Source organism: Chiroxiphia lanceolata, chromosome 6, assembly GCF_009829145.1.
Source record: "Chiroxiphia lanceolata isolate bChiLan1 chromosome 6, bChiLan1.pri, whole genome shotgun sequence".
NCBI lineage: Eukaryota > Metazoa > Chordata > Aves > Passeriformes > Pipridae > Chiroxiphia > Chiroxiphia lanceolata.
Window position 1 is genome coordinate 35,114,976 of NC_045642.1, and position 144,179 is coordinate 35,259,154.

Sequence of the window (144,179 nt, forward strand, 5' to 3'; positions counted from 1 at the left end):
CACTAATACTGTGGCTTGCAGCTGAAGGCATCAGGCATCTTAGTTTGATTTTGTCAGTCAAATATTATGCCTTCAGGAATACGGCAGCAACAATATTCTCCAACGCTAAACATACCAGTGTATCTTTTACTTAGAAATCCTAATATATTGAATCAGATATTGAATCAGCAACCATTCATGCTTGAGCTTTCTCCATGACTGAAAGATAACAAAGTCCCATCATCTTTTCCATAAATTATACACAGCAGCAAATTAGGCTGATAATGATTTATGAAAATCATAACGTCAATAAAAAAAATTATATCACAGTGAAATTGATCTAAAAAAATGTTCAGAAAATGAACCAAAAATTTTGTCTTTCTATCTTATAGGATAAATGTACAATAACAATGGAAAAGAACTGCCAAATAGTTATGTTCAACCTACAACAAAATGCTGTCCGATCAAATTAGTTTCTGATCCACCAGAGTTCTATTTATTTTAATGAAATGTTCATACAGTTTGGGCATTAAGCATGTATGGCATTCAACACTGATGGATAACATGCGTTCTAGCAAAACTTACCTAGTATCTACAGTAATTTAACCAGGTGACAATATTTGTCATTGAGACATTTTTGAGATTAGGAACTTAGGGATCACATTTAAGCATGAAAAAAGAGATGGCAGCAAAGTCAGTTCATATCAGATAAGATTATTCTGCAAGTAGACCTCATTCGAATCTAAGGGATTGCTTTTCTATGTATAGAAGAATTCTACCTTTCATTCTCACTGGGCAATTAAAGTTGCTTGTGCTTTGATAAAAAATTATCAGTAAAACTACATGGTCAAAAGAAAACATTAACAACTTGAGAATAAGCATTTCATAGCAAATTGAAAATAAATTAAGATAATTCTTTTTAACCTTTACAGCCTTTAGGTAGGATGCTAATTTTAACTTGTGTTAATTATTGTCTGGAATCTGCTTGGAAATGCAATGCTTCAATCTAGTTTCCACTACTTCTTTTTTAATTATAGTATTTTAGAAAAATTTTCATAATTACAGTGAAAACTAATCTTTATTCAGTTTTGCTAGAATGTAATATAACTGTGTTAGAACAAAATATTAAAATGTCATTTACAAATAAATATTTTGAATAGACAACTCAATCCAAGGACAGTTTTGTTTTCATCACAGTTGAAGTATTTAATGACAAAAATCATGGTTTCCAGTAGTGACTCAAGAGACCGGGTCCCACTTTTTTTTTTTTTTCACCCAGGATGGCACAAAATTTCTACATCTTTGAGAACTTTCAAGGAATTGGTTACAATATATACTAGCAAGTATTACAATTCTGGCAAATCATAGCAAAACCTACCTACCTTTAAGACCAATTTTTAGAAAGCACATTTTTGTTAATATTTCACATAATGCACAACTTTTGCTAGACACAAAAGTAGCCTTTTAAGACAGTTTGCAGTACAGCAGTCAAGTCTAACAATACATTATTTTTATTCTGTTCAGAACTTTAAAAAGATAAAGAAACTATTAATATTGTTACAATTTACAAGTACATTCTTTCATATGAAACATTAACCTGAATCCTAGTAATGTTATGTACATGACTATCTAATAATACTAGGTTGTATACACTACAAGTTAAGTTCCAGAAGGAAATTGCAATGCTATACGATTTACGTTTGGATAAACATTTATACACCTTGATTTTTTTCTAAAAACTACCAAATCTTGTACTTTAATGCAGCAAGAACGAAGTAAACAGACAAACCACTTCTCCTTAATTCAAGAACACTAAGTTACTTAGAATTCTCATAGTAAATGGCTTTTGATGGTTGGATTAAAGTCCTGAGTTATGATAAAAACCAATATACTTAACTGGAGGATACAAAAAAATAAAAAATTATGAAGAACTGTCAGTGGGACCAAAGCAATGCTTTAGTACAAACAGCCTGGAACTTAGCCAAGCAACTGTGACTTTGTCCTGCTCAGCTGATATTCATGTAAACACTTGAAATCTATGCCTTTTCATTGAATTTAGACAGGTATTTCTTTTCAAGTTTATCGGACCTGGGTTCTAGACATTTCTTCTAATTATTTGCAAGCTTAGAAGACCAGCTAGATGGCCAGCAGTTCCAACCTACTCGTTTTCTTCTCTCAAGACTCATGAGGTTAGCAGCAGAATATAGGTAAAAAAAGACTGGAAAATATTGATGACAGACGTTAGCTATGTGGTCAAAAATGTTAACTCCCTGACTGATTTCTAATGAATCTTTTTTTGTTGTTTGTTTAATAGCCTTACATTTTGTACCTAGCAGAAGTTTAATTTCTTATGAGCCATTGTTTTCCTGGTTTAATTTGCAGAAATACCCATAATCATTACAACAGTGTTCAGACATTTCCAGGGCATTAATACACATAACTCAACAGAGTGTTCAAACTTGTGTCGTTAACGAACCTGTTCTGATTTATAACAGAAGTGGCCAAATTCCATTTCACTTGATGGTTCTAGATTTGGTAATTGTTGGAGCTGGTGCTAAATAGATCTAAATGATCATATGGTACTACACAGATGACCCATTCTCTCAATTCCCAGTGTGAACTTAAATAAAAAGCTTCATATACAGCCATTTAAATTACAGGAAAAAAACCCCCAGATGTAAATCTGAATGCAATCAGCTAAGTTGAATGACAATATTTCCTAAAGCCAAGCATCTTTTTACAAAATGGGTATTCCAAGAGATTTTCAGTTATTTCAGCTTGCAGTAACTAAAATATTCTCAATTACTATGGTAGCTTTTATCTCTCTTATAAGCACTACTCTGAGGATTTCAGACTGTTACAAGTGTCATTAATAATGCAAAAATCCTATTCTACAATGAATACAGTACATTCATTCAATGGCAGCTTCTCTGGTAAGATGAGGACAAAAACGAAGAGCAGGCATTTTCAGAAGATGAAGGCTTTGTACCTTCTGCCAGGATTTCCTTTTCTAGCTTACCGGTTTAAAAAAAGAAAAAGCAGCATCTTTTTTCCTTTTTTTTTTTTTTCATTCTCAAAGCATATTAGAACATTCTAAAAATTTTAAGAAAACAGCTATGAAGGAAAAGGGTAACCTACTTATTTTTGTAAGAGAATACTGTGCATATATTGTATATAGTGAATACAGAACGAAGTAGAGTCACCCTTCTAGTGACAGCATACTGAAAGCTGAGACCCAATCTAGAAGTAGATTCTAATGTACCAAGACATGCTTTTTGAAAGCCTCTATACTGAAAATCAGACAACTAACTAACACAAATGTAATTCTAATCAGGACAATCTCTGAATGTTAAAAAAACCCTCTTACTGTAGAATTTATGAAAACAGATGTCTTGAAATAGTGCATTCTCATTTTCCCAGGCCTTTGCATTCTCATCTTCATAGGTCTTTAGCCACAGAATCACAGGTAAAAAGAAATGTTATTTTATAACAGATTGCTAAATTCTAGATTGTGTTTGAGGCACAGCTATGTGCGTATAGATGTAAAACTCACTTTTCCCTCTATTTTGAAACCTCAAGCATACATTCTTTAGGTTTCAGTATACTATTCAAATGATCAATTTGGAAGGGAAAATAGGAGTATGTAAAATGCTGATATGAATGAAATTCAGATATGCACTTCTGAATGCTGATGCACATGCAAAACTTCCTACATTGGGTAGAAGAAACAAGATTTTCTGTTTCCCAGGACAAAGCAATCTATTCTCCACTACAGCTACAACCCTCAGGTGCTTAATTCCAACATTCACATTCTGCTGATGCTACATAAAATGAAGAAAATTATACCTCTTCTTTGGATTTTATTTTCACGAGCATGTTCACAATCAGTTCAGTAATTTTGTACAACCAGGAAAGAATATTACTATTTTAATCCTGATCAGCTTGTCATTTGGTCCAGTTCCACTGCTTTCACTCCTGTAACAACTGAAATACAGGTAGAAAGTACTGCAGGACTGTGTAGCAATATTACAAAAGAGGAAAAAAAGTAAGTCAGAAAGGCAGAAATGCAACACTTCTTCCTGCACAGAAACTGAAAGAACGCATCTCCACTGAACTGGAAGGAAAAAAGCACACAGAAGACTGGATCTCCTGTAAAAGTTGCTGAATGTAGCCTTTTCAGTTTCTCTTGGGAAGATTTCAGCTTTGGGCAGTATCTCAGCATTTGTGCTTCATGGCAAGCTGAAAAAGACAGAAAAAATTAATTAAAGAAATATCACATGTAATGATAGCTATATCAAGCTAATGTGGCCAGTCTGATTGAGAAGAGTTTGTAAACCAAATTCTTCAAAAGATGTCTGAAATGCCTAACTTCTTTGCAAACAGATAGGCAGTCATTCCCTTTACTGTGACACATAAGCAAAGCTGCTGTGCTGAGGAGGCAGGATTTATCTGCTTTCAGATAGCTGTGTTTCCCAGTGTTCCCTTATTTTTCTCTCTGCGAGGAAGGCTAGAGCAAGACACCAGAAACAAAGACATGCTTAAAAGAACTGTAATTTTGACCTAAGGATCTTGATTGCTAACTACAATCAGAAATTCTACGCAAGTAATTGAAAACACCTATTCAGGAGGTGCCACTACATGATGATGAAAAACAAAGAACTGATTGCCCTTCCACCTCTGTAATTATCTAGTATTTCCATTTCAAATAATTAAAAAAATGGACTTAATTTGGGAATGAGAGGAAGAAGGAAGATGAAGTGAGTTAAATCCTGTATAAAATCTGTAGACAAACCGACTTTGCAAACCAAGTAGAGAGCTTAGGTGTAAGTTCCATATAACAAAAAATTGCTATCTGTAGATAATAGCATGCTAACAAAGCTGAATGAGTGAACCCTCTAGGAAGTTACCTAGAAAACAGAACTGGTAGAGGAAGTTAAAATGCCCTCATTTGCTGTTTCAACCGGTGAAATGCTAAAAAAAATTACTCCGATGTCATGCACCTTCCACCAGTCTCCATTATGTGTTTTGTATCTTAAAATAACCTGTCATATAGCTGAAGTAGAATCATGGAATTATACCATCACTCAGTTTGGGAAAGACCTCTAAGATCAGTGAGTCCAATTATTAACCTAACACTTCCAACTCCACCACTAAACCATGTCTCTAAGTGCCATCTACGTGTGTTTTAAACACCTCCAAGGATGGTGACTCCGTCACCTCCCTAGACAGCCTGTTACACTGTTTGACAACCCTTTTGCTCAAGAAATGTTTCCTAATATCCAATCTAAACCTCCCCTGGAACAACTTGAGGCCATTTCCTCTTGTCCTGTCATTTGGGAGAACATACTAACCCTCACCTTGTCACAACCTCCTTTTGGGTAGCTGTAGAGAACAAGGTCTCTCCTGAGCCTCCATTTGTCCAGACTAAACAATCCCAGCTCCCTCAGCTGCTCCTTGTGCTCCAGATTCTTCACCAGTTTCACTGCCCTTTTCTGAACACACTCCAGCACATCAGTGTCTTTCTTGTCATGAGGGGCCTAAAGCCAAATGCAGGATTCAGGGTGTGGTTTCACCAGGACTGAGTAGAGGGGGACAATCACTGCCCTGGTCCTGCTGGCCACACTGTTTCTGATACAGGCCAGGATGACATTGGCTCTCTTGGCCACCTGGGCACACTGTTGGGTCATGTCCAGCCAGCTGTCAAACAGCATCCCCTGATCCTTTTCTGCCAGGCAGCTTTCCAGCCACTCTTGCCCAGGCCTGTAGTGCTGTAGGGGATCACTGTGACCCAAGTGCAGGACCCAGAACTGTGCCTTATTGAATCTCATACTGCTGGCCTTGGCCCATCAATTCTGCCTGTCCAGATCCCTCTGCATTTCCTTTCTACCCTCCAGCAGATCAACACTCTTGCTCAGTTTAGTGTCATCTGCAAAATGAGAGAGAGTGAACTCCATTCCCTCATCCAGATTGTTGATAATTATATTAAACAGAACTGGTCCCAGTACTGAGCCTGGGGGACACCACTAGTGACCAGCTGCCAGCTGGATTTAACTCCATTCAACACCACTCTCTGAGCCTGGTCATCCAGATAGTTTTTAACCCAGTGCACCCATTCAAGCCATGGGAATCGAGTTTCTCCAGGAGAATGTGTCAAAGGCTTTACTAAAGCCTGGGAAGACAACATCCACAGCCTTTCCCTCATCCACTAAGCAGGCTGCGTTGTCATAGATGGAGATCAGGTTGGTCAAGCAGGACCTGCCTTTCATGAATCAGTGCAAGCTAAGCCTGTTTCCCCAGTTGTCCCACATGTGTGGCACGGTGTATGATGATATGCTCCATAACCTTTCCCCGGCCTCCAAGTCTACGGGACAGACTTGTAGTTCCTCAGACCCTCCTTCAGGTTCTTCTTGAAGATGAGTTTCACATACAGTTTTTGCAGAGTTTTATTTCTAATTATGGTACAGTACAATCTTTCCAAGATGGTATTTTTATTACAATATAGCATCCTTTTATTCTGAGATTTCTAAAATAAGATTTTCCTAACAAAATCAATTGAAAGAAGATTGTTTCTCAGCATGTCTCCATCTGTTGATGTTCTGCATATGTGGAAGATGAAAGGGCACACACAAATAAAACCTATTCAAATTTCAATCAGGATTCATAGCAGCCCAGATATCAGAAGCATTTTTCAATGAAGCAGCACTCTATACTTTATTCTAAAGCAGCAAACCCTTTGCCTTCTTTCCTAAAAGAGTGGTACCTGCTATTTATAGTTGGTTTGTTAAGCTAGCATAGTTATCATCACTGCAGGGAGGTGGGAGGCTGAGGAAGGTGGTGGGTCTTAGATGGAAGAGTTCAACAGCAGGTTTGTACCGTACCATACTCTAAATGGACCACAAAGTAGAGGATTATCCCAGGAAATATTAAAATAAGTTGCTTTGTGAAATTTTAAAGACTACATAAGACAGAGACTTGTACAGAACTGCAAGATACCAATCCAGGAATTTTAGTGTTAATGCAGTAGGTCAAGAATGTTTTGACACAAGCAGGATAAAGCCTGATGCCTGTACTAAGCAGCAAAACTATCAAACTTGTATGCTGCAAGAGTTGCTCATGTTCAGAAAACTTTTACCTTTTTTAAAAAGCATTGAAAGTATGCTGTGAATGTGCTGTACGGCCACCAAATGGAACGCAGAGGATGCCTAGAAGTTCTGGTACGAACATGGAAGCTCGGCATGTTTTTTCATTTGCATAAAGTACTATCAATATCTTCCATCAAAAGTAGGAAATGTACATACATTCCCCAGAGAACAATTCCTTAAAATCCTCATAAAAAAATACATTTTCAGAAACAGACAGTCATAGACCTATGTTGCTTATCAAAGGGGATTAGCAACAATTTCACTGTACTGCTGCACAAAATATGAGGAATAGTACCAAACAGTAGTGGGAAGATGGATTTGAAATATGCCTCAGGAAGGTGAAGACAGGTAGTTTCAATTCAAGTGGAAATGCAGTAAACCTCATATCTAGGCACAAAGGAACGTATTAACTAGAAATTTGCCAAGTGAGAAACTGTCAAGGAAAACAGCAAGCTGTTGTAAACAGTGACTGAATGAATTCTTCTCTTCTCAAACAATGTGTGACTCTAACCTACTGAGAATCATATCCTGACAAAATCTTACCTTATGTGCAGTTTCTGCAAACTGCTGAGCACTGTTTTTCAGCTCCTCTGTCTTTTCTTCTGCACGACCTAGCCTTTCACCACGCTCATTCAAGGCCTGGCTTGCCTTCTGTACTGCACTTGTCACACTGTCTGCTGCTGAATGGAGTATGCTGTTTCCTGCAACATCAAAAGAAATCATCAGAGAACTCAAGTATATATATGCTTGTATTAAATACAATTAATTTAATAATGTTCTAGAGATGATGTGCCATCTGCTAACTTACGATCTAGCTGCATTTTGGATAATGGGATAAATTGTTGTTTTCTCACTCAAACTGTATTATTAGTAAATTATAAACAAGTACCACAAAGCAACATAATACCTAGGGAATATATGGAAAAAGTCAACATAATTTAGGTATGCATTATCTTTTAAGCCTTACGCTCATACATCATTTCATCAGGAAGCTATTCTACTAGATCAATGAAATTGTTCACAAGTGCACACAGTTTCTTCACAACACAGATTAACTTTCTTTGGAAGTTGCACTGTTTCTCTAGAGAATAACTGAGTGACACTGCAGGACTTGTCTGTATGAAATCAATATTTTTTTCCATATTATAATTATTTTAATAATATTTCATTTACAAGTTAACCCCAGACACTACCACTACTGTTATTTTATGGTGTTCTAACCTATCTACCTTTAACCCATAGACCACTGGCCATGTTTCCTATGACAACATACTTTACTTAAATGTTTGTATTTCAAGGCCCATCAAGGTTCAATATCTTCTAAATTAAACTTGAGCTTTACCATTCAAATTAACTTTGCAGTTTCTCTGTTTCTTCTTCTACTGCTACACAGTGTAGCAGTTTTTTCAAGTTTTCAACAGAACTGTATTTCTCCTCCACATTTATCCTTTCAGTACAAACTGAAAACTCCTTAGAAAAAGTTACGTGTTATTAGTATGAACTAGTACACATTAAAATACAAGTAGGACAAAAACATAAAATTAAGTTATTGTGCCTTATCCTTTAATCTTTCCAGTGAAAGGACTAGTGAAAATTAAGTTTTTCACAATACAGTAGCTACCTGGTGTCTTTCAGAAGCTTTAAAACTTAATCTAACTTACAGGGAATTTGTTACTTAGAAATTTGTTGTCTAGACATACAGAACGGCACTGCAAGAGCCAGAAAGTCAATACAGATAACAGTATTAAACATTAGACACACTGTTGCTGTCAGTTTTCTAAACAGCTTTAAATATTGTAATAGCACAGAGCCTTTATAATCATAGAATCATCAAGGTTAGAAGAGATCTTCAAGATCATCAAGTCCAATCATCAGACCAGCACTACCACTGTAACTCCTAAACCACATCACTCGTCGCCAGATCCAGGCACCTTTTAAACACCTCCAGGAATGGTGACTTCACCACCTCCCTGGGCAACCTATTCCAATGCCTGACCACCCTAACAGTGAAAACATTTTTTCTAATATCTAATCTGAATCTCCTCTGTCTCACTTAAGGTCATTTCCTTTGGTCCTCTCACTGTAGGCACGGCACCTCCTTTCAGGAGGTTGTTCAACTTCCTTGCCAGCCTGGCAGTAAAAGAAGCAGAAAAGGCCTTAGCTCTGTGTAAGCCCTGTTTAGCAATAACAAAAACATTTCTACATTATCAACCTTGCGTTCAGCATAAATCCAAAACACAGCTCCGTAGTAGCCACCGTGAAGAAAATTACCTCTATCCCAGCCCAAACCAGCACACAGTTTCATTAGAAAAAAGAACAAAAGACCCATTCAGACCCATTTTACAAATAATAATCCTTTACTTAGAAACAGCAAACAAACAATGAATAGTGAAACTGAAGGTTGCCCTGAGTAGCCTGTGGAATAACAGTACAAGCTACACATGCAGGAATTCCTGAGATAAAGAAAATTGCCTTAAACTTTATTAAATTAAAACACAACAGTATTAAACTATGCAGGTGAGGGAGGGACTCAAGAACCTACACACAGTGACTCACAGATGATGAGTCAATCTGAAAAATACCAATAAAAAAGCATCCTGACTTCGTATATACCAATACTGTCACTTTTTTCACATCAGCAATTAAAAATAATGGATGTATAGGATGTGGAGCAGCTATAGGTTTGGAGTTTTTTTCTATTGTTGCATGGAACAAAGAGGTTGGATTTAGCAAAGAAATATAACAGCTGGCATTAATGTTGAGGAGATTAATATCTAACAATACTGTGAGCTGGAACTTAGCAGAAACAGAAATTAATTTTTTCAAGTGGTCTGTCTTCAGACACTGAGGAGTTTGATAATAAAACTAAACAATATACTGTTCACTTTCTTACATTAAAATTTTTCAGTCAATTGCTATTTTGTTCATAATTTGGTTGTTTAAAGGCAGGTTTTTTAGGAGATTACTTTGGCTTCTGTTCAGGCAGCTTTTCCAATAAACACGTGTTCTGGGCAACACTGCACTGGAAATAGTTTCCCTTTTTTGGTGGTGTGATCTAACGGCTTTAGCCTCTTGTACAGTGTTAGTTTTCCAGGATAAGATTTTTCAAAGCTCCCAACACTGAATTAACTCTGTTGTTGCTTTACGAGACCAAAAAGCTTTCGCTGAATTCAAAAGAAGTAGGCTACATGGAGAGCCTTAAACAACTAAGCATTTTTCTAAGTCTTAAAATGTGCTGGGAAGTAGAATTTAACACATTTCTGATCTTCTGTCAATGTCAATGGGAAACAGAACAAAAATATTCTCTATACTCCTGAAAATATTTGTGGATTTGTGGCCAAAGATTGGTATCTATTTCTTCACGCTATTTTCAGCAGAGAAGAAGAAACTTGAAAGTATGGCACAATGATAGTAATTGTTTTTCTCTCTAGTTAACACAACACTGCGTTCTCCACAGGTAAGCTATGCTGTATTTTCCTATGGGCAATGACTTGCTATTCTGAGACTGTTCTGAAGAACTGCTTTTGGACAATCTTTTCCAGTGAAATGTCCATAAAACAATAAAAAAAATCCATTCTAATCTATGAGCAACACAGAAACCCACACGTCAGTAGTCCATGGAATTTCATCAGTGTATTTCTAGAGCATGTGTAGGTGGTTGCTGGTATGACTGACTATGCCTCATCCTTATATTAGTATCACTGCAAGAATAGCAACACTGTTACTGGATGTATTAGACAATCAGTCCTATGAATAAATCATCTACAACCTGCAAAACTTTTAAGCTGTTTTTCAGGAGGTAACTACTGTGATTCAAAATATCCCGAGAACTTTTCTCTATGTTCATGGAATTTTTATGGATTTCAGTAAAGCTTTCGATACTGTCTCTCATGGTATCCTTCTGGACAAAATGTCCAGCACACAGCTGGATAAACATGTCATGCGACGTGTGCAACTGGCTCACAAGTCAGGTGCAAAGGGTAATAGTGAATGGGGTAACATCAGGCTAGTGATCTATCACTAGTGGGGTTCCGCAGGGCTCCATTTTCAATGTCTTCATAAATGACTTTGATGTAGGACTTGAATGTATACTAAGTAAGTTTGCAGATTGATATTAAATTGGGAGAAGCTGTTGATTCACTTGAAAGCAGACAGGCCCTGCAGAAAGAACCTATCACCAACCATATGTTTAACAAGACAAGTGTCGGATTCTGCATCTGGGATTGGGCAATGTGGATGTATGTGCAGACTGGGGAACAAGATGTGCAGAGGAGCATCGTGGAAAGGTCCTGGTCAATGTCAAATTAAATCTGACCCAGTGGTGCCCTAGCTGCCAGGAGGGCCAACCATGTCCTGGGAGCATCAGGCAAAGCATCACCAGCCAGTTGAGGGAGGGGATTGTCCTGCTTTGCTCTGCACTGGGGCAGCCTCACCTTCAATACTGTGTGCAGTTTTGGGCACCACAACATAAGAAGGACATTAGGCTATTAGAGAAAGGAGGGCAACGAAGATGAAGGGCCTTGAGGGGAAGACATGTGAGGAGCGGTTGAGGTAATTTGGTGTGTTCAGCCTCCAGGAGACTGAGGGGAGACCTCACTGCAGTCTACAACTTCCTTGTAAGGGGAAGCAAAGGGACAGGCACTGATCTCTGCGGTGATCAGTGACAGAATGGCATGAAGCTGTGTCAGGACAGATTTAGGTTGGATATCAGAAAAAGGTTGTTCACCCAGAGGGTGGCTGGGCACTGGAACAGGCTTCCCAGGGAAGTAGTCACAGCACCAAGCCTGACAGAGTTCAGGAAGCGTTTGTACAACACTCTCAGGCACTTGGTGTGACTCTTGGAAATGGTCCTATGCAGGGCCAGGAGCTGGACTTTGATGGTCCTTGTGGGTCCGCTTCCAACTCAGGATATTCTACAATTCTAGCTGTATCAGAGTGTCCTAGTTATACAGGCCAGTTTATGTGGGTATAACCAAAACTGTGTATTCCACACCCTTTATTTAATTTCTGATGGACTGTTAATAAATGGATTGTTTGCAGCAGCTGCCCAGGGCACACCTGACACCTCAGGCTACAAGTTGGGCAGGGAGTGTTTCATTGTCTTCACACCAATGACTCAGCTGTGATAAATCTCTCCAGGGGGGGCATTAGCACCTTCACACCCAGCCTGAGGGGTCATCTCTGCTAATGGGCCATACTGGACTGGCATAATAGGGAGCTACAATGTCCTAGACCATCAAAGACTCCAAAAATATCCCACGACTCATAGAGTTAAATCACCCATTGTGAAACTTCCTGCCCTGGGGGAGGTACTGCCCTGAACCTGAGTATATATCATCTTGGGAGTTTTGGGACTTCTGGTACCACTCATTGGATCCAGAAGAGTACCAGAACTTCAACAGGACTGCCACCATTACTTTAATAGAACTGTGGCCATCATCTGCACCAACAGGCTTCCTTTTCCTTTTACTTTGCCTCCAGGGGACCACGTGGTGCTCAGCACAGGGGCCAATGAACACTGTTCTGTTCTTGTCCCAAGGTGCGGAGTTATGCATCTGTCTTTGGTGATTAAAACCAGTTTTTCTCTGTATCACTGTATTTATTGTAGTCTTTTTAGTAAATTGTAACTCTGACTTGAATCTCTCGAGCTGGGTTTTTTTCTCCCGTCGGTTTACTTTAAAAGCACACAGATGGTCTTTCATCCCATGAAATCAGGTGACATTGCTTTAGGACTTTTATGCACTGTGAAAAGTACACACTTTAGCCACCATACCTAATACCTGAAAGATATAGGAGTACTATAATCAGTCAAGCATGCAAAGAAACTAATTGGTCTCTAGAGGTACCATTACTTAGATTGCATGACTTGTTTCATCACACTTTCATAAAAGGTTCATCGCATTCTCTATTAGCCATATCAAACATATTTCAGTTCAATGCAGGGATGTACCTGTACATTAATGAAAAGACTCTACAGTGACTGCACTAACCTGCTACAATGGAGGCATGTAATACAGTGTATTTGTCAACAGATCCATACTTCTTAATCAGGTAAGTGACTTCAAAAATTCTGTGTTTGCTATTTAAGCAGCATATTTAAAATTACCACTTTTTACTACCACATAGGCTGAAATAAAGTTGTGGCTCACGAGTAAGAATGAAGACTGAGTAAGAACTGGTCAAGGTCAGGATGAAGTCAGTCAAGAGCAATGGTTTGAACACATCAAATGAAAAATGGAGTGTCTGGCCTGACTGACTGGCTATGCCAGAGGAGATGCCCTCAGGGTAATCCAGGAGCTGTACATTTAAGGGCAATATCTTATCACCATCTCCATCACCCAGGACTATGTTTATGTCTGAATGTTTGTTCAGACAAGAATTCAACTGCCTAGAAATGGATTTTTTTTTTTCCCCAAGGAAAAGGGTAAAGAGGAAGTTAAAAGTTTCGCTAATCTGAAAGTTACTTCTAAACTGTCAAGGTTCAGGTGACTCCCAAATATTAGGTATATTCAGCAATCAAAATAATATATTTTGTTAGAAGAAAGAATTATGCCACAAAACAAAAGAAAATTAACAGCTACTCATTACTGCAACACTGTGCTGAAGACAGGAAGGCAAATCTCTTCCACTGATAAAATTGTCATCAAAACTGCTCACAACAAGGAACATCTGTGCCTGGAATGATCCCCCAGAAACACTGCAATAATAATAAAGGACTAAGTGAACTCTAGGTATCTAACTCGGGAAGCTTAAGTATTTCAAACTCAGCATATTTCGACTGGTGACGTTCAACTGATGGTGGCACTTCACACATTGACAAGCTGCCTCTTCTTCTTGAGCACATTTGTTTTGTTAAAATCATCATTACCAGAGCTACAGTTCCTAGACTAAAATTAGCTCAAGGTTTTCCATCACTTCTGTAACATAAGAGCTGATCCTAAAGACCCACAGGACAAACACGTTCTTCCCCTTCTTCTTCATCCCTCTCACCACCCTGCCAGCTGAATGTTAAGACATGCTTTCACATGCTTTGGTGCTATGCTGACAGCCTCATTTAAGAGCTCTTTTGAATAAAAGAAGGCCTGCTAAAAAGATCCAAACAGAAAAAAGATTTCTGACCTCTCAAACAACCATGTGAAAGACTTATTAAACAGCTCGAGATAATAAGTAGAAGATTACAAAAACAGTACTTCTGTGATTGTAATCCTATAAGATAATACCCTTTTACAATTTAATGAAATCTCATATCATATGAATGGAATGTTCTCTAGATAATTTCAATATTTAAATTATCATCCAGAAAGGATGACTAAATGATCTGAAAGACTGAACATTCATTAAAAGTAGAATCTTTACTGGATTTATTAATTTAGTTATAACTTTGAATACTTGAACCTGAATATCAACTTTTCAATTTATCTTTTGAGGATAAGTTCCCAACTTAAATTTAAACCATAAAATCTAGAAGTCTCCTAGCTCAGCCTGGACAGAAGGATTTCAGTGGACTTTCACCTTCTTTGAAAGCAAACAAAATGCTTCTATAGGTCTTTGCACCTGAATCTGTAAAGTTTATGGCCTTCAAAAGAAGCATTAGTTACCAAGTCTGGTAACTGCTATGATACAGGTGGTACATATTCTGCACTTAATTTTGCTTTTACCAATCATGCAACATTAAGAGTTGCTGTACTCTCAAGTGACAGATCAATGGTTTCACCTTTGTAAAAATCTGATTCTGTGCAGGAAAGTAACACAGGCTTCAGAGTAAGAAGTGATCTAAAATTACGACTGCACTAGTTTCCTCTGTATTGATGTGGTAGGCAATTTCTTCTAACACAACTGGATCTTTTAATATCCATTAATACCAATAGTGACCAAGAACAGCTGTAAATATAAAATGTAAGCAAATATTGCATATTATTTTGATGCAGAAAGACTTCTAGATTAAAAATTCATCTAATCTGATATTTTGTCCAAAGCACATAAGACAGAAAAAAGAAAAAAACCCAGTAGATTATAATCACTCTTTAAATCTCAGATTTTGCTCCATACTTTTCAGTATTCCTGATTTGCAACATCTGAAACAAAGCCTATAATAATCATTCTAGTAATATAGAATATTTTATACTGCAGCATGTTCTAATATAACAGTTTGTCACTTCATTGCTTCTGAATGTTATTTACATCTGCATACATTTATTTTTATATGTCTGCAATCTTGTACTTTTAAGGCCAAAAAAAGGTAAATGTATCATCCCTCACTCTCATATGAAGAAAAAAGCATATTTTATTACTGCTATGAGTTAAGTAATACCTATAACCCTGGGAGTTAAACAGATGCTTCCAAGTTATTTCTAACAATAACAAACAATACCTTGTGAATCATAACATTATACTTTTAAAAAGGTCCTACCAATTATAGAGCATGTAGGAGGCAAAACAATAATCCTAATTGTTCAGCACCTTCATCAGCAAGCAAAGAAACCAGATAAGCCTTATTGACAACAGAGACCAGTTTCTTCCTGTGCTCTCATTAGCCATGTCAGCTCCTTAGATTTACATGGTATATTTAAGTGGGGAAAAAACAAAAATCAGTCTAGTGGGTAACAGCTCACTTTTTGTTTTAGCCTTGGGTTTGTCCTATTTACCATAAAGAAAGCTAAAAAAGAAAGCTACACGCTCTTTCTGTATTGACTGACTGAAAAATGTGTCTATATTTCAGATTCCTGCAGCCTACGCAGCCATTCCAGATGTGGACAGCTAGTTATCCAGGTCTTGCAAATAATAGTCACAACTGCACTCAGAAGAGGCTGCAAAGTCTACCTGAGGACTCGAGTAAATGCTCTGATTTCAAGACTGTTATAACTAGATTATGGATAGTATTCTACTTACTAGCAAAATTACGCTTGACTCGTCTGCATAAGCTTTTTTGTCACAACTTTGTGAAAATGTTCTAAATAAGAAACTGATGGAATAAAATTTCTCCACTTTTGCACCACTACCATGGATGAACCATGTAGAGTAATCATAGGTGCTCAAGAACCAAATAACTTTGAGCTGAAGTTCACTGTGGTCCCAGAAGGGGGATAAGGGAAGTCTCAAAGATACTCCTGACCTTAAGTCATGAGGAATGGAAGGATACGCTACTAAAAACCTGTCTAGGTCAGACTAGCAATGACTTTCCTAAATGGTAGCCCTGAGTCAACACCCGGGAGAACTTTACCCTCTGTACTTTCCTGCCCAGACCTATAGCCAGCTTTTAAAACATTATGTTAGCACTAGCCCTTTAAAGAAGGAAAGAGGGAAGAAGAAAATGAAGAAAGAATAGTGTTTTACAGGTATGCAATGGAGGATATGTACTGGTAATGAAGACAAATTTCTAACAGAATGAAGAGATGAGACAAATGCCACTACAAATCTGTTCATGCCTGATAGCAACACAGGATCCATCAGAATTAGCCAGGATAATGGTCTTTCAGTAGCTTGGATCAGCTTCTAACCTTCAATAATGGGAAAGTTGAGTGATCTTGGGAATTATCATTTCAGATTTGATTCCTCCCTGGGAATCAGCACAATGTGTCCATACCAAGCATCTTCTCTTCTCAAGATGTTTTACAGCTGCACAGATGCAATGCAATAAAGTCTACAGCAAGTTAAGGTAATGTACGATACATCTGGTTTGCGTTTATGAGTGAGTTTAAATACTGTGAAGAGAAAGACCGAAAATCAATAACTATCTACTTAGAAAATTACTTCATGCCACATGGGCATTCTGAAACAATCCTTTATAAGTAATTCTGACAGCAAAAAAATCCACACTGGCGTACGACATCATCAAGACTACATACTGTGTTCTATTTCTTAGTATTTTGTATTACACAATAATGCTAATACATGAATATCAAAATATCAATTCATTGCAACTAATATTTATGGATTATTTTTCAAATGGCTAAGTAGCCTGGAAGAAATTTTTCTCTTTATCTGCTACTTAGACTGATGGTCTACAATTCTGTATTTTAAATTCATCTCTTCCGTGTTAGAAATCTAACAGTTTAGAAACCTGGAAGGTCAGCCATATTCAAAGGTAGGTTGAATTGTGAAAACATAAGCCAGGAGGAAAACAAGTTTTTCTCAGTTTTGTATGCCCCTCTACTATTGAAAGGAGGCAGTTTGAGCGGTTTTTCCCACTCAAACTGAGTTTTTTAAAACCACTACAGTTCAGAAGACCGAAATGTAAACACTAATGAAATTTCTCCTATTTATGACAGACTACAACATACTAAGTTTAGAATGATATTTGTAATGGAAACAATGCTGGACAACAAGGACAAGATAATTCATACTTTCTATTTACTTCATTCAGATGTATAGTAAGTCATTGTCTTATGACTTTGATAGGGACTGATAATGAAAACAACATATAGAGGACTTTTATCCAAAAGATCAAGAAGTGATTTATTAGACAGGTCCAGTCCTATCCTTTCTGACAGACACTGGAAAGAATAAAATTAAAAGATAACAAAAAGATAACTCTGAAAAAAATGTCCAGCAATTCATTAAGCACCAGATAGCTGTGAGCAATGCAATCAAATGAGCTAGTGGCTGTGTGAAATTACAAACGAGATGAGGTCAATGATTGGAGAACTGTCATTAAGAAAACCTGTTATTTAATGCTTCATTTGAGTTTTCTTGTCTCATGCAGCCTAAGAATTTATGCCAATTTATTCACAAGGGGTTTAAGAAGCTCAGAAATATTGTGAATGGATCTGGATTCACACAAATATGTTCCATAGAGGTATTTTGAATAGTTATTACTATTGATGCACCACTGGTATTCACTTTCCAGACTGGGAAAATGCTGCATTAAATGAAGTAACAGTGAACTAAACAAGGAAACATAAGAAATACTGGGTGGCAGGAACAGAAAAGGAGGATTTTAGTTTTTGAAACAGCTGGGCATTCAGGTGGTGAATTTTCCCTTTTAGAGATTTCATTTGCTATCAGCCAAGGCTGTTTTTTCTTTTTTTCCTTTTTAAAAGAAACAGAGAAGCAATTCTGCTTACATTTCTAATAGTTCTGAGGTCATTATGAAGATGGACAATCACCTTTCCACATCAGAAATCAACTAAATCAAGAAAGTTTGATACACGACGAAAAACTCTGGCTGGTCTGCACGGTTACACACAAAGGTGACCAGAAGATACTTTCACCAATCAATTAATGCACAGCAGCACAAAACAGAACTAGCATCCATCTCATTTTAAGCAAGAACTGATGAATTCCAAATGCTGTAAAATATATATTTGAAACCAAACTTATGTTTTATCCATACAGAAACATATCTGTATATGTATAAAATATTGAGTATGTGTAAATCAGACTTATACTTTCAAAATCTATTAAAAACACTGAACTAATTAAGCTGGGCAAGCTGAAATAGTAGAAGATACCTCAGTAAAACAAATCAGGGTAAAACTGGTAGAGAATAGCTTTGCCACCATGATCATAAATTACAATCAAGATAAATTTCACCTCTAGGTAAGAAGCACCTCATTAAGTCCTTGAGGTGGGGTTACAGGACTAACAAACCGAATATGTCATAACTCAGGTGTGCTTAGACCAATCAATCAGTAAAGAAGGGAAACATTAACTTTTCCTCAGCTTACTTATCAACAACTTTCTTTAGAGAAGCACAGCAAGTATCACCTACCTGCAGTGAACATTTGAAACATGTTGCAAACTTCTTATCAATGTCATCATTAGTTTATGAGTCCAGGTAGTTGTAGTTCATCTTAACTACAGTAACTTTATAGCTGGAGGATGTGATCTCCAGCATTCATTCACTGTAAAGCAACATAGGACCCGGGCAAGTTTTCCTTGCCATAGGTATCACTATGTGCTGCCTCCTGGAATCAGATTCACAGCATGAATGACACGCAGAAACTGACTTCTCTATTAAGTTTATTTTTACAGGCAGTTCGCTTTCATCCACAAAAGCACTTTTTCAAGCAGAACTCTAATGCACCAAACCTGACAATGCAGTAACTTTTAAGTCACAATTAGCAATACATTCAGTTTAAATGCAATTTGCTCGGAAAAAAATTAACATGGCAGAAACACAGCGAAAACACACAAATGTACGGCTCAAAGGTGCTGGAATGCACTACAAATAGGATAGCAGTTCAGTAGAACTGCATTATAAACCAACTCTGTTTTATTTACAGAGGAGAGAAGTAAATAGAATTGCCACAAGGGAGCAGACTAGGAGTCTGGCTGGCTGCATGCGTTAACACCTTCTCAAAGGGACTGCAACAGGCAAACGATGTAACTACAGAAAGTCATCCTCTAAGCCTCAATAATTACTAGTTTGTTTGTTATCAGAAGGACAAGAGAATAACAGATTACTTACAATCTTTACTCATTAAAAAAAATTCACTATATGGTATTAACATTCCTGCCTCCCTGCCTCCAAACCACAGTATTGAAGTTTAAAGTTTAGTCAAAATTACTGAAATTATAATAAATAATGTCTGGAGATATATAGCACAAGGATTATGAGTCGAATGGACAGGTCACAAATGTCTTTCAGAAAAACTTTTCTTCTCCCGTTAATGTTCCTAAATACTGGCATTGATGCCAGGACAGGGATATTACTGTATACTACATATTGGCTATAATTAAGGAAATATCTAATTAGGTATCAATTTCATATTACCATAACCCTTTACTTGCTTTCCAAACTGAGGAATTTACTTAAACTTGAAACTTTAAATTCTAATCTAATACATTTGTAAATTAATGTTAACTTAGGTAATATTTCAATAATAATATTTATACTTAATTGAAAGTCTAACCAACCAGGAACTTTCAGAATCAGTAATTACTACCAAAGCACAGAACTCCAATTTGGCTCTGTAAACATCAAAATCAAACAACTTGATGCAAAAAAAAACCCCACAAAACCACTACTATGGAAAACAGCAACATTCTGCCATCTTGACAGTAACTTAGACCTTCATTCTTCCGAAAAGGTAAGTAAATATGTTGCTTAATGCTTTCTACATTATCTTGTCTCAGTTGCACATATCAAAAAAGGAACCAACCTTTACTAAGTCCCTTCTCATTTTATGTACCCCTACAGATTTTACAAGAACATATTGTACTTTTTTTCTTACAAGATTCCCATTTTAGAAAGTTAATTTAGAGCTCTGATTATATGCAATATCTCTATGGAAAAAGTATTTAACTATTGTCATCCATTGTGATCTTAACACATGGCTTTTATGCTTAAGATAACTAAAAGGCTTTTATGCTTAAGATAACTAAAATACAACCAGTTAAATAAGAAAAAAAATTACAAAGCAGAATAATCTTGACACGAATATGCAGGGCAAAAAAGCAAGCATCTGTAATGGTCTTTAGCAGCAGAAAATTAATTTCTAATATTTCAACCTTTAGCAGCAGAAAATTAATTTCTAATATTTCAACTTCTAGACTGACAAAACCTTTTTTTTTTTGGTGAAATTCATTTGCATCAGAATTAATTTACAAGTGAAAGTCTGTAAGAATAGTATGTTCAATGTCTATCAGGTAAGAACTGAAATGAACAACCAACTACCAGGTATTTGACAGGACAGAGGGGAGCAATTGTCTTTCTTCCCATTCAAACTCACAGAATCACAGAATGGCCTGGGTTGGAAGGGACATTAAGAATCATCTAGTTTCAACTCCCCTGCCACAAAAACCAATGCCACCCACTAGATCAGGATGCTCAGAGCAATTTCTAATGCAATTTTTTGTTCATCTCCTTTAGTCAGTCATTAATCTTGCTCAGTACAGTAAACACCACTGTATGTTTACCAGGTCTTATATGTAGTAAGCCAAACGAGTCAACACTGTATGGGAAAAGTACTCATTACTATTCTTGCACTGGCAATACATTCTTGGAGGAAAAAAGAATGTTCCATTAATAATTCCTGCTAACTGTCCTATAGAAAAGGTTACAGAGGCATTTTGATTAATTCAGCAGAACAACTATTAAAACCGAAGCACATAGGTAATACAAAGCTTAAAGCAAATGCATTTCTAATATGTATCTAAAGGTGGCAGTAACTGTTTGTTCTTATTATAGGCCCAGAATTAAGCTTTGAAGAGCTTCAATGCTGTATATCTCAAGGTTCTATCCAGAACTGAGGGTCAAATCCATCCTCAATGCCAGTTGAATGTTATGTCAACAATCAAGTTGTTCTAATGAACACAACCTCTTAAGTGACAGAATTTCTGTACACTGGCCATCTCTAAACTTTGCTTTTTATATTACTGACATAAAGCAACACAACCTGATTAACATGGCCACCAAACAACAACATAACACAAAGATACTCCAAATTAGACATATTCCAGTATCAGAATCTATATGTTAAAAAGATACAAAAGAGGAAAATATTTTCTACCTCAGTCAAAAAGCCCTCTAGCCCCAAATGCCTTTCTTTCCTGTGTAATATAACATCCATAATGCACATAAACTATGGAGAGGGCTCACCTAAATTCTAAACAAAAGACAAGCTTGAAATATTTGTACAAGACATTAGTGGGAGGAATCTTACTTGACTTAACTTGACGTTGTTCTTTGTTCTCAGAATTAGCACCCACGCCTTCAATCGGTTCTCATTGCTGTAATTACTGATGTCATTAATCAAGTTATAGAAAACAGTCTAGCCTATTTAACTTTGCAGACATTATCCTTACAAGATACTCAAATGAAAATAAGGCAAAAAATGATTTTGAAGAAGAAGAATCAGGGGCAGGACTCTGGTCCTCTGGTCCATAGGGGGAAGTGTGTGTGTGTGTGTGTGTGTGTGGGAGGAGGTAAAAGGAGGAAGGTCATGAAGAAGATCTGCAGTTCCACAGGAACACCCTTATTTACTTCCAGCTAAGCACATCCTGCAGAAACGGGAGCAGCATGAATTTCACTTTCTTCACTCTTACCCTTTAGGAAGTAATAAGGCTCAATAAGTAAGTTTGTGAACAAACCCCTTTATGTTCTTTCATCTTCAGTTCCACTTGGGAAGAAGTGTTCTTTGGTGGCATTTTTTTTTATTTTAAAATATGCATTAGCTACAAGATATACATTACATATATGATGTGCATATCTATATAGTTGCTTACACGAGCATGTGGGTGTATGCACATATATATGTATTCTAAAAATTATTTTTTAAAAATTTTGTAGAGTATCTGGAGTTAAACTGGCTAACTATCCAAAAAAACCCCGAAACGCTACTTTTCACATCCCCCAGAAAGTTCACAAGAATATTACTTAAAACATAAATGCTACCTTGGTAGAGGGGATGAAGAGACAAGCCTCTTCTGAAATCAGACCACACTAAGATTTAAATACGATTTCAATACGCTGCTTTGGACTGGTTAGCCAAATACCCCAACAAACAGTAAAACCAAAAAAACCCCAAGCTACAAATTCTCAACTGAATTTAATAAATTTTGAGCTAGTTCTCAGGTATATGTTTTTTTGATTTGCTTAGCTTACAGTTGGACCTTACTTTCTCCAGCGAGGATGAATCTGAGATCGACAACACATTTCACTGTATTTTCCATTAAAAAGCCACTCGATACTGCAGGTTTTTGAACTAAATGGGTTTTGAGTGGCTCAGTGAGGCTGACACACAGCAAGTGACTGAAATTTAGGGTCAACTATTACTTGGTTACAGTTGTTACAGTTTCTCTCAAATTTAAACCTACCCACAGAGAGTGTAATTCCCAGCGTGAGGAAGAAGTTGGCAGTGTGTGAAGAACAGCAAGAAGCACTGTATCCATGAGGAGATTTATTAGTCCCTGTACCATGTCCACACTCTGTACTGTGTGTGTACACACATAGACCATATCTGTACAGTCAGAATGACCATGAAAGGAATTTGGAAATGGTCACCCATCTGGTATCAGAGGATTACCGAATACTCCATTTATCTAGGAAGTTGTAAAAGGGACGAATGTGGTAGGTCTAGTGTGCGTTAAAAAAGCAGAATTAAGCAGATGTTTACAAACCTCAGTGGCAATTTTTTTTCACTGTGATGACACTTGCTTAGATAAAGTTAATAACTGGGTCAGTTGAATCAGGAACTCAGTTTGAACAGTCAAGCTTAGGAAAATAATGCAAGTTCAGAGGTGAAATGGTGGTGTCTATTAGTAACAACTTATTGACAGGAAGGATGCCATGGGACCATTAGCAAACAGATGACAAACACGAGACTTCCATATGAAATGGAAAAATTGGTAGAGTATATCTTCTCCCATCAGTGCTCTTCCTCCTCACCACCACACCATAAAGGAAACAAGGAAAATCCTATTAATGTAGAAAAGGAAAGAAGAAGGAAGAGAGGAAGCTTACAAGAATTTTGTACATTTTTTCTTAGTTTGAGAAGACACTAAAAGAAAATGGATGATTGACAAAGTTATCTGTAACATCACTGCCAGTTAAAATGAAAGCATCAAACTGGATATGGTTTCCCTGTTCTTCAAGTTTATCTTTGATGTTTTAGAGGAGAGGGATTCAAGATAAAATAACAAAGAAAAAGAATATATAAAGGTCTCTGCACGAAATAATAGTTCTGATAATAATGTAGAGGTATGTATTCTAGATTTATGAGAGGTGAATTACCACAAAAAAAAAAACTGAGTAGGGCTCTCTATATTTATAACTGATGTCTACTGGGGGAAAGAAACAACAATTAAACGAAATCTGAATTCAGCTTGCACTTCTCTTTTAGAGTTTGGAGGCTCACTGATAAAGAGAAAAACAAATTTTTATTCCAGCTGTGAAGAACAGAGAAGGTGTAAAAGTTGTAAAACTGTTCTGCTTTAGAGCACACAGAAGAAGACTGTTTTCAGAAATTTCACACTAAAGGAGTAACTACACAATTCTATTCTCCTAAAGAATGCTTTGTGAAATATGTGAAAATCCTCCTCCCAAAATACTTTTTGTTACTCAGGAAGTAGATTGTAAATACTGATTTCACATATGGACCAGACTCTTTTTAGCTAACCAGACATTTTTTAGTCTGGTTTAGTTTTTAGAATTTGGAAATGCACCTAAAGATATGTGACTTAAGAAACTGTTGTGGTTTAAGTCCAGCTGGAAATTAAGCACCGTGCAGCCACTCGCTCAACTCTTCTCTCTCTCTGCCACCCCAGTAGAATGGGGAGGAGAATCAAAGTAGAAAGTTGTAGGTTGAGTAATCAAAAGAAAAGCAAAATACAGCAATAATGGTAAATAATAATAATGAAAATAAAAAGGGAAAGAAAAAACCAATCAAACGTGATGCACAATGCAATCGTTCACCAGCTGCTGACCAACGCCAGACTCCACTTCCCAAACCTAGACTGACCCCCTTCCAGGCAGCAACTCCCTCTGGTTTATAGACTGGGCATGATGTTGTATGGTGTGGAATATCCCTATGCTCAGTTCGGGGCACCTGTCCCAGGCGTGCTCCCTCACATCTCTTGCATACCTCCTCATTGGCAGAGCATGAGACAAGAAAAAAAAAGTCCTTGACTTAGGATAAACACAACTTAGCAAACAGCAAAACATCAGTGTGTTATCAACACTGTTCTCATTCCAAATCCAAAACACAGCACTGTAACAGCTACTGAGAAGAAATCTTTTCTAGCTGAAACCAGGACACAAAGGTAATAAAACTATAAACTGAATGATTTCTGCCAAGACGAAAGTAAATTCCAAAACACCCATAAGAAGTTTAGTAATAAGCACTTTTTCACAACCTGTGAGGAATCAGTAATGCAGAAGAGGCTTTTAGTAGATGTTTCAGGCCACTCAAAAATGTTTCTGGATGAACAAAAGCAGAGAGACAAATCAAAATCAAGGTTGCTTAAAAAGAGGGAGGTAAACAACTTCTCACAAGGTGGGCAGGGGATACTGCCTCTAAAATTGAAAATCAGGAAAGCAAAGATAATGGAAAAGTGTGAAGTGGTGCTTGATGGAGAAATGCTAAAGCCTAGAAGTTTAGTGCTAAGTTAGCATATTCAGATCCATAATTTCAAGATGACATTAGGTTACAAGCTTATTTGAACACAGAACAAATCACATGCAAATAATTTCATGTCCATCTGTACAAAGTATTCCAGCTTCAACTGACTTACCTCCCATAATTTTAGATTGGCAGTTGATAAATTCTGGCTTCTTATCTGTAAGGTATCGCTGACAAGTGTGATGTAGAACCTGAAAGAATGTGCATTTTTCTGAAGCTGTGCTTGCTACCCATTGGTCAAAAGCATTTTCAAATAGTAAATCAAATTCCGGGGAATCCTAGAAGAAAAAAAAACAAACACTGCTATTACTCCAGTTTTATAAATGATTTGGAGAAAGATATGAAGTCATTGTTTTTTAAAATATATTTTGTTGGATAAAGCAGACAAGTCATGCAAATCAAAACCCTCCTGGTATTACTGCATATTTTTGTAGATGAAAACCACACAAACAGGAAGTAAATTTTTTTCTTGCTGTTATTTTTAATGAGGAATACTCAGCTATGACAAAAATACCTGAAGACAAAAATACTGTAGATGAAAAAAAATCAAAGTAAAAATCTCATAAGAAACCCTTTTTATCTACAGATATATAGTTAGTTACCTGTGCCTTCTATATTATGCAAACATTTATGCCTCTCAACCCAAAATCTACTTTCACACTATTATAGATGATGTGGTTCTGCTCTCAATGCTCCACCAACAAATAAACTAAGCAAATAACAAGTCCTAGTAACTGTATTTAATGCATTATCATAAAGTGTTGCAAAGGTCTCAGGATAATGTGAACAGAAGACTATTCCTAGAACAAATCAAAGCACTGCTCTATACCATGCATCAACCGCCAAAATAAATGGATTTTATGCAAGAAGTACTGCTATATATTAAGCAATATTTGCTAAACATCGTTTTGCAATCTAACCTGGTAAATATTCTTTTTTAATTGATGACACTAGGAATTCATAGGTAGACAAGTTTGAAAGAAACATTTCTAAGCTTAACAACTCGATAGGATTTATAATCCATTATGTACATAGTTGCACGGTAGATGCTGTAAAAGGGTCTAAAACTCATTTCCCTTATTTATTTCTCATTGCTTTCATTTTCATAGTCCCTTTACCCAGAGAAAATATAATTCCACTCCTTGCATTTCATGAGGTAGTGGCCAAGGGCCTTCTTTTTTTGTACAAAAGACTGTCCTGGGTAGTAACAGAATTTGGTGCAGCATGGTTAAGATGCTTAGGTGGCTGATCAGAGCACAGCTTTGAAGAAATCAAGGGAGTTAGTCACAAAAACATTTTGCTCTACAAGGAACACAGTAAGTCACTTTGTGATCACACATTGATGAGCCACATTTCTAACTTCTACTTATGCTGTTTTACTCCTGGAGAATTGTATACATTAGCCTATTACATATTAGCATGACTTTGTCTTGAGACAGTTTAAAGTGGGCTGTGCATTCCAAATTAAAGGAACAGTTCCGGAACTATTTAGTGTAGGACTGGTTTGTTTTATTTTATTTTTGGTAGTTTTCTGTTTAAATTAGCATTCATTTGCCATTGGCAACTAAAGGACACTACCACCTTTTGTAGCAAAAGATAAGAAATGCAGAAGTATCTGAGGAGAGGATTGTCCTGGAAAAAATGCAAGGTTCACAATATTTCACAAACTTGAACCTCCTCTGTCTTCATGTCTACCTATTGCTCTATCTCACAAAACAGCTGCACGCCAAAGTAGACTCCAGGAGGCTTATAGCTGAAGTAAAGGCAAACAGGGCTCTTACTTTTCTCTTTACAAAGAAGAGAGAAAGTAGGAAGAAAAGTATGGAAAGACAGGAAGAAAAAAACCTGTATGACTGAGTTTTAGCCTCCTCTCATCTTTCCCATTAAAATTGACTTTACATATGCCATTGAGTTATTCCTTTCTTGAGAATTTGCACTTAAATCTGCATCTTTTCTTTCCACATGCCTTTTGAATAGTGAAAGAACTGATTCACAGATCAGTTACCTAAGAGTTCAAGGTTCATTTTCTAGAACTGTTCAAACTCACCCGATTAGGGTCTATACCATTGACCTGGCGAAGCTGCTCGAGCATCCACTGCGTTCTCCTGACAAAGGACGTAGAGCCTTCAAATTGCTTCACCTTCGTTATAGATGCTTGAGCTGGTTTCTTGTTCGTCACTGAACATATAAAAAATCATAACTGAAATCGGCTTTAAGATTGAGGAAGGTGCTGTTTACTTCACTTATAACTAGTTGGTTTGCTGGAGTATCTTCTGTAATATCCCACAAAGTGGGACAGTAAAACATATTCTCTTTCCTCCATAACATACTGAAAAGCACATTCCTTATTTTCTACCACTCAAAATTGGATTTCTTTTAGCCACTATCAGCTTAAATTACCAACATTCTGTAAAAAAACCCAGAACTACAATAAAGGTCTTTTCATTTGCATTCTTAAAATCACAGAATCAAAGAATGGTTTGCGTTGGAAGGGACCTGAAAACTCATCTAGTTCCAACCCCTCTGCCATGGACAGAGACATCTGTCACTAGACCAGGTTTCTCAGAGTTCCACCCAACCTGTCCTCAAACATCTTCAGGGATGGGACATCCACAACCTGTTCCACTACCTTTCCATCCTAGTAAAGACTTTTTTCTTCTTAATATCTATTCTAAACCTCCCTTCTTTCAGTTCAAAGCCATTCCCCCTTTGTCCAGTCATTACATGCTCTCATAAATAGTCCCTCTCTATCTTTACTGCAAGCTCCTTTCAGGTACTGGAAGGCTGTGGTGATGTCAACCTGAAGCCTTTTTTTATCAGGCTGAAGAAACCCAGTTCTCTCCGCCTTCCCTCACAGGAGAGATGCTCCATCAATTATCGTACTGTTCTCTTTTCCCCACGCCAATTAGCTTAAGTTTCTCATATCCAGCCTCTTATTCATTTCTTTCTCTTATTCTCATTTTAGAAAACATAGAAAAACCCCAAAACATATCACCTGTAAGTATATGTACCTTTTAAAAAAATCTGTTACTTTAGGTTGAATTTCATGTTATTGATGGGGGGGAGGAGGGGGGGGAGAAAAAAAAAGGTTTTTTCCAGTCTTTTCACAAAATGACACATGTAGGTCATGTTTGTATAACAGCACCACCATCTATGACATCTAATTCCCAGTCATCAGACAGAAGTATAAGCACATTGAGAAAGTAAATTCACCAAGTCAACAACAGTCTGCGAAAAATACAGCTATAATAATTAAGGAACTAAAGTTTGCTTGATGCCCCCCCTCCCAAATATTAGGTACATCAAACAACAATGATAAATAAGAAGGATCCTATTTATTATAAACAAAATGTATGTTAAGCCACGGAAGACTGCTCTGCTTTTGGAAAAGAATAAAAAAGGCAATATAAATGCTCAAATTAGTGTATCATGAAGACAGAATCAGGTTTTCAAAGACTACTTAAACATTAAAGCTAACTTTTCAACAGCAGAAAACTTGACTTTTTTTAATCAGTATAGCTTTTAACCTCCATGGAAATATTATAAGCAGTTTTAGATACTTTCTCTAGTCAAATGTGTATTTTCTTTACATATTATCTGCTGCTGTATGTTAAGTCACTTGCAAACACATTTCCACCTTCTGTGAAGAAATAATTTGTATAATCATTGTACTGCATAATCTACTAAAGCTGGTGTGTCATCTATTTTTCTACTTAAACGCCTTCCAAAAATAACTTTATCCATATGGTCTTCCAAATAAGAGTATTATTGGAAAAGTCACTTTTCTCTGCTTTTAGATGCTGGCAGTTACAGAAGGCTTTTAAAATAATCAAGACTTGAAAAGTAAGTTTGTTTATTTTTGTGCACCCCATTAGTCCAAATAACTAGAAAAAGTAAGAGTCTTCCCACTCAGAAGATTCATACTGCATGCAATTCTGCACCCAGGGGCACAGTTAAACAGTAAGTAAATACTGATGTAATACCTTATCATTACATAAAAAGTTAATATTGCACCTTAAGATGAAAATTTTAAAATGCACAAATCAGTGTTTTGATGTTAAAATGCACTTTGGAATAGATTAGAAAATGAAGATTAAGACGAAAAGCTCTTTTCAGCATCTCAGATTTAAACATTTTCAGTTCCATGTGTGTCTATGGAAGTCCAAACACCCTTATGAGAACTAAACTTGATAAACAGAAAATTAATTTCTAAGGAAATTTTAACAGGTAAAGAAGACTGGAAAATGAGATACTAGCCTTCCACATGGCAGATAATTGTTTTTAAGAAGTTACTTTGGAACAGAAAGCATAGTTCTCAATATATTGATCAGACTATTGACAAGACTGCAGTAAACAGATTGCCAGAAGTCTTCTCATTGGCAGTTGAAGCACTGAGAGCCAAACTGGTGCATGGGTAGCATGGGATTTAGAATTTTATGTCAAATAGTACAGAACACAGAGGATCAATGCAGTATCAGAAAGGTAGCAGCAAAATTAGACCAGAATAACTACTGAAATGCAAAGGCTATATATTACTAAAAAGTGAGATTAGTATTAAAGATTCATCGCTTGCTCAATAGCTTACACACCCATGCCTAACAATACCAATAAAGCAGAGGTGACAGAAATCTCATCTATACTTACAGGGTATATACAGGTTCTGGTTCTACTGCAAGTCTACACAATACTGAGTGGGAAACAAACTCACAAGTTGCAAGAGCAGACCACAAGTTTATGTGCCTATCTTTACAAAATTCACCCTTTATAGTATATATTCACATCTTTTTTGTCAACTCCAGTGATCACTTTGAAACACTTTATAGCATTCCACTAGGCCAAGTTTCACATATCTTCTACAAAGCAGTACTAATTGAAGGCTATCTAACACTAGATTAACTTTAATGGTCTGTGGATTATTCTCTTTCCAAGCGAAACAGAGAATAATCTACTGCTGAATAGGCCATGTATTAAAAAGAAAAAATTGTGCATACTACACTTAAGTCACATATATAATTAACACTAGCAGCATTGCAAAACAAAGCATTCAACACTAGAACAAATTGTGTGATCAAATGCTATTTTTTCTCCTCAGAATCTCACGGATAACCAATTATGAAATGTATAGCCTTAAACTTCAATACAGCAAACTTCTCATTGTTCTGAAGCCTTCTACATGACATACATTCTAGTGCTCTTGAAAACAGGGGTCATCACATCTTTCAAGGTGAAAATATCAAATTTTACAGATATGATAGCTGAACACGAAATGTCTAATCTCAACATCTACATATATTGGTTGGTTTGACATATCCAAAATCTACTTTTCCAAACTTCTCTATATAGCACTTTTAATAATCAGTGAACAGTAACTTTGCCTTCATCTGGAGTCATTAGTGCTCTGTACTTTAGTGAAACAAGATCCTACTAAGTTTCTAAACTTTGGCAACTCCTAAAAATGCCTCAGTGATAGACTGTAAAAAGATCTTGACTAAATGATTGTTTCTATATAATTCACCAAACAGGAGCTCTGAGGAGAGGTCAAGAGGACTACTCTTCTGTAGAGGAGTTTATAAGGACCTAGGGTGTGTCAGTCATCTTAGGTAGAAATTCAGTCTTGAGCTGAATGATGCGACCCTCTTGGAAAATGGCAGTTCCTCCTTTAGATCTTACACTCATAATTATTGTGCACAGCCAAACTGATCTAGTTGCATCTCACCTTTTGTGTTTTGGCATTTTAGGAAACAGCTAGCAATTCTACTGCATTCAGCTACCCACGATCCCACCAAACATGCTTGAAAACCTTCACTTAGTCCATGACAGCTTGACAGTAGTATGGCAATCATTACAACTCTGAGAAACCCTTTGGTACCTGGGAAAACCATCCTCACTAGCTGCTCATTATGCTTCCTTAAAAACCAGAACACTTCACCAGCCACTGAGTGGGTGTAACCTTGCAAACATGTAAAAAGTATTTTCTAAAACCTGAAAAAATGTGAAAGCAATTACATACTCCTAGTCACATTCATTCTCTGACAAATCATTTGGGTGTTTTTGCTAAAATCCTCCACAATCATTGTCTACTTTACTAGAAGACAATATTTAAGTTAAGCTTCAATTTTAGGTGTTTTTTTTGTTTGCTTTGCCTTTTTTTTTTTTTCTTTTAAACTGTAACATCATGCCTTCAAAATAAGAAGCTGTAGTAACGTAGACAAAATATGTTTATTTGGAATGCATCAAGAAGGTGGTAGGTCCATATGGTATTTCTGTGTGTCATTAGATAGAAATAAATAAGCTTTTTTTTTTTTAAGCAACAGACAGTTATTGGTAAAAGTAAGAAAGAATGTGTGAGAAATCAGCTACAGCAATTTATGATGTAAGATGTTGTGAAGTTTGGCTTAGTGACTTTTCTGGACTTTCTGGTTTTTTTTATGTGGTTTTTGTTTGTTTGTTTTTTAACACTTAATTAACATACAACCAAAACTTGCTGAGTCAGAAACAGCACTAGTTCTTCTGGGATTGAAGACATTATTAACCATTTTGCATCACAAATAAAAGTAAGTTACAGTATTAAGTTTTAAAGAGGTTTGAGAGGCATGCATGCATTTAAGTGAAATACTCTTGTTTCAAAAACAGATCAGAGAATACAAAGCAGAAATAGATCAGAATTATCTTTAGAAAATGCTGTGACAGAGGCAGGAAAGTTATTGTTCTCATCATTTGGAACATATCAAAACAGAGGTATTTGAATTCCAGACCTCATTTAGAATCCAGTCCCACATACATGTCTAGCACCTTAAGCATCAAATCAGTACAGCTCTTTTCACACAGAGGGCAGTATTTAAAGTCATAAGCTGTCATGCAGTCACAGTTCATCTCATCTGCAGCCCAGAATGTATTTTATTTTTTCAGTCCTCTACAGTAACTTTATTTGAATGAAAAACATAAAATAATAAAAACCAGTTAATCCCTTAAATACCTACACCACAATACCTGGACTTGAGAAACAGTCTGAAAAGCTCTAAACCAATCCATTATGGATTTCTATTTATTTTTCTTTAAATTTGGATCTGTGCATTTAATAACTCAAACTCTAGATAATTAGGAATTTTATGACAAATGGCTTAACTGCCCCACAAAATTTCTAGCCATATTTTGGATGTATTTCTAGAGTGCTGAATGACTGAAATAAATATTGAAGGGAGAAATTAAAAAGCACAGTCTTGAAGCAGGCAGTGACTGCTGCAACTCTTCATATTATAACAAGAATTTGCTTTATCTGGGTAATATGTAGATTAATAAATTAAATAGCCTTATCTTTTATTGCTTTTGTGTCACCAGCTCTTGAACAAACAAACAAACAAAAAAACAGAAAGAAAAAGCAAATAGTGTAAATTAAGTAAGATAAATCAAAAAAACAGTTTCATTTGTGAAATTTTTTCAGTTGTGAAAGTCAGATTGAGCATTGCTCCTGAATAGGCCTGTAGAAGTCTACTGCAGGCATTGGCTGCCTATGCAATTTGATCCTCAGGTATTTATCAATTAAATGTTACAGCATGATCTATCTGTATATCAAAACTTGTACAATGGATACTCATCTCTCAATTCACAAGTAAACAATTACGCTAAGTTCTTCAAACTGGCTGTTAATAATTAATGATGGGAAAAATCCTTAGAATGCACTCAAGGTAGTGTAAGGCCTTTTGAAAAAAGGTCTCTGATGAAGAAAATGTTGAACTCAATTCCATGGCAGTGTGATGCAATTTCATGGTCACTGTGCCTAGAATTTAATAATTCCTATCTTCTATATTCTAATCATATGCTAACATAAAGAAAACCTCTTCACATTGAGACTAAGTCTAAACCAGCCAGGAGTTTCCTAAACAGCTTTTGATTCAGACAGAATAAAAAGAGCAAATTTAAAAGCAGTAGCACATTTTAATTAAAAATACTGTTTAAAGCCAACAGATTTTATTAGGAAATAGATAAAATTATGTATTAGAATTTGTGACAGAAATGCTTTTCTTTTTCCAAGCCAGTTCTTAGGGGAAAAGGTAGGTTATGAACAGACTGTGGCAGAGATACTCCTCTATACTTTCCAGTTCTCAAGAGTTACATATTGAAAAGCTGTCTTTTCCTTCTAGACTTCTGTTTGCACAATTACATCTAAGTCTCATTCTGCAAGTCGCTTCACTCCCAGCCACTAAGGCAACAACTATTTCTTAAACTTGCAAATAGCTCATTGACTAAAATTCTGACAGTCACATACACGATCTTGGTAAGCTATGGCTACCAGTTAGGCTGATTATACCACAGAATCAGACTCCTTTGGGTTGGAAAGGACCTTAAAGATCATCTAGTTACAACCCCCGTGCACGGCAGTGACACCTAAGGATCTGAAGTTTCTGACATCGAAAAAATAGTGACTTTTTGTTCCTTTGTTCAATTGCTACTCAATTCTGCAACGTGTTTAATTTTTTGATTCAGAAAAGAAAGCACACGTAACTTGTGGAAACGTTCCAGAAATTTGAATAAATCCAAGAAATATTTCTTTCCTGAAATCGTCAAAGTACAAAGGCTCAAAGAAACAACATTAAGATATCCACAAGGACTGACCCCTATTTGCTGTTCTCACCTATGTAACTCCAAAGCAAAAGTCAAGAAAAGAAGATTTATCTCTATTCCTCTAACACAAGAAGACCTTCCTTCTGCCAGAACAACTTTACAATCGGTTTCCCCCATTGCAAAATCTTACTCTCCCTGTTTTCTTCCCGGAGCAAGGAAATGAGGACTAGGCAGGGGAAATGACACTAAATAACACATCTCCTCAAGCCCTATGATAGTAGAAACTTGTATTACTCTGTTCTGCATGGCTCCAAGTAGTTGAAACTGCTACTGTTCAGGCCACATGATCCCACAAGCAAAATATGGTCCTGGCAAGCAGCTTCTAGCATTTCCCACAGCAACTTTCCAATAATCAGAAAAATGAAGCTGAGAATTAAGATGGAGGAAATATGTACATTCTGCCTTATTTAGGTATTAAGGAATAAGGACTGGCTACATGAAACTGTCTTAGTATACCATGTGAATTTCAGGAAAACGGTTTCTAGTCTACTTCACATGATGGTTGTGAGCTTTGCTGTCTATCAATTCCATCCTTGAGTTTGAGCACCAAAACTTGTTTCATGTTTTCCAAGCAGTTTCAACTAACACTGATTTAATGTGCAGTTTGAATTAATTCTCAGACTCTGAGCCTTCCCACTGTGATTGTTCAACTACTACCTCCTGCATACCTGATGTTCTTAGACCTGAACTATCTATAATACAAAGAGATGCTCTGAGAAGACTGCGCTAATAAGAACTCTGTTTTGCCACTTTCAGGATTAATTTTAGGCACAAAGGAAAGATATATTTGCAGTAGAAGACAACTAGCCTTACTGAAAATAAAAAACAGCTAAAACTGGGACAGATTTAAATTCCCGCTTCTGGTCAATGCTTGTTAGGTGTTAAAATGTTGAAAAGTTGAGGCTTGACTTTTAGAATTGCATCTCCTACTTTTGCCCATATCTCCTCTTTCCTTCATTTGACAGTGCTGCTTTCTCACCATCTGGGATCTAAGAAGCTGAAAGCAGGGAGAAGTAGCACAGTTCCACCTTCTCCACTTGCCAAATAGGACATGAGGATGTAAGTGGCTCTACATACACAGCAGTGTAACCAAAAATTAACTCCTTGTTTCTTTAGACACAGCATAATGTTTTGACATCAAACTGGAAACCAAGAAAAGAGAAGCTTTCAGATACCACTCAGGCAAACTACTCATAAGTCTAAACACATACTGATTTTCCCACAGCCCTTCCCAACAGTTCAGACAACAATTTGCATCATCTGTCATGCTTAAATCAGCATCTAGTGTATCATAGTGTGTAACAAGTTGCAAGCCTCACTCTCACTGCTTCAGAATAAAAATGTATGAAATACATATCACTTAATTAATGTACATTCATACACTTCTCAAAATATAGTTTTATTTAAGTAATTTTTTTCTACATACGAGTTATCTTTATCTGTTAAATAGTAAAGCAAAAATCAAATATTAAAAAAATCAATTACCCTAGATATTCAGTTTAAGATATATAGTATATCTTTCCAAGGTGAAAGACTAAACAAAAGAGTTTTCTGGTGCCTTCAAATAAAAAAACCCAAAAATTAAAAAATTGCTTTGAGCTGCAATGAAAAAAACTGGTTTTTTGGTCATGCATATGACACCATAAAATGTTCTAAGCCTGAAGTGAGAGCCTGTATGCTTTCCAAACATACCACTGACTACAGTAATAACAAACTGCTACTCATAAGCAGAGTGCCTTGCCTTTTGGTTTGCACCCAGTCATATATGCTTTTCACAGAACCATGTAAATACCTGTCCTTAAAAACAGGTTTTATGACTATTCAAACACTTTAACCCCCATCATACCATATACTTTGCAGTCCTTACAGTTTCTTGACAGGCTCATCTTTCATTCCTCTCAAATTTTTAAAGCTAGAAATATATAAGTTTTGCAGTTATAAATTAATATTGCTTAAATTATTCTTCAAATACTACAGTGATATAGTTTAAGTTATTGATATCAAAGCAACTGCTTTTCGTATTGGTAGTTATACAGACAGACGCAGTTAACAGTGGCAAGAATGGCAGACTTCATTTTACAGCCAGAGAGAAAGCTTCTGCTTAACTGCAAATATCTGGAAAGGAATCTTATTAAACGCATATTCACTTCCAGAATGATGACTGAACTTCCAGGTTTTGTTTGAATTGCCTTTTACTACTCTATATTGCAAAGCAGCCAACTTTCGAACTTTTCCCACCTCCTTTTTCCTGCATACAGCCAGCTGCATTTGAAGACTCTTTAGATATTTCTAATCAAATACAGCAGATTTATGAGTTGTTGTTTTTAGCTAAACCTAGTTGAGAGGGCAGGATGCTCTGACAGATCTACCAAAGCACTGTAACTGTAGAGGAAGATAACAGGTATTCCAGTCAGGTCCCAGGGAAGAAGGATGACTTTCTCACGACCCAGAGACCAAAATCCTCATCAAGGATCTCTCAATCAGTGTAAAACTCCTGCTGAGCCTGGTCTAGAGCATTTTGTATTAGTAGTTCACCTTGTCCTGGTATGATAGAGCCTCATCTCTTAACTGGAAGGTATATGGTAATTGAGAATTTCAGTCCACTGTAGCACATGCCACTCTTAGTCTAGATCATCTATAGCTGCAATCTTCTTTGCTCTTTTTTCCTTAAAAGGAAGGCAGCATCCTACACAGACTTTGCTGAACAGGATACTTTAAATCACCTTGTAACCATTTATGCATATTTCAGAAAATCTCACTTCAATTTAGTTTAGAAATCAAGGATCAAGACACAGACCACGGTGAACATCTGTGTGGATGTCCTTTTATCAAATTCTGGTCACTTCAGCACCTGTAACTATGGGGAACCAGTTAAAATCAATACCACAAAAGTACTTGTAAACTCAAGTGGAATTTGGCGTAATTCCCATACAAGTCAACAGATGTGCATCCGCATGCAGAGAGTACACTAGGAATTACCTCACTGGCCTGAAAACAATGTTTGAGCTTCACAGCAAGTGTCCTGAGAGGCAGGAAGAGGTTCTGGAAAATTAAAGTTTGAATTTGTTACTCAGTAACTCATACAAAAAGCATGGTCTTAACAAATAGTGCTCCTTTTCTAAGCTTGCTTAGATAACTTGACAGGCTTCAGGTTCTAGAACAAATTGCCCAATGACTTTTAAGATCCTACAGTCTAAGAGGATCCCATTGTAACAGGGTAGAGGGTTTACCGGAGCTTTTAAAGTGACTTGGAAAACTGTTTTCTTGATTTGGCACTAAATCAATGACCTAAAATACAGCAGACAAGACTGCTACTAAAGAATATACTTTGTATGCCACAGATGCAAGAAAGGACTCTAGTTACATCTGTTCAAGACAAAATCCCTAGCTTTTGCTATACAACAACCTAAGTCAGAACAGCAGTGGGTAAATTATTCCATACTCTTATGACTGAAACTGTCAGACACAATTCTACTAAACCTTCCACATTCACATGTGGTGTAACAACATCTAAATCTCAATATAAGCAACTAAAAAGACTGGTCGACCTTGACCACTTACCACTATGAAGAAATTAAGAAACACACACACCCACACACCCCCAAACCAGCAAACACCCCAGAAACATATGTGGGGAGGTACAGGGGGGATTAAAGGAGAGTCAAGAAGGAAGGAAAATTTTAACTGAAGCCAGTTACTTAAATCCCATCCATTCAACAACAACAAAAGCCAGTACCACAACCTATGAAATACTCTGCCCACAGTATATAACCCACAATACATTTAATCAGCAGATGTCACATGTCCAGCCTTTCTTGCATCTTATTTCTCTAAGTGTAATAATTACTATGAAGGGATGCTTTCATATGATGATGGGTTTTGCTGTCTGAATTATTTTTAATAACTAAACAACTAGGATGAAATACAGCAAGCAACACATGCATTTCAGGTAGCACAGCCTGAGACATAAAAGAAGGGGGAAAAAAATATCCCTGAAGTATATTTCGATTTTTTCTGAACTTGATTTAAGTTCATAAAGATAAGGCTACCAGAACTAATACTATTAGATCTGAGAGAGTGCTCACATTATGTGTCTTACACAAATCCAGTACTCTACATATCAGCAGGTCTTATTTCTATCCTAGTTATCTGGTAGGACTGTCCAGAGAGCAATTTTTTTATTTCATATAAAACAATTAAGGAATGAAAAGCCTCCTTGAACAGTAACTTTAAAAGATACTCAACAAAAGAAAGGTCCATCAAGGAATATTTGTGGCGGGAGAGAATTGAGCACAAGTAGGTCTCACTTTGATATGCATTTAGGGGAGAGCTGAAGGACTTTCCTAACAGCTTCCATATCCCAGACCACAGACTATATAACTAGCAGAAAATTAAAGGGAAAGTCACCTCTGCAAATTGGAAGTTTGCCTCCCCATATTTCTTCAAAACTTTACACAACAGGCTAACATTCCAAAGTCATGTGGAGAAGTGATTTATGATGATGTACTTAAACAACCAAGTACTTTGACAAGGTACATTCTCAGACTGCTCAACTGAACAAAAGATGAATATCTAAAATCATAGATACATGACATCACAATAAAATGAATTACATGGAAATATCCAGTATGTTGTCAGAAAAGCCAAAAGCTACTGTGGTAAATGCATGGCTGCCTGCAACTTTCTTCCATGAAATCTCAGCAAGTCAGTTACAACATAGATATTCTTTTTTTAAGTGTCTGTATTTGTGCTTCCCCAGAACTAATTATAAGAAACTTCAGAAAAATTGTTTGCAGTTCTCTTTCTCAAGGATTTTACTGATTTCAAAGATCTTGAGCAGGTTCACTAATTTACTAGATTGCAAGTGCATGCCAACAGCTTTTTTTTCAGTTTGAATTATTTTCCATTTGAAGGAGGCATATTGACTTGTGTATCTTGAAATGTATAGCTCCTTATGTTACAAGATTAATTATTGTTATTTTGTAGGCATATTTCTTACAGGAATATACCCTAGGTAGTTCTTTTAGGCACCAAATTTTCTGTCCAGTACTGTAAGAGGGTATGCTCTTCTCTTTATTCATAACTCAAACAAAATTTGGCTTCAGATTTAATCTCTCAGCTGTAAAGCCATGAATCACAGAATTGTTAGGGTTTGAAGGGACCTCTGGAGACCATTTAGTCCAATCCCCCTGCCAAAGCAGGGTTACCGAGAACAGGTTACATAGGAACATGTCCAGGTGGGTTTTGAATGTCTCCAGAGAAGGAGACTCCACGACCTCCTTGGGCAACCTGTTCCAGTGCTCTGCCACCCTCAATGCAAAGAAGTCCTTCCTCATATTGAGGTGAAATTTCCTATGTTTTAGTTTGTGGCCATTGCTCCTTGTCTAGTTGCTGCGCATCACTAAAAGGAGTCTGGCATCATCCTCTTGGCACCTGCCTTTGAGATATTTGTATGTATTAATGAGATCGCCTCTCGAGACTAAACAGGCCCAGCTCCTGCAGCATCTCCTCATAAGAGAGATGCTCCAGACCCCTCACATCTTCATGGCCCTCTGCTGGACCCTCTCCAGTAGCTCCTTGTCTTTCTTCTACTGAGGAGCCCACAATTGGACACAGCACTTCACATGTGGCTCACTATGGCCAAGGGGGAGGGATCACCTCCCTCGACCTTCTGGCCACACTCTTCCCAGTGCACCCCAGATACCGTTGGCTCTCCTGGTTGCAAGGACACACTGCTGCCTCATGGACATCTTGACATCCACCAGTACTCCAGATCCTTCTCAGCAGACCTGCTCTCTAGAAGGTCAGCCTGCAACCTGTACTGGTACTTTAGGTTATTCCTTCTCAGGTGAAAGACCCTACACTTGCCCTTACAGAACCTCATTAGGTTTCTCTCTGTCCAGTTCTTCAGCCTATCAAGGTCCCACTGAATGGCAGCACAGCCTTCAGGTGTATCAGCCACTCCTCCCAGTTTTGTACCGCAAACTTGCTGAGGGTACATTCTATCCCTTCGTCCAGGCCATTGATAAACAAGTTAAATAAGACTGGACCCAGTATTAAACCCTAGGGAACGCCGCTGACTACACGCCTCCAACTGGATTTACTCCACTGATCACGACCATCTCAAGTCTGCCATTCAGCCAGTTCTTGATCTACCTCACTGTCCATTCATCTAACCCACCTACGAGGATGTTATGCGACAGTGTCAAAAGCCTTGCTGAAGTCAAGGTAGATAACATCCGCTGTTCTCCTCTTTGTCAACCCATCCTGTCATGTCATCACAGAAGGTTATTAGATTGGTCAAGTATGATTTCCCCTTGGTGAATCCATTCTGACTATTCCATATGACCTTCTTTTTTCCTACATGCCTATTGAAGACCTCCAGAAGGCCCTGTTCCATCATCTTTCCAGGGATGAAGATGAAGCTCACTGGACAGCACTTTTGTGGGTCTTCATTCTTACCCTTTTTGAAGATGGGAGTAATACTGACTTTCCTACACTCATCATGCACCTCTCTTGTTTTCTGTTATTTTTCAAACATGATGGAGAGCAGTAGAGCAACAAAAACTGCCAGCTCTCTCAGCACCCATGAGTGCATCCCATCAAGGCTCATGGATTTATGTGTGTTAAGTCTGTCTATCTGATCTCTAACCCAACCCTCTACAGCCAGGGACAAGTCTTCCTTTCTCCAGTCTTCTTCCCTTACCTCTGATGTCTGGGACTTCTGAGAGCCGTCCTCAGCAGGCAAAGAAGGTATTCAGTAATTCTGCCTCCTCTGTGTCTTCTGTTACCAGGACACCATTTGATTCAGCAGCGGCCCCACATTTCCCCTAATCTTTCTTTTGCTACTGATACACTTGTAAAAACCTTTCTTGTTGTCCTTGATCTCCTTTGCCAGACTCAGTTCCAAGTGGCCTCAGCCTTTCTCATTGCATCCCTGCATACTCTGACAATGTTCGTATGGTCCTCCCATGTGGTCTGCCCCTTTCTCCACATCCCATAAATTTCTTTCTTGTGTTTGAGATTTACTAAGAGCTCCCTGCTCATCCATACAGGTCTCATGCCCCCTTTGCTTGACAGCTTTATCATTGCAATATGCTGGTCTTGATGTCGGAGGAAGTAGTGCTTAAATGATGACCAGCTCTCTTGGACTCCCTTCTCTTCTAGAGCCCTTTCTCATGAGATTCCTGTAAGGAGGTCTCTGAACAGGCTGAAGTTAGCTCTCTGAACTTTAGAGTTCTAGTCTTGCTTACTGTTTTGCTTCAGCCACACAGGATCCTGAGTTACACCATCTCATGGTTGCTACAGCAAAGGCTGCCCCCCAACCTTTACATCTTCAACCAGAAGAAAAACTAACCTGAATGTTCCCTATGCTATTAATTAATTCATGCAATTGCAAGCAAACAAACACAAACGACTGCTTGGAAACAGGTTCAAGATACAATTGACGACTCATGAACAATGAGAAAAACAGATTCCCTAGAGACATAAGAATGTCTCAAAAAAATGTAGAAATAACTCTTGCACGTTTTAAATAGAAAATAGTATCTTAAAAGCCTTTTAATCATTTATATGCTAATGTATCATTATTTTTTCAATTTGCAGTACATTTTTTTTACTGCTTATAGTTTTTCTTTGTGGAAGTTTTTCCTCTGAAAATTACTCTGAAAACTAGTCTATACTACCTGTGTTACAAAAGGAGTTTTCTTCCTGAATTTAGAGCAGAAAAAGCAAGAGACTCAACCTTATTTCTTTACACATTATTATTTCTTTGTCACCTTAGAGACATGTTATTAGATATAATTGGAAACAACTGTTTCCAGTAATTGAATGATCACTAGCATTATCTTTACTAAACATTAAGATCATGATTTCCTTTACATTTTTATCAAACAGGAACAACCCTAGAAGCCACGTAACGTGAATATGTTTCACAGTAATATTTTTACATTTTACATCTGACAGAATTCACTTTTTGCTCCTCTGCAGATTGTTAATAATTCAGCTGGGATGTGCCTGTGTTTGACCTGACTGAGGAGACAACTGTTTCCAAAGAAAAACAGAACAGAGGAAATAGCTTGCTGGCTAAAGTACAAAGATCACCTAAAAAGATTTTAAAAAAAGCCTCTTATACTTTTGTTATTTTACATAGTACTGGTCCCTATGTTGCTCCCCTTTGTACTTTCTGCAAAAGGAAATAAAAATCCCCAAAACCTCAAAAAACCAAAACAACCAACCAAAAAAACCAAAGCAAACAACAATCCACAATTCTTTTCTCCTCTTTAGCTTGGCTTGTAATGGAACTACTTTTCAGGTTAACAGATGCTTGCCAAAGCCTTCTAAACACTGTGATCCTGTGATCCTACCAAAATGGATACAGAGCAGAGAAGGAAAACTAACACACCCAAAGGCTGTGAAAGAATTTTTGACACATTAAGTCAAACATTAAGAAGCCAGACCTAAAGGTACAGCTGAAATGTGATATGAAGACAAAAGAGAAAATAGATTTCAATTTGGAAACATTTTAAAGTTCCATTTTGTGTTCCAGGTCAATACTGAAGTGTTATTTAACAAGACTGTATAGGCTGAACTAATTTTGTCCATCTGGAAATCACAACAATAGAAGTTACTATATTGTATTATTGTATGTAAATGTACATTCCAATTTCACTCTACCAAGGACCAATTATCAAGTCACAAAGCTCCCAATGAACGAAAGACAAAAAAAAAAAGCAAATATCTCATTGATACCGTAAGTTAAACAGAAATCCAAAGAACCAATTAAAAAAATGAAGTCAGAACTTCCAAAAGTTATGTTTATACTATATATCAGTGATGACTGTTCAATTTACAATAAATTCAGTAGCATCCAAATGCTATACCCTGCATTTCTTTAACTGTCAAAGATGATTTTGGTATTGGCTAGCAGATTTTACTGATAGGTCATTTTTTCTGAAAGATTAAAACCATTAAAACCAAAAAGTGACATTGTCCCTTTTCCAACATGATGCAATTGCAAAAGTCTTTCTCCTCCTTTACAGGGCAAGAAATTAGCCACTATTTTCAACATTTCCAATATATAGACTAAAATGCAAGACCTTGGTTTATTTAGAGGTTGGCAGATGGAACTAGGAGATAATTAGTGAAGTATACACCTCAAGAGCTACATAAGAAGACATCAGCATTCATGTTGTATGAACTGACTTGGCCTTTGGAAGGGTTATTAATCATCCCTACACAGGGCCAACTAAGTTGATGACTCAGGTCCCCTCAGTTAAGTTTTATGGACAGGGAATGCATACTAACACCTGGTTTGAAACAGATCAGCATATTAGGGTTTGAATACTATCTTAGCTAAGTTTGGTCTCCTGTAGCACACTATGTGAAAAACAGAACAGAAAGAAATTCTATATTCTTAACATTTACGTCAGTCATTTTTACTGTCCTGACCACTCTGTAAAAACTGCAAGCACTTTAAAGTGGGGGAGTTAAAAAGAATTAAGAAAAAAACCCTACTGTATTTCTACTAAATTACCCATTCTTTCACGTCTCTCCATTCAAAATTAAACTCATATCAAGAAACAGAAGAATCTCCAAACACCTGGAGATAACAACTGGAATTTCATCATATACAAAACAAGTACTATTTTTCTTGTATGAAATTTATTACTATGCAACTTACATGCATTTTTGTATTTGTAGTTGTCTTTCTAAACAATTTTTTTTTAGTTGGTTGGCTATGACTTCTTGTAGTTTCTTTCCTATTCTCTGCTTTACATACCCCTAAAGCAGAAAATTCCCAACCTGAAAGAAAAGTTCCTCTATCTCATCTGATGTTTTATGTATAGTAGAGCATTTGTTTGATTTTTCTGTCCTCTAATACACAGTATTAAAATAATCTATTATTCTAAGCCTCATTGCTTTCAAATTGGCTGTTAATAGCTTCTTCCTACTGCACAGTTTACAGCCAAGAATCACTGTGAGCACTGGCTTGTCTGTTGCCTAGTCTGAGGGCTATCTTGTAATTATCCTGTCAGAGTCCTCCATAAATACTCATTGACAAAACCAGTTAAATGGTGCAGCAAACAAGAAAATCTGTTATACTTACAGTAAATTGCTTAGTTTAATGTATCAATGTGCTTCTCAAGGGCTTGAAACTATACTTAAAATTTGTTTTTTAAGACATGATCAGAATAGTCTTGAACTTGAACTACAGTAGTGGCAATAATAACTCCATAGCTTTTTCAGTTTCCTTAAACCTTTATGCTTTGCGAAATAAAATTATTTCAAAGTTTGCCAAAAGTCTTCAACATATTAAACCCTTATAGTAGAAGCTACAGAGACCAGTAGCTTCTAGCTCAGAAGCTAGCTATACTGGTGAATCTTTTGTGAACAATTCCTTATTGGTACCACAGCAACAAATCCATATAACTCCACTCAAAACCTTCAAGTTTAGAAGCAAACCCAGAAATACTAAACCCAATAAACAAATCAAAAGGTTTGTAAAGACTGTGCTATCATTAATTTTAAAAGGAATCACTGACCGTTTCAACAAAATATATTATCTAATACTAAAAAGGAAAGAAATACAAAATGGAGAGAAGATGAAACTACCATCATCTGACAAAGATGGACTTAAGGTGGCTAAAGGAAAGTGCTGAGCAGTGAAAAGGACACTGTGGAAATCTAAAGCATAATGGTATAAGCAAGTGGAAGTCTCATTTCAAATCAAAGGTTATTTACTTTACTGGGCTCAGTTCTACACAGTTTAAGGAAGAGGGGATGGGAGATTCAGGACTGCTGCCCATATATCACTATTTCTTGATGCTTAACTAAACTGCACATTTCTATTACATGCCACTACTCTCTGCATAGTTCAGACCTGTAACACTTCACTTTCCTACCAGAGCACTGCGACAGGGGTATGACAATCTTTTTAAGTCAAGATAAAAGGAGAACAGACAAGGAGCTTTGTCACAATCTATTCTCCCTTAATGGTTCTCTTCCACACCATTTCACAGCCAGCCACATCCAGGTATCAAGAGATAATTGGATCAGAGCTTCACCTCTCTGCCTAAGGTTTCAGGAGAAAAAGAACTCCAAGCCACTGTCTTATACACATGGCCTAAAGCTAATAGGTTTTGGTTTTTTGTATAAATTGAGGTCCACTTCAGCCATGCAGGGTCAAACTCTGTCCTGCTTCAATAATTAATAACTGATTTGTTCAGACTGAAAGAAATCACTAAATTGCATTAAGACCTGGTTTTATAATTAGGATTTACATTTTGCAGCTGGTTCTCCAGTGCTAGGAATCAATTTTTGTACAAAAATGCTCTAACAATTAACCATTTTAATGTTTTGTTTCTTTCAGAGAAGCACACATTTTAGGGAGATAAAGGTAATTCAAAACAAGTCAAATGTGGTACATCTATAGCTGGCTTCTATCTCTGTCCTCTACCCACCAAGAAAGTAGTGTACTTCCATACCTTTTTTGTTCTAGAAAACTCAGTATTTATTGAATTCCTTTGAAATTAAAAAAGTTAAACAGAATTGTTGCTAAAGAATTTCCATTACAGAGGGGGAAAAAATTAACTATTTTTCCACAGAAGCAGAAAAAAAAAAAATATTTCACAATTCAGTCCCTGAAAGACAAACCCTACTCAATAAACCTTTGTTTTGCATAATAAAACCTTGATGAGTAAATAAAGTAAAATTTCAGATTAGAGTTATAAGATGGAAACAAAAGCAAAATAGAAGAAGTGTTTGAAATCAAAATGCAAAAATCTAGGTACTTAAAAAAAAACCACATTGGGTTTGCTTCACACTATAAAGATTTGCTTTCACAACTTCAAAGAATTTACAATAACAGCATATTGTCAACAGCTACGATAATTTCTTCGCTCTGACCGTGCCTCCCCCTCAAAGCTGGAAAATCAGTTGGAAATTTCCATTTCCCAAGACTTTGTAAAAAATAAAAATAGAAAAAAGTAGCAAGAAAGATGTCACATTATGTAAGTTGCTTTGGATTGAAATTTAAGAGAAATTTCCTAGAAACACAAGTTTAAAGAAGTTACCAGTATTCAATAGCTTAATTATGTGAGTACAAATTAATAGTAGCAGTTAGACACAGCACCTGAAAGGGAGAGGGAGGGGGAAGGAAGAAAAAAAAATCCACCACCCAACCTTACAGTCTAATTCTTCTAATGAGAAACCTTGCATTGTTTCACAGGGTTGGACTTAATGATCTCGGAGGTCCCTTCCAACCCAGCTGATTCTATGATTCTATTCTATGATTCTAAGATAGTTGTCCATTTCCATTACCTTTTCCATCTAGTAGTTATTCCCATTTAGTGACCTGTTGCAAACATATCCATTTCAGTTTTTGTTTGCTCAGAACAGCATTCTGCTGCTAGGTAAGATGCTCTACTTAAACTAAAATTATTTGGCTTCACCCCAAAATATATAAAGAAAAGATCAAGATAGAATCCCTCGCTTTAAGGGGTTTAATTCCCTGTTCCATCTTTTCACATGATCATTTGAGAAATCAAAAGAGTTAATGTTAAAATTACGCTTAAAAACCATTACAGCATTCCTATTTTGAGTTCTCCCCTACCTGGCACTTTTTCTATCACTCGCTTTTCAAGAAGCAACAACTTGTCTTTCGAAGCTTAAGTCTCTGTTCATGACACAATATATGGGATACTGGGAACCACTGAAACACAGTAATTAGTACCTATCCTTTGATCTGCCTAACTACTGCAAGAGCTATTCATAACGTTTGCTGCAAAATCTCCCATGGCACCAGCGAGAGACACTCACTGAACTCTTCTGTTCTGTCCTTTTCCCAAGCTTGAGAATACCAGAACGGTTTGCTTTTACCTGAACTAAAATCTTAAATCCACAAGATTACCTAGCAACCTAAAAAAGTTTTTGTCTGCTAGAGAGAGCTATGTACAAGCAGTACATTGCTGCATCAGCTGGTTTAACAGTTCTTAAGCAAGCACATCTGCATTCCAGTTCTTGGTTTCCACAGACTTACTCTATCACAGCTGTAAAGAATACTGTATTTGAAACTAAAAGAAATGAGCACTACCCCAGAAAATTTAGATGGCATAGGGGCAGGTATTCAAGTACTTAATTATTTGGCACTGCTAGAAGTGCAGGGGTGTGTCCCTATTAGCATGTCAGGACAGAAAATGATGGTAATGAGGCCTTCAAAAGGCTCTTTAGAAGTCAATTTAGTCTTGTCAGAGATTTACTGAATGTGGTATAATTGCAAAGACTGCCAACATAAGAGGTTGAATGTGATCCAGAATAGCTGTAGAATCTACAATATAAGGGAAAGAAAGTAAAGGCATGCGGATTGAAAGGATGCAAGGACTAAAATTACAGGGGGAGGGAGCAGAGCAGCCGTATCCCATTCAAAGGTTTTTATCTTAATGTCTTGCTCTCCATAGTCCAACTCAACAGCATTATGCACAAAAAGTACAGTACTGGTGAACAGACTGCTTAAAGAAGCATCTCAATAGCTTAAAAATGCTCAAAGATTACTGTACAATATCATGGGAATAGGAAGGTCTCTCGATTTTAATTATACTTTAAAGGGACATTGGCTTCAGTTGTATTTTCTGTGCCAAGTCAGGTCAGATCATTCCCAGATTAGCAGGCATTGAATATGATCAGCAAGACTGCAAGAAAATAACTAAGATCAGATAACTTTAAAGCAAATAATTAAACCACACCAATTTATCTTAAGGAGAGCTGAAAGGCATCATAAGCCAAGTGATGTTTCACAGCTACAACACCCACACACATCAGGCATTTAAGAAGTTATTTTAAAAAGGGGCAGAAACATTTCCACCCTTCTGTGTTGGTCAAATTATCCGGACATTTTTAAAATTTCATTTCAAAAAGACCTTGCAGAAAGGTCATCTCTGTACCTTCCTACCCATGGGAACACACACACATTAGCATCATACTTCCGTAAAAACCCAGGAAAAAGGATGCTATCTGATGCAATACTTCTGCTTTAGAAGGAAGCAGTCCTTCACTTATATCCAACCACAGTATACCCACAAGGATTAGAACATGACAAGAAAAATAACTCCATACATTCTCCCCAACTCACCTAATGGTGCCAATCAGAATCAACACTTCGGAGAAAGATGGATATATTATACAACTGTTTTTGCAATAAATAAAATATTTTGTTAATTGCAATAAATATAAAAATGAAGATTTGGGACTATCTACAATGCTGAAAAGTAACAAGTCTTCAATAAATGGTAAATAAAAAACAGCACTCTGAGGAAATAAATCGCGTATTTCACATAAATCTAGTAGGAATAAATGCCTGAAGTCAGACACCATCTTTACAATGGACTAGCAATCTTTGAGGCTTGGGAGACTGAGCCAGAACAGTTAATTGGGTTGTGAACTGCAACTCTGTTGCTGAGAATGCTGTACCGCTTGCTAACATCTGCTTCATGTCATGGCTAGGCTTCACGAACGAAGATTTGGGAAGGGCTCTACCCACGTTTTTTACAAGCGCGGTGGTGGCTAAAAAGGCCAATACGAGATAGACAAGTCCAGTTGCAAAAGGCACAGCAGAAAGACTCTTTAGGTGGTATCGGCAAGACACGATTCTTTCTGTGTTGTCTTTTCTCCTCGAGAGTGATCCTGCGTGCGTTCTCAAAGGAAGCGGCAGCATTAAAGACAATGTGTCTCCAGACCTCCTGATTGGAGGCCAGAGTAGACCAGTTATGATGATCAATATGGCCAAGGCTGAGATGTTTTTTCAGGGAGTCCTTGAATCTTCTCTTCGTGGGTCCTCTCTTGCAGCAGCTGGTGGCAAGTTCACCATAAAGCAAGATCTTAGGGAGACGTGCCCTGCCCATTGCAGCTGTGTTCTCAGTAACATGGTCTCAATACGTGTGACTGCTGCCTGTTCTAGAACAGACGCATTAGTCACATAATCTGACCAGTGGATGTTTAGGATTGTACAGAGAGAGCGTTGATGGAAGCGTTCTAAGAGTCATAGGTGGTGGCAGTAAATGCTTCATATAATGGGTGCTGTGTCACTTCTGCATGTATATCTTAGTATATATAACCAATTCATCAAGGGGAGTCTATGCAAATTACTGCTCCAGTATTTGTGTAATACCAGTAGCTGGTGCTTAGGAAAACCCTTGCATATTACCTCAGCCTTGTGAATTTCACTTTGTTCCTGTTTTGATTATTTACACACAATATTTTTATTTTACTTTTAATAAATGCCTAACTTGCTTATGAAGACCTCATTTGGTGTCCATAAGCTTAAATATAGTTATGTACAAATGCATGGAATCTTTGTTCAGGATCTGTACAAGCACCAGACCAGAATGGCAGTGCAGAGAGAGCAGAGAGCACGGGTAGAAGTTTGGTACCTCTATGGCATAAATCAGGTACTGCTGTCAGCTGCCTCCTTCCATTGCCTTGGCTTTCATTATTTCCCATGCTGTGGCTTTCAGAGTCAGATAGAACCAGATTGCAAAGTGAGCAGGATGAAAAAGAACACAGGAATAGAAAAATATTTTCCAGTTGAATCAGTTCCTGACCTAGGTCAGTAATATGGTCATTGGAGTGCCAATGGAGAGGGAGAGAATGGCAACTCCCTAAACAGCCACCAAAACAATAAAAGTAAAGACTTATGCTGAAAGACTTGCTTTGCAGACTCCTTTCAGACCTGTGTTACTTATTTTTATTTTGTGCAGGTTTTGTTTCTGCTTTGTTTTGTTTGTTTTTTTCATTCCAACACGTCCCCCAGTACATTACTGAACTAGTTTCTAATCTTTCATGACTTGGACTGTGTCAGTCTCCCACTACACCGGATAAGAGCTGATTAAATATCAGTTAAATCTCAATTTAGTGAGCAGGCTTTCTTTTAATCTTATGTTTTGTAAATTCTGGTTCAAGCTATGGTCTACCTGTTGATTTAATGCTTGCTTCAAACTATTTCAAGAAAGAAAAAGTTAAAACAACCAAAATTCAGCAGCTTGAGAAAGAAGCCATGAAGATGTCAAAAGCTAGACCACAGTAAGTCACATGAAGAAAAGAGATTTACTGACTAGTTTAAAACAGGTTTTGACCTGTGTTTACTATTATACTTTTCAAGATAGTATGTATGATTTGAATTCTATCCTATGGCATTTAATTAATTTAAATATTTTAACCAGTGACTTAATCTGAAATCATAACAGCTTAATATATGAGATTAAAAAAGGGGCCTCTTTCTTTCAGCAAATACTTAAGTTTGAGCTATCACCAAGCAACTCAGTTTCTTCATTTTTACAAATGCAATTGCAGAGTAACCCTTATTGCCCTAGGACTCTATCCACTTTCCAATTCACCAAACAATGTAACAACAATGTGCTATCATAAAAATAAATAGCATGTGATTTTTCTTCACATGTAACATCTAATCTATCTTTTGCTGCTAGGTTAGTCAGAAACTGCTCTCCTTAACAAAAACACTGACAATAGAGCACTAAAGTACACCTTCCAATGGCAGCACTGCCAGTTAGGACTTGGTTATAACCATACAAAAGATGACAAAATGAAATAAATAATTAAAAGCTTATAAGCATCAGAACAATAAACACCACTGGATATATTACTAAACTCATCCAATGTACCTATATTAATACCGTGGCAAGTTCTCTGGGTCATTACTAGGGATAGTGCTGGAATAGGATAGGAATGGGAACACATGGTGTTACGAAGCTGCTTAAGAGACTGTATTTCATATATGCCTAAAGGGGATCCATTAGATGCATTTGATTACAAATTGGGGTAAGAAGACAGGAAGCTTAAATCTGGAAAATCAAATCAAAACACAATAATCCCTCCTGATTCTCACTTAGGTTACTTAAAATGGTTTGGATTGGAAGAGACCATAAATATCATCTAGCTTCATCCCCCTTGCTCAAAGCCCCATCCAACCTGGTCTTGACCACTTCCAGGGATGAGGCATCCACAATTTCTCTGGGTTTCTAAATCCTAACATACAATATATGAGTATACTTTTAAAAAATTCTACCTAAGTATCTGTCATCTACTGCAGATCAATTATTTTAACATAATCAAACAAGACTATTATTTCAGCATTTTCTTTATAAACCAAGTCAGCCTCCAGAAAGCTGAAAATAAAACAAATCTGAGAAACAGACCTGACCTATGTTAAGATTTCCTCAGATACATCCTCCTCTTTTTCCACCTGGAAGTCTTTCCTAAACTTAAGATGAGAACATTTTAACATTTGCAGGTTTCCCTGCACAATTTGTTGCTCTGGTAAGACTGTGAGTCTGAGCAACATACCAGGATCCTGAGAAAACACCTGTACACTGTGTGCAGTGGTTGTGCACTTGCAGGTTATTTAACACACTTCAGAATCTGCAATGTGTGTTCTTTCCTACATATTTGTCTGGAAATCCCATGTATAAACATAGGAATTCTGCTTAAGAATGCCTGGAGTCCTCTTCAAAACCACAAAAATCTCACTCAAATACTCCTTCACTGAGAAAGATAAAGACCTATCAGAATTGCATATACTTCTCTCAATGCAGCAAACAGACATGGATTCAAAAGCCCATGGCCTGGAATAACATTAGCTATTTCAAGTATCTGGAGTAGATACATACCTGGCTGAGTTACTCTCCACCCCTGCTTGTAGCTGTTCAAGGAAAATCAACTATCTCAACATCTACTTAAAGTTCCTGTAATTCCTTTGCCTTCCACATACATAGTTCAGACCAATTTTTGTGTCGAACAAGCCTAAGAAGGAGTTATGTCTTGAGATATTAGAAAATCCACAGTATTATAGGCAGTGTTGTGCCGGGGGGGGTAGCTTTTCTGTTTATAAGATTTTCCATGAAAAAGCAAGAAATCCTAATATCCAGTATTAAAGATAATTAGGTTTTTTAATAGATGATTTTCAAATTAGAATTTCATGCTGTACCTACCAGCATTGTTCTCAGACTAGTCACTTTAAGTCTTTTTTTTGCCAGTATAGTATACTAATCAGTTAGCTTTAACAGGAATCCCAGTCTTCTACTAATTCATTCTTTCATTGTATGAGATCAGCCTTAAATTTAATTTTAGAGACTATACAGCAAATTCATAGTGGATTCGTGGTGTATTAGTGATGATGAACTTTAAATCTGAACATAGGATAATTCACAAGGCTACACAAATTGCAGTTGCATATCCCCAGACCACAGTAAGTTTCTCTTGTCGTTGTTACTAAACCTATTTGTAATTATCCTTTTATAAAGAATACATAATGAAAAGAATTTAATAACACAAGAAGTAGCTGCATCTTGAAGGCTTACAGAAATGCTACCAGCAGAGATCCTATGGAATATGGAATACGTTATACAGACAAGATATAGCCAAGAGTGATTATCATATAGATGACCCTGTAGAGTTAAAAAATACAACAATGATAAGAAGAAAACTTACATTTTTATTACTGCATTATGACAATGCTATTCTGTAGACTGAAGTTTTACAGATTACACAGTGATCTTCTTGATGAATGATTTAATATTATGGGACCAGAGACATAATATTTTTTAAAAGATGGAGGTTCCAGATAACAGAATTTAGGACTTGGGGTTTGGTTTTCTAGTGTTTCCATACAGTCTATAACTGCAAGCAGACAGTTCTGAAATCATAGTCACATAGGAGTCAGAATAGCAGGGTCTAACAGCATAATCACCTTTCAGTTTTCAAAGGATGATTTTCCAGACAGTATATCAAAGTACACTCAATAACCAAGTGTTTGGGTGCAGAAGTAGTCCAGTATTCTTGGAACTAGGAATTACTACTCGGAAAATGTAAATTTCTGTTCTCCTGGAGTGCATCAAGATGTAAATATGAAAAAGAGGTCAAAGTTTCCTAGAACAAAAATACAAATGTCTAATTTATTATTCCTTTTAGCATTCCAGTTGAACACCAATAACCAAGTTCAAACACCGTCCAACAGCAGGTACAGCACAACAGACACCTGTTATGACTGTGTCATAATTTTAACCATGTTCTGTACAAATGCCAACATTGTATATCAGATATAAAATAAAGTAAAACTTGGTTGAGCTGGATATGGTGGCATATACCCAATTTTATATATCATCTACACTGTCTGTCAGTCAGCAGGATACACTGGTTGCAGAAAAACTATAGCTCTTTTCTCTATTTCCACCCTTCCTTGCCTGGGTTATGCTTCCTGATACCTCACCAACTTCCTTGCACAGTGCATGCCAAACAACTAACATGCTGTATCTGGAAGAAAGCAACACTAAATTCTTTAGAAGTTATCAACTGTACATCAAGCATTTACCGGTAAAACACAAAAGATGGGGGAAGACAACAAAATAATTTTAGAACATTCTCTGCATTTCAGAGTAACAAAACAATCCCAAAGGTGCACATATGAAAAGGGTTGACACAGGATCTCACACTGCACTTACTTTCAAAGAACACCCAATTTTTTAGAGATGTTCACACAAATCACCTTTTACTGCTCAAATACTATGACTTCCAGATTCCAGGCCTTATCAACACAGGGTTTGCATCTATTGATACACATCAGTTTAGTACATCAACCTCCTTTTACATGTGTCAGTCTGCTTGTTCAATTCGTTACAGTCAACACCAAAGGGACTGCAAGCTAATTTATTACTTCTGCTGTTTTTTCTTTTTATACTGTATTATACTGGTGAAGAAAATCCTGCAGATCCTCATGATATTTGAAATAACCAGAAATAGTATCTTGACACCTTCCTTAATCACATCTTGAATGTTCTGCAGCCACCATCATTTCCAGTGAATGATTTTCTTTGTGATGTATACTAATTTACATTGTGACTATATTAACCTATGCCTGCTACTCCCTTAATCCAGATTTCATTTCAAAATAGTAACTATGATTACCAATAGCTAAAATACAAAATCTATGAACACGTGCCCCAGAGGTTCTGAGCCTCCCTTGCTTGTGGTTGATGATACAACACTTAAGGATGAGGCCACAGAGCAGATGCAAGCAGAGGAATTGCACAGTTGCATCCTTGTGATGGAGGCTGCACATCATGCTGAGCACAGCTTGCACAGTCTGGCGTCAATTGTCCTCTGAGACTCCCTGTCGTCTGTACCTCAAAAAGATCCTGTTTCCATTTGCTTTAAAAAATGAGACAAAGCACTAGACAATGTTTTGGGTAATAAGAAAGCACCTTTGGAAAGGTAATCCTGCAATCAGCTACATTATAATTCTCGTAGCATACGTTTTGGTACTCACTATTTAGTAAGATAAAACTAATTTCTACACAAATTGCAGCCACATCAGTGTCAAAGAATGAACCTGAAAATTTAGACAAGAATTCTTAGTTTTATACTAAAAACATTAGAAGTGGGCAGTCTGCCCCTTTTCTTTACAGTACTAATTACCCCTTATGCAAGCTTATAGTCACTTAATAACTTGGTGGTAACTGCCTTTGTTTCAAGAATATTGATAACTAGATTATGAAACTACTGGTTCAGTAAAAATAACACCTTAAAATAAAGGACATGCCAGTCAAGTTATTCCTATTTTAGGAAATTCTGTGTACTCTGAGTCAGATTGCTTTGACAGATAAAAGGACACAGTCACGACAGAGCTTAACAAAGTTGCATGTGCATATATTATTTTAAGTTTTGAGAATTTGTTGAATATCAATTCTATCCAACCCTTGAGATATCTGTAATATGCTCAAAATGAAAAAAAAAATGCTTTAATAAAACATTTCTATAATTAGGAAAACAATTTTAATATCAGCCCTTGAACTGATGAATTCCTGTTATGATTTAAACTGAATTGTCTGCTTAGGCAGCACAATAACACTCAAAGAATTTGCATCTTTTATTCTATTTTCTATATACATACAGATGTTTGACAAACTATGTTATTAACATGTCACACTATCAGAGATAAAGCGTTCTATGAGAAAAAAATAAGGCACCATATTCCTAAATTTTTATCTGCACTCTTTTGCAAGGAATGCTGTAAGACAACTTATAAAAAATAGAGGAACTAGGTCAAAGGCTAATTTTAAGACATATGAAGATGTATATGTTGAGATAAATTTGTATTCGTCTCTCCTGTGCTGTTTACTGAAGCCTCAACACACGGACAATGTAATAGACTATATTTTCTATGTGTACATGATAATATTTATGGAGGAAAAAAAAAGAAGTGAAGAGTCTGTAAATTCTTTTTCCACTGAGATTCATATGCACAAGAAAATGAAGCTTGAACAACAGTAGAGCCAAAAAGCTCTCCTTGACGGAAGGAGTAATATGCTTCAGCAGGTGGAAAGGAAGCCAGAGCACAGTTAGCTAGCTAGCACACACAGAATAATACAGCTGAATCCCAAACACTTAAAAGAATGCAAAACAGTTGTTTCCAGTGCTCCATTCCCACAAACGTGTCCTAATGAGCACTCATTCACAGCCAAAAATACAGTTCTACAAGACCGCTCTAGTAACCATTATTTCTTTGCTCTTCTGTGAGCTTCTTACTTTTTCCAAATAGTTTTAAAACCAAGCTCTGTGAAAAAAACCCCAAAACCCAAAAAAACTCCACAAACCAAAAATATCCAATTTCTCTGCCCTTCTCCTATGTGCAGAAGCTTCCTGCACAGAGTTGACAAGCAACTGCCAGGACTGCTTTAATCAAGTATCAGCTGAATGATACCTTTTGATCTCCAAATAGGCAATCACTAACAAAGCATGGAGTTCACAAAACCCAAAAGAAACAAAACATCCAACTGGACTGCAGACAAAGTGTGCAGGGAGAATATGAAATAGGAATTATGCACTACAAGAGATTCCTCCTGAGCCTGGAATGAAGCCAACTGATAGGATATCAAATTTTCACAGAAATGGCATAGCGGAAGCCTGGGTTTACAACTGCAGCAGGATTCTAGAAACAAAAGGAAGGGGAATGAGAAAAACAAAGCAAAACAAAAATATGGTCCAAAAGAGCAGATGAGATATTGAGAATTAAAGAGCTTGACTGCAAGATGGAAAAGTCAGACAAGTGGACTCCTTAAAGAGAACAAGAAGATAAAAGGGAATGGAATAATCAAATGAGGTTGACAGAGATCAGCAACATTACCAGTCTGCTTTAGGAACTGAAGAAGTTGGTATAAGTAATGGTTGACAAAGGAGGAATAGTGTTATGTTTTATTTGTTTCAAAAAAAGAGTAGATTCTTGCATAAAGCTGGACAGCTGGAAATTGAGTTAAGCAGAAATAGCGGCAAGTGGACAATGGCTTGTTACTAGTGAATATTCACATTGAGGAAGGAAGTGCGCAAAATTAAAACAAGAATTAACTTTAAGTGAAACAACTATGTTTAGTGACTGAAATTTCTCCAAGGAGCAATACCAATGTATGAATAATACAATTAATTAACTATAAAGAAAAAGAAAAATTTTAAAAATAGAAGTAATAAACAGAAACCTTGCCAAAGTAAAACTTCCACAAATCAGAAGATTAAAAGAAGTTGTCCACAACAGATTTGCTTTAAAATAGGAGTTACTTACAGAAAGAGGGAATTTCAAACATCTTTTTCCATCCTTTAAAGACATTTTAGATATTCAAAAATGGGAAAGCCACCACAACACCAAGCTGATTCCCCAAAATCATGCAGGTGTTTTTTAAAGAGAGAAAAGAGCAAATGGAAAGAATGAATGTTTGAACAGGTCCACAGGGAAGCAGAGAGGTGAGAACAGTCTTTATGAAATCCTTTAAAAAAGTGACCAAGACTGAGCTGAAATAGCATGAAAACCTGGTTATTAACAGTAGACAAAGCAGAGCTGTATAAAGTCACAAATACAAGTAATTCTTAGGAGATTTTCTCCATATCACTAAACTTTGAGTCCACAGCAGTAGTACACCTCTGGTCATTCAAGTCTTTGAGACTGTGCTAGCTATCTAAATGAATGGTTAAAACTATTCTTGACAATATTTCTACCGTTGAGGCTGCTGCTCTGAATCCTTCCAGTAGACTGCCTGAAGGACACGCAGTAGACACTATATTTTTTTAATATATTATTTAACAAGTAAAGGCTGGACTAGATGATCTGTCAAGGCCCCTTCCACAATGGGTTGTTCTGTCATTCTCTGATTAGTGTAACATAAGGACTGAAACATGACTAAACAAAGGAACATTTTTGTCATATTTAGAAGGTTGCTAGAGCCTTTAATGAAATGTTATTTCTCATCATGTGTGGATAGTGCCTTCCCAAATCTTCGTTCGCGAAGCCTAGCCATATGATGATTTCTCATCACGTGGATCACAAACCTCCACAGCCATGAGAAATTAGTGATTAAGTGCTTTAGTCCTCACAGTATCTCAGTATAGACTGAAAGCCCTATATTGCAAAATAGCAACATCATGCTTCAATACATCATTGGAGTCAAGAGAAGTATGTAGTTCTACCAGCTTGTGTAGCTGCAGGCGTTGATTCTTTCCACTCTGCTCTTCCCCTCCTGACCCTTCTCCCTGACCAGGACAAAAGCTATTTGACCTGAGCACAAAAATGTTTTATTAGGCTATATCAGGTTCTAGTTAGAACGCAAACAAACCTCACCTTTGGTTAAAAATAATACAAACTCAGATCAATCACAGAACACTTCCCTGGATGTGTTCAAGAAACAACTGGATGTTATATTTAGTGCTATGGTTTAGCTGACAAGGATCTTAAGAGATTTTTTTCCAACCTAAATGATTATGTGATTCAATACTTCAAGGTAACATATCCAAAGGCAAGCTTGCTTACTTTTTTTTTAATCTCTGGGGGCTAGGAGGAAACAGGTGATGAGAGGAAAACATATTTTTAAATTTAAATCTACCAAAAAAAATTCTAAAAAAAAAAAAAGAACAAAACATTAATACTTCATGGTTTTATCAGTCAATATATACAGTGGTTTTCAGTTTAGAATTTTTCTAATGTCACTGAACAAACCCTCAGTGTTTCCAGTTCCTAACAAACTTCAAAGGATCTCTCCAAGTCCTTTCCAATTTTACGTTCCCCATAGTTAAGGACAATTTTTGTTCTTCTGCTTCCCAAATACCTTTCATTACAGACTGAACGCTGGGCAAACAACCAGCACTCCCTCAGACGGTACAGCTGAAGGACGGTTTGCGTATATTGGTATGCTAAACTTACATGGGCTGAACTTCAGAAAACGATTCTTAAAAGAAACCATGATATGTCAGTACAAAACAAAAGCACAGAAAAATAATTCCAGAACTTTTCGAAGAGTTCTCTACCTAGCTGTTTTTCCTTTTTAAGTAAATTCAACAAACTTCAGTTGCCTAAAATCTTCTCAGTATTTTAGACAACTTTAGATATTCCCAGACACTTGAACAGTCAAGTTTTCTTTAGGAATCTGTCATTAATGTGAGTGAACAAATATAATAACTGGAGGTTGAAAGCTTTTGTTTATTTCAGTTTCCAATTTTCATCTCACTCAGAAAAAGCATACTTTGTATAAATGCTTTAAATGCATTTTATAAACACTTCTCTTGCTACAAGTAAGAGGATATTCTTTTAACAGTTCTGTTCTCTTCCAAGTCATTGATCGAGTCACAGAAAACCACTCTTGCCATTACTACTGTGTTCCACAGAGTGACACAAGACAGAGATTTAGGAAAACTAACACAGCAGGGGCTGATATCATATTTATCCATGAAAAGCATTTACTAGTTATTTCATCCAGCACGAAGTTTATGTTGCAGCTTCCCTTCCAGCTGAGCCTGTCCTCTGTGGACAAGTCTAAGGAGACAATATGAAAGGAGAACTAGATGCTTAATTTTCCAATAATTGTTTAAATTAGGGGCTAAAACTACTTAAGGAATTTCACTGCCTGAAGAATATGTTCCACAGTATTATAAAGTTATCTCAGACCCAGCCCCTAAAAATTTCACCCAAATGAAGTTTTCCTCAAAACACTAATGCTGGAGAATTTGTGTGGTTTTAACTTGGTCATTCCCTGAGGCTACTGAAAGTTACTGTGTGCTGCTGAGCTCTAATGAACAGAAGAGCAGCTGACAGGGTGTGTCAGACTTTCTCTATGAAGTTGTTCCAACTAAACAGTTACTAGAGATTGTTTTAACTTGGACAAACGTGTAGGCTCCTCCCTGATACAAGGCCAACAAAACTTTGCATAGTTTATATTCTCTCAGCCTCCCCACCCTTCATATGTTGTTTTTTCCTTCTTGTTAGGATATGCATTATCAGAGCACAAAACCAAAGTTACGTAAAAATCTCAACGCAAATAGACTGGAGGAAAAACAATGCCTGCTGTAAATGCAGAGCAATTGTTTGCTTGAAGCACATATATATGCCTACATGACATCATGAGCTTGTTTTTATTGCTACAGTCTGAAATGTTCAGATATTATAGCAGTGAAGGAAGATTGGACAGAATTAGTTCATTAATTAATTCCCTCCCTACTGTGTTTTATAGGTGTGTCTTGCTACTTAATTGGTGTCTGAGCTCCTGGGGCAGCAGTATTGATAAACTGGGGGATACAGGCAAAACACACTAGAAAAATCAAGCATCAGTTCTGACATGTTCTTTTCCTATTTAATTTGTTTTAAAAGGATTATTTACAGATTGAAGTCCCAAACAGAAAATATTTAGAGATCAGGACTGTATTATTTATCTTTTTCTTTGTCAAGGCAACAATAAAACCTACCTAATGATACACAAGATGTTGTAGCATTCTAATCAGTTTAGCAATTCCTTTGTTAAGTACTTATGTGCTGCTGTACACTGAGAATTATTTGACAGTACAGTCTTTAATGGTCAGATGTATGGTGAAAACTTACGGGATTTGACTCACACAGCTTGGAGTACTATAAAAGGATAAGATTTTAATCTGATGTTTACCTACTAAAAGAGTTCGTAATACAGTAAGCACTGGTCAGAGAGAATTTCTGATTTTCTTCACAAGACAATATTACTTCTAAGAGCAGATCTAAACAGCAATCGACAGAAATACTTTCTGAAATACAATAGCAAGGGAACAATCCAGAAGTCTTCTGCCCAGTATGACTCAACAATCCATACTGCAGTGAGTCAGGGTATTATGCGTACTACACTCCAGCATCATGAAAACTAAGAAAACTGTTCAAAATGAATCCTACCTCAGAGCAAAACACACTGGTTTTAACTGTTATGGTACTACAAGAATAGCTTTTGTCAAAGTTAGCCATTAGGGGATACTCACACAGGTCTTACATGCATGGTTGCTGTACTTCAACTTGAAGGAAGAGCTATCATGCAAATTTGTTATGTACAGCCCTACTTCTAGCTCTGCGTTTTTATCACAAACAAGATAGCAACAACCCTGCCAAAAGCCTCACTTGGACAAAGAATGAACGAACCATTTCCAAAGACACCACGACATTCAAACACTTCAACCTGGCATTAAACTTGATGCAAGCATCTGCCATATTCTGGGCACAATGTGGCACTGAAATACACTGTACTCACTGATGTAAGGTACTGCCAGCTCTTGAGGAACACAAACCTACCCAGCACAAGTAATTACAAATTGAGAAAGCTCTCCAGAGCCCCCATCCTCTTCTGTACATGAAGGGTGGAAAGGGAGTCTTCAACATAACTACTTATATTATAACAACGAATATTAACCTTATCAATTCAAGCTTCCTTTATGATAAATGGAGCAACAAACAGCTCCCAACGTACAGCTTTGCAATCAGCTTGTTCATGCATAAAAACTTACTGCATCAAAACAGGTTTTGTATTTATAAATATTAAACCTATTCCTTTTAAATACTGCAAATTTACATCTGACTAAATAAACAGATCTGATACCTCACTTTTCCCATCAAGTTTTCTATGATTTTGTTTTGTTCACATTTTTTCCTTTCTAATTTTTCCAAGATGATCTTCTTTGAGATTTCAGAAATTTTTCCAAGGAGTTCATATGTGCTTGAAGTGGAGGGAAAAGCAATTCCAAAAGATCAAGTCTGAATAAAACTGAAGGTAACATTAATAACAAAAGTTTTTTGGATTGACACATCATTCTAAAAAAACTGAAAGTGATCACAAAGTCACAGAATCATTTAGGTTGGAAAAGACCTGAGATCATTGAGTCCTGCCTTTGACCAAACACCACCTTGTCAACTAGACCATAGCAGTGAGCACCACGTCCAGTTGTTTCTTGAACACCTCCAGGGATGGTTACTCCACCACCTCCCTGGGCAGCCCATTCCAATGTTTAACAACCCCTTCTGTGAAGAAATTCCTCCTGATGTCCAGCCTGAAGATCTCCTGGCACAGCTATGTCCTCTTGTCCTGTCACTAGTCGCCTGGGAAAAGAGGTCAATATCCACCTTGTCACAGCCTCCTTTCAGGTAGTTGTAGAGAGTGATAACATCACTCCTGAGCCCCCTCCTCTCCAGGCTAAACAATCCCAGCTCCCTCAGGCACTCCTCACAGGACTTACTCTCTAGACTCTTCACCAACTTTGTTGACCTTTTCTGGACACATTCCAGCACCTCCATGTCTTTCTTGTAGTGAGGGGCCCAGAACTAGAAGCAGGACTCACGGTGTGGCCTCACCAGTGCCGAGTACAGGGGGACAATCACTTCCCTGGTCCTGCTGGCCACACTATTGCTGATACAAGCCAGGATGCTACTGGCTTTTTTGGCGACCTGGGCACACTGCTGGCTCACGTTTAGCCAGGTGTCAATCAGCACCCCCAGATCCTTTCCCCGCTGGGCAATTTTCCAGCCACTCTTCCTCCAGCCTGTAGCAGGGCATGCGGTTGTTGTGACCCAAGTGCAGGACTCAGCACTTGGCCTGGCTGAACCTCATACCACTGGTCTCAGCCAGTTGATCCAGCCTGTCCAGGTCCCTCTGCAGAGCCTTCCTACCCTCCAGCAAATCCGTACTACCGCCCAACTTAGTGCTGCCTGTGAACTTACTGAGAGTGAACTTGATCTCCTCATTCAGAACATAAATAAAGATATTACTCAGGACTGGATCCAATACTGAGCCCCAGGGAACACCATTGATGCACAATAAACTATTAAGCTTTATCAATCTGCTACAATTTTATTCTAAAGAAAAAAAACGAGCTGAACAACAGACACATAACTGCACACCTTCAGCTTGCAATTCAGACACTATTTCCTGCATGTAAATTCGATCAAGTACTGTATTGGGAGGATGCACAGAAGCACACATACATTCTTTCTCCACCTTAAGAAGAAGGAAAAAAGAACAAACAAAACCCAAACACACTAATCTTAGACTAAACGCTTTCAAATGTGTAATTCTGCAGCTCTGCTGTAGCAAGATGCCCTCCTAACCAAGATTCTTGTGAAAAAGGACTGGTTACATTAAGTTGGACAACTCAGTCAGGAGGAATCAGACTATCAAGACATATTAAAGGTATTCTGGATACAATCAATAAATGCAGCCTACCCTCCAATCCAGTTCATCACTTTCCCTATTCTACTTCAATAAATACAGAAACATCAATAATGAAGAACAGCAGTTTAATCTGGCTTCCACCCTTAACATGACTTCAGATTTTTAAATTCCTCCTTTAAAATGGAATTTGGCAATTATTACCATTAAGAGCAAGTGATATTTGGCCCTCTAAAACTCCTTGTGGGAACCATAGAGTTAAAATATCAGAAATACCTAACAAAGACAAAACATGTGCTGACAAAAAAAGGAAAAGAGGTCTGGTTAAGAAGTGTATTCACTATCACAATCATTTATTAGAAATAGATGAACGTAATTATATTTTGAAACTTTAATACAAGCACTGCACACTAAACGAGCATCCTAGCAAATTCACTGAGCTGTGATGAACCAGAGAGGCTGGTGAGATAAGCATTACTACAAACAATACAAAACTTGTTATTGTTGTTTAAAACAAAACACAAAAACCCCAGCTAACCCAGAGTAACCCAGCCTCATACACCCCAAAAAATACTGAGTAATACATCAATACACCCTATGGGCAAAAAAATACAGCATTCTCCAGGAAAGTAGTTGGAAAATGAAATTTACTTTGGTTTCTCATGTCCTGAAAAGGAAACATGAGAATCCTCTGCACTATATGCTCCTGAAAATTGGACATTTTCTTCAAGAAGAAAATACAGAAAATAAATTGGGAGATTGTCACTTTATTACAGTAGCAAAACTCAAATAGAAAATAAGAACACACTAGGAGAAAACTGAATTCCTTTGATATCAAGTTCCTTCTCACTACTTTCCAATTTTCGGTTCAGCCACCATGCTGAAAACTCAATTGCACTTAACCTGTCCTTGAACTCAGCATGAAACTATGGCCAATTTCTGGTAGTCACATCAAGTGACCTTAAAAGGAGCAAGAGATATAGGTCATTCCTGGGTAACATTCTATTCCATGAACAGCCAGTACAGGAGGAACAATAAATTTGTAATTGGAAAAACAACTTCATGGTACCATGGACTACAGTCAAAAAAAATCAGGAGTACAAAAGCTCATGTTGGAAGTGTAAGTGATGTGGTTAGATATCAGCTATAAGTACACAAATGAGGATATTCACAGAACTATTTGGCTCATAAACCAAGTCTCTGTCTCTCCGTAGAAAGAGAAGTGAAAAAAAATAATCAAACCAAATCCCAAAAGCTTATTGTGGTAAATGCAAACAGTTTTCTAAGTTATTGACTATCTTTTGAACAAATCTGTGATATAGTCAATAAAATTAACTTTTAAAGAAGGCAAAGCCCCCAACACACTCTCCCCCTGCATGTGCATCTTATTTTTGTGTATTATTTCTTATGATTTCTTTGCATTTCCTTTTGGCTTTTCTGCCACCATTCTTGACAGATTGTACTTCTGCATAAAAGCCATTCAAAAAAACCCTGAACTGACAATATGCTAATTTAATTTGGAGATGGCAAAGAAAGAACACTATTAAAGTCATAATAGTGGGGAAAAGATGGGAAAAGTTTCACTTCCATCTTTAAAGAACTTTAGCTTTACACTCTAATCCTAAACATTTCAGCAGAAGGATTAGAAAGATTGGTGCAATCTAGCTTAGAGTTTTATGACACACAAGAATTCAGGTTCTAAAGGAACCATCTGGTTCACTCAGTTCACTGCAACTGCAACAGATATTTAATCCTGAAAGGTCAATGCCACATCCATATATACAAACTGGAACACTTCCAATGCACTACAATATTAAAAACCTTTTTAAATAATAGAAGTTACTTAAAAAATGTAATGCTAGGGTGTCAAAGGAAATAACAAACAGAACTGTGCACAAGCAAGTAGGCCAATGGCCTATATTTCTGAAGTGACCTTTTAGGTATTTTATACTTAACTCAGAATTCTAAATAAGGCTAAGAACTATTTTAAACAATTATGTTTCAATTATATAAGACAATGGTGACAAAATTAAAACTTAGATCTGATCCAATAACTATCACTAGGTCTGCTAGTGTGGAGGAGGTGATAAATATCCACTTTCAGCTTCGAATTTCTTGTCTTTTCTCTGTGTTAAGTCTTCTGCATTAAAAAAAAAAATCCTAGTTTTCGTTTTCTCTGTTCCGCCTACAGCCACCCCACCTCTGTTTCCCATCTGTCTACTCATTTCTTGCCGTTCTTCAACTAAATAACTCCCCAAAGATCTGTCTTGGCTCTGTTTGCCAGTTTAACTTGGCCAGCCCCGGCACTACAGCAGGCTAGAAGGCTGCAGGTAACCCAGCTGCTTGGTTTCCACCAGTCTGTCAAGCAGGCTTCCTACAGCTTTGCTAACTTTATGTGTCTCCAGTTTCAGATTACAGACTTTAGGTATACCACCTCGGAGCATTAATGAATATTTCTTTCTAACCAATTCAGTATTTAATAACGTAAAATAAAAAAATACAGTACATACTTCAAATACCAATTTTAAGGAAGAATCTGCCTTATTCTTCCATCTTGCTCTGTTTTAGTATTTGATTCTTTTAATGCTTCACTGTTCCATTTCTGAGGTTTAAGGGCTGCTTAGCATCTCTATCCATGCTTACAAAAATGCAAATAAACAATAATTATGATAGCATGCATGTTTCCAACCCTGAAAGGAAAACACTGAAAGGAATTCATGCCATTTTTCAGTTACAAACCGAGCAATAAGTAAAAGTAACTACAGCAATGACTGATGTTTTATTTTTTGTACACACCTTGAATGAAACTACAACTAGACAAGATATTTTATATTCTCAAATATTTATATCGCTTAAGGAGCCAGTTTCTACATGTATCCTTTCAACTGAGAAATTCAGTGCTAAAGAGTAAGTTATCAAACTTCTTCTAGCAAAGGCCAAATTGAATTAGTCCAAGGAAACTATGAACACACAGATACTCCAGTCACTATGTTTACCTAATACATGGCAAACCTGGGAAAAATGGGACAAGAGTCGAAGGCTGAAAAAGGTGTTTCCATGAAAGATGTTGCAACACTTGGCATTCAAGTATGTTTCTTGAAATGTAAACACAAATTCGGAGCCAGCCACCATTGTGTCTGCTTCATTGTACTGAATTGCATCAAAAAAGGAAGGTCATCAAACATATTCTGTTATCCCAAGATAGACTGCCTGGGGCACAACTGAACTGTCATGCCCACATTAACTTACTCGAACTGAAGGGAACCTTTTTCTTCATTTGTAACATAACTTCTTGCTTCACAGCCATCAGGAATAGCAAAAAATCAGGTTATCCTTGTCTCAATTTCTTTTAAACACAGTGGCAGAAACCATTTCTCCCTAACGCTTGGTTTTGTGCCTTTGATGATTCCCAAGTAAATAACTAATTGCACTTGACCTTATTGAATTGCATCATCTTTCTAATCAGATTCTTTGGACTTCTAATACTGACATCAAACAAATATAGCCAGGCAGTCCTCTCCCTAGTTACTTCGTTGCCTACTGAAATTATCAATCATACTGTACTTTTCATAACATAATCTATAAATATACATAAAAAACCTGGTCTCAGATCCATGAAAAACCCCACTAACAGTGAGCCATGTGTGAGGGTTCTTGCAATACCACTATGAAGCTTTTCAGTGCCTGCCACATAGTAATTTTATTTAGATCTTGAATGCTTCTCCTTATCATCAGTGACAAACTCTGCTCAAGTCAGGGCATCTGTTGTTTCTTCCTTACTCATAAACATGCTATCCTGTTGCAGAAAAACAATAGATGAATTCGAGATCATTCAATGTCCTAAAATCCATGATGGCTACTACACATCAATATGGGGTGCGAGAGCTGAGGAAGGGCTAAGTTCTCCAGAATGGCAGTTTAAAAAACAAAATAAAATAAAAGCACACACACACCACCTATTGAATAGAGTTAGTCTAGAGAAAATTATAAGCACAGATGGCATCTCTAACCTTCAATCATGAACAAGGGTATCAAGCACCTGTATATTCCAAAACTTACAGCACAAATCTAGAACGTGATTTACAGGAAGACGACTTAGAAAAAAAATTGGACTGACATTTGAAAAACTGGATTTCCAAAGGAAGAAGAATTGAGTTTTGCTTCAAAAGGTTAGTGATTTGAACATTTCTTTAAGAGATGGGAGACCTAGATTCAGTTTTCTCTGTAACTTGAGAGGATTGAAACCTGCAATCCCTTACATCCAACGGAGTGTGCCAACCACAAGTCTAGGGAACAGCCTAGTTGAATCAATTTTTTAAACCCTTCCTTGAAGCTCTGTATATGGGAAGAATGGCTGAGGTCACTTGGTTTGTTCAGCCTAAAAAATAGGACACTGAGGGGAGACTTCAGCTGCGGTCCACAGCTTCCTCATGAGGAGAAGCAGAGGGTCACGCACTGATCTCTTCTCTCTCGTGACCACTAATAGGATCTGTGGGAATGGCATGAAACTGTGTTAGGGAAGGTTTAAGTTGGATATCAGGAGAAAGTTTTTTACTCAGAAGGTGTTAAAGCCCTGGAACAGGCACCCCAGGAGAACTGGTCACAGCACTAAGCCTGCTGGAGTTCAAGAAGCATTAGGAAATGCTTTCAGACAGTGCCATTTTTGGGGTTACCCTGTGCGGGGCCAGGGGTTGGATTCAATGATCCCTGTGACTCTTTTCCAGCTCAGGATATTCTATGATGCTGTGATCCTATAATGACAAGCAGAACACTCAGCTGAAAATGAGAAGTCTTCTGTTTTGTGTCACTGACCTCAATATGTATGTGCATATTCTCTGCAGCTTGTATTTTAACATAAGCATTTGCATATATGCAGACAAATAACATCTCATTCAATAACATTCAATAAATGTACATTTTGTGGGCACTGTGCGATGTAGAGTCACTGGGGTTTACTTCCTATGCTTTGATATTTTTAATATAGTTTAAAAAAAGTAAAATTTTAAAGAGTCCATGAAGCACTGTCCTTCATTTAGTCCAAAAATAATTGCAGTCTTCTGAGATTCATAGAGCACTTCTTCCTCTGACCACTAGTTGTACTTCCAGCAAGATGCACACACTCAAAGGGAGCAACTGATATGCCTAAAAACCTAAGTGACTAAATCACCACAGAATGCCAAAGGTATTCACACATGCTCAGTTGTCAGACACTGAAACATGGCATAAAAAAATTACATTGTATGCCATTTTAATATCCTGAAAAGTTCATCCTTCTAAGAAATATCTTAATTTCAATACGGAAAGACTGTTACCAAATACTCTATTTGTTCATACTCTGCAGCTATGCTGTGAGAGAACACAGCATAGTTTTTTAAAAACAATGAAATCACCTGTTCAATTTATTACACTGTATAAATATTAATAGCCTTGAGCATGTGGTTCTGCAAGATGAAAGGTATAAGTGCTATAATTCTCTAATTACATTATTTTAAGATTGAAATCACCCAGTTCTTTATAGCTAGAGATGACATCTAATCAGTTAATCTAAGTAAGCCTAAACAGATCACTAGATGTCTAAGTCATTAATCTTACCTGACAGGCAGATGTATGTTAAATATTCACCCTGACCCCCAGTAGCTAGGAAAGGAATCTTTTTTTTTGTTCTTCTTTTCACTTGAACAGCTCCCAGCATCCTTTCATCATGAGGGGCAAAAATTTCTTTGCTGATTGCAGATTTGGCATTCATTGTAGATCACAGGTATAGCCAACTGCTGCTTTCTAAAATAAAATCATAAATATAAAATAATATTAGAAACTCTGAAGTATGCGAAAGTCCAGTTAATTTACATGGGCACTAAAATCCCTGAGCTTCAAATAAAGGTTTTAATGACTCAAAGAATTTAGAAGATAATTTCATATTCTTAGAGGCAGAATTTTCAAAGTATTCAAGTATCTTCACTGAAGTTGCTCTCCACATTTAAGTTTACTTAAACTAGCTAGGCTTATTTGGGGCAGAAGCCACTCACACTAGAACTAAAATTTGTTGCAAAATCTTCTCAGAGAAACACCCTGCAACTTCATGCAGCATAAAAGCTTCATTAATTCCCCCTCTGATAACTGGAGAGAAACTCAGATCTATGTCCCACACAGAGAGGGAAAACACTACCAGGGCATAGGGAAGGAGCACTGTGGTTGTGCTGGTAGACCACCACATTCAAAGAAGCTATAGAAAACTTCAGATATGGTAAGACTGGAAGATATGCTTCCTTCAGAAGCATTGCTCTTGGTGACAGTACTTGATTGCTCAGCTCTTGCACCTCTTGCAGCTATAGCACCTCATCCCCTCAATTCCTCTGTAATTACAAACTGGGCACACCTGCACAGGAAACAGTGTCAGAGAAACCATCAGGGTTAAGGCACACAAAACCACACCTCTACTCTTCTGCTAAGTTATTTTGACCCAGGTCAGTTCCTCAATGTGTTTTGTAAGGAAACAGCAGAGTCAACTTAGGAGAGACATTCGGAGAGAAAAAAATTATTGGAGAGAACAGAGAGGGAAGAAAGATGGACACTGCTTATTCATGTGTGTCCTGCAAAATAAAGATCGATCTGACCACTGCTTACAGAGGAGCCTAACTAAAGGAGAAAGATCTCAGAGGGGACACAGGGGACATTAATAGGTTCTTTGTGTAAACAGCACCACAGCTGTAACTCCAGTTAGTTCTGAATTGAAATCTTATACTACGTACACAGGCCACACTCATGGAAACTGCTGAATGTCACCTCTATTGTTCAAATATAATGACACTTCAATATACATACATTAAATTCCACATTTCTGTATTAAAGACTTCCAAGTCGAGATATCTTTTTGACATCCTTAGCTGTCTTAGTATCAGTAAGATCATCTTCAGGTCTGAACTACTGAAGCCAGTAATTCTGTCTGTGGGATCATTTGATATTTGCCACACTTTTAAATAAATATAAATAAATTGCAGTCACATTAGATTATGAAACCAAGAGAGTCATTATTTTCAGTGTGCATACTACCAGAAAAGTACTTAGCATTTTCAGTCTCAACATTTTGTTGCCACTATTTATGATAATCCCTTATTTTTAAAAAAATGAGACGGGGGGGGAAGTTTTCATGGATGTGTCAGACAGCACAACTTAATACAAACCAAATTCACCACCTACTAATTTTGGGATGCAAACAGAATCCTTTGCCAAAATAATCTGTAACAGTATACCTCAGTTAACCACCACAGAAGTATTTGAATTCTGACACGTCATTTTATGTGCACCTTTAAAGAAATCAATTGCATTTAAAAATTGGCCCCATTAAAAGAAAAATCCAGACCAATTTCAAAGGAAGAAAAGAATGAGCAGCTCCTGACAAGATAACTCCTGACATGTAAATTACCTGTCCTTTAACAACAAATACACTGAATAAAAACACAATCAAAATAATAAGTTTACCTGGTAGTTATTTAGAAAAGGTTGGTTTTGCATTCATTATCCTCCACTTCTCTCCTCTTCTGTATTATGGAAATATCTGAAGAATAACTTATACCAGCACATAAACTGTTGGCACATTACAACTAGTTTTTGGGTTGAATTTTTTTTTTTTTTAATTCAAGACCACTGTAAATGACAATGGGTTTAAATACACAAACCTCCTCCTGACTGAGATAGAGATTGATAATTTTTGCAATAATAATTTCAATCCTAGACCTTCACATGCTTAATGAATTTTCAATAAACAGCTTTTTGGAAAACATGTATAAATGCTGTCTGGTAAAAATATACTCTAGTGATGTTCAACTGAAAAAGTGCTTTCCAGATTGCAACAACCTGATGCTGCTAAATCCAAGTTGCTGAATAGATGTTTTCAGACGTTTTCTTAATGTTCATAGACTGCAAGATAAAGTATGACTCCAAAGATACACTCAGTGATATAAAGGCTTCCTGGATTAAGAGAGAACGAAAAGTTTTCCTTACCTGCAGTATCAGAAAATGTTATGGGTTTATAACTTCCAAACCTACATACTGTACTTCAAGGTTCACTTTAAGAATATTAAAAGCAAGAGGTTTCACTGCATTTGATAAGACTGCTGAACAACAGGCAAGTCAAACAAACAAGAGACACTATCCAAATACAGTTTCATAGATTCCCAAATCATTTTACTGTATTTGTGCACTGCAACTTACAGCATGAAACTAGAATGTCAGCCACATGCAATAACTAAAATAAATGCAAAACCTAGGAGATTTCATAACATAACTCTCTCTATATACACTCATCACTGTCTCTTATTCAAGTGCTTTTATGCACAATCAACATGCAAATAAAACTTTAAATAAAGTCTAGCTCAACATGGTATCCAAGACAAATTAAAACTCCTGCTTCAGTGCAGGCACAGAAGATACAATATAGAAAATCAAATATTGCAGTTTACTGCTGCATGCTGTCACTGGCTTTGTAATTAAACTGATTTTATATATATCAACCAGAAGCTGTACACAGGCACAGTATATACCAAACACTGTAACTGGAACCTGCAACTAAAGCGTGCACTGACTGTGCCTCGGAGGTTGTGATCCTTCTGTTCCTGTACTTAGGTTTACAGCAGCTTCAGATACCATATTCAAGTAATTAATCTAACACAGTGTGTACTTGATCTGACTGCCAAATCTAATGTGAAAATTGACGCTAACACAAACCAGAGAAGCCTGTTTATTTAAAGAAGAAAACAACTAACTGTGCCTGTGTACAAACAGACTTCTGAGATTGAGCTATCATTGTAGTTCGGATGAAATCATTTTTCATAGGTCAAAAAATCAGCAGCTGAATTTGAATAAGCAACCTTCTCCCTATTTAGTAGTGGATGTATGCAAAAGACCATTGCTTAAATAGGTAACACATTCCAATATTCCTCTTTTTCACAAGGGGACATAATACAATCTTTGTCAGTTTTACTAAAAAAAAAAAAAATAAGGAAGACTTGCTCAAGGAACACAAATAAATCTCAATTTTTCACATTCTCCAACAAAACCCCTATTCTCATACAAAAAACTCACTCCCTGTACAAGCACAACTTCATGTAGTATACACATACTTCTTTACACAGTAATGTTCTTTCTTGGCACACATTCCAGGACAAATTCATCAGCAGTTTCCACTCATGGCCCATATGAACTCACGCACTGGAACACAAACTTTTTCCCCTATACTCGAATAAAAAATGCCTTAAAGAAGAGACTTTTACTGGAGGATCTCTGAACACTCTGAGACAATGCATTACTGTTTGTAACATTTATCCCTCTGAAGGAAGGGGGGTATAAAGGTTTCAGTAAATCTAAGAGTCCTTAAAGAGAGACTGCACTTCCCACCTCACGTGATTTGTCCTGCATATTTAATTCCACTCAAGTTATTATAATGATGATTTTGTCTGAACAAAGAAGATCCCATTTTCCTCCTGTGATTTTTCACTCCATCCACCACATTATGGAACAGGATGTCAGCATTTACACTGTGCTCCCAGTACACAACAGAAACACTGAGAGGGAATATTCCTGTGTGGATTTGAAAAGGTGCCTGCAATGTGCTGCTCATTTGCATCTTCTCACATCTTTCTCTACTACAGTTCTTTTCCATCACATTTCTATCACTAAAAACTCCTCCTATGAACAGCTGACTATTCCTCTGAGAGTGTGTGAGAGGACAGCAATTAAAGGCAATTTCTTAAAAAGAATATTAAATAAAACCAGGTGAATTAAACTGACTCCCTCATGGATCCCATACGTTCAGTAACAAAAAATTGGACTGTTTTCTCATCAGCTGGAATCTCAGACTGTTTCCAGGCAGAGAGCCAGAAAGTGGCTAACTTACATCCACTTTATATCCACATATTTTATAGGACTCTATGCAAATAAGTGGAAAAAAGGAGATTTAAGGTATCTTTGTTGAGGTATAGGTATACAGAAGGAAGTGGGGAAACTAATCCTCAGCATGCAGAATTCAAATAGGAGCAAGTCAGAAAGGAGAAATGAAATACAAAGCAAGAGAAGGAAGAGCATGTTATGTTTTCCAAAAGAAGACAAAATGTTCAGTATGTTAAACCTTGCTGTTTTCAAGGATCTTTAGTTTAATCACAAACAGGGATGGGCTCACAGGACAGTCTAACCACTGAAATGCTGCCTGAAGTGTGAAATCATCTGAGCAACCTACTATTGTTGGATGGAATTGAAACTCTAGCAAGCACTCAAATCTGGTTTTAATAAAGCCACTATCTTGAAAGAGGACATCTACTTTAGGAAATCATTGCAGGACACTGTTGCCAAAAAGTACAGCTTTTGCTATTATAGTAATTGTCTGGTATTTACTTGCTTGAAGTGTTTAAACTACTTCAGTCATTACTGATCATCAAAATTCTGTATTTGCTGTAATCTCAAACAAATAGCTAGTACAACTTTGGAAAAAGCACAAAATCATTAAAAAACCAAGGCAACTTTGGTACTTCCTACCAAAATGGGTTCAGAACTTTTAAAAGGATTTACTGGAAAAAAAAATGCAATCATGATCTAGAGTTATTTGTAGAGAGTCACATTTCCAATTTATTTTTCTTAAAAGTCTTAAGAGGTCAGCTTAACTCTTATGACCTTTTAGACGTGGTTAGATCTTATGATGAGTTATTATATCCACCATTAGACTTCCATTTGCAGGAGGAACAGTTTCTTCTGCCATTCCTCACAGATTTCTTCCTCCAAACACTTCCGCTCTCCAGACTGTTTCCCATTGGCCTACATCATTTTTGAAATGCCATCCTCCTCACAGCTTCATTTATAGCACCAGAGTCAACTGAAAGAACTACTTAGTTGGTCTCTAAGCAAGCTCCCCGGGTAAGTGGTCACAGCACCAAGTCTGAGAGAGTTCAAGGAGCATCTGGACAATGCTCTTAATCACATGGTTTAGTTTTAGGTAGTCCTGAAAGGACCAAGGAGTTGGACTCTGTGGTCCTTATGGGTCCCTCCCAACTCAAGATATTCTATGACACTTTATAGACCGTAGAGTGAACACTCCTTATACAGCTACTGCCACACACAGACAGTCATCAAAAACCAAGAGCTCCAGTTCAACATCTACCATGTTCTTCAATATTTTTGTGGGAAAAAAAAAAAAAAAGACTTTTGACGTCAAATAACTAGTTATTCCAACTTAACAGAGGATTTCTTACTTACTACTTTAGGACTATTTCTCCTACTGTAAGATAATTTTAAATTCCAATCCTGTCTTATAACACTTGCAGTTCTCTAGGTTAACATCACCAATATATACCTTGATATATATTCTGTGGTATATATTCTGTGTGCCTTTAGGCAGTTAAAATTTTTTGAGACCTAACACAGCCTACTTTCATTCCTCCAGTTAGAACTAGAAAGATACCAACTTCTTAGAATACACGTCTACAATCATTTGTATGTTCCTACATCTTACGCGACTTCCACACGAACTTAATTTCCTTAGTTCTCTCATGACTAATATCACGTGAAACAGTATCAGAGGTATCATTAAAGTTCACATATTCTGCCAGTTCCAACTTACTCATATGGCCTAAAACTTTATCACAAAAACAAATGAACTGGTTTGAAGTTGTGTTTGAGTTATCTCTGTTTGTTCCATTGTTTGTCCAATATTTTAGCAAAGAAAAATCACTAAAAAAATGAAATTAAAGAATATTTGTGACAAGGAGCAGCCCATGTCCCCCAGGGAAAGGGGAACTAGTTTTAAGGACTGAAGTTTGAAACATGCAAAATTGCTTTCAGTAGTCTGTGTTGTTTCACAATTAACTTCTGACCACCTTAACCATTTGTACCGGTAGAAATTACTGATTTCCCTTTGTGCTTTTCTTCCTTATGACGGCATAAGTGCTTCTGTGGTATTCCAGTGAACTAGACAAGAGAATTAATCCAGTTTTAATCTAGTTTGAAAAAAAAAAAAAAAAAAGTAATTTGTTTTGGTTTTATTCAGATCAACTCCCTGACACAGGGCACCCCACAGCTGTGTGTCAGCACATGGGAAGGAAGAGCACGGGGTAAGATTAAGCTTCCTTAGGCACCAGCAGTGTTAGTTTAAAAGGATCATAAAATTGCAGTTTAAAGAACCTGAAATGCCAGGAACTTTCATCAAATATTGAAATCAGCTGACTGAAGACATGGCATGGAGCCAATCTACACAAAATTTTTCAAAATCAAAACTTGCAACAAAGAACTAAATGGCATAAAAAGTGGTAAAATGGGAGTTCATATGGGGCATCTCCTTGGTAAGGACAAATGCATCTCAAGACAAAAGAAAATTTCTTGGTATACCAACTCCATTATTTGTTGGATTAAAGAGAGGGGTAGTAAAAGGGTAGGTAGGAAGTTAGGCTCTGTTACACTGCAACCAGAACCTGTTGCATATAGGAATGTACAATAATATGATGAAATGTTATTACTGCAGTATAGCTCACATAAGTGTAATGTGCTAAGTCATGTCAGCTACTCTGGCAAGACATCTCACAGGAACCTGATTTTGCCTTATTAAGTACTGATCATTGAAAGAAACACGTTAAAACGATTCATAATTTAGTGTACAGGTTACCAGAGAGACAGGTTATTCCTACAGTATTATCTGAAGGTGTTTTAAAGAAAAAGAACCAAAAACTGTTTCAGCTAACAGCTAGCACATAGTACCCTTGTCACATGCTTTCTCCTACTAGCATACTTCAGTAGCTCTGAAATCATGTTTTACAAATCCTCACAGTTCCATTTCCATTCCTCCTCATGCAACTGGTATTGGTACAAATTGCACATTTCTGCACATTACAGTCATCCACTAAATGAAATATCTCAAAAAAGAAGGAGGGAACCAAGTACCAAGTCAGGTCTCTCAGGCTAAACATTTTCAATTTTCTGAACTGAAATGTGCTACACCCACATAAAAAAAAAAAAAGTAAACTCTGTCATTACATTCCTTTATATTACTTTAATGCTGGGGAAGAGTACAAAAACATAGCAATACATTTGGATAATACAATAAGACATAACATCAAGGGATTAAAGCATTTTATTTCATCCATCCATGGTGAATCAACTTTCTCCAGTAAGCATAAATAGGTTTTTTCAATCATTTCCAATGCCTGAGCAGAATAACTTACTAGTAAAATGCATAATGCTTTTAAGAATGAAATATATGTGGCTCTGGGGATATCAAAATCTCTGTAAGAGCAGACACACCTCTATAAAATATTACACGAATGCTTTTCTTGAGGGAAAACAAGAACTACGTAAAAACAATAAACCATCTGTTAGCAGTATCCTGATATTTTGCAGCAGTTAACTAAATACAGTTTTCTTTCTGGCAAATAACAGAAGCTGAATGCATTTCTGAAATGCTGCATACTTCTTCTGAGAAACCCCCGAACAGCTACGAGCACCGCTCCCTTCAAAATGGGCAAGTTCCATAAAGCTTGCAAAACTGCAGAGAATTCTGCAAACTTAAGAAATTACACAAAAAAAAAGAAAAAAAAGAAAAAATATCTGCTCCAGTGTTTTATTCAAGGGATGTTATCATCTCCGGAATTGTTAAAAATGCTATCCATGTCTTCTGGTCTCTTCTATGTTTGATTGCTTAGCTCTGCTCTCCTGACAGAATCCAGGGGGAAAAGAAGCCAAACAGACCATGTATGCTTGAAATTTTTTGGGGTTTTGTGCCTTTTTTTATTTTATGAATGACTTGTTTTTCAGTCTCTGAGAAAAATCTGAGATAACCTAGAAAGAAAACTACTGGCTTTTTCCTCTCTTTTGATACTTCCATAGTAATTTACAATCAGTGATCAGTGATAAAAGTATTCAATTTTAACAGCTAGAAAATTTCCATCAAACACTGAGATGGTGGGAAGAAATCTTGTCAAGTGATAGGCCTGTTGGGAACAAAATAATCTTCTTTCAAAATATAAAACAAACAAACAAACAACACACTTGCAGATATGGTCAAGGATATGTACAGGATAAGCATAATATGCTTTGGTCTGATGCTTCTGAATTGCATTTTAAAATGAGAATACTTTCTACAAAACACTGAACCAACTCTACCTCTGTTACACACTGATACAATGTTGCAATTCCTGTAACCGGCACTCATTCTTAGAGTTTATTCTGCGAACAAGAAGCGAAACAGCTAATGCTGGTGACAGTTCAGTGTCTCTGTACAGTTATTACATTATTTTGTTTCATAAATAATAATTTCCCATTTCTAGGCAAAGGGGCTGCAAACTGGAGAACTTCACTGAGAGTTATCCCTACTCAGTGACTTCAAAGTGGAAAAGTAAACCCATTGTTTCAAGGCTATCGACTTAACACAGATTCTAGTCCAAAATGCCTCTTCTGGGCACGTAAAAGAATACATGCCCTCACTTCCTTGCTTTGCATCCAGGTACAAGAATATTAAACTCATTTTTAGTTCTCCTTCAACCTGACCGCTAGGCTGAGACTATCTGAAAAAGTACATCTCACCCACCTGAGTGCAATCATAGATGCTTGGAGCCAGGAAAGAGGCTCCTCCTAAGGACGTGAGCAAAACACACCACCTGCAAAAGATTCAAACCCAGACACTTCATTCTTCTCTGGTAATGGATATGAATTGGGGTTGCAAAAGAAGATGGCACCATCCCTGACTAGGTTTCAGATATCCAACAGAAAAGCTGTTGCCTCTCCCAACAACGGACTGAACTTACAAAATGCCAAACCCTGATCCTCAGAGCCTAAGACTTTTTTTACTTTTTTTTTTTTAAACGGGCAGTGTCTAAACAAGACAAAGCTATTCCTTCAGGAGCTGAATTGCTTGTTCCTTTTACTGCAGAAATATGTGTGCCAGTGGAGGCCAAGCCTTCCCTCAGAAGCACTGCTCCACAAAGGTCATACTATGGAGTGAGGTCAGGGTGTGGTGAAATCCAGGACTGGGCTGTACCAAACTGGACTACAACTATGCCAGGGGCTGGCTAGACAAGGGCATGACACAGAAAGATGTCGAAAGCAGTTCAGTGACACACTCTCATGTCCTAATGGTGACACACTCTTGTGCCTAAGGACAATTTTTCATCTTCTAGTGCCATAATACTGCTTTTCAAGTATATTCTTTATTCCCTCTAATCGCATTCAGACTCTTAACTTTTAGTAGTATAGAAAGTTTTGTCCAAGTCCCTACAATCTGTTTAATGGGGAATAAAAAAATCTGCTCCCCTGGGAGAGAGTTTCTAGTATCGTAAAGGCTCAAAAGTAGGTTTCCATGTGCAAGCGTGTAGAAAAAAGGTAAGTTTTACCAGTGTCACAATATATTTTTTCTTTTCTGTAAAGCACAGTGAAACCCCTTAAGTCTTATGGTGATCTCATTGCGCTGAGACCAGCAGAGTTCCCAAACCCATGACTCATTCCAATCCCAGCAAAAAAATTGCTTGGGAGACAGATGTTTTGTTTATGAATTAATTCCTTCAGTATGTCTCGCTCTTCAAAAAAAATATTCAGGTTTCACTTTGTATGCACAAGATAAAGCGTGACAGTCATGCTACTGCATCACTTTTTTCTAAATACTATTTTCTTAAAACTGAAAATGTGGATGTTGGTGACACTTGAATAACTTGTTTAGGAAGAAGTCTATCTTGCCAATGAAGATTTAATTTCCTGGTTATGAAGTGTAAAAGTCTGTAACTTCTAAATATTTGGGTTTCTGGCTTTAGAGTTTACTTTCATAGTTCTTATGCTACAAAAACTATTATTTGTTTCTTGAAACATAAAATTAAACTAAGGCCCAGATACTGTTTATTAACAGATAAAGAAATTGAAAGAAATAACTTTAAGCATTATTCAGTTTTGACATCAAACCTTGAAGCAGTAGATTGTTTTCATTTAGACAGTTTTGTTAGTCGACTAATTTTTTAAATAAGTCTCATTACACACTCTAAATAACATCAGTGAAGTTATGCTAACTTAGGAGGAGTAACCATTACATGGTTTGGCTCTTTCCTCTGTAAATAAAAGATTTATTTTTGTCTACCCCCAAAACGCCCAGAATCCCAGTATCAACCAGTTCAAAAGAGACAAATTTACTTATGATGAGCACTTGTGTTCTCCTCCCCCACCCTCTGTAATCACAGTATCCTCCTTTGCACTTGGCTCATTGTTTTCTAACATAATACTTCCTCCTTCCCATCCGGTTTGCTTCTGTAACACTACTCTAAGGTGTATCTAATTTGTATTCCAGTGAAGAAAACCTGGCACTTCAAACCATTAATGGAAGCTAAGTACTCACACCCTAGTGAAATCCACGGAACTGGAAACCAGTTCCAAATTCACTGTCAGAAACTCCTCACTTTGAATTATTTTATTTAAGCCCAAATATATTACATTTCACTTTCATTTAAGGGGATCTCTGGTCTTTATTCAATGACCTAGATATTGTTCAATCCTGCAGAAGAAAGACCCTTCTCACAGCTTTCATACCAAATGCAAAAAGAGACATGCAGCTGAAATGTTCAATAATCTGGAAAAATCCTACAGCAACTGACCAACAAATGTACGCCTTTATTCATCTGAGCTACAGATGTAGCCCAAACTAAGGCTAACAACTCTGAGAAATAGATGTAACTTGAGCTGGTTATATAAGACTTTAGCACCACTGTATGATGCATGTAACTAATTCCTTAGTAAACTGTATGCTTATTTTTATATAAAAATAATTAAAAAGCTATAATCACTACCTCCCTGCCATCTTTGATCTTCTACTTTTGCATCAAAGTCATCAACATAGTACTGGGTAAAATTCAGGCCTATTAGGGGCATTGTCAGCTGACAAAAAAACCAAAAGTACAGAATGTAACAGCTAGAGATCACATCAATCCAAGTTCAATACACCAATACATCCATCAACTGGTAACTGCTGAGTTCAGAAAAGTGATTCTGTCACATTCCCACTGCATTCTTCCCAATAAGTTTGAGATCAATCTAGTTTCAGAGCTAGGAGAAACAATACTAGGATTACCTCACTTTCTGTCTACCTTAAATAACAAATCAGCAAGCAAATTTCTCCCAAAAGGAACAAGTGGTTGTGGTATATGAGAGAAAATATTTTCACCAAACCCTTTGCTTTACATAGCACTCATAATGAGATTAATATATAGCACTACTAACTTTCTTCCTTTATGTACAGTCAACAGCAAAGAACAGGTCTTATTATGCCACTACATAAAATCAGCATGGAAAATGTCTCAGACTTTCTGTTGTTGCTGTAAGCCATATGATCTCTGGCACATGAATTAGATGAATAAAGTTCTTCATATACCAATTCCTATTTAGCATAAAGGAGAAAGAAAAGATATAGATGGAGAAGGGACTGGTGGAGGTTATCTGCTTTTCTCAGACAAGTTTTAAATGTAGGCTACAATTCAGCAAGAAGACATCTGCAAACAAGCGATGACAAACTCTTATTTCCATAGCACTCAATCTGACCAAAAAAGAAAACTGTATGTTGAAAGTATCAGCAAGGGTACACAAGTAGAAATACTAAAATTGTACAGCATTTCATTCTTATAAGAAGTTTACTATAAGCATGTTGAAGAAATAGCTAGTCACATTTTTTGAAAGCTACATTTTATAGTGTCAAAAAAGACTGTCAATATGTTCATGCCACAGCAGGGCACATCTCCAGCTCCCCGCAGCCCTGCCTGGCCATGGGCCTCACCAAGCTGGGCCTGCCCATGGGCCCACATCGCAGCCTGGCCTCAGCCCGCTCCTACACCGCCATCTGATCACAGTTCCCCTCAATGGGCCTGATCCAGTCCCCCATCTGCTGGTGGGCTGATGGCCTGGCCTGGGCTTGACCTCACCCCCAGGGAAGGGAGCTGTCCAGTGCTCCAGGCTGGGGCAATCCAACACTCAGAACCCAGGGAGCCCCCACCACTCCCAGTGCCCCAACCACATGCTCACAGGGCACCTGGGCAGGTGAAACAAAAGATCAGTTCAAAACCACCAGCAGCTGTTTGCACAAGGAACACCAGCAATAGCTTGAGTAAATGCAATAAACAGCAAGCAGAATCAAAAGCCTGTGCTTACTTCAAGCCTTTTACTATCATACAGTGTTTTGCCAATCTGTTTTGCCTTGGGAACAAGGGTGGATGTAAGGAACTGACACCCAACTTCAAAGAATAAGTGCGTAAGTTTACTATAGTGCAGAACAGTAACAAAGTGCAAAAGAAACATGGCTTATGAAAAGGATACACTTAGCAATGCATCTAATCATTACTACAAAGAAAGTCTTAAGAGTGATTTAGAGAGAGATACATCACAAGCTACCGCATAATAACTTACCATCATCCAGATTGCACTTCAGCTGGGAAGTGATCACAGTGAAGGTCTGGAGGACCTCTTCCTGGTACCTGGGAAATCCTACGTGCCTCCACCTCACTGGGGAGGCCTCCATCTTTGCTGTCAGAGGGTCCAGCTCATATAGTGTTAAACAAACCAGCTTACATCACTCAACTGGTGTGGAAAAATAATCTGGCTTTCTTCCCTCCTTGGTTTTTCCCTGAAGCCTGGCCAGAGCAAAATCAGGGAGTCAATTTGGACCAACTACTATCAAATGCCCCATGGCTTTGACTAGTCTCTAAATACAGAACTATGGCTACATTTATATCTCAAATATGAACCAGCTGTGACCATGTGAGGCCTACTGCTTTCATGGCCTTGACTGAAAAGAAAGATTTATAACACATAGAGACCTTACTAATTATTAATAATATGCTGTGCTAACAAACATAGATGTGTACTCTTAAAGCATTACTCAGGATTATATAGTATCTTGATTAATAAGCAAATATATGGCTAAATACAACATTGGGTTGGACAGTTCAGCTATAGATCAACTCCACCTCAGGGATACACCCAGCATTACAGTCATTCCAAGAGTCATTAGGACAGGGAAAGGGAAAAAACAAAAGGAATCAAGCAAGAAAACCTAATTTTTACTTGCTTTCAGAAGGTTTTAAGTAACGGACTGCAGAGCACGAGAGAGACTACCGTGGAAGCTACCAGCAGAGGACCGGCAAAGCAGTGAGAGCAGAGAAGCACAAGGAAGGAAACAGTCAGGAACACCTAATCATTGCTTGCACACAGTAATATCTCCCATTCAGCAGCAGTAGCCAGCTGGAGCTATTTTTCTTCTTCAAATAAAAGGTAATTATGCAAGAGACTGCCCAGCTCAGCAGTAGGAAAGAAGACAGCATGCATCTGAAAAGCTATACCACTGAATCAAAGTCTGTGCTTAGTTGTGGTTAGCAAGGGCAGCGAGGACTTCAGAACTGCAGATCTTCAGAGGAAGGGCTGCAAAACTTCTGCAGAATGACAGCAGCAGCCTGATCTGACTTTGACCTAGAAAGGCTACACCATATCCCTTAGTCACCACACCTCCTGTAGGCAAGCCTCAATGCACAGAGCCAAAGTGACTAATGACGTTCTTCGAAACACTCACCAGCATTGCAAGAACATACTTAGTCCTGCTGACAAGTTCTGAGCTGAGATTTAGTGGAAAAGAAAAATGATACAAGCAATTCTAGTCTAATAAGAGCACATTAAAAAATTGTTTCAGTGACACTGGCCAGAAATCCAAATTTGATTGGAGCCAAGGACCTGTCAAGCCTTGCCAGTTCTTCCACTCTAAGATAACAAGATAACTACCGCATCAACAGTATGATAATTAGAGAGCCCAACACATCATACCTGTGTCAATAAAAATTCCCGATTATTCAAATATAATAGGTCATGCATAATAGAAGTAACTGCTTAGACACTACCAAAGTGCATAAATGCATTAAAACCTAGTAATGAAATTAGTAATCTGACATTCCAAAACCAGAGACTATTGTCCATGAGTTGATGTATTAGTTTGAACAGCATTAGAAGAAATATAGATCTAAATGTTCTAAATCCAAATTTAAAACTGAAAAAAGTAAGAGCTTTCTATTTAGCAGTCAATAATCCTGTCATCTAGTATTTGACAGATTAAACCACTAGATATCTGTCCATCCACAAGATGACTATTTATTTGGTTTCAGAATATACAGCTCATGTTTGACAGATGGACATGTCCTGTTTGCGCCATGCTGAATTATGTTGCTCCACCAAGCATTCCTCCCTTACTTGAGCATTCCATATTACACACGAGGTTCATGCCCGTGCTTGTGACACATAAGCATGAGGTAACTCCAGGGCTTACATGCAGGATAAAAGTATGCAACAGACTCATAAGTCACACGCATCCACGCTAGCAGACATTAGCACTGTAGCAGCAAACCATAGGTAGTACGATGGACAAATGATAAATGGTGATGCTGACAAGTGTTTTAAGACAGACTCCTTTGCAGCTGCTGAAGACATTGCACAGACACATAAAAGCAATGCAAGGGGATTAATGCAATTTACAAGGAATTGGACAAAATTTGTGTCTATTTAAAAGTGGATTTGAAAAATGTCATTTATACTCAAGTTGTTATTTTCACTCAAGTAAAAATTCACAATGAGAGCCATCAAGCATTCCCAAAGGAGAAGGAAACCAGACACATGGTTAGAGCATATTCATAGAGAGATTAGGTGAAGCAACAAATGAAAGTAGTCAGTCTTCAGTGACAGTTTAAATCAAATGAAAAACCTAAGATTCCAACTCATACTGAATTTCTTCTTATGGTTATTAATTTTTTCAAACACAAATTACATGCCTTTAGGTACAGAGTTAGCTTGCTTGTCTTGTATCGAGCAAGTTCCAGACAGAAACAACCAGTTTTCCCTCTTTTCCAAAATTAGGCTTATACTGAATGGAATTTCTGGGACGATGAAACACGCTTGCTAAGCACTGCCAGAAGACAAACAGCTATGTAATATTCCATGTAACTTCCTTTCAGTTTCTTGTGAATTACTGAATGTGTGAATTAGTTACCCTGAAGAACAGCAAAGGAAATTCATTAAAAGGTATCCTTAAATTGTATGAAAAAGCAAGGCGCCAGTTACCACCTTCTAGCACAATTACACACAACAAAGAGGCCATCTCTGAGCAGAGAACACACCTCTTCCTTTAAATCAAAGAAGCAAAAGATATGATGAATTTCACAGCAGCATTTTGGGCTAACAAGTGGTTTAATAACATAAAGTGCTCCAAAATACAATTAAAAACAAAAAAAACTGAATGGTCAACCTTAAAGTAATGAGTGGTAATTCTGTTCCAGGTACATAAACAGATGCAAACTGGAAGCATACTGAAATAAAACACTGGATTTGGAAGCTCACATTCATAAATAATGTCTTTCTGCTGTCCCACATAAGCTTTCCCTCTTCCCATTTTTTTTCTGAGGCAGCATTTCCACATATGATGACAGAGGAGTTAACATGGTTTGTCTCCAGCTATTAAACCAACAAGAAAAAAAAAGGGGGGGGGGGAAGAGAAAAAGAAAACCCATAAGCAGAGATCAGATTTCCAAGCTGTTCACACTTGGGTGTAATGACAAGTATCCATAAGGGAAGACTGCCTTCTCTTCCTGCTCTGTTTCCAAATGGCCTTTCTTTGATTACCTTCATAAACTTGTTCTGCTAAATTGGAAATAGCTAGGAACAGTGCTGTGGCCACTGGTGGAAAATCGCAGGCAAATGGCCTTTCTTCAGTCACTCAAAAAAGTAGAAAAGTAGAAAAGGGGATCCATTTCTGTTTCTAGTAAATGATGTATAGTATCTGCACTACCAGTGAAGTCTAAAATTTAGGGCTGCCCATAGAAATAGTGTGCATTAGGCAGCTACCACCGGCATTATGCAAGCTTCAGTGCGACATTAATGCTCTTCTTCTAAAACTCAAACCACTAAACAGGATTGATGCCTACTGACTTGTAGATTAAAAGAAACTGCTTAAGAGAACCATTTTTAGAGAACCATTTCCTGGCACTCTCACTGTTGCACACATTAACAAAAGATCTCAGAAGTCTTCTACACGAGGAACCACCACATCCACCTCAGAAAGGAAAAAAACCCAAATCATCCAATCAACTTCAGCAATATAGTAATAATTCCTGTGTCTGCCAGGAACGGTCTGTCTCTTACTGCAATGTTTTCTTTCATTATGCAGTTCAAGAAAAAAGGTTCGCCTCCATGCTAAATCAGCACCAATATTCTTTAAAATTATTATGATAATCCAGGCACAAAATGAAAATACTTTTTTTTTTCAGCACAGTACTGCATTCTGTTCAATTCCTCTACTCCAACTCAGCTGAGTCGTAACTCCTGCCCTGTGTTTACCACTTTGATATACTTTTGAGGAATGTTTTAAACAATTCAAATCTGCAAATTTTATCCCACAACCTGGATACAAAAAAGTGATATTGATTTTAGCTGATTATAGGATATTAAATCATTTATCAAATTCCCAATTCATGGATCTTCAGTATGTAATTTTTGTGGGTTTTTTGGGGTTTTGTGTTGGAGGGGAAGGGGCAGCACTATGCAGGCTTTACAGAAGAAAAGGCATTAGAAGCAAAGTGTTGGATCTGAATGCCATAACCTTGGAATATTAGCCACTCTGATCCACATAAGCTTGCATTTACTAGCTTTTTGGGTGTGTTCCCTGAAGAAGGAGTAACAAAGAAATGACCAACTGCCATTTCTTATATAAACTTAGTATCAAAAACCAACACTAACCAGATCTTTGAGCCTGTATCTTCCAGTTCAAATACAGTGGTAGACTGCAGGTTTTAGTATTTCAGCTTTGTTTGAAGAACAATATTTTGATGTGAGAGAGATCTAGGACAGTTTTACAGCTTTAATAAAATGCCCTCATTATTATTACTTAACAACACATTTTCAATGAGAATAGTAATTACCTCATTTTCTTTACCTTTATTTAAGGAGAGGGGGGAGGGGGAAACCTACAACACTGCAATCACACAACTGAAGGTGGTGGTACAATCCCATATAATTTCAAAATATGAATGGAGGGGGTGTAGGTAAAAGGGAGAACAACACTCACAACTTCAAGTTACCCAGGCTTCATGAACAGACGTGGTTTTACATACCTTGGAGCTTTTAAAATCAACACTGAACAGTTCACTTGAAACTAATACGCTATTCTGGCTATTTCCGCTGTAATTGATGATGAAAGATGAATTTCATCTTCCTTTCAAGCCTATGTAATTTTCTAGTCATTCTCATATTTGTCAACACCCCAAACAAATTAAGACTAGACTTCAGTCCTATTCCCTGGCTACACTATCATTTCAACAGAGGATTACAGGATTTTATTTTCAAACCCAGTCAGCATGGCCTCTGAAGCTGTCACAAGAAGGTTGCTCCTGCCTTGTGTTGCACAGACAATGTTAATTATGTTTCGCACACAGAGAGAAAGAACTAGGTCCTTCAAACATCACCTGGTTTTCTCTGCCTTCTGTTAGAAGAGCTCACTCTTCTCAGGATCTTATTTCCCAGTAGTCAAGAAGCCAGCTTGTACAGCTGTGTTCACACTGAGGAGATGTGTTTTCACTGTACCAGCACATTTGCTGCCCAGTAAGTTTACTCTGAGATCTATCAGTATTCCTTCTAGCTTTTGCAAATATACACAACTGCTTCAAGGTGTTTGACACCCAGTAAGCTCGACGTACAAACACCTGAGGAAGGCATAAATAGAAACTCAAATTGCTACTCACCTTATTATCGCCCGAAGTTCCTGTTCTTCTATAACAAAAGCAGGTAGCCTTGTTAAATAAACTTTGTAAATTGAATTCAAGATCAAACCCAAACGTTTACTGTCCTTTATTTGTCTTTCCTGCTATACAGTAGAACTATTTACTGCTCTGATGCCTTTTCACAACTGCAATAAGAACAATTCAGATCTAGTATTTCCTGGCACACAGCTCTAGAGCTATCTTCACAAGAAACACAATTCCCTCTTTATTCATTTCTGAAAGGAAAGAAAAATGGTTTAACTTCAGGGTGTAAGCCCTGTTACAATACAGTGGGAAGGCTAGAGAAATGTGACAATGTACACTGAAGTCAGCAGGAAAGTATTTTTAAACAAATTTGCATCAACTAGAATCTTGTTCTAAAATTGTTAAAATCTTATTCAGATCACTGTTACTAATACTCTTCTGTGATCAATACTCTTCACTGCAATACACATGGCATTCTACATCTTGTTAAACATCAAGGAAGGGAAGTCCTACTAATTTGTATGAAGACAAGTGTGCAACAGTGACAGGACAGACTTACAGGAAAGCAGAAATGTCCTCCTCCAAGAGGAAGAAAACCCATAAGTGTCATACATTCAACAGAGACTCAGAGTTCTGTGATGCACACAAGTATCTTTAAAGTTAATGAGGTTCTGTGCTCATTATGTTCAACAACTGGAGAAATCCCTGAGAGAAATCTTCAGGACAGGTAGTTAAAGCCTCACAGACAATTACTTATATTTAACAGCTCTTCCCATAGCTCTCCCATTATGTAAGGAGGATTCAGCCATGCATTTTATCATAGATACTATCACTAATAAAATACATTAAACACAGCAAAAATAAAAGACAAAAGCAAAGAAATCCAATCAAACACAAAATTTCCCATACTCCACAGAGAAAATAAGGCAGTCCATTCGATTTTGAACATGTTCACTTTTTTCTTCCCAACTCTGGTAAGTACTAGCTATTACGTTACCCTTACAATACTAACTTTTTGACATTTGAATTCAGCAAGTTTTAGCCTTTAAACAGACTAAGTGGCTTACAGAATTCATCCATCTTTGTCCACACCTCGGGTGAAAGCATGACCTGCAATTTCATAACTGATTCTCAAGCCATAGCAAAAAAAAAACCAAACAAACTGAAACTCAAAGGTCTGAATTCAAGCCTTGGCAGATATGAGAAACATTAAAATGTCTGGGCTTTTTCTTAATAGCAAGTTTATGTGCAATGTGTACAGTAGGTATTTGAGGAGTGACACTGAGCCAAAATATAAACTAAAAGATGATATTCAGCATGACAGATACAGTAGGCCACCGATGAAACACAACACATACAGATAGGCAGGGAAGTTTCAAAAAAGGAGAACCACTAAACAACATCCTTAATATGGTCTTACCCTAAATGGGTATCCATATATGTTTTCTTCTGGCCATTCATTGCTAAGGTAGCTGAATCTTGTCTTCCAGAAGTTCAGATGTTTTTCATCAAGATTCCAATAGCACTGAATGCTTTTTAAGAAGTGGGATACTATCAGGATTGCAGTACTTAAAAATCTTTATTATTCCTGCCTATGTTACAAAGTTTTCAACGAAGAAAAAAAGAGGATTCAACTACAATTTTCAAGTTAATATCCCAAAATACTCAGGGGGGATGGTGAGGAAGGCAGGGGGAGAGGGGAAGGAAGCTCAGAGGTTTTTTGCTTTCAAAAAAGAACAATTAGCATTACTCCATTTGTCTGAAGAAAGAAAGAAGCATTTCATTTGCAAAGTATACATGTGTTATGGGCTACAGGACCTATTAGTGTTTGAGAACCTTCTGTCTCTCCAAGAAAATTTCATACAGGAAGGACTGCAAGAACACCAAGAAAATTTCATACAGGAAGGATTGCAAGAACAGACAGGCAACTCTGGAAAAATCAGCATCTATAATAAAGGAGCCATGAGTGTAGGCACACAGCACATGACACAAATAATACAACTTCTTAAAAGGTTTTCATCTAGTTTTTACAAGCATACTAATTTGTCAAAAGCTACATCATTTTAAGAGCTGCTTCTAAATCTTCATGACAGAGAAAGATTCTGAGATTGAGAAAGAAAGAGTTAAGTATGTTCTGTGCTTTTAACTACTATGCCTAGTGATGTTTCATTCTTCAAAGAAGAATCTTTTGTATGGTCATCTGCACAGCAAGTAAAGAAAGCAATAGATGTTTTTCCAGATAAGGATATCTGTGGGTATAGCCCTAATAATCAGATCCATACTTTGAAATCTTTGCAGCTCATTATTTTTCGTTGCTCACTCAGTTTAACAATTCTAGCATCATTTATATACTTAAGAGAGACTATTTCATTACTGTAGAAAAGAACAATTTCATAGGAACCCCAAACATAATTGCAAGATTTCCATCTGGAATCAATCAAGGATTGTTATACAGATAATCCCACAATTGCTCCTTCCAATGAAAGATTAAAAGATAACTAATGGATGTATTTCTTGTGCCTTTGAATGTACACTGCTCAAGTTTTACACTTTATTAAATACAGTATTAAAGTATATATATTAGACCTGCCAGCACTGTACTCTTGAGGCAAACAACCATCCACCACCTCAAATTTGTCTTTTTCTTATTTTTAGTGACCCTTTAGAACTGGCAGAGCATTAGCTTCTTTTGTTTCACTACAGCATAAGAAGCAACCATTTAATTCTCTGTCTAATATAATTCCAGTGTCCTTCCTTATTCTATATACACTTCTTCCAGCTTTTCATTGTAAGATTTTCTGATACAAGTTATCCAGCCCTGCTAATTTAAAAGTATTTATTCATAACAGCTATTATTATTCATAACAGCTATTATCATCAATGTGTGTTGCACAGACGGTAATAACATATCTGGAAAGATCCAGTACATATTAGTTGCATTTACAGAACACTTACCTTTATCCCTAATCATCAATAACTTCATTGTTTCATTTAAACTATTCAACTCTCACAAGAACGATAAAGAAACATTGTGAAAGGGAAGGAGAAGGAAAGTAGAGAGAAATGAAAGCTACAAAGTAAATCATAGAATCATGGAATGGCTTGGGCTGGAAGGGACCTTAAAGATCATCCAGTTTCACCTCCTCTGCCGTGGACAAGGACACCTTTCACTAGACCAGGCTCAGATCCTCATCCAGCCTGGCCTTGAACACTTCCAGGGATGAGGCATTCAATACTTCTCTGGATGACCAGTGTCCCAGCACTTAAAAGTAAAGAATTTCTTCCTAATATCTTATCTGAAGCTACTCTTTCAGTTTAAAGCCATTCCCCCTTGTCCTGTCACTCTCCATTTTTCTTGTAGGCTCCCTTCAGGTACTGGAAGGCTGCAATTAGGTCACCCCAAACCTTCTCTTTTCCAGGATGAACAATCCCAATTCTCTCAGCCTTTCCTCATAGGAGAGGTGCTCCATCCCTCTAATCATCTTGGCGGCCCTCATCTGGACTCACTCCAGCAGGTCAATGTCCTTCCTGTCCTGAGGACTCCAGAGCTGGATGCAGGACTCCAGGTGGGGTCTCAGCAGAGCAGAGTATAGGGGCAGAATCCCCTCCTTCAACCTGCTGGACATGGTTCTCGTGATGCAGCCCAGAACACGATGAGTTTCCTGGGCTGCAAGGTCACATTGCCACTTCATGTCCAGCCTCTCATCCACCTGCGTCCCCAAGTCCTTCTCAGCAGGGCTGCTCTCGATCTGCTCATGCCCCAGCCTGTATTGATACCGGGGGCTGCCCTCACCCAGGAACAGCACCTGTCACTTGGTCTTATTAAACCTCATGGGATTCCCATGGACCTACCTCAGTCTTGTCCAGGTCCCTTTGGATGGTATCCCATCCTTCAAGTGTGTCAACCACACCACTCATCTTGGAGGCATCTGCAGATTTGCTGACGGTGTACTCGATCCCTCTGTTTTAAATGAAGATATAAATAACACTGGTCCAAATACAGACCCCTGAGGGATACCACTTGTCACTGATGTCCATTGTGACTCTGGGCAGTTGGCCACTGCTCTCTGAATGCAACCATCCAACCAATTCCTTATCCATCCAACAGTCCAACTCATCAAATTCATCTCTCTCCAATTCAGAGAGAAGGATGTTGTGGGGGATCGTGTCAAAGGCTTTAGAGAAGTCCATTAATGACATCTGTAACCCTTCCCTTGTCCACTGATTGAGTCACCCCATCACAGAAGGCCACTAAGTTGGTTAGGTAGGACTTGCCCTTGGTGAAGCCATGCTGGATGTTCCACATCACCTTCCTGTTCTCCATGTCCCTCAGCACAGCTTCCAGGAGGATCTGTTCCATGACCCTCCCAGGCACAGAGGTGAGACTGACAGATCAGTAGTTCTCAGGGTTCTGCTTTCCACCCTTTTTGAAGGTGGGTGCAATGTTTCCCCTTTTCCAGTCACCTGGGTCACATCTTACTCTCCCCAAAAGTTATATTGTTTCTAAGACAAGCTAGAAAAGTATGATTATTTAGATAAGGAAATAAGAACATGAGGAAAGGTGAGAACTCACCTATCAATGAAGGAAGTCAATCTCTAGTCAAAGTTTTTTGTCCAAAGATGCCAAAGTTAACGTTTAAGGTGATGCACAGTACGGAAATATACACATATGAAGTCCCTTAAGAAGTCCAAGGGAACTGTTAAATGAGATTTGAGAGAAGCCTCATGATTAAAGACACATAAAAAGGTCAAGAAGATGAGAAATAATGAGAAATGCTGAAAAAACAGACAAAATTATAAAGGCAGAAAACAAAGAGTGATATTAGACAGAGATTAGACACAGCTGAGACTTTGTCCAAGGAGGACAGCTGAACCAGTGCTACTGGTTCTTAATCAGATAAACACCTTTTCAGAAAAGTTTATTCAGAATAACTTACTACAATACATTATATCACAGTTTGGTTTCTACTTTTCTGATCCCTACTACTCCCTCTTCAGGGTAGCTCACTGAATGAAAAAAAAAAGGATTTTCCTCTTATTGCAAGCGAAATTATGTACTTACCCCTCTATGAGAAGAACAAAGTTCCCCTTCAAAGTCATAAGAGACATCAACTGTCAACCCTACCTCACACCAACCTTTTGGACAGGGAGAAAGGGCAAATGTTTAAATGAAAATGCAAAAATAAATATGAGTACTCAAGTCAAAACTGGGCACATCTTGAAGCTCAGACATGCCTATGCTGTAAGAACATGAAATAAATCCACATAGCGGGGAGTACATATAGAAAAATAACCCAGGATTTAGTGCTTTGTCACCAGCAGGAAGTGAGCAAATGCATTCATGTAACTGGCTACCAAACCAGGTTCCCAAGAAATACCCACACAGTACACCTTCACAAGGGTGGCTTTTATTGCTCCACCTGTGAAATTTCATTTACTTCTGTGTAGAGACATGCACAGATTATGTGCAGGGCACATGGACGAACTATGTCAGACTCCAGAGGAAGACACAACAGGGTGCACAATGAAAGAGATAGAAAAACAGTTCCACGTACATCACTGCCTGTTTTACTTTAGAAACCTAAGTATAAGGTTTGTTACAAACTGGAAAGGGGAAGAAGTTTGTGTTAAACACTGGGCAAGATTCTCCATGGCATAAATTCACAAATTCTAATACCGCAGGTACTTCAAATGCACACTGAGTTGATCACAAGCCTTTCACCAAATTGCTTAAAAGAAAAAGTCTGATACACTGATAATCTATAAAAAAGGAACTAGAAATGTATTATTATCACAGTTTTACCTTAGAATATGACCTTATACAACTAACTTTAGGTCATTTCCTTCAGCAGCGAATGAGGGTTTGCCACACCCAGCTCAGATGTATGGGAGAGTTCAGCACCTGCTAAGCACTTGTGGGACAACCAGGTCTGTGTTACAGAGTTGCACAACTGCATTCCTCAGCTTGATCACTGCTCAGAGAGGGCTGTAAGGAAGCCTAACATAGCACTCAAAGTGGTACCTGGGTTACTTGGCAAAGACAATCCATTCCTGCACTTTGCACTGTAACTTAAATGGAATACAAAGAACAAAAAAATGAAACTGCACAGTTAGCTTTTAAATAAGTAACAAGACTACTTTCACACAAAAAACCAGTCAGTACTTTAAAGTTACAGTTTGAAGGTATCAGCTATTACTGTTTGAAACAAGCAACTAATCATAAGCTATTTCAGCATCTTCACTATACCCTGCTTCACGAGCTTCCATAGGGGACAAATTTGAAATAAACAAATGTCTGATATTACTGGAGAATTCCCAGTTTTACTTACACAAATATCCAGAAAACCAAGTCAGCTCCCCAATAAACTAGTTGCAAGAAACAGAAAGCAGAGGTGCAAACATGTTCTTACTACCTCCCTAATAGGAGTGCAGAAGGCCAACAGGAAGAACCCTTGTCTCAGCCCAGACCTGCCCACTTTCACAAGTAAGCAGTCGTTTCTATAAGAATGAAAAGATTTATACAGAAGTAACTAGAAGCAGGGTTACACTCATAGATACCTGGAACCATCATAAGCACTTCTACTCTCACTTCAAAACATTACTGTCTCTTTCACGAGAACAACCACCCAAACAAAAAAAAAAACACTTTAAGGTAGTGTATGTACACGCATCATATGTAAATACATATATGTTTTTCTTTCATGGAAAAAAGTAAATAGAATCAAGACATTTCTTAGCTGGCAGATGTTATCTTTAAAGTTTTCTTTTTAGTAGATTAAGATGTATAATTTTTACCAAAAAAAAAAAATTAATCAAAAGTTACCAAAGTCTAAAATATTTTAATAGCCTACTTTTTGTCCCCTAAAATGAAACATTGTCTAACAACTGAATAGAACTTTAAACTAGCTTTTTATGTAATTCTTCTGAGGATCTGAAGGTGCCCTTTACATAGCTCGCATCTACTAGATTCCTTAATCAAGGTATACACATATTGGTTTCTTAATCCTTTAAGGGCTGGCATATTAACCTTTGGTCAGATAAGTGCTCTGAGTTAAATCATTGGACACATGGGATTTATCTTTATTTTAAGATGTTAAATGTCATATTTGAGATTCCATCACGCCATTAAATTAAGTTACAGGTCCTAACTTCATCCTGAGGAATTTCACAGATAATCAGTAATCTTACCTTCACAAAGCTTTCTCAAGAGACATCCCCATGCAACTAATCCCCTGGGCTGAGGACAAGAACCATCCACAATACAGTATCACCTTGATAAATTGGGGCATGCAAGGACAGACATGTGCCATGATGAGCTGTAACCCAACAGACATAGCCTGCTTCAGCTAACACAGTACAGTCACTAAATTGTATTGCCTTACTCTCAACTCATATAAAAGCTATTTCTGTTCATGCTTTTTAATACTGCCTACTGAAGTAATGTCATTACTATTTTGTGAAACTATAATGCTGCAATTTATGCCCTCAGGGCTTCAAACTCCTTCCTCTGACTAGACAGGAAACATGGACATCTCAGGTCACGGGATAATCACGTACCTAAAGTAGATAGTGTTGACTCACAAGAGTCAATGCAAGGATTGACATAAAAGACTCCAATTTTAAGCCCAGACTGAATCACAAATGCAATCTGTGTCTAAACTGCAGGTTAATTAACAATTTTGCAAGATACAACCAATCACCTAAGAAAAATCCTTAATCTTAGATTTGGGTATTTCAAGAATAGATTATGTACTGTAACTATGATCTTAGTATCTAAGAAACATGTCACTTAAGTCCCACAGTTACATATTAAATAAATGTCTGAAGCCTAACTAAATGCATAGTAAACAGAAAAGGAAACCAACTCCATGGGATAAAGCATATCTAGTTGCTCTGTTCAAGTCTCAGTGAAGTCAACTACAGCCTTTAGTTTCCACTGGTGTTAAATAAAGTCTGAAACTTCAAAACACACACTTAAATCACGAATTTCTGTATGTGTATTTCAGGTCCTGGTAAATTGAAAGCAATCCAAATACCCTAACTTAGAGCAACCTTATTCTGATATCATAGCCAAACTAGTTTGTCATCCAGAAAAAAATATTTTAAACATGTAAATATTCACTCTTGCTTGCGTTTTTCAAATAGAGATCATACTACATTAGCAGCGATGTGAGAAGCATCCAGCACTTCATATGCCGTTGAATCACTTTGCTCCTCTGACAGTCACTTCTGAACAGCTGCAAATGTGCACAGGCTACAGTAAAATTGATGTTTTCAAAATTTAAATGAACTGACACATTATTTCAATTCTCTTAAGTTGTGAGTTTTACTAAAATCAGTCAAGAATAATTGTTGCCCAAAGAACACACTGAAAGTGAACTTCCATACTGATCAAGACAAAAACAAATACCTTGGGTACAATATAAGATGGTTCTGAAAAGGTTCCTATTTAAGAAGGCTCAAAAAAACATAAGTTAGGAAAACTTCAGTTTTAGTAGCAAACCCAATGCCATTTGTTAATGCCTCTCTGACCTCACTCAGCTGTCTCCTTAAAAAACAAAGTGTCCTTTCTTTGATATCCCCTCATAACTAGTGAGCCTCTATATTTACAAGCAGCAATTTCCTTTCTACATCTCCCAAAACAAATGACAGAATACCCTGTGTGGGAATGGACCCTCAAGGATCAGAGTCAACTTCCTGGTCCTGCACAGACAACCCCAAGAATCACACCATGTGCTTGAGAGCACTGTCCAAAACAAGCTAATCTTAACACAGCTTTTCTTCTAAAGAAAATGGTGTGACATAATTGAAAAAAAGGACTTCCAGAGATCCCATCGAACCTCAATCATTCTATGATTCTGTGTTCTTCTCGGGTTTTTTGTATTTCAAAGTCAGACTGCTTTGTTCAGGCAAACACTTCAGCATATAGATTTTAAAATTACAAAACTATTTATGAATTTTGAGTTTCAACACCTACCTTTAAATCTGTCCTTAAGAGACTAAGGGTAGTTGAACACAAATTCTTTTGTTGGTCCTTCCCTATGGAAAAATACCAGACAGTTTTTTGTCTCTTTGCATCTTTTAACTTTCATTCAATGAAAAAAGGTGTCAAAGGCCACAGGTACAGAGCCCACCTGCAGTGGATGCCTATCAGGATGGAATTGATGGCCACGAGGAAGTCAGAAAGAAGCCCCTTTGCATTGCCAGACATGAGCAGAGCACATCTCCTCTGAGCATCCATTCCTTCTCCACTGCATGTTGCCTGAAAGACTAAGGCCCCAACATGGAATCCTACAGAATAATAAGTGTATGCTATTAGAGGGTAGAGTTGATTGTTAACCTATATTGAACAAATTCCCACTCCACAAAATTCTTTGCCATATTTAATTTAAAGTCATAAAGGTGCTAACAGACTAGTCACTGACCTCTGGGCATATCAGAGCATTTGAACACTTTATTACACTGTCAGGAGCCTGCCATAAAAGCTCAAGAAAAAAAAAGAACTAACAGGAACTCACTCTAACAGTGTAATTTTAATCTGTCAATAACTGATCATATTCTTTGTTTCTGTATATGATTAACGATGTTGAACTGAGTACTGTGTCCCTTTAAGTGAATACAGAAAGCTGATATGCTCAGATAATCACTCACAAAGGCAAACAATTCAAGAGGAAGCTTGTGAACATCCCACTACTTCTATTAATTATCAAGAGGGAGTTTCCAAGTGTGGATTGCATATGGCCAATTGTTTATTCTTCCCCTCCTCTTAAATACACTAGCAAGTGGAAAGGTAGAAACAAAACAATTACTTTTCAATTTTGCAACTGAAAAATATTGAAAAAAAAACCAGTAAAAAACTTAGGGAATTACTGTTTTGGTTCCGTAAGCAAGTAATTGCAAGATACAGAAACCTGCATGCACAGGACAGAACTGCTTCTGAAAAGGAGATCCAAATCCAAAATGAATCAATAACAAACTTGTTGGCCAGCCCAATTACCAAGAAAAAACTGTAAGTATTTATTTTTTGCAGATGAATTGCAGGCAAACACCAAATTTTATCAAAGTGACATTTCCAATTTTACCTTATGGTAATGCTTCAAGTAAAAAGAATTGTTTCTGCAGCAGCAGAACTTTATTAATAATTTCACCGTGTTTATTTTGGTTCAGCTTAACTGAAGTAGTAGATGAACTTCTTATACTGAAATCTAATCCAAAACAAGTTTATTATTTATTAGTGATACAGGTTTAATTGAACTGGTTTATGCATAGACAAGAAAAACTCAGAAACCTGCTTTGCACAGTCTCTCCATTCTAAGTGTTTCATATATATATATGTAATTTTGGGGTTTCCCTATTATTAACAGATCTGGCTATACTACATTATGTCTTTTATGCTTGGAAACTTCACATATATAAAAAACACACCCAAGCTCTAAGAAGAGATAATGAAGTGAAAACACTTGAAGTTTATTTAAAGGGCAAGAAAAAAAGTTCAGCTTTCAGTGCTGGACTTTAATTCTTATCAGTTAATCACAGTAAAACTTCTAATAACTCACGTTCAGAGCCACTGGTAAGAATTCTGCATCACTGAACAATCTTAAACACTCCCAATGCTCCTGTTTTATTAAGGAAATCAAAATGTTACAGAGCAGAAATGTCTAGATTTTTTTCCCCTGGGCTAGTGACATTGCATTACCACTATCTCCACGTGAAAGTCTGAGGCTGACAACATTAAACATACACATATATATAAACCAAGGTCTTCCAAACAACAGAAATCCAATACAAGTGCTATCTTGTAAAGAACACAGCTCACTCTTCCAGGAACATTATGGTCCAAACTGCTCCCAGACCTTCAGCATAGCAGGAATCTTTTCCCAACACTATATGCCAAGAAAAATTATGAAAGGGAAAGTTCGCTATCCCATTTGCAAAGGAATTGCTATCTTTTATACTTACAAAAAAGAAGCCCCACAGCATTGTCTGTGTCAAAGACCTCAGCAGAGGATGTCTGCCTAAGCTTAAGACAGAACAAAAGGCAGCTTAACGTTCAACTGTGAGCTCTAGAGCACCACAATGAACAACACATGCCAAAAGTCAACTGAGTCTCCAACGAATGTATATTGGAAAAATAAAACAGACTATCAGAAATAGATTTTGTGGATGGAGAGAGGGTAATGGCAGTTTTGAAAGAGTTTGAATACAATTATTCTGTTAAATGGTCTGGTCTCTTTTTGGCCCTCAGTTATCCAGTGAATACATTTCATGAGTTTATTTCTGCTACATATAACCTCAAAAATCCATTTGCCTCCTGAGAAACCATCATTCATTTCGGTGCTAGCAGATTACCTAGAGGAGTTATAAAAAGGCAGTAAGAGGCAATGTCCTTCTTCCCACTCCCCTAAAACCAGCCAAAAACATCACAGCCTAAATGTTCCATGACATTATTTGGGCAGGAAAACCAATAGTCCCTTCTCTTGTTAACATATTTTTTGGTCTGAATTATTGTTACTATTTTCCTCTCCTTTTCTCCAAGTTTAAGAAATTTGTTGGGGATTAAAAAAAAAAAAAAGGTTTAGTAGCTCCATATTAAAGATCTGTATAACCAAGGAATGCTACACAAGAAGCAACCAGAAACAATCAGGCACTGTTTGTTAGTACTGATAAGATACAAGATTAACCCTAGTTTGAATGTCCTGACTCAAAACAATATGAAGTAGACAACCCCAAAGCCTAAATTTAAACATGCTTCTATACAGTTAGCACTGCCTGCTGCAGTCATATGCAAAAGTGTATTAATGAATACACTGGCATATCTGGCTACTACACAAATTAATGCCAAGGTTTTTTAGTTCATCCATTTTTCAAATCCCCAACATCGCTAGAGACCACCAATCAAAGACCAGGTAAATTGAGTGTTCTCTTGAAGGACTTGACTTGTCTCTGTACACATTTTAGCTATAACATTCCTGTCTGATTAAAAACAGAAGACACGTTTGTCTTACCATCACGTTATCCAAATACAGGCTTCCAAAACTGTGATTAAAACACTTTTTTACAACCTTGGCAACATTAGCTTACCAGCTATTCACTGGAAACAGACATTAAATTACAAAGGAACAAATGCACTATTATTTAGACAGCATGCCTCCCCACCGAACGGACTGTTACTATTTTCCAGTTGGTATTTCACAAAATTTTATTCATAATAAAATAGAAGATGTCTCATCCCATATAGTTTTCTAAGCAGCATTTTTAAAAAAAGGTATTTTTAAATTCTCTAAAGCATACACTTTAATCTAGTAACAACAATACAAACACAAGAAGTATCTATTGATGAATCTATCTTAAGTGAACTTCTAGTATTAGTCGCCTGAAGTAGAGCAAAGAAAAAATATTCAACCTAAAGGGAAAAAGAAAAATCTTCATACTGAGGATTTTATAAATAGTATATGCCCCACATGCACACAAGAATGAGATGATCTGAACATCAATACATCTGGAAGAAAAAAATGTAAAATACTTCTCTCTTGGGCCTTCTATAGCACATATTACTATATTATCATCTCACTTCCCTGATTCTAGACGTTCAAATCCAGACCATGCCTAGAGACACAGTCAGAAACTTGGAGATAAATGAAATGGAGAGGAGTAATCAACATGTACAAGTAAAGAGCAAACTCAAGTCTCCACAGCAAACACTCTTACTCAGGCCTAAAACACCCCCTACTTTCCACAGTACAATTCTTCCTAGGCTATTTTCCCACCTGAAAATTCCTTCACCTTGGGAATCTACCTCAAAATGTCACGGTAGTTTTTACTTTCATTGTTTTCCCTTAGTGCATCTTTAAAGGTGCCATCCAACTTTTAAGGTATATTCTCATAAAAAAACCAACAGTATACAGAAGGGAAATTAGTGTGGCATGACTACACCATAACTGCATTCCCCCAAGCAAAAAGGTGCTAAAACATTTCACTGAAAGTAACTTTTTCAAGAAATTTATCAAGCAGACTAGCATCAACCCCACAGGGGATCATTCTTCCTAAGGGCAAGAAGTTGTAAATTTATATTCACAGAAGGTGAGGGAAAAAAAAATCCCAGCTCAGCATCATGATTACTTGCATTTAAACTACCACAAGTATCTCTTCTGTGTTTACTACTTAAAAAAAAAAAAAAATTCCATATTTGGAGTTCTTAGGGCCTCATTAAAAGAACTTATTACCATTACAGAAAAAAAAACAGAGTTAAAGGGTGCTTGGAAACTACAGCATTGATTAGATGCCATAATCAAAAGAGAAACAAGATACCTTATTGCCATCTTCCAGTCATCATGGAAAAAGATAAGGCCCTGTCTGCCTCAGTAACATCAGGCAGAGTTCCCAGATGATCCCCACCAAATGAGCAACAATTCTTAAAACTCTTAAGAGAGGTGTCATGGTCTGTGAAGCCTGTTCAAGCAATGAAAAGCAGTAACACTAGCTCTGACTCACTAAAGGAAAACAGTCAAGTTGAAGACCTCCTAAAAGACAGCTTATATTTAGAAAAAGACAGAGAGGTTTGCAAACTGATGAAATTCCTAAAACTTAAGCTCCTCTGCTTGACAGGGGGCACAATATGATGAAAAAAACCCCACATTTTTCTAAATAATGGTAAATATTTCCTTGAACTTCAGACTTCATCAGCATCAGCACAACACAAATGGATAAAGACGACAGCTATTGTAGGTTTTACTTTTCCATTAGCAAAGCTGGTTCCAAGAGAAGGCGGGGATGGTGGCAGCGGCCGTTTCACTGCACTGTCAAGGTTACTCCTGAAACATCGTGTTGGAAGGGGACCGGCAGAGCTGCCTAACGTTTGCTGGCCGGTTCTGTGCTGCTCTTCCCCACTCGCCCAGCGGCTCCCGGTAACGCGGACTGTGGGGCCGGCGTACAAGCAAATCCTGCTGCCGGGGGGGCTGCAGGGCCGGGACACCCCGCCGCTCCGCTCCCGCCGCTCCGACGGCGCGGGCAGGGGCTGCGCTGCCGGACACACCGCCCGCCCCGGCTGAGCTCCGCAGCTCCGAGGGCGGCCGACCCCGCCCGCGGCACGGGAACAGCGCCTCGCCCCGAGGGTGCAGAGCTGCCTCGGCCCGGCCCCCTAGGGCGCCCAGGCGCTCCCGGCTCCGGGTCGGGGCGGAGGACGCCACCGCGGAGTTAATCGTTAACTCGCTGCCCCGCTCGTGGGAGAGCTCCTCCCGCGGGCGCCGTGGCAGCCGGCAGCGCCAACGCGGCGGGCGCGGCGCAGCTTCCAAGGAACCGGTGGGCACGCCGCCCCCGCCCACCCCACGGCCACCGCGACCCGCAGCAAGCGACTGCCGCCCTCACCCCCACCTTTCTGCAGGCTCCGCTTGGCTCCTCTCCCTCTTCTCGCCGCAGTGCCGCGGGTGGTGCGCGGAGACCCGCGCGGAGACCCGCGCGGAGCAAAGCTCCGTGCGCTCCTCTGTCCTGCCCCGCCGTGCCCAGCCCCGCCGTGCCGTGCCCCGCGGCCGCGGCAGCCGGGCTGCCAGCGCCGAGGCGTGAGGGCGGGGCCACGTGCGCCGGCTGCGCCAATCGGGGCCGCCCGCGGGCCGCTCCCCGCCCCCGCCGCCACCGTCCCGGGCCGCCCGCGAACCGGCGGCGTGGCGGGGCGGGTGGTGTAGGCGAGAAGCAGCGGCAGCAGCGGCAGCAGCAGCAGTAGCAGCAGTAGCGCGGGCAGGAAGCTTGTTTGGGAGGCAGGAGGAAATAAGCGCGTTGACACGGAGTTTGGGATTGCTGGAGGGAGGGAACAAGCAAATCCCAAACGCTGCTGATCGCGAGCTGCGCGCTGCTTCGCGGAGCCGGGCTGGCGGCGGCGGCGGCGGCGGCAGCACGGGAGCGGCCGGCGCGCGCCCTCCGCCGCCGCGGCCGAAGGGAGGCCAGCCAGAGCCCCTGGAGCTTGGGTTTAGAGTTTAGACGGGCAAACCTCCAAAATTAATGCATAAAGCGTCCTTTTAGGTGTCTCACGAGTTTTGCAGCGCGAAACGTGCTGAGAACAAAAACACGTTCACACTTTGGCACAGAAAGCCCTCGGGGCGGGAGTCGGGTCTTGCTCCTCCTCGTGGCCCGCGGGTAAAGCGCCACCAAAGCACGGAGAGCCTGGGATCGGTCAGGTGTGGGATGCCTGCTGGATCCCCCAGTGAGCTACCTTCTGTTAAAAGCTTCAGGCTTCGAGTAAATGACGGTGGGCTGTTACTCCACACCCGGAGGGTAAGACTGGAAACAAGTACTGCTACTGAACTTTCTACATTGGGTATCGGTGAGGTGTCCAGATCCTGGGCCACATTGCTGGAATTGCTTTGTGTTCACTGTGGCAGTGCTGGGAATGTAATGCTTGGAAACAATGAGTTAGTTAGTGAGAAAATAAACATTCCTAACATAGCAAAATATGTTTGTACTTTATTTTACAATGTTTAATTTGTAACACTGAGTTTTTGTATGATTGTCAACATGAAATGTAGTTGGTACAATTTCCGTTGGTTGATGAAAATGTAAGCTGATTGTTTGCTTGGGGTGTGTGTATTTTGATTCTGTGATTTAATCTAATGTTTTTGATGTTACATAGCGGCAGTTCACTACAACCTCAGTTTTTCAAACCATTACACTCAGTTGTATTGCTGTGCTTTTAGATCTGTCTTAGAAAGCTCTGAAATCCTTTTAATGACTCATATTAATTTCAATAAATTTTGCATGGATATCATGGAAACAGTCCAATCTAGTTTTGTTGTAGGGCACAGCCTCCCACAAATGCCTTCCCATCATATATATAAAGAAGTTCAACCCCCAGTGGCCCTCAGTTGTCCCTCTATATTTAAACCAATTTTTCAAATCAAAGCAACTTTTTTGTGTAAATCTAGTTGCCAATGGAGTTCGATGTCTCCAGCATCCATGGACTTCAGGCCAGATGTACAGCCATGAACACAAAACAGGGAGAACAGGCCACAGTTATGAAAGGCAAAATTGGAAAGAAGGTTACTCTTTTCTTTTTCTGATGATTCTGAGCATTGAGACCTTCAAAGAGTTCATCACGACGGTTTTAAGAAAGATAAACTATGGAACATCCAGATACGTGATCCATTTTTATCTGCCTTCTAAATACCAAGCCTTTTAAAATGTCATTTTCTAATTTTTCTGCAGCCATACAGACTAGTAACGCTGAAGTTGCAATGGTTATTTAATTGCCTGATTCCGGAAACCAAGGAAAGAAAAGCTGGATATACATTTAGGAACACTAATAATGACACTTTTCAGCTTTTCAGCCTTTCAACCCTTTTCCCTTCTCTTTCTCATGTGGTTTGATGGGCTTTGGGGTGGTTTTTTTGGGGGCATTCTTTCTTTTTGTTAATTTGTTTTTTCTCTTGTTTTGGTTTTTTTGTTGCTTTCTTTTTCTCCTTGCGGGTTCTCACAATGTATGTAATACATAGGCAATGTGTTTTAGATAAGAGTAGAGTTTGAGGTCCAGCTTTTATTTTTGCAGCTACTCAAACCTTTCAAATGTGTCTCATTTTTGCTTCCATCATCTTTTGAACTGATAGTATTTAACTTTGGTGACTGGATTGTTCCTACTAGAAATGCTAAGTTGTATTGGTGGGCTTGAGTTTGTATTTAAGTATATAGCCTGTCATTTCTAATGACATGTAGTGTTCTTTTAAAATGTTTTTTTTAATGTCCTTGGGCTTGTCAGGCTGAGTGGCATGCTTGTTCTAGGCCATAGTTCTCCTCCTACAATTGGATAAATTTATTATTAGACAGACTTAGCACACCAAAACTGTCCAGCAGACTTCAGCCTTCGTGCCAAATGGGTCTAGGAAAGCAAGTGGATTTACACCTGGAAGTAACCCTAAACAACACAAAAAAGATCTGTCAGTCAACTATGTAAAGGGTTCAGTTAATTGAATAAATTTGAAAGGTTAATGCCCACAGCAGTATGCCAGACTTCTCCACATTACTTACCATCTTCATAGTAGAACAGGACATGTGTTTGTGTCTCTCCTGCCCCAATTCATAGTCTATTATCTCAATACAAGCAAACCTCACCTCTAACCTACACGTTCCTTGCAGCAATCTCTGGCCAGGAGGCAGAGCTTAAACCAGTGAAGTGAATTTGTCTTAAACCATTTTAAATAATTGCACCACAGCACATCTCTGAGAACATGGTGTTTGCAGGAGTGAGACCTGAGAAACAAACTGAGCTTGCCTCTACGTCCTGTAATGTGGGATCAGGAGGGAGGTCTGGATTCAGAGAGGTTCACTTGCCATCAGTTCCACCAGAATAGAGGTCAAATAGAGATACTGCTGGTTATCTGGGTCTAAAACTGAGCATTCAAAAGCAAAACTTACTCTTTGCTCCAGGAACACATGAGGCTGTGAAAATGACTTGTGTGCAAGATACTTAAAATTACATTTAGATAATAAACTGCTCCTGAGAAATGTGACCTCAGAGTTTAGGCTTAAGAAATGTCATGCAGGCCTAGAGAGCAGGAAGTCTGACTATTATAGTTATGCAGCTGAACTGCCAGAATGTCACTGATAAACAGCTTGTTAAGGGATTAATGAACTGGATGTCTACAGTCCCTCAGAGCACTAACAGTGCAGGACACCTATAGTATTATATAGGTATTATATAGTATTATATATATTATATTATATATAAACATAATATATAAAGATATGTAGCATAAACTGAATGTGCAAGGCTAATGACCAGCCCTGGAATTCATGCTTAGTGCATAGCTAAAGTCATTAAGCAATTTAAGTGCTTTACAGTTGTAAGACAGAGATAATGACTTGTAAAAAAGTGCGTGATACAAAGCATAGAGAGGGGTGCTATGTCCTGGACTTTTGGATTTCTCAGTCTGCAGTGCTATAGGAGTCATCTGCATATGCTGCTCCTCTAGGTATTATTCTAGCCCTCAGATTATAAAACCCCTCATGGCAAATCCACCAAGTCTGTGATTAAAAGTAAGGGGAGTCAGGGGACTGGGTGGGTGGCAGGGGCAGTCTCTAGAGCAGCCAGTATTCCTGTTGCCTAATGGGAAAGCAGCCAGTCTTGAAGAGTCAAAAGGTGGCCTCTGTGGAGAGCTGATGGCAGGCAGGGTAAGACCTTGTGCAACATAGGTAATAGTAGAAACTACTCATCTGTGACAAATGCATGTATACTACAGAATTACAGCATGTCCCCAGTGTGTCATCTGAAGAACCATAACTCTGATTTTTCTTTTTGTTCAGAATCAAATAAACAGTATCACTTTTTCAAATAATGAAAGTGCGTCATGAAAGACGCATGAAATGAAATGAAATGAAATGAAATGAAATGAAATGAAATGAAAGAAATGAAAGAATAAGTACAAAGGTAAATGGACAGATTTGCATGTGTATTTTTGTAAAACGTACAAATAAATTTTTAACATAAAAGTATACTTCCAATCATCCTTGCTGAGTTCTGTTTTGTTCTGGAAGTCCTCAGTATTAGCAAGTGTTGCTTAACAAAAATAAATTTGGTACAACCTGGTCCACAGAATTAATATGATTTACTAATGTTTGCAAGAAAAGCATTATGTATCTATGCACTGCAAAATTGGTGTCTATATTTATAGATAGAGACTTTTCGGTGATAGTAAGGTCATTTAACAAATAGCTTCCACCCATTTCTTACCCATGGAGGGAGGATTCAAGAATTCTGCACTTCTTTCAGCAGCAGAAAGTATTGGCAGGTAGCAAAGGAGGCATTCCTTCTCTCTTATCTTTGGGACTTTTCCTTTCCCACATAAAAAAGACACCTCTCCCCACCTCCCCCTCCACTCCAAATACCTTCTTGAAAGTGTTCCTTCTATGTGACTGAAAAAACAACCAAAAGGATTGAGCCTGGAAAGCAAGCCAGACTGAGCAAAAAACACCTGATAGAAAACAGCGTGGATATGGCATATTCCACAGCAGGATCTATAGGAAACGTAAAGCAAAGCAGTTATTTCATTGTGGGCCTCTCATCTTACAGCACCTTAAAACAAGAGCAGAAAGTTTCAATACTTAAAAATATCGGTAAAAGTCCAGTATGTGGAGGATGCTGTTTTACAGTCGAAAGATGGCTTTATCTTTCTTTAAAACAGACAAAATGAAGCACCACAAAAAGCTAAATAATACTTCACCATAATTTTTCTGTTCACTCTGTTTCTTCACTGATATTTTCTTATTCGTTTCCTGTTTACATTAAAAGCAGTGTCTCTAACTGCAAACTCAGGTCTCCTCTGAGCTTGCCAATTGAAAATTAAAATGTTTCATTATGTATGAGCACTGCCCAAAAGAAATAGCCCTTAATTCAAATCTAATTAAGATAATATCAAGATATGTAGAGACACAAATAGATATATGTGTGTATCTATGTGTGGAAAATCCAGATCCCTGATTACTGAGATAGATTAGAACTGTCCTACTTCCTACCATGAAAATACTGGAGCTTGTCACAGAACATGCATGGACCAGTTTAAAAATAACTATGTTAGAAAGAGATAAAGAATGATCTTCATTGACCAGTGATATCGCAGAAAGTTTGTAGACACACAGCAAGGCTGAGGAGGGGAGGTGGGGGCACAAGTGAACCTCAGAGATCTTGGAAATGTTTGTGATATTTTCGTAATTTTTTGGAAAAGATGCACTTTTCTGAAAAGACATACAGTGGGTCAGGCAGCAGTGGAAGCTTTAAAGGGGTTTGATTAGTGCATGCTTATAGGACTTGGAAGTCCCTATTATTTTATTAGATCTGGTTGGCCTAGTCAATAATTACATGTTTCTCTCGAAGAGCAGATAAAATCTATGCAAAATGTTTATGGTTATCAGGGGAGTGACATCACATGCTGCCTGGCCTAACAAAGTACATGACCTGACCACAGAAATTCTGGCGTGATTTGTAATATGCTATGGGGAATGCAACATAAAATTATATATCATTTGCATGCCTTACTGTTTATCATCACTTAATAATCATAAAAATGTGAAGACTGGTGTTGAACATCATGGGTCTGAGTATGACATCCAAGGACTTGAGAAAGGTTAGGAACATGATTTCATGACAGTTAATTTAAAAATTTTTGCAACTGAGAACTATTTGCTTTATAGTGAAGAGTAATTAGAAAGTTTACAGCAATTATTTGAAAAACACTGTTCATGGTAAAGGGGAGAAAAAGCAAACAGCGCTGGATAATTTACTGTGATGCCTGTACAAAGCACTTGCATTATGTTTTATTGGCTCTATAATATTCTTTCCTAAATCATGTCCCACACTAGATAATACAAATATGTTCCTTTCTTAGAAACAAGTTTATTTTTTTTTTCAACTTGCAACTGTGAATAAAAAAAAAAAAAAGAAAAAACTGATTGCTTTGGGAAAGTTTGTTCTTCCAGAAAACCATTCAGTTTATTTTTTATTATTACAGTGATTATGAACCCTAATTTTGTTTAAGGTCTAAACCATTATGTGGTTTTATATTTGAAATATAAAATGTACATTAAATATATTTTCCTTAATATTATTTTTGAAATATTACATTTGAAACAACTTGATGATAATGAACAGTAGTTTTAAAGACCATATACAGAGAGAACTGAAGATACACTACGTACAGGAGGAGGCATTGAAAATAGATTTTTGAAAACTGCAGTCTTTTTATCAATATATGATGGTTTCCCAGTTGTTTATGAAGATGCAAATTTTTCAAAGGCTCCTCAATCTGACTTTTATTTTTTCATATGCAAATGATAAAATTAAGTTCAAATGACCTTGCTTTTCAGTTAGCTCTGAAAGCTAGCTGAATGTTTTGCTTCTGTGTACAACTGTCTGTATTAATAGCTGATATACACATACATATACACAGACTCTAAATTCCAAATCAAAAAGAAAAAATATTATCCAGAGTCTTACATTCAGTTTAAAGTGTAATCCTATGAGAAAGTCATGACTGCAAACAGAAATCTTCAGAGAAAATTGGCAATACAGAGGAATCCATGTCTTAGAACCCGTTGTAACTGAAAAGCAAGCATCTCATACTTCATGTCTGATTACAACTCAGAAATACAACAGTACCCTGTACTTCCTAGTTGTGAGAATAACAGATATAAGTGCTGGTATAAGTGGAGCCCTGGATGAGAGCTGTGGATAACATATGCCCCAGGGTAATCATAGATATTTTTGAAGATGTAAAGAGTGCTTTTAGGGAAAATCCACAGGTAATGACAGTTCAAATTCAACATTCTAAATCAATAAACAGTTATTCCAACTTTTGACAAATGGCATGCATAACAGTCTATGAAGTCTACTCTAGATTTTCAAGTGAAGAAGTGAAGCCCAGAGATACCAAAAACTCCATCTCAGACCTGAAGAACCATTTTAAATGCATAAAATAATATACATGAGAAAGAAATGTAAAATTAGAAGTAATTTTTAAAAGTGGGGACATGATTGTGAAGCAGCTGGTAGGTTTGAAACAGGAAAGACTTTGTTCTGCAACTTCAGGTTTTTTTAAGAAGGGCTTGTTTTCTTAACAGGATTTACGATGTAACTATAATACTTTAATACTATAATAATGTATCTATAGTAATATCATACTCAACTACAGTATTTTATGTAAATACAACTGAACTAAATTCTTGGTTATGAGAGTGATGATCCACTCTCCATGAGTGAGTTAGATTCGAGTGACATCCTGAAGAACTAGGAGTAGGCTCTGTCTGAGGCCAGCACAGACATCCAAAACCTGCCTGAGAAGGTTTTATCCTGACACAGCACTGGGTGCATGAGAAGGTGGACCCAGACTGTGGCAAATTCTGCAAAACTATCCTCTGTCATCATATCTGCTAAGACTGAGAGCATTTCTTATGTTTCCTATAACCTCCCATATAAAATTTTTCAAGGAACTTTTCGAACTGTGTATTGCTGAATCTTCAAAGTGGGAGTAAGGAGTAAGAAAAATTGCAAGGACTCAATTAATTGTAAAAAAAGTGAAACCTCTGCCTATAAAAACTCATCATAAGCAGAACACAGTGATAAAGCATGCTTTTGAATTACATACTGTAATATAAAAAGTTTTCACTGACCAATATTGCTGCTTTTATTTTTTATAAGAATCATCAAATAAAACCATAAAAATCAGAAAATCCATGTCTGCAGAGCAGTTGATTCAGCATCGGTCAAAAATTGAAAGAACGTAAATCTTAGAGAAGCTTCAAAATCTTGCCAAGCTATACTGTCTGGAACTGAGATTTGTTGTTCTAATTATTTTGTACCTTTGTTTCTGCAACCAGTCCTGGCAAAGACACAAAAAGGCAGATACAAAAACCTGTCCCGGAAATAACTGTGCACCACTGCTCCTTCAATTGTGTTGACAATTTTTTTTCTTATACGAATTTATATCATTAACATAATTTTCCTGTGGGGTTTTATCTTTGTTTTTTACAACTGACCATCTGTCTGCCTTTTGAAATTAGTTTTTTTGAATTTTTTTTTAATTTTGAAAATAGTTTCAAAATTCTCTGTATCATAGACTTAATATGTGAAACAGTGTTAAATTCAGAGCTAGATTTGAGTCTATTTCTAGTAAAATCAGCCATAGGCTTTGTTAAGGCATTTAACACTAAAAGAGGTTCACTGGTTGCCAGTGCCAGAGATTGTTCTGAAATTACATTAGACATAATTTATCTAGAAAGGTTGCTTGAATAGGGCTGTATGGAACTAGGAGAATGAGGGTATTTTCTAGAATAGTAAGGATTATTATGTAGAAGTCCTCTTACAACCTGAAAGCTGTAAGATATGTTGCCCACATCAATGACAATAAATTAAATCTTGTGTTCAGAGGCAGAAAGAATCAAATCAAAAGTCTTAAGAAAGAAATTATTAAGTTATTTAATAAACATATTTTTTAATGTTTACATATATAGCTATATCTATATCCTACGTACACATATGTTTCTGTGGAGATACTGTTTAATATTATCACCTTTCTGAAATAATCACAATCTTCAAACATTTAGTACAAGTGCCCTGAGACTTTCTGCAAAAGGTGAAACAGCCATCTGCAGTGAGACCTAAACAGTGCAAAGCTGTGTATGTACTCAAGGCATGGACTCTCTGTTGCCCATCAAGACTGTAAGCAATAGGGCTCACAATCCTTACTTCAGGGTGAAGAGCCTTGGAGTTCAGTCAGCTCCAGCACTGTAAACATCTCCAACTTTAAAAAGATTTCACTGCATACAACAAAGGAAAACAGCAAGCATGCATACTTAATAACTTCTGAAATCCATTTTGTATTTAAGAAAATCAGTTTTCAGCCCATACATAGCACAGTACTCAGCCTCTTCAATAATTTAAAAATTATTTAGGTGAAATGGCTTTGTGTATTCTGACAATGAATTAAATGCCCAAAGGATAATTTTACACTCATGATTAGCTGATTTATGTCACCATTCCCTCAGGGGACTAGTAAAACCATATCCATAAAAATAAGCAGCTATGCATGTGCGCACAGACACACACACACATATATGCACAGGAAGATAAAGCAATTGATGTTCCATGTGTTTGTTTCTTTCAAAACTGGAGTCTAATCAATACTGTGGGTTTTGACCTGAAATCACTTACAAAATAATACAACTGATACCACCATCAGGTTTCTTTAAATACTGAAAATGATGATGCAATTGCTGTAGTCAATATATGGAGATATAATCAATTTGGGGAGGGAGAAGCGAATGTATTTACAGTACTGCATTTGAAGGATTTGAGCATATGTAATGGAAAAGTACTTCAAAAATTTATAATCTTGAGGATTTAAAAAGAAAATCAGTGACTTTTCCTTAATATTAGAAAATTAATTTCACTACACACCTATATATGGCCAGTGATGTTAACTTCACAAGAAGGATTATAAATTTCCAAAGCACTTGAAGTTTGCTCTTCTGAATACGCACAGACTAATTTTGAAGTGTGGTTTATTCCGAAAAGCTTTTATTCTGTGTATAATAGTAACAACAGTCAGGCCAACTTCTTTTCATGTCATTATTAACATTCCTTATGAACATTTCTTAACATAAATTAGGGAGAATCTCTTTGCAACTTAAGATTTGTCTTAATTAGGCTTGATGATTAACACTTCTGATAATAATTTTTTTTTAAAAAATGGATTCTGTATTGTTTCTTGTCCCTAACTTTTTCTTTCTGCAAACTAAGGGAGGAAAAAAAATAGTAAAACATTCTCTGTTTATGATAGAAAAGAGATAATATGAAAACCAATCAATCTCTTGAATGAATTCAGTTCTCAAAGCACACTGAGTTGTGTTAGCAGAAATGTTTCCTGTGAGATATTTAAACTAATGATATACAAAATATTAGAACTGCCTTTTCTTTGGTAATTTTTTTACAAATTCACTTGTTAATTAAAAGAAATAATGATGAATACAGTTAATGAATGAAATCTAGAATTTGTTTCCAACAAAACAATCCCTCCCACCTCCTCAAACATCAACTCTAGATTTAGTAGCCTATCTCTAACTTGTGGTTAACACTGCATTCTGTTAACTATTCTACTTTTGAGTCACACTATAGTAGACGATAACTAAGAAAAGAAAATCTGTATAGAAAATGAGAACATCCGAGAAAAAATGACTGTACATAGAATTCATTTCTATTCCATTTCTAGGCCATTTAGTTGTCATCTGGCACATTGTCATCATGTGTTTTTTTTTCCCTACCATGCTATTTTTAACCTGCATATCACTGCAAACAGGATCAATTCTCTCCTTTATGGGCACTTTAGTGTCTAAATAAACAGCACTAAAATCAGCTTTCATTGACACCATCTTGTCTAGGCGAAAAAAGTGTTGGATATTTGTTGTATTTGTTTGCTTTTGTGTCTAAAGGTAAACTTTTTTTAAGATAGAAAATGAAAGCAAGAAAATATTCATGTTATGCAGCTACTGTCTCTTAAGACTTGATCCCCTAAATGGGGAAGTAGAAGAAAGTAGTCAGGTCAAAAATGCCTAAAATGAAAAGGACATTTAAGGAAAACCATTAAATAATACACTCTTGTTAATATCCAAACACTAGTTTTTGAAGTTAGTGTTCTGTGAATGAGAATATTACTGCAGCTAACTTGTGTTTTTCTGTTGCACAATCCATGTCAATGATAAATATTCTGCAGGGTGTGCTGGCCCTATGAAATGTGCACTTTGACTTTAGTCTGTTCTTGTAGCTGCCTAATTTCAATTAAGTTACTTCTTGTTTCATCTCATATTCTTCTCAAATTTCTTTTTATCCATTTTACTTTCATTAAAGTGAATACTTTGCTTGTGTACTGGTAAAAAATCTTTCTACGACTGGAAAAAACATTTTTTTTCAGCTGCCTTTTTTTTTCTTATATATATACAGGATTTAAAAAAACAACAACACTCTCCTACTGCTTACAGTCTGTAAACCAAATCCAAAAGACATTTTTGCTTTTCAACTGCTGTCTTTTATCTGGATGTGTTTAATATTCTTCTGTACAACAGTGCAGATGCAAGTACTTATAATGGTAAAACCTTGTCCCCAAGAAACACATTACACTGCAGTAATACATAGAATGACATACAGATAACTACACTGTGTCCTTTAAGAGGTTAAGGCAGCTTAAATTAAATAAATTGAAAACTTCACAGATTTCTTTATAGTTTTAAGAACACATTTGATTTCAAGATACTGATTTGTGATTTCGTTCTCAGGTGTTAATACTGAGAACTCTGAGTCAACAAACTGTAGCTGGAATGAGTGCTTAATGTAACAGAAAGCTAAATTAAACTAGGGAAAAGTGTTTAGGAGCAAAAGGATTCTCTTAGTACCTAGGGCCATACATCCATGTTCATTTAAAAGGGATCCCTGTGCCCTCAGATCACCAAGTAGCACAGATTTGAATAGGATCAGGTATGAATGTAGAAAGCACGTACTATAGCATTTATATCTGCATACTCTGTGGGCATGCAGGAGCTATTCCAGATTGCCTGGTGTTTTTCCTCTGTTTGTCTGCATGGCACATTGAGGAGGCTTTTGGCAGCTGCTTCCTAGGCTCTCCTGTTTCTTAGCTCAGCTCTGCAAAAATAGCCCCTGATAAAGGACCACATCGATATCAGGACACCATTACATTTCAACCCAGTTATTTCAGTGTGCTCTTTAGAAGCCTTTCTGGTCTGCAACCTGAGAGCAGCTGGACTTTGGGAATGTAGCTGTGCAACCACTGAACACCTTCTATCTCTCCAAAAACTGCAGAGTTGTAGGCAGGGAGCAGAGCTGGCAGTGCAGCTGGTGCATCTGGCTGCCAGATGTCTCTTTGATAAACATTCAGTTTATCTCAACAACAAGGAATGTCTGGACCCTGAGGACGATACTGACTGAGCAGTGTCGTTTGACCATCAGTGAAGGGACAGCTTCCAGAGGAAAGAATCAATGCCCATGCATATAAATCTGTGCTGAGTTCACCTGTTAACCGATAAGGTAGACAGCTGACATTTCTGGAATCTGCCCACTGTTGCTTATCATCTGACAAAATAATCCAGGAGATGACATTCACCGGTTCAAAAGCTCTTGCCCATCGTGTCTGTGAGTGACGGATACAGAAGGATCCTCTCTGGTGTTTTCTTACCCCAGTAGTATCTGATGCTGCCTGTAGTGTCTGTTCTTTTTAATTCTCAGTTCTTCACCAGTCAGCAGCCAGGAGAGAGGTATCACTTACTCAAAAACTAACAATTTACTCAAACAGTGACTGGTCTAACCTGAATGTCCTGGTGGTTTTTATATACTCCCAAGCTCTCTTCAAGGAACTGTGTTGAAGAACTACTCATCCTGACAGTCCAAAGCAAAGAAACATTAAAATCACTCAATATTTATTGGGTTTTCTATGTTCAAGATGTTAGTTAAGTCAGTAAATTTTCCTATGACTGTATAATAAAAAAGAAGTTTTTATTTCATATTTATTCAGGTAGTGGTGATGAGTAAGAAGATTTTCAATACATAAGGATTGGTTAAAAAACCCCAAGATGTCCCTACAGCTCTGAGACTGTAATTAGATTTTGCAAAAACCACAACTCATCAACTAATTGTTGAAAATTGAAAGCAAGCTGAACAAAGAGTCTGTGTTGAATTGATTTATTAAATACTAGAACCAGCATGCTCTCTTAAGTTAAAATCATGGAAGTTCTTTACATAAGTGGTGCAGATATTGATGTCAGTGCTTTTGGGCAATCAATAGAAGAAATAAGAAAAAAATCCCAACCTATTGATTTTTATATAATTTTTATTTACAGAACTTCACAGGCAGGATATACCAAAAAAGGATAGTAGGTGTCTTTCCTTAAAAATATAGTGTCACTTCATAGTGTGCAGAAAATATTTAAAAAAAAAAAATAGAGTGAAGAGTGTGAAGATTTCAAGGTGGGTAGTTATTTTTAGGTAAAAACCCCAAAGAAGAAACACATAACATTGAAAAGATCTGAAAATTGCTCCCAAAAATATATTTTTAGCAATGTCATTTCAAGGAGAAACAACTTAAAACAGGAACAAATAAGTCATGTTTTTAACAGTTGGGAATTGACATTTTGTTTTTTGGCAATTGATCTGGGAATAAAAATTATACATAGGTAACAAATATTATTATATACTGTGATTTTTATTTTAAAAAGCATGTAAAAATAATGATTAAAATTATGCTTCTGCTTCCTTAGATGCTACATTGCCAGCATTTGATTCTCATGTGACAAATAATTCCATTGGAACTCAATTTTGCTGACTGGGGTGAAAAAATACTTCTTGACATTACATCATATATGAAATATTCTCGAATATTAAAAATATGGTTTGTTTAATGTGCATACAAGAGTACTAAGCCTGTGTTTTGCTTTTTTTTTTTCAGAAATGTAGAAGCATGCAAATAAAATGCAATTGCCTTAAAAACACACTGTGTTTATCTGATTAAATGAAGGATGATACAGGAACTTAGACTCACAGTTTTCACTGGTAAACAACTCTAACAATAGATTATTTTACATTATACTAAGATCACAAAGCAATAAGCTAAAATTCCATACTCAGATAATGAAGAACGTTTTGAATCAGAACTGTATTTTTAAAACATCTTCATAGGTTATTGTGTCTGACACAAAAGTAATTTCAGTATGTGGTCATACTGTGAAAATATTTCTTGTGTGGCTTTAGATGATAATAGAGTGATAGGGGTGTATTTTTATTTCCAGTGAGGAAGCTTAGATACTGGTCTTTTAGGTAGCTGAACTTCACACTGAAGATTCAGGTTTCTGAAGGAGAGAGGGTGGTTATGCTAGATATTCCATTAGAGAAGTAGGAAAGACTGAGAAATGTAAGTATATGGAATGAGGAAAGGCCTGCTTTTTTTTATTCTTGGTCTAAGAAAATCTGCTAATTTCTTGTCTCTCTCCTAGTGAGAATGAACAGTAAGCTCTGCACAAGTTCCTTGCTGACTCTCTTGCCATCTTGGAAACTAGTATGAACATCTGCAATTGGTGTCCATACCCGAAACAGAAATGCTTTGCGTGCTTCCCTTCCTTAGGCCAGCTGTCTCATCACATGTATGGCTTACTACTTGGGAATTTTTCAATTCTAATGCATCTTTCCATACTTCATACTACCCAGATTTTCTTCTGCATGTGATATCCCTCTCCGTATGGCAGGAGTCCAACTGCAGGCTAACAGGGTGGAGAAGCCATGAGAGACATTGCTGAAGTGGTTCTTTCAATATGTTCCCAACACACTGTGTTGCTTTTGGAAAAAAAAAATAGGTGAATTCTTCCTTGGGAATTTGCTGCCAAATTTGGAGATGTGTCTTAGCCATTCTAGAAGTGAGAAAGAGAGAAGAGAGATTTTGAGAAAAACATGAAAAGGCTTGTGGGATTGACAAGGGGACAGAGAAACAATAGCAAGTTGTCTAGAACATATTCAAACACACCAGCCCATGCAACATCTTTGTCAAACATTATGGTCCTTGGATGTATTTTTCGTCTGCAGTCTCTGCATAGAGCAGATTGCTACTGTGTACAGTTCAGGTTTTGGTGCAGGTTGGAGAGAAAGTATGGTGGTTGATCAAGGCATCTGTGGGAATAATAGGCATATGATGGAGGCATTCATAGCTTGAGGGAACAAAGAAAGCCTGTGCACATCAATCAGTTGCTAGATACCAGAAACATGGGGTTTGCCTCAGAAAGGAGCGGGCTGTTTTCCATTCAGCTCTTGTGTGGCTTTTTTGATGCATGTAAGGACATCTGGGACTGAAATGGAAAGAGAAGGGAGGGTCACGAGTAAGTTAGGAGCCTTTGGGGATACTTCTACAGAAAGCAGGTATTGTCAGATGGATACTACTAACACAAAGGAGATAGACTAACAACCGTATTTAGGCCTCAAATACTTCGGTAGAGTAAGACATAGCTATTGAAGAAGACAGCAAAATTACCACTGATTTCACTAAAACAGATTTCCTTTTAATGCTCCAGACTATTTGCAGAAATAAGCTAAGCAATCTCTTCGCCGCTTTTCCAAACTGAGTGTTTATAGAATGGCACGGGTGGAGGGTCTGTTCACAGCAATTATCTCTGCTTCAGGAACAAGAACCACAATTCCTCACTCTCACTCTGCTAAGTGCTATAATTATCCCTAAGTACATGGTGACTAATTCAAAGCCAAGCACTCCTAGATGCTGCCCAAGTAATATTTTAAGTATATTTTTAGACCGCATGTTTTTTTCGTTGGAAACAAAATTAATGAATTTCTGGTAGTTCTTACTACCTAACTTCAACACACACTCTGGATATAAATGCAGCAGCATTTGATTCTAGCTTGTCTATGAAAAATGCTTTATCCTGGCTATATAAGCTGCAATTTCTATAATCAGTAAGGGCACTTTGCATTTCAGTCATATATTAATCTGAAGAATTCAGAAGCATGTTGCTAATAAATCTCTGCTTAGAGCCTCTGTGAGAATAGATAGTATGGCTGTTTCCTAAGGAGCTTAGATGAAGGCATAAAGATAGAAAATGGGAAGAGAAATTAGAATTCCTTGAGTCAACCAGTAAACAATCCTTTTCTTTTTGTATACTTTGCAGAGAGTAGAGGTGTGAAATACTAGCCTAAAAGGTAGTTTTTCTTTCTAAATCCAACTAAAGCAAAAATAACATTTTGTAACAGAAATCTGAAGAATTTATGGTGTACAACACAGCATAGCAGGTCACAAATATCTTTCCACACTTTCTAAAAGCATCAGTGTAATACTTTCCTGTGACAGAGACAGAACCTTTATTTTCCCAGCATATATATATATATTCTCAAATCTTCGTTCGCGAAGCCATGATGATATATATTTTTTTTTTCCCCAGAGTATATGTAGGAGTTTGATATCCCTCTGTGAATACAAAGGAGCTAGAGTTTTTTATGAATGCAAGTTGCAGGCATGCAGCCTTTAGCAGTTTACACTCCACTGAGAGCAAAATCATGAATCTTGTACTTCTTGAGAGCACTTGCTCTCCCCTGACCCAGAAGCAGGCCTTACATGGTCAGAAGAAATTTATATCCAGATTTTGAAGCCCTGACAAGAACCCATTTCAGACTATAGAAATAGCTTTTTATATATCAGGTTTTTTCTAGGTACTTTGGCATCATCTGATGGATTCACAGCTTCTGGGGTTGTTCTTTTAAGCAAAAGTACAGTCATCCTGAGATTCAATCTCCAATATAAAGGCTTAAGGGTAAAGCACTGTAAGTAAAAAATAAACACAAATCTTTTTCATATACTAAAAGACAATAGGAGAAGATAACTTTTGGAAGATGGTTCCACTTATAGCTGTTAAACATAAATTATACTTTTAAACTCGCATCTTCACTGAACTTCTAGAATCCAAAAGAGAAGGGGTCATATAAAAGCCCTGGTTTTCATACTCTTCTTCATGTGCTCTTAGCCACTGCAAGGATTAGACAGACATTTGCACTCACCCTATGGAACATTCCTTATATTTCAGTTTTCAGTTTTTGCGTGGAAAGCCGAGTGAAACATGTAATAAAAAAACTCACAATAAGAAAATGCAAAACTAGTAAATTACTTCAAGGCTAATGGTATACAAAACTGGAAAAATCACAAGCAATTTGAAAAGGAAATTAGATTTACTTTTTAATTTTGTAATAAAAACTTGTGAGGCTAACAGAAACTAAGTTTTCTTTCTCAATATCTTTAAGTAATTCTGTAAAGGCATATGATATTATGCAGGATTAAATTACTTACTTTTGAGATAATCATATTTCATTTCCTTTCCATGAAATTAAAATATTTTTTTGTATGCCAATTCTTATGAAGCCCAGGGTTTGAATCATAAGTGATAGGAAAGATTTTCTGTGAGTTACTTGTAGTGTGAATCTTCAAACACTCTAAAGTACTGGAGAGCTCAACATGGTGACATACAGCTACTTATTTTACCTAGCATTTATTTTACCTAATAAATAATCTATTTTACCTAAGCTCTGGAGGAGCTTACAAACCAGCTTACAAACCAGCTAAAAGGCTCTATCATGACACACTGTCGTCTGGAAGTATATATATTTGTGCATGTCATCTATAGATGTTTTATATTATATTTATAGATACAGTGTATATATGTCTATAGAAACACAAAGGGAAATTCAGAGACAGGAACACAACAGACTGCCTAGAAAATTAATTTAATTAAATTAAAGTAAATTAAAATTCAATCCAGACATGATTAAATCATCATCAGGGATTTCTCTTCCATGGTTCCCAAATAGGACTGGAGGGAACCATGTATGTAATATAGTTTGTCTTCCAGCAGCAGCCTATCAGGCAGCAAAATTTTATTTCAGAGCTCTGCAAATGCTCTGCAAACCTGCTCCACACAGCCCCAAATGCTTCCATGTATCTCATTTGTACCTGCTGCTGCCAGTAATTTTGCATAGCAGCTTAGCTGGGATTTGCAGAGAACAATCCACATACTTTTTCACAAACTGATAAAGGAAATTTGGTTCTCAGTCTTAGATATTTCATAATGACATGCTAATTGTTTTTTCCATGCTCTTTCCATACCTTTTGCTTTTCAAATACATTGGGGAAATAAAAATTGAGTGGCTTGTAGTATAAACCTTGGCTTTAAGCTTTCAAACTGATTTCTTTTTCATTACTTCCAGTATCTGCAAATGTGCAAAATAGAAAGTATGATTCCACATAAACTAACTGCTGTATTTATTTAAGTCTGGTTCATTTCAAGTAAACAGCATAGTCAGATATGAAGCAAGCAACCAGATAAGTATTGACCTGAAGCTACATAGCTACCTACTTGGATACCTGTGCAGTGTAGTTTAATATCCATATCTGGAAAATTGCAGGCTCATGCTTGCAAGCACACAAAGGAACCCAGCATATTAAGTTGTGTAAAATCTTAAAAATTTACTTGAAGCAAAGCAAAAAATGCATTCTGTATGTTCCTTATAAAGTTATTTGATGCCTGAAAACACATTAGATGATTGAATTTTAAAAACAAGCAATATTCATATTTCTATAGCAGAAAAATATTTCATACATGGAGGAGACAGGAAAATTAAGTGTAGATGAAACACCTAATAGCACAAGTCTTTATGCAAAGTAATCTCTTCATGGACAAGGATCTCAGCTGGTATTCATCTGATATTTTCCAATTGCAGACTATCTGGGTGTCAGTCAAAAGCATTTTTGAATGATTAACCCCTCAAAGCCTGTTATACTCAGAAAAGGTGTAATATACAACCCTATTTTGTCCAATATTAATTTTCTCAAGACTTTCTAAACAGATTTTTGTAATTTCAATAGTACGAAAATTTTTCTTACCCACTCATTTCTCTTCTTCATCTGTCAGATTTACAAACCCCATCTACAATCTGAAAAAAGCAAGCTGTTCATTCCCTCCACTCCCCTTTTTAATGAGGACTCTGCAGAGAGACTTAAGCTGACAATGCGGATGATGCAGAAGAAAAGCCACAGACCAGATCAGCTCATTCTCCCATAACTGTATTGATGTTATAACACAGTAGCAAAAAGAAAAAAGTCTTTGTCATTAATGTAAGTATACCTGACTCCACAGCATCAAAGGATGTAGATTCAGAGTAACAGGACATTACTCTTTACAATGTTATTTTTCCTGACCATAACTTCTGCAGATTGGTTTGTTAGTGGATCTCATTTTATCACGTTCTCAAGATGCCTACAAGTAATGAACCATGAATGAATGTATTTCTTATGTATTTCTTCTGCATCAAGAAGAAAATGTCTCTGTACAGCTTCAACAACAGTATAAGAAAGAGTGCTTTTAGGACACTAAAAGGTCTTTCTGGAAAAGGATACCCTTTTTCATTTGCCTATATAGCATTGTTAGAACATTTGTCGGACTATTGAGCTCTACTGTGAGTAGGAATACTGCAATCAGTATTTAACTGCGAAAAAAAATTATCTGATTTATGAAATCACAAAATAAATAGGAAAGAAAAGATGGCTGTCATCCTAAATGACAAGCTTATAGCAGCCAGGCTCTTTTGAGAAACTGCCAAACATCAGTTACCTCCCACATATGTGACTGCAGTTCTAACATTAAAAAAAACAGACATTAAAATCATGTAAATATAACCAACTTTCTGAGATACAACAAGTATTAACAGTTTCATGTTCATTCATTTGAAAGCATATTGGAAAAATAAATCCAATCTGCACTGACATCTGTTATTTTGCAGTTTTTCAGTTAATGCGTTACAGCTAGAAAGTGGATTAGTTTCCCTTTCTGAAAATTGTAAATATTCTTTTAGTTATTAGAGAAAGCAATAGCAGAATAGTTTACATGGGTGAGTTAAGAGGTAATCAGGGGCTATTCTCTTTACTGTGTTTAGTGTATATTTGTGGGCAGAATGAACATAATGGATCATTTTTAAGATGAGATTGGATGTGGCACTTAGTGCCATGGTCTAGTAACCACAGCGGTGTTGGATCAAGGGTTGGACTTGATGATTTTGGAGGTCTTTTCCAACCCAGTTGATTCTATGATACAACAAATATCTGACAATGACAAAACCAATTAAAAATAGATATTCATAAGGAAATTCTGTAGTCTGTAATTCCATAATGTGAACAGAGCTGATTTATATACTATAAGCACAGAGAGGCAGGTAAGAGGTGTAGTTGGAGTTGTAATAGGGTATTACTTGACTTATATCAGTAACTAATAAGCAAATCGTTAACATACATTTTATTTTCCTGTTTTCTTGACATATGCACTAATGGATGGGGGAGGAATTCATACAACTTCATTAAATGACAGCTATTCCCCGTCCCTGTACACAACACAAGCATTTAAACTCAACAGAGGGAAGAGTGCCATCTTTTGAACCACCATGTGGTGAACCACACATGTTGGGTGGTTTTGTTAAAAAAAAAAAGAAAAAGGAATGTCATTGTTTTTCATGATCTGCCAAATGGAAACTTTTGCACTTCAAATTGAGAAAGACAAATATTCCTATTAAAATTACTTCATGTAGTAAACAATTTTTTTCCTTAGGAAAATGGGCCAAAAAAACCCCCAAAAAACAAATAAAAATTCCAAGTATAACAGAAAAAAAATAATTTTCAACATTTTTTTTTCCCCAGCACTGGATGATCTTTTAATTATGTACTTTCATTTATTTTCATGTCTTTTCTGGGGAAAATGTACACGTGTATGTAGCTACTTGTATTTTTTAGCTTAATATCCCCAATTCCTGGAAGTGTTGTCTGTAGAGTTTCATTTTTAAGCCCATTTTCTCAGTCTGTTTGGTATACAGAAGAGAAAGGGGCCTAAAACAGAAATTTTGAAAAATTTGGCTACTGTCTAAAACTGCTGCTTTGTATTTTTAAATTTGGCAATAATATATAATGTATGCATCACAGGTATGTGAACTAGAAAGATGCTGAAACCAATTGTTTTTTATCCTTTAATATCATATCAACTCCTCTATCAGTGGATATAAACAGCTTTCAGTTATATGTACTTCCATATCATCTTCCATGAACAAGGATTAATATATTATTAGCTAATTTCTAATAGCCATTAAGCAGTAATTTAGTAATTAATCAGTTTTAAATTGCTGATTTTGCTAATAGTTCTCTGTCGATTTCTTCCATAGCATATTACACAGACAAATATAGTTCATAAAAAGGACATTTTAGTTCCAGTGTAAGTGCCATTCCATTCTTAGGTCTCTTGGCAATTAACACTTGTGGAAGGTAACAATAGACTAATAGATTAAATCAAATTCTAAAGATATTTCCTTTGGTTATATTCAATGTCTAAGGAGTCAGCCCCCTTGGAAAGATTAAACTTGATTTGTTCAGACAAAAAATTATTCTAATATTCCATATAATTTAAGGGTTTAGTTCACCCTTAAATGAACAGTTGAACAGCTTTGTCATACTACAAATGACCTTTTTCAGCTTACATCTTATTATGATAGGTATTAGTAAAGCATAAAAACCAAAGGAAACAACTATTTGCAAGCTCTTGTGTTAGATATTTATTATAAATGAACATTTTTAATTAATCATTTGGATTCCATCATCCAAGGAAATAGTTTTACTTCAGAAATATTTAAATAAAACCTGATTTGCTACAGAAATTAATAACATGAATTCATAAATATTTATACTTTCATTCCAAGAGATATTATAAATTTAAATGTAGTTGGCACAATTTTAAAAATAGTTTTATAACTAATCTTCCTTCCTTGTAAACACAGAAATGCCATTCTTTAAGTGTAATATCAAGTTCATTCAAAAATCTTTATTTTGAAATCATTTGCTTATACACTCATATTTTTACTGATTAAAAAAGATCAAGCCTTGTTTTCTCTAGTTGCAGCTCATCTAGCAATGTAAGATCAACCCAAAGTTATCTGTATTTAGAAAAATCCTTTGTCAAATGGTTAGAATTCAGCAAAGCTTAAAAAATATGAACAATTTTTTCTTACTGATCCCATCGCTCTTTTTAAAAAATGGAAAAAAATCTAGTTAGTTCAAAAAATACTGTAATTTCACTTACTTTTGTCTAACTGCCAGGAGAACAAGTTTTCATTATTCTCATCCAAAAATAAATGCAAGATTTGATACAAAATTTCAAAGCCATTAGCTTTTTCATGAGAGAAGGCTGAATTAGCAAAGGGCCATACATCTAATTTACTCTCCTCCCTATGCATTCAACTACCTTTTCATCTGTCAAGGCAGAGGCAGGATGGGCACAGCTGTCAAGATGTGACATGAAGGCTGCCTCTCACAGGGCTGGCTCCTGCAGAGTGACTGTGTGGCTGAAGGATGGGTTCTACGGGGAGGAAAAGAAAGAACTGGGTTTGTTCAGCCTGGAGCAGAGAAAGCCTCTGGGGAGACCCTACAGCTGCCTACAAATCCCTGATGGGATGATGGAGAGAAGAAGTAATCAGACACTTCTTGGAGGTGTGCAGCAATGGGATGAGAATGCAACAGGCACAGACTTGAACATGAAAAACTCCATTTAAATATAAAGAAACCTTTTTACCGAGAGGATCAGGTTGGCCCCAGAGGTTGTAGACTCCCCAGCCTTCAAGGTGTTCAGGACCTTATTGCACTTAGCCTAGAGAAACCTGGTGACATTAGACCTGTTCTGAGGAGGGTGTTGAGACAGATGCTAATGGAAGTGCCTTTCAAACAAAATTATTCTGTGATTTGGTGTGAGAAATGGACAAATTACAGCACTCAGGAGGATGGGGTGGAGGGTTGCTTCCCTGGCTGGCAAGGAAACATCTGGACGAACAGGTTAGTTGTTCTCGTATCAGAGTGTCAGTGCTCATTCCAGCAGATACCCACAAAAATATGAAATGACTCATAAAAATTATAAGCATTTAAAACCTAGAAGAACTAAAATATGCATGGACCAGACAGTTTCATAAAGTTATCATTATTTCATTATTTTAAAAAATCTATAAAATTATGATTAATGAGAAATTATTAGTGCTTTAATTTTACACAATATAAAATGCAGTTCCTGTGATAGATTGGAAATTTTGTTTGCAAACCCTATATACTGTTTCTGTTGATTGCCATTTTTTTTAATTGCAAGCACTAAATTTTCTGTTTAGTACCTTGAAAATTATTCCTACTCTGCTTTAGCATATCTGCTAAAGCACTTTTATTTTCTATCTATTTAAGCTTCCAAACAGTAAAGTCTGTGTTGCAGCTGATATAACTGTCTCTAAGAGCAGCAGATAGTTAATCTCCAGGACTCCTGGGGGGCCAAGCTGCAGGTGTTCTGGTGTAGATTTTAATGGAGAACAGCAAAGGACACAAAACCACTCCTCACCTCCTCACTTGCAGACCTAGATACTATGCAGACTCAGTCTTAGGCATTATAGACTTGAAATATGAGAGTGGTAAAACATGGTGCTCTACTGCCAGAAGGAACAGATGCCATTTTCTCTCCCAACTTCATACATTATCAGAGAACAAGCTGTACAGGGAGGAGCTCACCACTCTTCTTAAAGAACTGTGCTGCATCTTTGAGCATCTTTTCCTCTTAATATATGCGTGATCATTGTTTTATATGAGGAGAACTTGTACTTCAGTTAGAAGATATTTTTACTTTTAGCCTTAGCCTGAAAGATAGTGAAAGGAGGCTCCAAAAGCATGGAAGCAATTTTGTATATTTTGAAGTATTTTAAAAATGGCTTTATTTATTAAAACACAGTCTTAAAACAGAGCCTGTATAAAAAGTAGAATAGAGTGTCCCATGTGACTTCTTAAAAATGGGAAACTGAAACAAAGTTTTTATTTGAAATCCTTTTTAAAACCTCCAAAAAAAATCAGTCATTCTACCAGTAGTAAAAAATATTCTTAAAGAAGTACTTCAGCTCCAGAAAACTCCACAGCAAATAGCATTCCTTATACAGCAGAATGAGCTATTATTCACCTAACCTAGACTGTCCCACATCTCAGTATGGAAGGCCTAAGACAACACCTTTCTCTGTATGACCAGGTACAGATCCTAATCTGGGAGTAGAGACATCCCACAAAATCAGATGGTCCTATAATTATGTGTGGCAGAGGGAAGAAGACTACAGAGGAGACTTGACATACTCCTTTGCATATTTTGTCCACTTTTGGAGAACCCTGATGTGTGCTGGCTGTTCAAACGATGTTTTCTGGGCTGTGCTGTTCCACATTGTATCTCATTTTTCAGAGCACACAGCAGCAAGGATCCTAAATCAGTTTTACTGTGGAATTAGGTACCCAGTTACCAGTTCTGTTCTTATGTACAAAAGACAACATCCAGCTATGCTGAAGTTCAACAATATCTTTCTGTGTCTTCAATGCCACTGAAAATCTCAGTAGGTATCTGTAATATGTTATATTTTATTGTAATCTGTTTTGGGCACAGAAGAATCAAAATATACTTGTTTTCATTTCTTCATGCAAGGCTTTACTCAATAAAGGAGATGATAAGACAGTATGAAATTGCTGTCTGAAGAGAAAATATTTCCCTTCTTAAAGGAAGCTTTATGCCAGATTAAAGTAGCAGAAGAAAAAAAATGAATGTTTCAGTTAAATAATTTTGTAGATTGTGCGTTGGGCTGTAGGAATTGTATTTTGCTGTTGGAACTGGCAGTGCTCTGTTATCACAAAAGAAGAAAGGAAAAGGCAAGTTGTTTCTCCCTAGGTAGAAACAGTGACCTCTGTTTGGCAGCTACACAGAGTGCAAATTGACCTCAGGATACATCCTAACTTCTGAAACTGCCAGAAATAAGCAAAGTCAAATAATTAACATAACACTGTTGCCTTCTCAATAATCCATTAGGAGCTGCTAGAAAGCAAACATTAGTTTTCATTCGATGTTGAAGAAATTTCACTGTATTTCATTAGTCACAACATTGGATTGTGAACTGATATGTATTTCCCTCTTGTATCATGATCAAGTAGATGCCGAGGTTCATTAGCTGGCCAGGTTAGGTAACCTGCATATCACTGAGAAGGTTAAAAAAAGATCTTAAATCCTACAGTATCCTTGAATAGATGAGAATCATGGAATCCAAGCTAAAGTACAAGAAAGAAACCTGCAGCATAACAGAAACCTAACTGTAAGAGAGAATAAGAATAAGCTTACCTATTCTGATCTTTACAGCATTTAACTTTCCCATTTAACTTGCTAAGATAATCCTGCAACAACAAAAAAAATGCTGCTAATAAAAACTTGATCTGTCATTTACTTTAGAAAATATTTGAACCAGAAGAGTAATCTTATACTGCAACCTGATTCTGGCATTTTTCAGGTGGGAATTTCTCAGCAGCTATTTCAGTAGTTACAGGTCACCACTTTCACCTAAAGAAGTCCCTCTCACTTCATGCTCTGCTCTCAAGGTTCAATTGTGTCCAAAAATTGTTCATGTGTCAAAGTAGTGAATCAGATGCAGGATCTGATCCGACAGAAAATGATTCCTTCCTCTCTTCTTCTTTCCATTTTTATCTGTGCAGATTTCTCACCCAGTACACTGTATAAGAACACCCAGTCATTTGTGCTGCTATAAGGGGTGGGAGGAATGAGAATAGGAATGTTTTAAGTGGTGGTCAGGAATGCTTTTTTTAATATCTGTGCCAGTTTATATTTGCTGAAAGTGCTTATTGAACTACCTAGCTGACTCTTTAATAAATTTGATCTAAAATGTAGTGCTTTGGCTCTACATTTATATATATTTTCAGGGATATTTTGGTAAAAAGACTTATAAAAGTAACCGAAACTGAAATTAAAGTGGTTGGATTTCTCTTTCTTTTGGACTTGGCATAGGAAAACTTGTTGCAAAAAATAGCACTGGACATATCTGTTGTGTGACAGTGATCAAGTCACCTCACCTATCTGTGCTTCTCTAGACAGTGTGATAAAAATTGTTTTGACATGTATTTCTATAAACACATTCATTAATTATTTGCTGTTATTAAAAACTTCTTTTGTGTGAAAATTGAACTAATGACGGACTACAAATCTGCAAGTAGGGTAATAATGAAATTAAAAATCTATCTTGTTCATTAGCAGAATCCCCGTTTATTAGCATAATTTAAACAAGGCAAGGAACACACCTACAAAAAGCAATCAAGGAAACCTTTTCTTCAGCATATTGGAAGTATACTGCATGACCAATTCTCCTTCAAGCCTCATAGTTAGGTATGAGATAAATGAATATTGAATTGTCTGGAGTAATTGTCTAGCGGTGAACTAAAAAACACTGAGTAGAAGATCAAAGGAAAACCAGACATAGTACTCAGAAATTTGCAACAGTCACTAAATTTGTTACAATGAGGTTCTCCAGCAATGGATTATGGGCTCTGGGGACAGTTCCATTCTGCCCATCACCTTTACAGCTACTGCTTCACATTGAAAAAGGATATGGAGAGAATTAACAGATACTGACAGGACATGAGGCCTAGAAGCTGTTGGTCACATTTTACACACATAACTACACCTGAAGTCTAATCACAAGCTATCACACATGTGAAGAAATTAGTGCATGAGAATCTGCTGTCATAGCTGGCCAGTAGCAGCTTCAAGTAATAGAACATGTTAGGATGATAAAGGTTTCATCAAAGTTTGAAAGACTTCTTTGAGTTCTCTTAAAACATTTATCCTTCTGCTTATATCATCCTGGTTTGGCTAATACACTTGGTTCATAGACCTTATGAAAATGAGAGACTGAATACAGAATTTTATAGGAACTGTCTAAGTATACAAGCATCCTTCTTTGAGGCCCAACTGCAGCACTTTAATTTTAATTTCTAAGATATTGCTGCATTCTTGACTGTTAAAAGCAAATGTAGAAGGTGATGTCAAATTGGGTGGGTGGCTTCCTGATGTGAGTTGTAACCATAGTTTTGGTAACTCATTAGGAAACAGCTTGAGGAAGTTAGAGTAATTTAAAATGTAATTTCAATTATTTTTTTCCCATAAGGTAGGTCTCTAGAAGAAACAATTAATCTGCACCAGTCAGTCCTGTTTATTGGCTCAGAAGAGATTTATGCTTTATTTCTGGCAGACTTGGTTTGGTTATGTACTGGAAGTAGACTAGTGTGAGAAACACCACCCCTTTGGTGATGACTTTTGAAGAAAGTCTTATTGTGGAAAATCTATTATGTTAAATAGAAACATTTCCACTCTGCGTCACTTTTTTTGATAGCAAAGAGATGTTATTAGCCAATAAAAATATTTTTAATATTTAGGAATGTACTGAAAGCCCTGCAAAAAAAGGTCACCCTGTTCCATGCTTTTAAATGCTCATTGAAATAAGAGATTAATGTTCTCAACCTCTAATATTAGCAACTTCTGAATCAAGTCAAGGAAATCCATTTGTGGTCATTAGTTTCATTTATATCACCATTGAAATTTGGGGAAGCTGAATGTGACTTAAATATGAAATGTGTAGTGAAGTTATTGGTACTATTTTTCAGAGAGAAATTAGGAAACCTGTCTAACTGGGCTCTGGAACAATGTCCAGAAGTGGCTCCTAGATAGATCTCTACTCAAAGAAATTTCCAAGGGATGGAAAGAAAATCTATTGTCTAAATTGCTACTTACAGCTACTGCTGCTGAGCATGGGACTTTTGCTAACAACGCAGTTTCCCAATGCAAGATCCTCAGAAAAAGATCAAGTCTATATTTTTCTGACAAAGAAAAGTGAAAAGTTACATTTTGTGCCTCCAACTGATTGTCTCTTTCAATTTTTCCAAAATGTAATATTCAAAGATGCCTTGCAAATCCCTGAGAAACTCTATTGCAAAGAAATCTGCATCTGTAACCATATTTGCAATTCCTTGACTTAGATTCTTTTCTGACATTCTTTAGTTTTCCTTACCCACAGAAGTCCTTCCTTTTGATATAAATAAAAATAATATATTTATTGCAGAAGCATTAGGTTGATTTGACCAGATAAGGATCTGGTCCTTGAATGTGTACGACTGCAGACTTGACAAGTTCAGGTCACACTGAGGACAGTTGTGGGGCCTGTCACTGTGGCAGGTTTGCATGCACTGCCAGCAAAACAGGACTGTGACTTCTCTCTGGTGTTTCTAAGGAATAATAATAAAAAGCCAGTGAGCAGGTGTCTAAACTGACATTGAAAGGTTTAGCTATTTACATACTCAGGCTCCCATCATGCTTGTTCTTGTCTATAGGTGGTGAGGGTAAGTTTTTCAGTGTTTCGGTACCAAACACTTCAAAGAGAATATTCCCTTTATTTACCTCAGAGTAGAGAAAGACTCACAGAAAAATAAAAACTTTATACCTATTATATCCAGCTGTCTTCCAGAACATCTCCACTTTTTATACCAAAATATTAATCCAGACACCTTAAAAATCACCAGTCCCTCATGTTTTCCTCACTGTCCCTCCCATCCCCTGGGTTTATTTTGCCCTTGCTTTTTACTTGACAGCATGTTTGGGGTGGGTTGGTGGTTTAGTTTTTGTGTAAAACTTAAACTAACAAAGTGATTTTGTTAATTATTTCAAATTACATCTAGCAATTATCAAGTAGTCTGAGGAGGTCAAAGCTTTAATTATGGAATTTTACTGGGGAATAATGGCACATCCAGGAAACTAAATTTGATATTTAAGCACTTGCAGTATGCAAGGTTGATTTCAAGGAGAAATGTTTCACAGATCTTTTAAATAACAATATGTGAAGTTACAGGTCCTTCTACTGCAAATTTCTTTGAAACACAAATGGTTCTCTTAGCCTTAGAACTGATAATAATTTGCAGAATATACTTTCCTAACTATAAGGATACAGAATATAGAATTTACACCATACAGATATTCTGGAAGCAAAGATTCACCAGATTTTGAGGCAATCTTGGCTCATATTTCAGAGACTTTTGAAAACGGTAAATGACAAGTTTTGTCTTGAAGCATGTTCAAGTTAATATGGTACAGATACTGCATGAGTGTTCAAACAAGCATGATATGTCTCCTAACTTGAAAAAAACATTTTAAAATTAGGTGAATTATATCACTGGGACTCTGCCAAGAAAAGAATGCTCTTTGAAAAAACCCAGTGGGTTAGTCTAGTCTAATAGAAATGAACCACAAGAAATAGGCTGAAAGAACATTTATGCTGTAAATGCCTTTTTAACATTGTACTCGTTAACTAGTTAGGATTGAAGATCTTTTTGAGTGTCATAGGTTGTTTATTTCTCTGCTTCTTTTTCCCCTGAGATTTCACTCACCCTTTTGATAAATCAAATAAATGAATATAATTTACCTAAAAAGGTACAATATTATGATAATTTTTAAGATTATATTTTTGAAAAATTCATCTTTCTTAGCCTGAACTTTGCTCCTTTTATGTAGGTTGAAGAACATATTCTTTCATTTCAGTGTAATTGCAATTACTATTTAATATTTAGATAGCAGGTTGTATCCATTAGTCCTTAATAGATGGGACTCAATCACTTTCCTGATTCACATTCTTCCTGATAAACAGACAATTTGGCAAGCAAATTGCCTACCATTCTGAAGTGGAAAAGTCTTATTAATGGTACAGAACAGTAGGCTGAACACTGGTTTATATTTTGCAAATAAAAAGATAAGTTAGATATGGGATAAAGATCATACCCAAGACTGTTTCTCCTTCATTATTAGAATCAAAGTCAAGAAACTACTTTATTGTGTTTTACTTGAAGATCAGTTAGAGGAACTAATTCTTTCAGAAGCAATTAAAATACTTGCAAATATAGGAAGACAGTATCAGTACAGAGTCATTAGTGATTAAGTCTCAACATTATGTGAAAGCCCAGCATTACTTTCCCAGCAAGTACCTAGTTAAGATACATCTTGATGTTGAATGAAGTCTCCCAAAGCATAAGGAAACAAAGTAGTAGAAAAAACTAAAATAGCATTAGAGGTTGCATACTTTTTTGGTAGTTCACAGCACAGATTACAATTAGTTTTCACTGAACTGCTTCACAGAATTAATTATTAGCACATCAGCAGCAAAATAATTACTTAGTCTGAGACTACTTTCTTAATGCCAGTGATTATTTTGTGCTGCTGAAAAAAAATTAGACAGGGTAAGAGGAAAATGTGCAGATGTAGAGAAATAAAAGTGTATGTAAAAAGGCTTACCCAAATGTTCTTCCCTTGACCCTGGCTTTTTCTTGATGCACCCTTTTGTCAGCACACTAAATTTCAATCCCAACACTGTCATCTATTTCATGGGATTTTTCATACAGGATTGAGGAAATACAGTTATTTAAAACTCTTTACTACAATACCATTTTACCTAGGAGAATGATTAGTCTGTTTGGGATTCTGTTTTTTGTTCTGGCTGTTTCTCATGCTGTTAGTTCCAATGTTGCTTCACTCCTCAGAGATTCACACAGAGGTCTTTCTGTACCTGGCTGCACATTCAGCCCAGATGAGCCATCAAGCCTGGAAGTGTATGCTTTGGACTCCAGGGTTTCTGTTCACTCACATTAAGAGATCATCCTTGCATTGAACACACGATCTATTCATAATCATTCTGTGTCCTCCCACAGTCTCCTCCCACACTCTGACTAGATCAGGAGATCCCTCTTACCCATCTTACCTTAATGCATTGGGAATTCACGTCAAAGTTTCCAAAGACAGCTTTCTGATCACATTTACAGACAGGCAAGTAAGATGGCTGAGCAAATTACCAGCTAATAAGAATAGACAGATTCCAGCATCTTCAGACCAATTTGAAGGGATTCTTTTAATCACAATGGCTGAATTCTGAACAGCACAGCAGTATACTTACTTCAAAGTCCTTAAAGTGAGGCAAATTCAAGAAGCTTGTTATTACTTGAGGTTCAGGCAAGCCTAAGGCTCAGGAGGAAAGTTCATAGCAGGCAGCAACAGTTCTCCTTGCTCTCTTGTTCTGTGTTTTGTTTTGTTTTAGCAAGAGCATCTGATACGAATCTATGAGAATTTAAAGATGTATGGGTGAGGCTGTGAACTCTTTTTCCTATTTTGATGCTACAACTTTTACTATAGATGTTCTAAAAGCCTTACATAGGTCAACATTGCATCTCACATAAAGACAAATGTATGAAAAATTAAAAGTTAAAAGGCTTTAAAAAGAGAAGTGTAAGGTAAACATACACAGGTATTCTTCCCAAGAATACCAAGGCAGTGGAAGGATTAAAAAAGGGTTTGTTTCAGATGCAAGGACCACTTTTTTATGATGCAGCGTCAGGCCTCCAGGGAAAAAAAGGTGAGTTCCGGCCCCCTCAGGGACCCTTTTATTCTCTGTTTCTCCCCTGCCTTCCCAAGACGTCTGTGCATGTCTCTTAGGGCTATCTCTCTTCTCTCACATATCAGAGAGAGAGGCTGAGAACTTCTCTTGCTGTGAGGGGGGGAAAGCATTGAAATTGCCTTTGAGAAAGAGCTACCATTGAGGCAGAAAACCTTCCTAGCAAAAACCAAGTTCCTAACTTTCTCTCACAAATTCTTCCGAAATTGTATCTATCCCTGCAGAAGTATATTCAATACTCTGTGGATAGAACATACACACTTTTTGTTTCCTCCATAAACTTAGGCTAAAACAGGAAATTAAAGAGTCAGTATGTCTCATTAGTATTGGTTTGTGAGGAATTAATTATACAATTGGGATAGACTGTTATTTTGAACTCCTTCTTCTATCCTGTTGTATGCTAAAAAATAAATTATAGGAATCTTTTGAAACTTGATACTACACAAGTTACAACCTTAAAATAGGTTCTACACCGTTCTAGGAACCACTCTTTCAAACTTTGGACCAAGGTTTGTGGTGTTCTCTGAACATATACATTTAATACTTTAAATGCATGAACTTTCATTTCTTCCTATTGGAGAAGAGTAATTACTGAAAAATGCTGAGAAAATATGTTTTGTAAATACTCCGGTCTGCTCACAGAAGTGACATATGCTTCTAAGAGAAAGTTTTTGGCTACATTTGCATTTTTTTCTACTCAAATATCTGCAATTAAGTTTAAAAGCATCTGTAAGCTTTTGCTTTGATAATTACTATTGCTTTGATAATTCAGAAGATTAAAATGTGGAGTATCAGAACAGATATCGATATTATCAGCTGGTAAAAGAACAGAGCGTGAAACTGATTAAACAAGACAGCTAAATTAATAAAACCAGAATTATTGTCAATACTTTTTCTCCTGATAAACTAGCAGTACAGGCCATTAGAGCAGAATGTAGCCTTACATTACCGAGTTTAATCATGTGGACTGTACCTCTGCTGGGATATTATATAGGGCACAGAAGCATATGGAAAATTGACATTTTTGCCCTTCAAGACAAAAGGCATTTTTTTTCCTTTAAAAACCCCAGCTGCTTAGCATCCGAGAGGTCAAGCTGGCTACAGGACAGGAGATTCGAGCGTGTGGGACAAAGACTTCTTTGGGGGATCAACAAAAAGCCCCAACTTTGATACAAAACATCCTCATCCAGAGAATGCATCAATATTCTCTAAAGGAGAGAAAAGACTATATTAAAAATACTAGTTCTGCTGTAAAGACCAGAATATTATTTGCTACTGGTTCTGGAGTGGGAAATCAGGCTGGAATGTCAATAATTATGTACACCTCAAGAAAGCTTATAATTTTACTGAAATTGCTAGCCCTGCATAAATGCTTGCCACAGTGTTGTCAACTGGGAAAATATATTTTGTCTCTTTCGAATCAATATGAACTGCTTATTTTAGATTCATAAAGGAAGAGAGATGAATGTGTTTCGATTAAAAAATTGTAAAAGACTAAAACCAAACCTGATTTTCAAATACAGGTTTGCAAGTTCCAGAGGATAAGGGGCCAAACTAAAAGTCAGAGTCTTGTAGAGTCATTTCTGTAGCTGTGAGATTAGTCTGAGCTCATACCTCCCTGGTGCTGAGGCACAGGCCTGGCAGGCTCTCTGGCCAGCTTGCTGGGTGTGTGTGGGGCTTTAGGTGCCATCCTTGCCCTCTGGGACCAGGGCTACCCTCTAACTCAGGACCTGGCTGATATTGCAGCAATGAAGCCCCTATGGTCATGGCTTTCCACGCCCAGCCAAATGTGCCCAGAATGCCAGTGCTGGAGCCACTCTTCCTGCTGCATCCCCAGCTTCAGTCCAGCATCCTGGTCACATTGCACCCTGGAGGCAGGTTAAGCAGTTTTAGTGCTTGGTGTGTTTAGCAAGGTGATTCCCTAAGCTGGGATATTATTTTTATGTGTGGTCATAAAGAAAGTTGTTTTTTGCATGGTGTCTTTGGATTTGGGGATATTGTGCTATCTATACCAGTTTACCTTTCTCAGGAGTCTTCTCTTTCTCCTTTGGGTTATTCTCCCAGTAAGTATCCCTTCTATGACAGACTGAGGTCTGTGATAGCCTTTCATGTTCAGCTTCCAAAGTCTGGAAATCTGCAGGGGCAATTGAGGGTTCCTTCTCCACTTCCAGAAAAAGGCAAGAAACACTGTGGTGATTAAAAAAAATGGGCAGATGAGGTTGGTGGAAATGTCTGTGGCCGCTGCTTTTGCTCCATGTTCAGTTTTTCCTGTTTTGCGTCACAATAGCTCATGTCATTCCCTTTCCAGAGAGGCATTAGTTTCCTTTATTTTAAAATCAAGGAGAAAGAAGTTTTAGTAATTACACCCATTTCTAAAATGAGAAGAAGTTCCTTAAATAGTGTAAGAAAATTGTTGCTGGAGGTGTATGCTAACATGTAAATTTAATCACGCATTTAATTCAGAAAAAGACCTCAAATGGATGAAAGAAAATGAAATAAATGTCAACATGTCATTAGAACCTCAGTTCTTCTCTGTTGTGTACTGGTTTTAATTTCTTTCATTAGGATTATTTTGAAATAAGAGCCTCATTTTCTTTTGTATCTTCAGAAGTAATCCACAGTGCACTGAGCTCTTCTATGTGAAAACATCCAGAGATGTGTTGTAGAGTCAGATCTTAGTGTTAGGAATTGCTAGTGCTAGAAAATTGCTAATAGAAATTGATAATGTTAGAAATGCAGCTGAGTGTTTTATTTGACCTGTAAAATAGTTAGTGTTATACAAATAGCAAATAATGACAAGGAGAAGAAGAAATTTACTGATGAAAACTGGGAGGAAATTTTTCCTAGTAGAATAATTAAAAGAAAAAGTTGGTTTTGATTGTTTGGAATTTTTTTTGTATGTAGCCAAGATTTGATTTTTTTTTTTGCTACAGTATTTTTGATAGGCAAAGGCAGCCTGTAAAACCAAGGGTTGACCCATCTGTATGTTATGAGTAGTATACATTAGCTATGGAGGGGAGCAACTGAAAAACCCAAAGGCTTTTGTATGTCTCCTGAATGTTTTCAGTAGGACCAACTTTCATGGAGGCATGTGAAGGAGTAACCCTTTATGTAAAAAAGTGAGTGAATCAAGCTGTTTGATTATATATCCATATATCATATATCCATCAAAGTCCAATGAAAAAAAGACCAGTTTGGGATCAGGCCAAGAGTAGGGTTACAGGATCAGCTAAAATGAACTTTTAGGCACAGTATCTATAAATTAATGTAGCTAACTGCATTTCCTGGACTGTAAACATAGGCCTGATACATATGTTTCTTCTATGATCATCATAACATTCACCTTTATGTTTGCAAATTTTTTGCAGATGTGTGAGAACCATTCCTGAGTGAGGTAAAGCTGCCTATCTCAGTACATGACATTTTGCTGCTAAAGGATGAATGTACTAGAATTTAACCTTTTCATAAGGGTGGAAATATTTTTGTAACTTATATCATTAATGACAAGACTGTAAGACAGGTTAGAGATGTGGAAAAAGAAATATTTTGTTAGGCTGGGGGTATCAAGACTGAGATATTAGGCTGAAAGAAAGAGGATATTCCTGAGAAAGGAGGTACAGGCCAGTAAACTGATCTAGCTAGCATATTGTCCCAAAATAAAATACACCATCAGTGGAAATATTTTGTTAGGGTGGAGGATATAATTTTGGAAAATAGGCATACTTGGAGGAAGAGAAGCTCTCTTAAGGGCAAAGTTATATACGGACCTGTAGTAAGTTTATGCATCCCGAAGTGCCTGTTGTTTCCCACTTTTGTTGGTTGATTTAATATTATATTCTTCTCTTTATAAATTCAATCTCTTTAAAGGATACAAACTGCTGTACTCCTTGTGACAGCAGTAGTATTACTACAGCTCATTATTGGTGACTCTGGCTTTTTTTGCTGGTGGGCAGCTCAAGAGAAAATTTTGTAGTGGATGCATGTATTCATATTTGTGTGTATTATGCAAGAGGTTTAAGAGAAGACTATACAAAACAAAACCAGTATGGGTCATTCATCATCAAGGTAGCAGTAAAAGATAAGAATATTTAGCTGCTATCAGTTAGAAAACAAAAAAAATGCAGTTATTTTTTTGTGAAGGACATTGTAAAAGGTCTCCTGCAGACCTTGTTTCATGCTCAGTCTGAGCATGAAAACACCACATGTCCTTTTCTACAACATTAAGAAGACCCAGAAAATCCTCCACTGAGGGCTACTGCACAAGTGCATGGATGCTTTGAGCAACCCCATGGTGGTGGGGTTGGAACTTAATGATCTTCAAGGTTCCTTCCAGCCCAATCCAGTCTATGATTCTATGATGTGCTGCAGCAGATGAACTGGGCCACTCCTGGACTCCTGTCTACCTGATTCCCTTGAGATAAGATTGTTGGGAATCTCTCACACCTCTCATCCAAAAGATTTAAGAATATTGAGATATCATGATGATTTTTTGGGACTTCTTGGAAAAAGAATTCTGTAGTGCTGTAGAAAGTGTAAATAGAGGTATGGGGGGGAAAAGCAGATTTTTCACTGGTAATAGCAAGAACTGTACTCCTATCATGCCTTTTTTTTTAAATTGGGAAGATCCATTTGTCCTGATATGAAATGTTACTGATAGAGTGACTGCTGTCCCTTTCAAAGATGTAAACTGAAGACCCTATAAAGGACCTCAAAGAAATCTCCGGATTTCAATAGGTATGACCCAATTAACCTATATTTCAGCTCAAATGCTTTCTGCTTCAAAGGCTTATGGGTGGATGCATATATAACCATTATAAATATTAGCAGTATACAATATTGGTATTGTATACCAAGGCAAGGTATTGATTTGATTCAGTATCACATAAATTCCCAGTGAATGATAGAAACAAGCAGTATTTTGCAGTCCATGTTCAGGAATGGGAGATTGATTGATGAGGGTAATCACAGGACAGTGAAACTTAATATTCCTTTTCTTGTTTTTGTACTGGCAGTGGCACTTCATTAGGACTGATTGTGATCCAAAAATCAGAAGGGTAATTTCAAAAGAATCAGGAAGAAACTCAAGGCAGAAATCCCCAAACCTGCACATTAAATTAAAAATCAGTGTGGGTATGGAGAAGTGATTAAATAAGAATTTTTAAGAAGGGAACCTAGTGGTTTATTTTTAGACTTCTGGTTCAGTTCTATTGATTTTATTTTCTTTGTAAATCAAATAGGAATAACACCACTGTATAATAAATCAGATTCAGGAAAGAAGGTCAAAAATAATACACAAGAAATCTTCTCTCACAGCAGGGACTGTGTTTGCTGCTGCTGGAGTTTCACTCCTTTGACTAAAGCATTAACTAGGTCTTGTTATTGTTCTGCTGCTGTTACTGTTTCTCAAATTAGGCTGACAGCTCAGTTCCCACATCTTTTCATGCTGAGAAGCTCAGTGAAATCGTCCAAAAAGTGCATTGCCCGTGCAATGGGTCAAAAATGTTCTATAACTATTTGATCTTAAAACCATGAATGAAATGGAATGTCAACTGTATTTCCACACCTCAGAAAAGTCACTGAAGACAATTAAATAGAAAAACAACTACTGAGTCTAAAAATATCTGTGAAAAATAATTTCTGGAATTTAATGGGCATGAATAAAAAGGCTGTCAAGAACCCAAAAAAATTACCTTAAAACACTTTAGCAAACTCTGCTTTCCCCTTTGATAACCTATTCTGTGACTTGGACATCCCTAACAGAAGGCAAAAGTACATTTTTCTGTGCAGTTTCTACAATCCACTGTCTGAAAGAATCAGCCTCTGAATTGTGTTACCCTTAGCTTTCATCTACCACTCTCATTTTCAAAGAGGAACTCTCTTTTGTTGCTGTTTCCATAGTAAGTGTACAGTACTCAGAATACCACATGAGTTGGTAATCTGTAAATAGCTCACAGACACTTTTCAAAACTAGACAACTCTTAGGCAACTTAATGTAATGCCCATCATGCTGACGTGGTGATTGTCATTCTTGCCTTTGCTGCTCGCATTTTTCTCTTATACTCGAGACTGAAAACATGATCAGGAAGGAACCAGCACTGATTATATATATAGTTATGCAGTGTCTGGCACACTCTGTATTATATGATTGTGACAGATGATGGCACCTAACGATTTCTCCTCCACATTGATTATGAGGTGATGAATTCTCAAATGTTGGTCTTCCATAAAACCCCTAGAGGTGCTGTCTCAAGATCTTCATCATATTCTAGATAGTATCTATCCTAGGTGCTACATTAACACTTGCTGAATGCCTTACAGATGCTTGATGGCAACCACAAAACTGCTTTAAACAGGCAATCATTCTTACTTGACTGTTCTCTCGGATATCTGATGGATAAGGAGGGGAAAGTGCTATGGTCCTTTAAAACGTTTGTTCTATTCTCTCCTGTCACCTAGCTAATTCAAATTCAGTTCAGTCTTGCTTGGGCAACCTTTGCTGCACAGAAACTGACATTAATTTCCAGATTTTTTTAATCATTAGTGTAATCTGAAAATAGCCCTGATGAAGCCAAATGGCTGGAACTGTACTGACATTGGCCCTCTACTTCCCTCTTCTGTTTAAATATGAGAATCTCAGTGGATTTGTTTTTCCATTTTCTCAATGAGTTTGCTTTTCCAATGAACAACTCATTTGCAGAATGCTGTGTGAACATCTTATTTACCATCGGAGATGGCATTGAATAAAACATGATCTGTAACATATTTCAGGTAGATCTGTTGCACTACAATGTTACATTTCATAAGACAATTAAATATGAGCTAAAATGAAGTGTTCCTCTTAAAAGATAACTTATAAAGCTCTGATTTTGCTCTGCACTGCTGAAAAGTAGGTATAAAAATATGGACTCAAATTTCCATCTTGGATATTCAAATACTCCATAACATAATCCTTAATTCTATCCCAAATTAACTCAGGCTCGTATATGAACTGAAGCTTATATCCTCTTATGTCCAGATAATTATGGAAGGATACACAATTGGGCTTGACCCTAGAATGAGGAATCTGGCTTCTGAGGTTTCTAGAGCCACAGCTGATTCTCTGTTTTAGGGTATCAATGCAACCTATGAACCCTCTGTCTTTTTCTGCTTTTTTTTTTCTCCCAGACTTGTTCCTCTCCATAAAGTCCCACTGTAGAATGAACAGGCATGCAGATCATATTCCCCCTTGCCCTGTTCAAAAAACAGAAGCAGAAGTATCTCATGAAAAGAAAAACAAAACCATGTATTTATTTACAGTAAAATAAAATCTAAAAATGTAACCAGAGAAGTTTGTAGTTTGATATTATGTGAAACCTGAAAGTTTCATATATGTTTTGACTACTAGCGAATATAATGTCAGGTCAGAGGCTAATATAATGCCACAGAGTGAAGCTGATGAGTTATTAATATTATTTTGTAGCTTCTTTGCTTCACATTAATTCTACTTCTCTCAATGAAGTCCTAACAGTTTTATTTCCTAAAAATTAGATAAGAAAAGTTGAACAATATAGTTGAAATAGATTTCAAACTTGCTAAACTGAATAACTTGGATAATTGTACTAGAAATGTTCACAAAATCAGTTATTTCCACCTGAAAGATTTAGATATTGTTAAATCAACAGTTTACAATGGAAATATTGAAAAATCTCTATGTGAATATTTTAATCGGTTGATTTGCAGAACTTGTGACAAAACTTATAAACTGATTCTCTGTAAAATTTGTTACATCTTAGTGATCAAAACATTAAAATTGCCTTCTAGTTTTGATGTTGATTAGCAGCTGAACTTCAGTACTGTTAACAATGTTCAGCTCTTTCTGCGATCTTTAGAAATAATTAATTGTCAGGAATGATAGAAGTGGTTTCATTGCTTACTTGCCTGGTGCATAATCTGGAGAAAAGGTAAGAATATTGCAAATAGCAACTCCCCAGAAAATTCTCCTTCATTTCTCCAGCATTTTACAGCTCAGATATTTCAAAGCCAGGAATGGATCCTTTATATCTAGTAGTCCTTAAAATTATTTTTTATTCCATGAATGCAAACTTTGGCTGTTTTGAATCTTTTAAACTTTCAGCATCTACAATTGCTTGTGACAACTTAATTACATACGGTGTGAAGAACCACTTCCTGTCATTTGGAGTCTTGCCACAGTTTCCCTCAAATTCCCCAACTACACTCTATTTGTGAATATTGCATCCCTTATTAAATTGGCACTGAGCAATATACTGATAAAGTTAGCGCAATAAGGAATTTTCCCCAGTTGCATATAAAATCAATACTAGTCCAGGTTGACAAAGTGAATCCCAGGCTAATTGTAAAACCAATTTAGTTCTTATCATAGAATCATTTATGTTGGAAAAGACCTCTAAGATCGAGTCCAACCTTTGAATTATGCCTCAGACAAAAAGTTCTTCTTCAGATTTACTTGCATGGACTTGAAATTCACCTGGTTAATCAATGAAGCAATACCTCTGGAAAATCTTATCAGTGAATACAGAGGCTAAATAGGCAGAGACTAACAAGAAGTGTCTAAACAAGATCATGGTGTCAATATCTTTTGATTTTGTAGACCAGCACAAGCAGGATGCATTAGTCCCTGCTCAGCAAGTTTGAAAATCTCTTCCTGCTTCAGAAAACTTAATGGAAATGAAAAATACATGTGGAGCACCAGGAGTTTATGGAGTAGGGGAAAGATCAAGGAATCTTCATAAACAATTTTGGCCATTTTTCTTATATTTTTCCAGATTTCTTATATCAGTCATGCCTGATAAGTAAATGCAAATAACTCACTAATTTAGACATTACAACTTTCTAATCTCTGACCTTGTTTTACACTCTTGAACATGTCTTTCCTCTCTCCTTGTTTCTGTGCTATGTATGGTTCATTACAATTTTTTTTCATTCTTTCCTTTTAATTTTCCTTTCTTCATACTGAAAAAGAAATATTTTTCCTTGTCCTTTTCAGCACTTGTCTTTGGCTCATACTTAAATTTCTTTAGCATCTTTTTTCTCTATACCTCTGGTTTTTTCCCCCTGCTAGTTGCTGTTATCAGTTTAATGTCTCTAGTAATTAACATATTTTATAATAGTGAAAATATTCATCTTCTTTCCTGGAAGAGTGGAAAAATTAAATCAATCCAGAGAAATAATGGGGGTCAAAACTGCAGGCACTGGAGATTTGTGGTGCTGGTCCAGTCATTACTGATTTTTTTTCCATGTCTGCAGAGATGTGCCTCTTTGCAGCCAGAGATATTACTGCCTTTTGGAACACGGGTTATCTGATATGCAGAGCTGACACAAGACTTGTCTTGAGTCCTTTTAATGACAATTGAATTACCAAATGCAATGTATTGTCCTGCATTTTGCCTGTATTTTGAAGAAAACAGCCATACAACAACCTGATCTAAGTGACCACAGAGATTCAAGACCTATGAAAAATCTTTGAATTTAAAAACTTTTTGTGATGGTTGGTCTGTTAGACCTACAGTCAGTTTTCATTAACAAAGGTGTTGCATAGGTAAAGCACACTCACTGGACAGTTAAAAAAAAAAAAAAAGTAAAGAAAATGATGTTAAAGAATCTGTGATTCTCTGTTTCCCAAAGAAACACTTTACTGATCTATAGGAATTCCTGAATCAAAGTACACTTTAATGCTTTAATAGGTGATGAAAGGGGATTGGCACTTTCCCTAACTAAATTTAGTACTGCAGTAAGGAATGTTTTTAGTCAAATACAAACCATTTTATTAAAATTAAAGATGAAAATATTCAATAAAAGGCATTTTTTAGGCAGTATGAGTTTAAAGTGTTTATAGTGTAATGTGCTCATACTGCAGTGTAGCTATATACATCAGTAAGCTCCAGTATCTCTGGCCCAGGGGGATTGTAGAAAATTTTGTTAATGCAGTTTGGTTCATTTTAAACAAATCTCGGAGTCCAGGCTTTTATTCTAATCCCTTTTTACCCTCAACAGATAAAAATGTGAATTTTCAAGGGCTGCTTTAGGATGACATGGGTAACACCTTTTATGGGAAATAGGAAACTAAATTAGAGGTGGAAGTTTACACTGTGAGTATCTACAATCAAATGAGTCTACCATAAAATGTCTGTACCACTGAGAAGCCATGGTCCTTCCCTTGTATTTGTCATCATATCATCTCATTCATCATTTTCTTGTCAGTCATTAAGTATTATCAGTGCAACATTTCACTTTCAACTTAAAACAACTTAGGCTGAATAGTTTGATATCAACAGCAAAAATTATCACTTCACTATTGCAAAATATTTTGTGAATGTGTTGAATTATGCAAAAGAACTTGATCCTTTGAACTCCCAAGGTAATTCCTCAGAGAACAAGAACTTAAAGTCAACTTCCATAGCTGACATAACTGAAATTTATGTCAGTTAAGCGCGCTGTCCGAGCACTTTGGTCACAAGGACAGTCTTTTAGATTATGAAGGATCAATTCTACCATTACAAAAGGGTAAATATTTTTAAAAAGAATAAGGCTTTTCCTATGATCAGTTCTTAAGTGAATAATAAATATCATGTTCATCTTCACAAACCTGTTCCTGAGTGAGCTTCTCATATAAAATGTTTCCTTTTCAATTTGGGTCAGATTGATTAACTTTTAAATTTCAACAAACATGACTGTAGTTAGGAATGGTGATTAAAGTAATATTGAACATGATGCCAGACAATTCTTCATCTCCTATTAGTTGTGATTCATCCAGGCATGTAAGCATGAAGACAGCGTATCTACATTTGTAATAGTGTTTAAGTTTAATGGTGAAACAACAAAACTGCCTGATACTGGTGTTGGTAATTAAATCGGAATGGAATAATCCAAAAGTCAAACACTGATATAAAAAAAGAGATGTCTTACACTTTCCAGCAAGTCTCAGAACAGTCTCTTCTTTGGTAATATAGCTTAGATATTGAATCAATAAATTATTGGTGGGTATTTCCATGAACACCAGCTCAATTTGTTTCACTTGGTTAGGTACAGTTTAAAGCACCATAATGTATGAAGTTCTTCCTTAAAAAATAATAATAAAGAAATAAATCAAAGGCTACAAGCTATGCGTGAAAATGGACAGTTGCCTGCTCCTAGCAAAGAATAGCAAATGACTATACCACTATTTTTTTTATCATCCATTACTTAATGATCTGAGTATCCCTTTGAGAAAATTTTAACATCACATTCTCGCTGGCATTTGTTCCCAAGGCAATTGTTGGAGATGCAGTTAAATACACTGTTTGTTAATATTGAGTGGTTTTCCTTTTGCTTGTGTCTATCACTGTCACTGAAAATCAATACTCTTTAGAAAGCTATGTTCTTTTCTCGTTTTAAAACATTGAAGTGTATTTTCCAAATAGCTATATTCTGCAGCTGCTGTATCTGGAACACCTCCAATGTAAATGGAGCATATACAAGTAATATAATTTCCATGTAAAAAGTATGTGCCTTGAAAATGGTATTTTAGGAAAGTTCTGATTTTGACACCCTAGAGAAACACGCTGCCAAATGCTACTTATGGGATTGGACAATGACAGTAGCAGATACGTAAAAAAACAGTTCTGATGTCTCTTAACATCGTGGTTTCTTTGCTTGTATATCAGGAAGGCTACAAGGTCAGAATATGAAAACTCACCAAAAACTTATTTAATGAAAAACTTACTACATGAAATCTTGTTTTTATATTCTATCAATGATAGTAGACTGTTAATATTTTTTCTAGAAATATTTGTTAAATGAAATATTACATACAAATACTCCATGTTTTCTATATTGCATGGCTTTGAGAAGTGAGTGGGTTTTTTATAAATATTTTTCTATGATTCATGCTTCTTGAAGCATAAAATCCTTAGTACATCTTTCTTGGCCACTGAAAGGCTCAAAGCACTGTTTAAGCCATAAAGAAGTTACTATATGCTAATTAATACTATGCTAATACTATATGCTAATTACTACTATGTACTGTATTAATACTATGAACAAAAGTAAATTCCAGTCTATAAGATCTATAAAGCAGATATTTATTTTAAAATGCCACATTAGGTGGCATAAAACTACTGAGTCATCACACATGACTCATCTTTATTTACTGGAAACCTACTGTAGGGAAATCTCCTTTCGTGGGATTTTCCCAGGGCAAAATTTTTCCTTTTTTGTTCATGTTGAGAATAGTTTATATGGGAAGGATTTATTTGTAATTTTAACGGCATTTTTTATCCTGTATGAAAGTGGAGACAGTGGGTTATGAAGAGAGATGTGTTCTATAGCTTTGGTGGAAACCTGAGGCAATGTTGTCTGTTTTTTAAGCCATGAGCTGCAAGGGCTGTAACGGCATGGGACATGCCCAAGGTGTTTGTCCCTGACCAGACTGATGGTTATACGTCGTATAAAATACATTCTTTACTGAGACTGTAAATACATTTAAAATTTTTTTTACACAGTTATGACTTCAGAGGCAAATAGGGGCGGTTTTGTAACACACTGAAATTGCCTTAGAAACCTCATGTGGAGATTTTTTCTTCATGGTGAAAGAAGATAGATCAGATCATGTTTTTAACTATTTACATGGAGGGAAAATGTCTAGTCTTTTTTTACCACCAAGATCTTAAATGGGAAGAAGTTAGTTGAATACAAAAAAC

General features: G+C 37.1%; 1 protein-coding gene across 1 annotated transcript; it reads right to left on the reverse strand.

Moving 5' to 3' along the window:
• Positions 1–1,159: 1,159 nt before the first annotated feature.
• STXBP6 (syntaxin binding protein 6) lies at positions 1,160–100,613 on the reverse strand. Its single transcript, XM_032691411.1, has 6 exons — positions 100,434–100,613; positions 67,888–68,073; positions 27,231–27,361; positions 25,296–25,461; positions 7,665–7,822; positions 1,160–4,218 (listed from the first exon to the last, which is right to left on the reverse strand). The coding sequence occupies exons 2-6, from the start codon at positions 68,039–68,041 to the stop codon at positions 4,195–4,197; spliced, it is 633 nt and encodes a 210-aa protein (XP_032547302.1). The 5' UTR covers positions 68,042–68,073; positions 100,434–100,613; the 3' UTR covers positions 1,160–4,194.
• Positions 100,614–144,179: the final 43,566 nt, after the last annotated feature.

What these genes read in the sequence shown, in the direction of transcription:
- STXBP6 (XM_032691411.1), bottom strand. Translation starts at nt 68,041, where the DNA reads ATGAATGCCAAATCTGCAATCAGCAAAGAAATTTTTGCCCCTCATGAT. An exon ending in AACATACATCTGCCTGTCAG is followed by an intron (nt 27,362 to 67,887) that starts GTAAGATTAATG and finishes TTATATGTTCAG; the next exon opens with TGACGAACAAGAAACCAGCT. An exon ending in TTGCAGAAACTGCACATAAG is followed by an intron (nt 4,219 to 7,664) that starts GTAAGATTTTGT and finishes TGTCTTTTTCAG; the next exon opens with CTTGCCATGAAGCACAAATG.